This window comes from Dendrobates tinctorius, unplaced genomic scaffold (genome assembly GCF_039654945.1).
Source record: "Dendrobates tinctorius isolate UK_male_01 unplaced genomic scaffold, ASM3965494v1 ptg000095l, whole genome shotgun sequence".
In the NCBI taxonomy this organism is placed as follows: Eukaryota; Metazoa; Chordata; class Amphibia; order Anura; family Dendrobatidae; genus Dendrobates; species Dendrobates tinctorius.
In genome coordinates this window covers 19,915,001-20,032,029 of record NW_027361763.1, presented here as the reverse complement: position 1 = coordinate 20,032,029, position 117,029 = coordinate 19,915,001, and the positions used below count along the sequence as shown (strand labels likewise).

General features: G+C 43.8%; 1 protein-coding gene and 1 long non-coding RNA gene across 2 annotated transcripts; both read right to left on the bottom strand.

Moving 5' to 3' along the window:
- Window positions 1-8,344: 8,344 nt before the first annotated feature.
- On the bottom strand, window positions 8,345-50,606 carry LOC141098806 (vomeronasal type-2 receptor 26-like). The gene is made up of 6 exons (XM_073586781.1): window positions 50,400-50,606; window positions 35,229-35,880; window positions 35,074-35,153; window positions 27,462-27,674; window positions 16,761-16,884; window positions 8,345-9,261 (listed from the first exon to the last, which is right to left on the bottom strand). The coding sequence occupies exons 1-6, from the start codon at window positions 50,604-50,606 to the stop codon at window positions 8,345-8,347; spliced, it is 2,193 nt and encodes a 730-aa protein (XP_073442882.1).
- A 52,458-nt stretch (window positions 50,607-103,064) lies between these two features.
- Window positions 103,065-110,223, bottom strand: LOC141098786 (uncharacterized). The gene is made up of 2 exons (XR_012234359.1): window positions 110,165-110,223; window positions 103,065-106,694 (listed from the first exon to the last, which is right to left on the bottom strand). It is a non-coding gene; the product is annotated as an uncharacterized lncRNA (long non-coding RNA).
- Between the last annotated feature and the right edge of the window lie 6,806 nt (window positions 110,224-117,029).

Here is a 117,029-nt window from a genome sequence, read left to right as displayed (position 1 = left end):
TTGGAAGAGGAATGCTCCTAATGGGTGCCGAAGTGGAGGCTACAGGCAACCGAGTCTGCCCCCTCCCTCTCCCTCCTTTTTTGGCCATTCGGGGAATCTCTTCCTCAGAGCTGCTCCCACCACCTTCCTGTACCTCACACCATGATGGGTCAAGGACCTCACCATCTATAATACCCTCTTCAAATGACTGCTTCTCCTGGGTAGTCTCGACAGCACAGTACGCACCAGAAAGTGGCACCTGAGTCTCATCATCAGATGCGTACTGAGGTGTGCTGACCATAGGCACTGGCCCACCCGCCTCTTCAGATTCTGAGAGACAAAGCTGTTGCGCATCACTGCATACTACCTCTTCTTCAAATTCTCGAATGCTGCTTGGCTGGCCCCCTCTTTCCAAGCCAACAGATTCAGAGAACAGAAGTAGAGATGGCTCCTGTCAGGATCCTGTCAGGATCCTGTCAGTGCCGGCGTGCAGCCTCCACTGAGCAGGGACTCATCCGCACTGTAGGGGGGCCCGGGGTCAGGTACAGCCAGAAAGTACAGATACACAGGACCTGTGGATGCTGAAGTTTAGCAAGCAGTCACAGGACCTATGGTCATGTGACTGCAAGGGGGCGGGGCTTAGCGTCTTGCTTTCAGAGATGGCAGGACACTATACAGAAATACTCAGTCAGGCAAAACGGAGGTCATACACAGAGATATCAGTAAAGTACCAGGGATGAGACAGAATGGATAGTCAGGGCCAAGCAGAAGTCAAAACCAAACAGACATAGAAGGTACCAAGAAGAATCCAAAGCAATATCCAGAGAACAGACCGAGTCGTACACAGAGAATCAAGCAACCAGAACACCGCACAAACACACTCAGGGGTCACCACGCAATGCCAAGGGCAAAGGTATAACTGACAGGGGATGGTAGCTTCCTGAGACTATAAGAAGCTTTCCCAGAACCAATGAGAGGCCACCATAATAGGTCCCAGGTGTGCAGGTAAGAGTCTGCACTGAGATCAAAACATTAACCCCAGAAGTTCTGGTCACCCAGTACTGGTATCATGACAGCTCCTGTCCAGGGCTCTCTGACTGCCTGGGCAATTTGGCAGGTGGTGAAGAGACAGATGCTCTTCAGTGCTCTGGACCTGAGAAGATCTGGAACTAATTGAAGTCGATGCGTTAGCTGCCATCCATCCGACAATGGCTTCAATTTGTTCGTCCCGCAGCAGTGGGGTACGGCGAGCTCCTACAAAGCTGCGCATAAAGGACTGTTCCCTGGTAAAACTGGGGGATGCTGAGTCACTGGTGCCTGCAGCAGGCACAGAATCCCCACGTCCTCTCCCTGCAGAAACTCCACACCCACGACCACGTGCCTCACTCCCTGCCTTCTTCATCTTGGTAGAACGATAAAGATAGGCAGAAATGTACTAAGGGCTTAGTGTGCTTATTCCTGAACAGCTGCTAACAGGTATAAGAAACACTAATTTTATAAAGTGTGCGGACTACACTTTAATATGAGCTAATGAGGCCTACATAACTGTAAAGTGGAGTGTTTGGTGAACTTTATTAACTTTTTTTTTCACAAAAAGACACTGAATGTGCCCAAAGATGTAAAACCGATAGTATCACAAACTTTTTGTAGCTATTACAATGCAGGAAGGTAACCTACAATGCAATAGATGAGGCTCCAAAAAATAGGCTAATACTAATCTGGCTGGGGCTGCAGGGCACAAGCCAGCAGAAAGGCTCCTCTATCTACTCCTATATAGTGTTTGCAACTATTTTAGCTGGATACGGATGGAACCGCACTAATAGGAGAAATCTGGAAAAATGAGCAGCACTAATGCAAAAAAGGACAATGTATGAGGCAGTGACGCACGCTGAGCGGACCACAACCGGAGCTGGCTGCAGAACACACTACAACGTGAGCTGCACTCATACACAGAGACCTCGCAGACAGCCGTGAACAGCGCTGCAAGGAAAAAGAAAGCTTCTCACACAGCGGTTGCTAAAGTAGCTTGGGTAAAGCACAATAAAGCAAATCGCTAGCTCAAACTGTCCCTCAGAGTCAGAACAGCAGCGTCCTGTCCCTAAGTAAATTCACAGCAGAGTGAACCCAAAATGGCGGCGGCGGCTTTTATAGTGCATCATGACATCATTTCAGCAGCCAATCACAGCCATGCCATTAGATAACATGCCTAACAGGATGTGCCCACACTTCTTAGGATTCCTCATTGGCTGAATAAAATCAAACTGGCTCATTGTATTATGGGAACTTCCGATTCCGGTATTGGATATTCTAAAAGTATCGGAACTCAGTATCGGAACTCCGATACCGCAAATATCGGCCGATACCCGATATTGCAGTATCGGAATGCTCAACACTAGTTAAGAGCTATTTATTGTAGAAGGATCATCTTTATTCTCATTTGCACAAGGAAAGACTAGAAGCAATGGGATGAAACTGAATGGGAGGAGACACAGATTAGATATTAGAATAAACTTTTTCACAGTTAGAGTGATCAATGAGTGGAACAGGCTGCCACGAGAGGTGGTGAGTTCTCCATCAATGGAAGTCTTCACACAGAGGCTGGACAGACATGTGTCTGGGATGATTTAGCGAATCCTGCTTTGAGCAGGGGGTTGGACCAGATGGCCCAGTAGGTCCCTTCCAACTCTACAATTCTGTGATTCTATGATTCTAATCTGAAGCCTTTGTCATCCCAGCTGAGTACCCTGTCCAGCCCCACCACCTCCTGCTTGAGTAATGGCTCCTTTGCTTAAAATTACACAGCATAGAGACGGTCAGTCTAGTAAGAGGAGATAATATGGGGCGGGGAATAAAGTTGGGGTGACAGATGCTTCAGATCTACACACTCATTTACAATTCAATTTGTGTGCATGATTTGTGGCTGCTGGACAGGCTGAATACATGTGAGGAATGCCTGTTTGTTAGGAAATCCCCACATGTATTCAGGCTGTCTAGAGCCATAATTCATACAGATGCTTGGACAAAAACTAAATCTCCGAGCACACCAGAATACTTGGAGGACACTCGAGCATGCTTTGGAAAACCCGAGCAATGAGTATACTCGCTCTTGAATACTCAACTGTTGTGAATTCTCTCTCTAGCTTCCCTCTGGTGATTACTGAAGATAGTGGAGCTGGTCAGATTGAGAGTTCTCTTTCTTGGCTCCCTCTGCTGGTGACTGGAGGTTGTGGAGCTGATCTGATTGACAGAGGCTTGCCACCTGATAATGAGGAAGACAATTGGAGATCTGGGGTTTCTGATTGGGATTTAAGACAGCTGACTTCCTCTATCCCTGCTGGTGATTTTTCTTCCTGTGCCACCTGAGGTCTGATTTCTCCTGCTCTTTCCTGCATGTTCAGCTAAGTGGTTCATTTGCTATTCTGTTTGCATTTGATCTGGTTTTGTTTATATCTGCTTTGTGCGGGTCAGCTAGCTCCGGGTGGGGCTGTGCTGAATCACCGCACATATGTTACTGCATGTGACAGTTTGTTTTGTCCCCTTTTATATTGATCTCTTTTTGCTTTGCTTTCAGAATATACCAGAGTGCTGATATAGTGGGGGGCGAAGTAATGTGACTTCAGTGTTTTCTTGTGCATCAGACGTGTTGGACTTTTTTTGCAGGGTTTTTTGCGTGATTGCAGACAGTATCTTTCCTTTCCTGTCCTGTCCAGTCATTGTGGGCCCCATCGTTTGCTCAGTCTATTTTTCTGCCTGCATTTATGTTTTCATCTTGTCTCACCGACAATATGTGTTTGGGGGCTATCTATTCCTTTGGGGTCTGCTCCGGGGCAGTTTAGATTTCCCCTTTCTTGCTTTAGGCTTAGTTAGCTCTCCGGCTGTGCCGAGGCGTCTAGGATCATCGTAGGTACGCTCCACGGCTACTGCTAGTTGTGTGGTACAGAATCAGGGGTCTGCATCCGCTTAGTTACCAACCTCTCTGTTTTTTTGTGGCTTAGCCTGGGCCTGTTATCCTCCTCGGTGACCCATTCATAACACTCAGCACTACTCGATACTCGATTGAGCATCCCAGTGCTCGATTGATTATAAAGCAGAGCTGAGCACGCTTTACCTATCACCAGTACCATTGTTTACCAAAACTGCTGGGCTTTCCCAGCCTCGTACAGCAATCTGTCTATCTGATCCACAATATGTCAAACTCCAGTTCCTGGTAGACAACATATTAAAGGCCCTGGAGACATATAACTCTGTCTGCTAAATTATAAAGTACCCTATCACCAACATTTGTCTAGCCCTTGCGGCCCTTTTCCCTTTTTCTTACAGCAGTCATCCTACGGGATGCTAGGAGCAATGTCCTGCTGATCTGATGCTAGTCATGGGTTTGCATCCCCAATATCAGCCAATAATGCATATTTAGTAGAGCATGCAAGTCAAGGACTGGCCTCCAAGGAACTTTTTACACCTCTCCTATTTCTGATTTTTGCACAGCTTCTTGCCAATGGGTCATTAACATGACCACCTCCACAGCACTGGCCTCAATCAAAGCTGCTTAAAAATTATTAAAGGGACTCTCTTAGCACATAAGGCCTGTCACAGCCACATACAGGTGCCCAGTGCATCATTGCGCAGACATACATCTTCCCATCTGATTGGTTTCCACATATTTAATTGGGGATCAACAGTAAAACAAAGAAAATAAAACACCAAACCTTAGTGTCTTGTGTAAAGGTGTGGAACTATTGTATTTTTTTGTGGTCTCCTTGCACTCATTTGCAATCCTCACTCTTCTCAGTAAAGCCTCGATTGGGGTCTCTTCAATTTGTAAGGCAATAAGAAAACAGACTAAACAAAGCTGAGAAAAACATTTTTTAATTTTTTATTTTTTTTTCCTTAATCAAAAACTCCAATCACACACAGAAGAACATACAGACAATTCCCTCCCAAAAAAACAATTTAAACAATTTGTCACAGACTTATATTTTGTTAAACTATACACTTCCCCCTTGCACTTAATTGCAGGCCTTGCTCAACACAACCATGAAACAGGTGCTTCTAACAAAATTAGAATATCATCAAATAGTTAATTTACTTAAAACAAAAAGTGAATCTCATATATTCTATAGAGTCATTACATACAGAGTGATCTATCTCACATGTTTATTTCTGTTTATGTTGATGATTATGGCTTACAGCCAATGGAAACCCAAAAGTCATTAACTCAGTAAATTAGACTAAATAACATAAAACACCTGAAAATGCTTCCTAAATGTTTAAAAAAGGTCCCTTAGCCTTTTTCAGTAGGTTCCACAATCATGGGGAAGACTGCTGACCTGACAGATGTCCAGAAGGCAGTCACTGACACACTTCTAAAGGAGGATAAGCCACAGAAGGTCATTGCTACAGAAGCCGGCTATTCACAGAGTGCTGTATCCAAGCAGCTTAATGGAAAGTTGAGTGGAAGGAAAAAGTGTGATAGAAAAAGGTGCACAAGCAACTAGGATAACTGCAGCCTGGAAAGGATTGTTAAGAAAAGGCCATTCAAAAATTTGGGAGAGATTCACAAGGATTGGACTGCTGCTGAAGTCATTGCTTCACACCACACACAGACGTATCCAGGACATGGGCTACAAGTGTCACATTCCTTGTGTCAGCCACTCATGACCAATAGACAATGCCAGACGCCTTTTTCCTGGGACAAGGAGTAAAAGAACTGGACTGTTGCTCAGTGGTCCAAGGTGTTGTTTTCAGATGAAAGTAAATTTTGCATTTCATTTGAAAATCAAGATCTGGAGGAAGAGTGGAGAGGCCACCATCCAAGCTGCTTGAGGTCTAGTGTGAACTTTCCAAAATCAGTGATGCTTGATTGGCCAGCAAACTTGTTTGACCTTAACCCCATAACGAATCTATGGGGTATTGTCAAGAGGAAGATGAGAGACACCAGACCCAACAATGCCGACAAGCTCAAGGCTGCTATCAAAGCAACCTGGGCTTCCTTAACACCTCATCAGCGTCACAGGCTGATCGCCTCCATGCCACGCCGCATTAATGCAATAATTGATGCAAAAGGAGCCCCAACCAAGTATTGAGTGCATTTACTGAACAAACATTTCAGCAGGCCAATATTTTGGATTTTAAAATCAATTTTCAAGCTGGTGTTATAAAGTATTCTAATTTACTGAGATAATAACTTTTGGGTGTTCATTGGCTGTAACCCATAATCATCAACATTAACAGAAATAAACACGTGAAATAGATCACTCTGTTTGCAATGACTGTATATAATATGAGTTTCGCTTTTTGTATTGAAGAATTGAAATAAATTAACTTTTTGATGATATTCTAATTTTGTGAGATGCACCTGTAGCTTGTACTTGTACTGTAAACAGGGCTAAAAATGGAACTATATCTACCTATACAGTTGTGCTTAAAAGTTTACATACCCCTGCAGAATTTTTGCTTTCTTGGCCTTTTTTCAGAGAATATGAATGATGACACCAAAACTTTATCTCCACTCATGGTTAGTGGTTGGGTGAAGCCATTTATTGTCAAACTACTGTGTTTTCTCTTTTTAAATCATAACGACAACCCAAAACATCCAAATGACCCTGATCAAAAGTTCACATACCCCATTTCTTAATGCCATGTATTGCCCCCTCTAACATTAATGACAGCTTGAAGTCTTTTGTGGTAGTTGTGGATGAGGTTCTTTATTTTCTCAGATGGTAAAACTGCCAATTCTTCTTGGCAAAAGTCCCCAGTTCCTATAAATTCTTGCACTGTCTAGCATGAACTGTGCACTTGAGATCTCCCCAGAGTGGCTCAATGATATTGAGATCAGGAGACTTAGATGACCACTCCTGAACCTTCACTTTGTTTTGCTGTAGCCACTGACAGGTTGACTTGACCTTGTGCTTTGGATTGTTGTCATGTTGAAACTTTGAAGTACGTCCCATGAGCAGCTTCCGGGCTGATGATTGCAAATTTGTCTCCAAGTATTTGCTGATAATGTGCTGCATTCATCTTTCCTTCAACTTTGACTAAGTTTCCTGTGCTTTTGTAGCTCACACAACCCCAAAACCTCAACAAGCCACCTCCGTGCTTTACAGTAGGAACGGTGTTCCCTTGGTGTTGACCTCTCTCCAAATGCAACATTTATGGTTGTGGCCAAAAAGTTCAATTTTGGTCTCATCACTCCAATTACCTTGTTCCTGAAGTTTTGAAGTTTGTTTCTGTGCTGTTTTGCGTATTGTAGGCGATATACTTTGTAACATTTGTACAGTATTGGCTTTCTTCTGGAGACTCAACCATGCATCCCATTTTCTTCAAGCGCCTCCTTATTGTGTATCTTGAATCAGCCACACCACTAGTTCTCAGAGAGTCCACTATTTCAGCTGATGTTATTTGTTGGTTTTTCTTTGCATCCTGAACAATTTTACTGGCAGTTGTGGACGACATTTATGTTGGTCTACCTGACCGTGGTTTTGGTTTTACAGAGCCCCTGATTTTCCATTTGTTAATCACAGTTTGAACGCTGCTGACTGGCATTATCAATTCCTTGGATATCTTTTTGTATCCCTTTCCTGTTTTATACAGTTCAACTACCTTTTCCTGTAGATCCATTGACAATTCTTTTGCTTTCTCCATGTCTAACAATCCAGAAATGTCAGTGGCTGGATGAAAGATACAAGAGTCTGTCTGGATCTCAGAAACTCACTCAGCTTTTATGCACACACACTGATTACAAGCAAACAGGTCACAGGTGAGGATGTTACCTTTAGTAGCCATTCAAACCCATTTGTATCAACTTCTGTGCATGTTATCAGGCCAAAACCACTAGGGTATTTAAACTATTGATCAGTGTCATTTGGATGTTTCAGGTTGTTATTATGATTTAAAAAGTGAAAACACTGTAGTTTGACAATAAATGGCTTCACCCAACCACTAACCATGAGTGGGGAAAAGGGATTGGTGTTATCATTCATATTCTCTGAAAAAATGCCAAGAAAGCAAATATTTTGCCTGGGTATGTAAACTTTTGAGCACAACTGTACCTCTTGTCTATCTGCTCCACCTACTGGGTGCTGGGCAGGAGATTTTTATATTTATTATATATATTTATTATATTATATTATGTTCTTTCATTATAAACTTGAGAGAAGTAATCAGAACAAACACATGCATTGATGTATCCACCTACCTTATTTTCCATAAACAAGGATAAATGTGCAGAGCTCTTACATTCTAAATATTGAGTTCTCTTGTGTTAATTTTAATGACCTTAAATGAATCTAAGGTGCCTCCTTTCTCACATATTCGTTATGAGGACGTTTTCTAAATATTAGAGGACAAATGTCTATGTAGAATAATGTCAAGTGCTAGTGTTTGCTTTCATTTGCCTGGATAAACTACGCTTTGAGTTTAACTCTGTTCTCACCAGTATGATATAACATTTAGGAAAGAATATACAGCCTAAAATGCCAAAACTTGAAGATATTACAGCAAATATTTCTACAAGAACAGTATTTTTCCCAGTAACACTCATGTAGGATGGGATGAACGCCACCCAGACACTGCAGACCACCAGCATGCTGAATGTGATGTTCTTAGCTTCATTAAAGCAATCAGGTAAATTTCTGGCCAAGAAAGCAACAATGAAACTGACAGCAGCAAGTAGTCCCATATAACCTAGGAGTATGGAAAAGGCCAACATGGACCCCTCATTACACTGAAATATGATCTTGTCCTGATATAAGTGAGTGTTCATCTCTGGGAATGGAGGAGAAGTAGATAACCAAATGATACTGAGTAACACTTGGATAAATGAGCAGAAGAAGACAACACAGTTTGTAATCTTCACACCAATCAGTCTTCTCCAGGAACTTCCAGGTTTGGTGGCTTTGAAGGCCGTGTAGACCATGATGGTTTTAGCCAGAATAGAAGATACGGCTACAGAGAAGATGATCCCAAATGAAGTCTGACGAAGCATGCAGGTGACATGTGTAGGACGATCCAGGAACAAAAATACACAGAGGAAACTCAACATGATGGAAGCCAGGAGAATGAAGCTCAGGGTACGGTTATTTGCTTGAACAACTGGAGTGTCTTGAAATAGAATAAAGATCCCCAAAATTATAGATGTTTTAACAAAACATAAGACAGAAATTACAGAAATTACAAGAACTGTAGGGTCATTTGTGTAGGACAAAAATTCAATAGGTTTCGGTACACATTGATTGAAGTCATTTGGCCACTGATCTTCTGGGCATTTTTGGCACAACACACTGTCTAAAAAAAGAAGAAAGAAAGTACTAAGCCTTAATATCTTTGGAATAAGTCATTTTAGAGGTTCAAGATGAAACCAGATGTTAGAAATTTGGTATCTGTAAGCTCATCAAAATCCAACTGGGTAACGGCTTCACTCATACAAATAATTCAGACATTGTTTTTCTCACCACACATTGTACTTTATTTCAATGATAAGTTTAGGTCAAAGAAATATTCATTTTTATATGAAAATAAAAAACACATTTTTCTCTATGAAACTTCAATTTACAAGATATAGTATATACAGTTTATTGTATGTTAGATATATTTTTATCACGTGAATTTTTCATTTTGACATCAATTTTAAACCTTTATCCACTTTTTGAACAGTGTTTTAAAAAATAATGGAATTTTCAAAATATCATGAAATTTGTTTTATGCACGTTGCCATATTGAAAGAGCAAGCGATGCCGAAATGAAAGAATTTTCCCAAAATTTAAAACTACCGCATTATGAAAACTACCGTACTCAAGGAATTTATCTGCGAATATGATCAATTCAGTTTTTTTAATTTCATGGCTTTTTATAAAAGACAAATTCATTTCAATTTTTTTCACAAAAGCATCTCTTAGAAGATGCAGTGCAAGAAAACTGAGAACTACACTTCAACATTTATTGGGCAGTATCTCTGGAGATCAGAAATACAATCTAAGTAGAGATGAAAGAATACATTCAAGTGTACATATCTCCAAAATTCAGATTTTATTTTTATAATTTACTTTAGAGTGTATTCCGCAAAATAGAGGCCATTGGCCACCATTTTTCAGAACCATAATGCGCCATCAGGAGCTCTGCTCATGCTTGTAGAAGGTAAAGGTGCATGTAATAACACTGGGACCTACCATGCACTCACACAGAAAGCTCCCAGACCCCTCAAAAGCCGACAGTTCCGGCCTAGCATGAGTGGTCCAGGGATTCCGGCTCGAGTGGCTGTTGATCAGAATATCTAGGAAGGATTGGAAAAGTAGCAGTAGGTAGCAGAGGGGCTGGAGAGTTGAGCGGTATGGTGAGTATAAAGATTTTTTTTTCCTGCACGTTTATTACGCTCACCAGTCAGGCATAATAAACGCAGGATGTAAAAAATAAATCCTTACCGCTGTTGAGTTCATCTACACCTAACTTGCAAACTTTGCTTCCTCATGGGAGGGTCTGAAAGTAAAGAAGTAGCTTAAGGCTTTCAGAGTCCAAATTTTCAAAGACTCATTTAGCAGCTCCACTCTCAAGCCATCTATAACTCTTAAATAATTTATCTTGGGGTAAAATCAGGCCTTTAATCCCATCATTTTAATGCATGATTTAAAAGAATCTGGAGTGAAAAAATAAATGTTCAATTTCTTTAACAAATGCATCTTTTAAAAGACATATATTTCCCTTGAGTTCAGAAATGTCCTCCAAGTGGCACAAAACTAAAATCTAATGCCAGGACAGATGGTAGTGCCTGGAACTGCAGGAGGAGTATTGAGATTTTGAGACTTACAATGCTTTTTCCTTATATGTTTTGAAGGCCCCATTTTGGTTTACATAGGTTTTGTATTTTCAGAACAATAAAATACATTTTATAAAGACTCTATTTTGAGAATTACATCCTTTAAGTTTTTTTTTAAAGTTAAAAGGGTTTTCCCACAAACAAAGAAAACTTTAATCAAAGGATACAATCTATATGACCAACATGGCAACCAATAGAGCCATGTAAACATGAATATGTAAAATATAGATAAGTGGACAGTACTCCTAAAGCGATGTCAATTATTATTTAACAAAGAAAAAGGAGCAATACCGTCATGAGTATGTCCGATGGACGACACGGCATGTGAGTACAATTGGATGGAAAAAGGAGATAAAGGTCCTAAGGGGGATGGGACACCTCCTGACATAAGCCTGTGTCTGTCCATGAGCTTCCCTAACGCCCTTTGTGGGTCCTTACATCTGCCGCCATCACATGACTATTCCTTGACTGTAACCCTGGCTAGTACACTGGCCGGCAAGGACGCCAACCTCACTACTGCAGATGAAATTACACAGGGAAAAAAATAAACAAGGGACAGAAAAAAAATTATACAAGTCAGCACAGAATGTGCTGCTAAGCTCCACAGCAGCAGAGTAAATGGCACCAGGATAACAGGACTACAACATCACCAATACTACAAGTGAGCTCCACACACCTAAATGGTGTGCATAGAAGAAAACTCTATAACCGACAATCAGCTGTTGGGTCATGTGACTATTTAAAGGGAGGTGGGAGTGGTTGCCAACCAACATCAGCTGACCAGCCTAAAATAAACGACCAGCAAGAGACTGACATTAACTCTTGCTGGACCAAAGGAAAAAAACGTTAAAATTTCAGCAGACCCAGAGCTGCCATGAATCCCTTTATGATTTGTGACAAAAGCACAGATACAGATAATAATAAGCAGAAAATGCAGAATCAAACCAATATAAGAGATATAAAGTGTATACACTCTGCAATAAATTTCCATGTGCATAGCCATCTAAGTCAAATAGCTCATAGAAAAAAATCATATAGGAATTAGGAGCACAGGTGTATCATCATAGATGGTGGCTTCCTCTAAGGTTTCCTGGGGTCAGTAGAGATGTTATCTGGTGCAAGGTGTTATAGCATATAGATGTAACCAGACCCAATGACTTTGATCATCTAACCTCCCCCTGGTGTGCTAGCCAATTGGTAATTTATCCCAATCCAGTTCCCACAATCCTTCTCACCTAATACTCTACTCTGTTCTATAAAGTTAGTAGCTTCCTAAGGGGGGCACATGTGTGCAGGTCAGGCACGCATCTCCCTGCAGCAAAGTATCACTGCAGCAAAGTATCGAGAAGCTGCAGTTATTTCAACGGCAGTTAGTCACGGCAGGAGTCAAAACCCCACACTATGTCTCTTTTGGGCATGTCTGCCGAGTAAGCACTTCTTATTACTGGGACCTAGCTTTTCCATTAACCCATCTAACTCCTTCACCATGTTTATATATACCCTCACAGTGTTTGTTCCATTAATCCTAACTCTCCTTCGCTATCCCCAAACCCCAGCACCCTCTAACCAAATTATCATCTCCCCTTCTCTCTTTCTCCCCACCTGACCTCCTGTGCTGACCTGCTTCTCAACCTCAAATCTATCCTAATAAAACATAAAACAAGCCGCCCACTCTCCTTCTCCCATCTGCTCTCAATTTCTCTGCTTCTCCTCACTGCTGGTGACATATCTCCCAATCCTGGACCCCCACAGCTCATATCTCCCATTACTATTCCCTCCTACCACTCCCTATCTAATATGAACTACCACAATCTTTCCAACTTAAAACCCATGCCATTGTCGCCCACCCCCCTGCTCCCTCTCTCTGGAGCACTCTGGAATGCCCGCTCTATCTACAATAAGCTTCATGTGATTCATGACCTCTTTCTATCTCGCAATCTTGCCTTCCTTGGTCTCACAGAAACATGGCTGACACACTCTGACACCGCCTCCCCTGCTGTGCTGTGTTACGGCAGCCTCCATTTCACCCACACTCCTCGCCCTGGCAACAGACACAGTGGAGGAGTGGGTCTTCTCCTTTCTTCTAACTGCACCTTTTTCCCAATCCCACCTCTTGCCTCCCTAATCCTCCTCTTTTTTTAACTCCACTCTGTCCGCATCTACTCTCCCTCCAACCTCCAAGTGGCCTTCATATACTGACCTTCGGGACCGGCCACTGCCTTTATTGACTAATTCTCTACCTGGCTTCTTCACTTTCTTTCCACTGACATCCCCACTATCATCATGGGTGACTTCAACATCCCCACTGATACCCTTCAGTCACCAGCCTCCAAACTCCAGTCCCTTACTTCATCCTTTAGACTTGCTTAGTATTCCTCCTCAGCCACCCACACAGACAGACATACATTAGACCTGGTCTTCACCCACCTCTGCTCTCTATCTAACTCCACCACCTCCCCTCTCCCTCTATCCGACCACCATCTACTTACTTTCTCATCCCGGTCCTCCACGCTTGTCACCCATATCCAGCAACATGCACACCCCCACAGAAACTTCGTACACCTAGACACCCACACATTCTCTGACTCTACCACTGGCATCCATATCCTTACTCCATGACACAGAGAGTGCCACATCTTTCTACAATGCCACTCTCGCATCAACTGTTGACACAGTAGCCCCTCTTGTTAATGGCGGAGTGCAACGTATCAACAGACAACCCTGGCACAATAACACCACTAAAAAGCTTCGGCAAGTGTCCAGGGTTGCAGAACAGCATTGGAAGAAAGCAAATTCGCAAGACAACTTCACTGCATTCAAACAGGCAATACTCGCTTTCAAATCTGCCCTCACCTCTGCTAAACAGGCCGACTTCACAACCCTTGTATCTTCCCTATCCTACAACCCCAAACAGTTATTCAAAACTTTAAACTCCCTTCTCTGACCACCACTCCCCCCTCCAACCTCCCTCATCTCTGCTAAGGACTTTGCCACACACTTCAAAAATAAGATCGACCAAACAAGGCAAGTCTTTGTTGTTCAACCGCCACAACCCCTTTGTATAGCAGACCAATGCCCAAACCCAATAACCTCCCTATCTAACATCAATGAAGGGGAGCTTAATAGTCTCCTCTCCAAATCACACCTCACTACCTGTGCACTCGACCCCATCCCACCTCCTCCCCAACCTCACCACCACTCTTATCCCATCCCTAACCCACCTCTTCAGCCTATCACTAACTTCTGGAACCTTCACTTCTGCTTTCAAACATGACACAATCACACATATCCTTAAAAATCCAACCCTCGACCCAACCACAATGTCCAGCTATCGTCCAATATCGCTGCTTCCGTTCGCTTCCAAACTCCAGGAGCAGCATGTCCATGCTGAACTTTCCTCCCACTTCTCATCTAACTTGCTCTTTGACAATCTACTATCTGGTTTCACCCCCATCACTCCACTGAGATGGCCCTGACCAAAACTACTAACAACATGCTTACAGCCAAAGCTAATGGACAATACCCTATACTCCTCCTTTTAAGACCTGTCCTCTGCTTTCGACACAGTTGACCACTGCCTCCTACTACAGATCCTCTCCTCCTTTGGCATCAAAGACCTCACCCTATCCTGGATCTCCTCAAACCTTTGCAACCGGACATTCAGTGTCTGCCACTCTGACACTATCTCCTCATCCCACCCTCTTTCTGTTGGACTCCCCCAAGGCTCTGTTCTAGAACCCCTACTCTTTTCAATCTATACACTTAGCCTGGGACAACTCATAAAGTCTCATGGATTCCAGTACCACCTTTATGCTGATGACACTCACATCTACCTCTCTGGCCCAGATGTCATCTCTCTGCTCTCCAGAGTCCCGGAGTTTCTATCAGCCATATCCTCCTTCTTCTTCTCTTGCTTCCTCAAACTCAATGTGGACAAATCTGAACTCATCATCTTTCCTCCATCTCATAGATCTTCCTTACCTGACCTATCTATCACAATTAACAACATCACGCTTTCCCCTGTAACGGAAGTCCGCTGCCTCGTAGTAACCTTTGACTCTGCCCTGTCCTTCAAACCGCACATCCAAGCTCTTTCCTCCTCCTGTCACCTCCAGCTCAAAAACATTTTCAGAATCAGTCCTTTCCTCAACCTTCAATCTGCTAAAATGCTTGTGCATGCCCTCATCATCCTCCACCTCGACTGCTGCAACATCCTTTTCTGTGGACTCCCTGCAAACACCCTCACACCTCTCCAGTCCATCCTTAACTCTGCTGCCTGACTAATTCATCTCTCTCCTCGCTATTCCTCCCCTTCTCCCCTCTGCAAATCTCTTCCCTGGCTCCCATTCCCTCAGTGTACCCAGTTCAAATTACTAATACTGATTTACAAGGCCATCTGTAACTTGTCTCCTCCATATGCCTCTAACCTTATCTCCCGATATCTTCCTTCACGTAATCTTCAGTCCTCACAAGACCTCCTTCACTCCTCCTCACTTATTCGCTCCTCAACCAACCGCCTCCAAGACTTCTCCCAAATATCCCCCATCCTCTGGAATTCTTTGCCCCAACACGTCCGACTATCAACCACATTCAGATCCTTCAGACGGAACCTGAAAACCCACCTCTTCAGGAAAGCTTACAGCTTGCAATGACCCCACTGTTTCCTCACCACTACCGGAGCTACCACCTCAAACAATGCCAGCACTGCTGCAACCCCCTGACCTACTGTCTCCTTTCCCACCATCCTGTAGAATGTAAAGGCCCCATTACACATAACAATGTCCCAGCGATCCCACCAACGATCCGACATGATGAGATCGCTGGGACATCGTTAGGCTGATCGCTGGTGAGCTGTCACAAGACAGCCCCAGCGATCAGGACCAGCGACGCTGGACGCTGGTTTCTAATGTAAACATCGGGTATCCCAGAGCTGCGCAACTCCTGGATACCCGCTGTTCACCTTGGAAACCGGCGTACACACTGGTTTCCAAGGTAAACATCGGGTATATAAGAGCTGCGCGACTCCTGGATACCCAATGTTTACCTTGGAAACCAGCATGTACACCGGTTTCCAAGGTAAACACCGGGTATCCAGGAGTCACATGGCTCCTGGATACCCGATGTTTACATTACAAACCAGCGTCCAGCGTCGCTGATCGCTGGTCTCTCGCTGCCACACGCAGCGATGCGTGCTGGGCAGCGGGAGATCAGCGATCAAAAAACGGCCCAGGCCGATGCTGCACGGTCAGCGATAACCGGCAGGGGGGCCGGTCGCTGATCCCCGTCACACACAGCGATCTCGCTGTCAAGATCGCTGTGGCATCCCAAAATCAGTGATCTCGCTAGCGAGATCGCTGTGTGTGACGGGGCCTTAAGCCCGAAAGGGCACAGTCCTCTTCCCTCTGTATCAGTCTGTCATTGTTAGTTTGGTTACTGTAAGTGATATCTGTAATTTGTATGTAACCCCTCCTCATGTACAGCACCATGGAACCAATGGGGCTATATAAAAAAAATGATAATAATAGTATAGCCACAGGAGTTGATTTCATTGGGGGTTTATTGCGAATGTTACTGCTTAATTAATGTTTAATGCTTCAATACTCCATTTATTACTTATTATCATCTGGATGTGTGTATTGAATTATTTTCTTCTTATTGAATACTATTTGACAGCACTTTAGGAGTAATGTCCATTTACATTATTTCGGATAGTTATTATGTTTACATGGCTATACTTGTTATCATGCTGGTCATAAGGGTTGTTTGTTTCTTAGGCAACATGTTCTGATGCAATGTGAATTTTTTTAATGTTTTTATTTTTTTTCTACTTTTTTGTGTTTGTTTTATAATAAATATTCATGTTATTAAAATTTAGGAAGTGCAATCAATCTTTTAAACTTGGTTTTCCTTTTTTAAACAATCATAATGTTGTCACATTTATATTGAATTAATTTATGATAAGATTATTTATTACCTGTTTCATTGGATATTTCTCCCTCTGAGCATTTCATACATAGAAAGCAGCATTTATGGGGTCCTGGCTTTAGAGTTCTTTTGAAACCTGGAGGGCACAGTTCAGAGCAAGTAGACACGGGAACCTATTACAGTAGAAATCAGAGATTGAAAATAAAGAAGTAAAATCATCATAATAAATGAATAACTTGTAACTGTATAACTGTGTTACTTTGTTTTGTTTTTATTGCCTGTATATGTCCCTGCTTAAGTGCTGAGGAATATGTTGGCGCTATATAAATACAATTATAATTATTATTTAATTATATCTACAGTATTTTGCATTCTGCCCCATAGTCCCATCAACCACAACTACCTGGGTGCTAAGGAACCTACTACACTAGAAAAACTTCTTCTAGCTTATACTTTGGAAGACAGGAACAGGTCAGCCTTTGTCTTTGGAAGACATGATGCCAGAAGAGATGGATAACATGACTCTGTGTTGCAGGCATTGCAATCTAAGGCTGTAGGGACACTGTCTGTAGTCATAGGAATCAGAGTAGGAATCAGGCATGGTGGCAAGGAACATTGGCCATTTTACACACAGAAGCACTTGTCAGCCAAATCAAGGATGACAATGAAGATGATGATGATTCTGTTTTGTTCCCAGTGGTCACTACTTTCCCAAGTGTACCATCCCTGCCCTACACACACATGTTGTGGTCACAGTAAGGTGTTCACTGCGCAACACCATCAGTGGCAAGGTCCACATAACCACCAATACTTGGTCCAGTAAACACAGCCAGGAACGTTACATCTCCCTAACTGCACACTAAGTAAATGTAGTGTTGGCTGATAGAAGCGCAGGGTGTTCTAGCCCATGTACTACAACCATGGAGGATTGCAAGACATTTATCTATCCATGTTGCCTCCTCCTACTCCGCTTACTCCACCACATCCTCATCTGGTCACAGTTAGACCTGCACTACCAACTTCTGAACATCCAGTGGAGAAATGGCAGCAGACTGTTCAAAAACTCGTCTGTTTAGGAGACAAATCCAAAACCACACACACGAGCTGTGTAGTGGGGATCAAACAGCCTGGTAGAGTGCGATAATGGGCAAAATCTCATAGCAGCTCTGAGTCTAGCTGGCTTGATGCACATCCCATGCCTGTTGCATGTGCTGAACTTGGTGGTCTAGGGCTTCCTGAAAACTGCCCACATATCTCATCTCAGAGATGCTGCTGAAAGTGCAGGCAGTGTGTACGCCCTTTCTGTGTTCTGACCCTGCTTCTGCTCGCCTGTCTGCTCTGCAGCGTCTCTTCTGTCTTCCTGCTCACAGGCTGATATGTGACATACCAACAAAAGGAACTCCACCTTGCGTATGCTGGAAAGGCTGTATGAGCAGCACCAGGCAATAGTGGAATCTCAGCTCCCACTTTACCACCAATGAGTGGGCCTTCATGCGGGACGTGTGTGCCATATTGCGCTGCTTTGAATACTCCACCAATATGGCTAGCGCTGATGACACCATCATCAGCATTACTATACCACTTATATGACTGCTGGGAAAAGCAACTCAGGCAATGATGGATGAGGTGGTGACACTGGAGGAAGAGGAGCAGTGGGAACAGGGCCAATTCACACCTTTATCAGACCTGTCCACACATGACTTTGAAGATGGGCTCCTGTCCCAACAGCAGCCAGGTACCCAACTGTACAGTCAGGGGACAGTTTGGGATGATGAGGATGAGGACAAACAACCATCTTCAGAGCGGTGAGGCACTCAGAGCAGCTCACGAGCATCAATGGAGTGTGGCTGGGGACAGCTTTTTGTTGCCTCTGAGCAGCTTGTAACACATGAGCCAATACATGCTGTTGTTCCTGTGCAACTAGCACTGAATTTCCTGTATAGTTACCAATACAGATTACTCTGCTGGATCCCAGCTACAAGGACAATGTACCATCATTACTTCCATCATTGGAGAGGGATCGCAAAATGCGGGAATACAAGCACATGCTGGTAGAGGAACTACTGATGGCTTTTCCACCTAACAGCGGGGCTCAGTGGAAGAACAAAGCAAAGGAGGAAATCGCACCACCACCACGTCAGAAGACAGGGTTAGCATTGCCGAAATGTGGCAAAATATTATGAGCTTGCCACTATATCGGACACCACCACCCGATATGGTTCGTATTATCAGGAGGCAGCGTTACAACAACATGGTGGAGGTGTACCTTTCCAGACGCCTCGATGTACTAACTGATGGGTCTGCCCATTTAGCTTCTGGGTCTCAAAATTGTAGACATGGTCTCAGCTTGCCCTTTATGCCTTGAGGTGTTGACCTGCCCTGTTCAAGTGTCATGTCAGAACGTGTGCTTAACATGGCAGGAAATGTGATCAGAGATAGGTACATTCGCCTGTCCACATCTAATGTAGAGAAGCTAACTGTAATGGGAGTGGTGAAACCCCTGTGCCGTGGTCAGAAAAGAGCCTGGAGGAGCATGACTAAGTGAGCACCTGACTCTTCACTAGAGCTCCTGATGGTGGAGTTAGGCTTGGCTCCTGATGGAAACCAGGTGCTATTCCAAGACAGAAGGCAGCTGACCCCCAAGAGGAAGGTAGCTGGAATGACCCAATAGAAGAGTACATCTGATATAGGCAGGCACGGCAGGAACATAGGAACCACAGATGCAGATGGATACAACTGGTATACAGATAGGTACGGCAGGTGTGAGCTGGTCCGGCTGGTATACATATTGGCACCGCAGGGGCAGGTGGGTCTGCCTGAAATACAGACTGATGTTGCAGTTGCCGGTGCATCTTGCTAATATACTGATTTGTCAGTTGATGCCCGTAAGTGTGTAAATAAGGGTCTGAACATGTTTATGGTATATGGATATTTTAGCCTGAAGAAGGAGCCAGAATACCTCCGAAATGCTTAGCAAATAAAAACCGTTAAGAATTACTGAACTCCATCATTGGGATTGGAAGATCCTAGACAGCGCCATCATAGACCACCCAAATTTTTCTTCCCTTACTAAGAAAAGAAAAACAGCATCATCCAACTCATCGATAGTGGTCTCTTGGTCAAGAAAATTGCCAAACTACATAATGTGAGCGCCATGACAGTTGGAAGAATACAAAATGAAGTCCATCTATTCATTCAGAAGTCAAAAGGTGGACATCACCTTAGAGTCAACAAGTCAGCTCATCCCAAGGTCTATCGGTTCTGGCTCGACACACGTGGAAATGAAGGTGGCTCATATACGTAATAATAGTGAGATCACAGATATCAAGCCAAGCACCATGAAATGCATATTAAACAAGTATGGAATGGTGGAAGAAAAAAAGGTGAAGAAGCCTCAACTTTAATATTGTCATAAGAAACGTCGGATCGAGTTACAAACAAGTACACAAAGTGGACATTTGAAACGAGTGATTTGGAGCGATGACACAAAAGTCAATAGACTAGGCTCTGATAGGTGCAAATGGGTCTGAAAGAAACAAGGGAAAGAGGGGCCAACGGATTGAGAAATTGAAGGAAATGTCAAGTTTACTGGAGGAAGCCTGATGATATGGGGTTGTTTCATAACCAAAAGCACTGGATACTTGGCCAGTATAGATGGTGGTCTCAATGCTGAGCTATATGTGGGTATCCTACAAGATGAGTTACTTCATACACTCAAATACTGTGGGTATGAAAAGCATGTCATAGTACTTCAGGATAGCACAAAGCATACATTGAGATTGGTGAAGAAATGGTTCAATGACAATGAAGTAGAGGTGTTGGAATGGCCCCTACAGTCCCCAGACCTCAACCCAATCAAACACTTGTGGGTGGAATTGAAGAAAAAACTGTATACATACCCAAATGAGTGGACCAGTATATACCAACTTTGAGTTATCGAAGATGATTGTCTATAAAATGATGGCAGTCTCACAGTCAAAGCAGAAGTGGATAATGAGATATGGAGTATGAAAGCCACAAGTTTAAAACATTGTTACCCTTTTCCTCTTCCACGTCTTCCACAGTTCACAACATGATTGCGTTTTTCAATTCATTCATTGACAAATTCATGATTTTCATGTTTTTTACACTGATCTGTGGTCAGAAATTCATTAAAGCGGGAAAAATTAACTCTTTAATGACCGTTTGCATTTTCACTCTACCATCCGTGTGTACGCGGTAGTCATGGTACAGGGCCTCACCTTCCAATTTTTTTTTTCAATCCATTCCACTTCACAAAAGTTAGATTCATCCCAAAATGTGTCCTTTTTTTGAGGGATTTTATGTTATTTTAAGTCATTTTCATATCCAAATGTGTTTGTAGGGCACTTGTCCTGCTCTTACCCCCATTTAGCTTCCTTTTGCAAACCCTAGTCCTTACAATACACATTTTACAGTCATTTTAAAGCACTGATGTTCAGGCCGCTATTGACTTCTATGGGGTTTGGGTTTGGGGTCAAGATCGCATACTGAACTGAAATTTTAACCTTAGTCCAGCTGAACCCAAAAGTTCACGGGTCCTCTGATCGCTAACAATAATCAATCTACAAATATCTCACCTATAGTATAATAATTGTCAGAGTGGAACAGGCAATATAAATCAGAAAGATTAAAATAAACAATCAAATAAAGATGAAGCTCAAAACATAATATATTGTCAACACCACCTGAAAAACAATCTTAGCAAATAGTAGAACAGGAAAAAGGTATGAAGATGGAACCTGTGTAAAAAATATAGGAAAGCTAGAGGGGAGAACCCCACGCATATCATCACCAAGATATGGCTTCCTCAGGGGCAAAGTGCATTCAAAAGCTTGTGCTTCCCACAATATAAGAGTAACATAGCCTTTTTTTTTACCCAACACATCATCCAAACAACAGACATGACAACAAAAAGGACAAAAACAATAAACTGCCTCATCTTCCAAACTTTCCATTTCTTCTTAATCCGTCTTGTTCAGCTGACATACTATAGTTGACTTAGTATTTCCCACAACTGTGCAAATTTACATTTTACATTTAAAAAATAAATTTTAAAATAATATATTTTTTTTCTTATTATAAATTTTTAAAGCTTATTTTTTCTGCACAATTATATTTTTAAGTGCAATCCATTCACATTCTGCCATTGATGGCCGTACCCATACTAGTTCTATTATAAGACTTCATATTGATTCTATTTCCAATCTACACACATACATGTGCATCTCACTAAATTAGAATATCATCAAAAAGTCAAATTATTTCAGTTCTCCAATACAAAAAGTGAACCTCATATTTTATGTGTTTATTTCTGTTGATGATTATGGCTTACAGCCAATAAAAATCCAAAATCATTATCTTAATAAATTAGAAGGATTAACAAAAATACCTGCAAAGGCTTCCTGCTTCAGTAGCTCCACAATCATAGGGAAGACTGCTGACTTGACAGATGTCCAGAAGGCAGTCATTGACACACTCCTGTCATGGTTTACTGGGTTCTCGGGCCAGGCAGTCACAGGGTTAACTCGGTTGGCCTCGTTCTGGGTCCTGAGAGGCTTTTTATAGCCTTACTGTGAGGCCAATCTTTGTCGTTTATACTCTGACCTTTGGCTGAGTGTGTCTGACCCTGTTGTGCCTGTGCTACATTTCGTCTGTCTGGTTCTGATTTTGCTCTGTCTCTGTTACGAGTTTTGCCTGACCCTCTTGTACTGCGCTGCCCTCTCTGTGTATGACCCTTGGCTACGTCCTGACTATCCATTCTGTCTATGCCCCTTGGTAACTTTGTCCTGAAGTTACCCTGCTAGGAGTTTTCCTTCACCTCCTAGATCTCTGGAGCTTAGACCACACCCCCAGCAGTCAGGTGATTCAGGTCCTGTTTGTCTGAAGCACGTATCTTTCACCACTGCTGCCTCACTCCCCAGGTATCTTTTGGGCACAGTTTGTTTATTCAGGACACACGCACTGGCTCAGTGAGCGAGTGCAGTGCATTGTTCCTGACAACTCCACAAGGAGGGTAAGCCACAAAAGATCATTGCTGGTTGTTCACAGAGTGCTGTATCCAAGCATATTAATGGAAAGTTGAGTGGAAGGAAAAAGTGTTTTAGAAAAAGGTGCTCTAGCAACCGGGATAACTGCAGCCTTGAAAGGATTGTTAAGAAAAGGCCATTCATAAATTTGAAGAAGATTCACAAGGATTGGACTGCTGCTGGAGTCATTGCTTCAAGAGCCAACACACACAGACGTATCCAGGACATGGGCTACAAGTGTCACATTCCTTGTGTCAAGCCACTCATGACCAATAGACAACGCCAGAAGCGTCTTACCTGGGCCAAGGAGAAAAAGAACTGGACTGCTGTCAGTGGTCCAAGATGTTGTTTTCAGATGAAGGTAAATTTTGCATTTCATTTGGAAATCAAGGTCCCAGAGTCTGGAGGAAGAGTGGAGAGGCCACAATCCAAGCTGCTGTAGGTCTAGTGTGAAGTTTCCACAATCAGTGATGGTTTGGGGAGCCATGTCTTCTGCTGGTGTAGGTCCACTGTGTTTTACCAAGACCAAAGTCAGTGCAGCCGTCTACTAGGAAATGTTAGAGCACTTCATGCTTCCCTCTGCCGACAAGCTTTTTGGAGGAGGAAATGTCATTCTCCAGCAGGACTTGGCCCCTGCCCACACTGCCAAAAGTACCAATACCTGGTGTACACACAACAGTATCACTGTGCTTGATTGGCAGCAAACTCGCCTGACCTTAACCCCATAGAGAATCTAAGGAGTATTGTCAAGAGGAAGATGAGAGACACCAGACCCAACAATGCAGATGAGCTGAAGGCTGCTATCAAAGCAACCTGGGCTTCCATCACACCTCAGCAGTGCCACAGGCTGACCGCCTCCATACCACGCCGCATTGCAGTAATTGATGCAAAAGGAGCCCCGACCAAGTATTGAGTACATTTAATGAACATGCATTTCAGTAGGCCAACATTTCAGATTTTAAAATGATTTTTCAAGCTTGTGTTATAAAGTACAGTATTTTTTGGACTAAAAGACACACTTTTTCCCCCAACATTTTGGGTGATGCTATGGGGCAATGCTGCAAATCCCATTCCAGGTAGGAGGGGGTATTCAGCAGCAGGGGACTCTGCCAGCATTTTGCAAAAGCCTGGAGCCCCTGCAATTCCATGGTTTTCAATACAGTGGACTCCGGTAAAAAATGCGCCAGAGGTGCCGAGATCTCTATCTGCACATTTTCCCTAGGTCCACTGCATTGAAATCCATGGAAATGCAGGGGCTCTGGGCTTTCACAAAATGTTGTGACTGAACACACCCTTCTACCAGCCTGGTACTCATAGCATCGCCCCACAGAGTCGCACCTCCGAACACCCCCTCTTCCCAGCCCAGAGCCCGTAGCATTGCCGGCTCTTGCCTCTGCCACACCCCCCAGTAAGCTACATTCAGACTATAAGATGCACCACCATTTCCCCCAATATTTTGAGGAAAAAAAGTATATCTTATAGTCTAGGAAATTCATTCTTGCACCTTTTTTTTAGTGGGATCAACTAAAGTTTCCGCAACTATGTTCTTGAGTCGAGGTTGCAAAGATGTTCCCGTTGGCCAACTTTTTTTTTGATCCAGTGATGAGTCCTATTCCAACTGTCCCAGTTACACAAAAAGCATGAGTACTTTGTGCATTTTCATTGGTGCCCAAGGAGCAAACAGAGAACTTTCAGATATTGACCATCCTTGATCGTCATAGTTTGTTGAGAATAAAGTCTAAATTCTGCTGGCTTTCCTTCAAGAGGACAGAATGCCCTACAGGCACTGAAGCATACTTGCTGCCATTGTGCAGTAGCACAGCTTTCAGGCTATTTTTGGATGAATCAAAGAGTCCATCACTCATATTTTACTCATCGTAGTGTTTGTGAAAAAACTGTACGTGATGGAATTTTTAAAATATTTTTATTTAGTTCAGTGGTATAAAAATCACCTCGTACTATGCAAACAATTTCACGCTTGAAAACGTGATATTAGTTATAGTAATTTTTTTTAATGTTCACCACAAGAAATGAAATGTTCACTGCAATTTGCATTGCAATTGAATAGAAATACCCCATATGTGGTTTTACACTAGGCATATTATAGGGATCTAAAATGAAGGTGCAGGAGTTGCATTTGATCCAGGCTTAGCCAGCAAGGGGTGCCGTTGGGTTGCTTGAGGCAACAATCAAAGGTGTCTCCAAGGTGACTGCGTTTTGCCACTATCCAAAGTGGAATTCAGTTGTTCTCTGAGCCGGCGGTCAATCTGTCAGCCAGCTCATAGAATGTGTATCCTAGGATTTCATTGTACTCACATCTTTCAGGCACGAGTATAATTGAAGACCTGGCCGCCGACTCTTTCACGTGACATCAGCTGCAACTTTATGTCAGCTGAAAAATTTGCCACAACTACCATTTGGTATTAATGTGTGCAAAGAGCCATAAAGTTTTATTTTCCTTGACTTAAATAAAAGCTTTTGCAATAAAATCATACGGAATAAGCTAACACATTGCACAGTGGTAACCCAATCTCAAATGGATGAGGCATGTTTGGGGACAATTTTTTATGTAAATACATGTATTTTTGGCTAAAAAATAATTTTTGCAAATGGGTATAATTTGTAGTTTTTGCACCTTTTGGTTCTCACAATGTCTTTGTTTAACTCAACATCCAATTTTAATTTAGTCACTCACCATAAATCAGCTGAGAGGAGGATGCTTGAATGAGCTCACTGACTAATTCTCAGGGAAATAGACATTTTGTTTATGACTTGAAAAAGATGCCCTAGGGCATTGGAATGCATTGTCTGAATTAGGCTAGTTTCACACTAGCGTTTCACTGACCTGCATCGGTCTGCACACGGCCGCCACTAAGCTCCGCCCCCAGCCGCACCTCCTCCTGGCCACTCCATCTATGGGCGCATGACGCTGCATGCGACCTGCGTACCCTATCTTTAGCATTGGGTACGCAGGCCGTGTGCAGGTGCAGGTATGCGTTTGCCGGTGCCTGCGTACTTTTGATGTTGCATTTTGGTGCACTCGGCGCACTGTCAAAAGGACGCATGTGCCGGCAAATGCATACCTGTGCATGGCCTGAGCAACCCAATGCTAAAGATAGGGTACACAGGTCGCATGCAGTGTCATGCGCCCACAGGCAGAGCGGCCGGGAGGAGACGCGGCCGGGGCAGAGCTTAGCGGCGGCCGTGCGCAGACCAATGCAGGTCAGTGAAACCCTAGTGTGAAACTAGCCTTAAATAACCCTCATTGAACTACAGTACCTTACAGAAAAAGGCTCATTTACATCCATGCAGTCTGTCTTCAAAGTGCTAGAATTAGAGATAAGAAAATCAATTCAAATGTGTGTCAAATTCGAGGAAATTCACTGAACCCATGGAATTTGAACGAATTGCAATTTGCGATTAGATTTTTACTGATCACCCTAAGCAAAATAATATTACCATTTCACACAAAACAGAAGATTGTGACATCCAGCGGAGGCTCATAAGGTGTCGGACACAGACAGACTTCCCCATAATGCCTTTCAGTTATCACATTATGCAGCCAATCAGAAGTGACTATCATAGATTAGCCGGTATAAAAGCTGAGACAGAGAATGCAGCTGCCTTTTTGCAGTGAATTTGTATTTTAGGATTACAACACAGCTCATAGGCATAGACATAGGGAGAGAAAGCTATAGAACACTGTAGATAATGTGAAGATTAGTGTGTGAGGAAAAAAAAATGTCATCTATTGTAAATTTGGATACTTTACATCAAATCCCTTCCTACTGTAGCTGTCGCCATTTCTTTGTGCAGATCCCCTTTTAGCCTAAATTTTTTAACTATTCTCAATAAATTATATTGTATAATTTCTTAATTTGAAATTTATGCCTTTTTAGCATATATGATTTGTAGTGATAGTAAGATCTCCATGCCCTAGCCAAACCAGATCTGCATCTCTATCCATCAAAAGGAGAAGTAGGCAGTTCAACACCTTGGCACCCAAGCAGAAAATTTCAAGTGATCCTAAAGATAGAGGGATCACAAGCAAATCTGCTGCTCATAGGATTCACAAGGAGAGAGGGTAAGTGCCATGGAAGCCTTGTAACACAATGTGACACAAACGCCTTTTCTAGACGTTATGAAATTGTCCAATAAATGTGGTAAATGGAAGGTGCACCATAATTTTCAGCCATGAAATCTATCCCTTTCTGGGGATAGTCTGACAAGGAGTGACTTGACAGAAAAAAGGGGTGGCTGTGCTGGAAAAGTGGTTACAGCACTGAATAAATGACTGCAAATGCCATGTCCATTTTAGCGAAAGAGAAGCCATGCCCAATCGCTATGAAGCCATTGGCGTTGTAAATGAAAGAACGTGACAAAATTTGAGTGTAAAATAAGTGATTTAAGGTTAAGGATGGCATAAATTTATACAGGACAGTGTAAAGATTTGTCAAATTTGTTATCAAATCTGAGCCACTATGATAAATTGGGCACATTTGAAAACTATCAAGTCAAGTTTACAATGTCTAAAAATGTGATCATCTGATATGTCTGCTTTAGTACATACTTCATACCCTGACTTATGAATGACAATGGAAATATTTATAAGTTACCTATACTCAACCAGTCCGGGCACAGAAGCTAATAAAATAAAATAGATGCTAATTACATAATTATATAAAAATAAAAAAATTACTTACATTGCCATTTTTCCAAAATATGTCGCTCTCCTTGAACACCAGCTGATTTCCTTCTTGGGATGATGCATTGAATTGTGCAACATCATTGGAGATAATTATTCCATCAGCGGCATATTTCAAATTAGAAATGTGATAGATTGTAGACATTTCTCTTTTCTCATTGAAATTAACATCTTCTCCAAACTGATCTCTAAATTGCAGTCTTCTAAGATACTAGGAGAATGAATAATACATTACATTACAGGGAGAGTTGAGCGGATTGTTTGCAGCTTGAATTTGACAAAAGATTTTATCTCGCATTACTGAAAAACGTCATATTGACCAGAAAATACATATATAACACTCCTTCCTGTCTAATGAGCAGATTATTTAACTTCATACTACAGTTTTACATTTTGTAGGTTATTTCAATTGTATAAACTGTTTAAAAATTATCCATTTTGTGGGACAGATGCCTGCCTCGCTTGTGTTTATACACAGGTGATACAAAAAGATGAAGCTGTGGCTCCATTACATGGAGAAAGTAAAAATTATCCATTTTGTGGGACAGATGCCTGCCTCGCTTGTGTTTATACACAGGTGATACAAAAAGATGAAGCTGTGGCTCCATTACATGGAGAAAGTAAAAATTATCCATTTTGTGGGACAGATGCCTGCCTCGCTTGTGTTTATACACAGGTGATACAAAAAGATGAAGCTGTGGCTCCATTACATGGAGAAAGTAAAAATTATCCATTTTGTGGGACAGATGCCTGCCTCGCTTGTGTTTATACACAGGTGATACAAAAAGATGAAGCTGTGGCTCCATTACATGGAGAAAGTAAAAATTATCCATTTTGTGGGACAGATGCCTGCCTCGCTTGTGTTTATACACAGGTGATACAAAAAGATGAAGCTGTGGCTCCATTACATGGAGAAAGTAAAAATTATCCATTTTTGGAGAGTATCAAATGCTGTGTTTTCTGTTAAATGAAGATGTACTGGTGTAAGGGGGTGAAGAGGAAGAAGAGCCCAAAGGAGGTTACCTTCCCTGCTCTTGATCCGGAACCAATTAGCCAGACAGCAGGGTTGCCGGGGGGAAAACTTTCTGCCCTGGATGGACTGGACCATGTGAAAGGGGCGGTGGACCGGAATGTGTGCAGGCAAAGGGCGAGAAAGCAGAGTGTGCCAGGCACTGAAGAGAGCGTGCCAGAGACAGGGGACTGAAGTACGAGACATAGTGCATGCTGTATGTGAGTACGTGGATTCGGTAGCCTCTGTGACCAGAGGAGACCTTCCCCCTGACGGTGCAAAGACAGTGACCCGAGCGCGCAGTACTGGGGACCGCAGTGACAAGCCGGGGCCCCTGAGTGTGGCCAAGAGACTTCCCAGTGTGCGTAGCATCATTACTGCAGAGTGACTGTCAGTGTACCATACCGAGACTTAGAGCAGGGGAGACTCAGGTTCACAGCGTCTCCCTGCTTCCTGATTTAACCCATGAGGTCCCAGCTTCACCCTAAGAAGAGACTGCAGAGACGTAACCCCTGAGGTTCTATCTACATCCATCCAGAGGAGACTACAGAGACTGCAAGCGCTGCTATTGATGGTGCCAACGTGGGAGAAAGAAACCCTGCAATCAAGTTTTCCCAGACTGATAGCTCATATTAATTCCAGTTGAACCGTCTCAACTCTGCATAACTTTTTAGTAGTCTTCTTAGTCTATTTTGCAGTTTATATTGTTACTCATTTAATCCCCTTACTGCTCCTCCTTGCGTGTAGAATCTATCCCCTGTAAATAAACCCTTTAACTCTTGGTCTGTCTCTGATCCGTGGCGACATCCTCAGTACCTGCAGTTTATTACACTGGTTTCTCAATTAAGAATGAATAAATATCCCTTTTGGGGACTGCAACAGGTTTACTATTCAAAAATGATTAAACAATTATAGAATCTTTTTATAAAGACATCCAAAAATTATCCCTTTTTAAAAGTGAAGGACTAGACTAGTAGTTTCCAAAATGAAAAGGCATGGCTTGTCACCAGTCATTTTTTAAAAAATAGCCATATATTGTGAGCTGTCATTATGACTGTCAGGCCGAAGGCTCAAAAAACTATCTTGTGCAGACTTGATGTAAGTCACTCTGTATGGCTGATTCCACAGGACCCCCGGCTCATTCTTTTACTCCTATACATATATTCGGTCTTACAACAGGGTCCACAGTATTTTTTCCATAAAAGAGCTGCTGGCCAGAGGAGTGAATCAGAGGCAAGAGAAGGGTCCAGTAGCCAGGCCAGAATCAGAAGGTCAGTACAGGGACAAAATCGTAAGGTAGCATGTTATGATTGAGTCACCGTAGGAGGCAAAAACAGAAATGCTAGCTAAGTCCAGAAAACCAGAGAAGTTGGCAACTATCAGATTGCAGACCCCTGAACCTATCAACACAACTAGCAGTAGCTGTGGGGGGTTCCTACGATGACCTAGACCCCTCGATCACAGCCGGAGAGATACATAGGCCTAAAGAAGGAAAGGGGAAATCTAACTGCCCCAGAGCAGACCCCAAAGCAATAGGCAGCCCCCCACATATAATGACGGTGAAGCAAGATGAAAACACTTACACAGACAGAAAGACAGGCTGAGCAAAGACGGGGCCCAAAAACTACCTAGCTAGGAACGGATAGGAAGGCTGCTGTCTGCAATCTGCCAAAACCCTATCAGAGACAAAAGCCAACAAGCTGATATAAAAATGGCCCTGAAGCAACTAAGCTTCAAAAACTAAATCAGCACTCAGGTACTTTCAGAAGACAGAGCTCTAGGAACACTGCACACTCCAGCAGGGAGTGGCAGAATCTAAAAAGAAAGAAAAATGAAAACAAATCTTAAATGCAAAAAGGCAAAACAGAAAACTTAGCTTTAGGAGAGCAGGAATCAGACTGGTGTCCAAGAGTCCACAGAGAAATCACCCGCAGGGCAGAAAGGGCGTAGGCTGCCTTAAATCCAGTCAGTGACTCCACTCAGCCAATCGTCTTCATTAGTCCCAGGTGCCTGATAATCAGGCTCACTACCTTCCTTCACTAGAATAGGGAGTTCACCAGGCCTCAGTGACGGAGGGGAAAATGAACTCACAACAGTAGCAGTGCAGTCAACATAAGAAATGTCTACCGGATATACAAGCAGGATATCCAGAAGCTCACTAAAGCTAGTGAAATTATTACTGGCAGTGGACAGCAAGATTTCAGGAGCTTAAATCGCTTGCAACTAGTGATGGGCGAGTATACTCGTTGCTCGGGTGATCTCCGAGTATTTTGCCGTGCTCAGAGATTTAGTTTTCGTCGTCTCAGTTGCATAATTTGCGACTTATAAACTGGCTGAATACATGTGGGAATTCCCTAACAAACAGGCATTCCACACATGTATTCAAGCTGTCTAGCAGTCGCAAATCATGCAGCTGAGATGACGAAAACTAAATCTCCGAGCACGCCAAAATGCTCGGAGGTCACCCGAGCAACGAGTATACTCGCTCATCACTACTTGCAGCCCAACTCAGGTACAAAGTAGATCAAACACTGACAGAAGGTAAATTCCAATCTTCCAGCCCAGATGGAGCTACAAGTCTCAAAGGAAAAGTAAGTAGAGTTTGATCAAAGTGTGAGCATAATGTGCTCTGATTCTTTTGGATGAGGAGAAGATGAAGAAAAAAAATTCTCCATCTTCTCCATTATGTCTGTGCTCAGGAATCAGACTGCACTCAGATATAATCTTACAGTCTCATGTTTTCACCGCATTCATTGACTTGAATGGCTGAGTGCAGTCTGATTGAACACTCAACCCTGTGTCTGAGTCTTCAGCATTGTGTGAAATGGTGCCAAGCATTGCCATTTTTTGAGGGGGCTAATCCTCCTATTATCCTTAATTACATGATATTTTACTAAACCTCTTTTTTTTGTAGTAGAATATGACTGTAGTATGTTTGGGTCTTATTTTTCCATTTGTTTGAGTTAATAATTATTTACTGTAAGCTAGAGTGACAGCATTGACAAGTTACATTTATGATAGAGAAACACAATTGATTGACATGAAATAAAGTTTTTACATTTATCACTTTTTTATAGATAAGTGTTTTGTTTTATCACTTATTAATAATTAGAATGTTAGTTTAAATCCAACTCAGACGTGATTATTATATTTATGCAGTCATAGCTTTCTATTTACCCATATCTATATCTTAAAGAAGTTGTCCATTACTTTAATATCAATGACCGATCCTTGGGCTAGTCCAGGATTGAAACGCGTTGTGAAAATAAAAATCTTTTAACTCATCTTGGTCCTAATGATTCTTCATTAAAGCAGCGCAGCCTGATAACGTGTTATGGTCCAAATTGGTCAGTTGTTCATCAAGCGGCAAATTTCTTGCCAGCTGTCTTACCTGTCAGCTGCATCATGGAATGTTTGTAAGTAACAATGACTGGAACATTGTGACTGCCACATGGTTGAGCAAAGTAATTCACTCTCCCTGCTCTCCACATATCCTGAATTTAATTATGCAACATTTCTTTCAGAAATAAACCAGCTTGAATAATAGGATTGCTTCAGCCAGGAAAGTGTCAGCTCATGACAAGCATTTGTACAAATGCAAAGCATATAATTCTGAATTTGCAGATTCCAAAAAATGGATGACTTTTTATCACTACTAGTTGAGAAATCATTACCTCTTCACTTACAAAACATCACTGATGACTTTGCTCCCTAAACAAAGGGATAATTTTTCATCCATTTTTACTGCCTTTATACAAACTCCAGCAAGGCAGGCATTGGTCCTAAAAAAGGATAATTTTTGGACAATATTTAACATTTAAGTAACCAAAATAGTCTGTTACTGCAGTGTGTTTTTAAGTTGGCTGTTGGATACCACCTGTTACCATCTATTTTCCCTTAACCATATAGCTTAACCCCTTAACGATCGCCGATACGCCTTTTAATGGCGGTAGTTAAGGGTACTTAAACCACAGCGCCGTTAATTAATGGCGCTGTGGAAAAAGTGCATAGCGCCCCCCCAGAGTCTGATTTTCTCCGGGGTCTCGGCTGCCGAAGGTAGCCGAGACCTGAGAGAACATGATTCGGGTCAGTTTTTACTTACCTTGCTTTTGCAATCGCCATTATTAACAGTATAACGGTGTCTGCAAAAAAAGCCACGATTTTGCATTTACTTTCTCCTCTGATGTGATCGCATCTTGGTCCGGGAAGAAAATGGCGGGCGCATGCAGATTACATTCATTCATTCATTCATTCAATGTACATTTTGATCACTGTGATAAACCCTATCACAGTGATCAAAATAAAAAAATAGTAAATGACCCCCCTTTTATCACCCCCTTAGTTAGGGAAATATAATGAAATAAAGAGAATATATTTATTTTAATTTTTCCATTAGGTTGAATTAGGGATAGGGCTGAAATTAGGGTTAGGGTTAGAACTAGGGTTAGGATTAGGGTTAGGGATTACGATTAGGGTTAGGGTTGGTATTAGGTTTAGGTTTGGGATTAGGGTTAGGGGTGATTTGGGGTTAGGGTTAGAGATAGAATTGAGGGGTTTCTACTATATAGGAACATCAGGGAGTCTCCAAACGCGACATGGCGCCACCCATGATTCCAGCCAATTTTGCGTTCAAAAAGTCAAATGGTGCTCCCTCCCTTACGAGCCCAGATGTGTGCCCAAACAGTGGTTTACCCCAACATATGGGGCATCAGCATACTCAGGACAAATTGCACACCAACTTTGCAGGTCTAATTTCTCCTGTTACTCTGGGGAAAATAATAAAATTGGGGGCTAAATAATCATTTTTGAGGAAAAAAAATGATTTTTTATTTTCACGGCTCTGCGTTATAAACGTCTGTGAAGCACTTGAGGGTTCAAAGTGCTCACCACACATCTAGATAAGCTCCTTGGGGGTCTAATTTCCAAAATGGGGTTATTTGAGGGGGTTTCTACTGTTTAGGCACATCAGGGGCTCTGCAAACACAACATGACGCCTGCAGAACATTCCATCAAAGTCTGCATTCCAAAATGGCGCTTCTTCCCTTCCAAGCTCTCCCATGTACCCAAACAGTGGTTCCCCCCCACATATGGGCTATTAGCATACTCAGAACAAATTGCACAACCACTTTTGTGGTCCAATTTCTCCTGTTACCCTGGGGAATATAAAAAAAATTGGGAGCTAAAAAATCATTTTTGAGGAAAAAAAATGATTTTTTATTTTCACTGCTCTACATTATAAACTTCTGTGAAGCACTTGTGGGTGCAAAGTGCTCACCACACATCTAAATAAGTTCCTTAATGAGTCTAGTTTCCAAAATGGTGTCACTTGTTGGGGTTTTTCACTGTTTAGGCACATCAGGGGTTCTCCTATCGGGACATGGCGTCCAATCTCGATTCCAGCTAATTCTGCATTGAAAAAGTCAAATAGCGCTCCTTCACTTGCGAAGTCTGCCATGCGCTCAAACAGTGGTTTACCCCCACATATGGGGTATCGGCGTATTCAGGAGAAATTGCACAATAAATTTTGTGGTTCATTTTCTCTATTAACACTTGTGAAAATAAAAAAAATTGGTTCTGAATTAATTTTTTTGCAAAAAAAAGGTCAAATGTTAATTTTTTTCCTTCCACATTGCTTCAGTTCCTGTGAAGCACGTAAAGGGTTAATAAACTTCTTGAATGTGGTTTTCAGCACCATGAGAGGTTCTTTTTTTAGAATGGTGTCACTTTTGGGTATTTTCTGATATGTACACCCTTCAAAATGACTTTAAATATGATGTGGTACCTAAAAAAAATGGTTTTGTAAATATTGTTGTAAAGATGAGAAATCGCTGGTCAACTTTTAACCTCTATAACTTCCTAACAAAAAAAAATTTTGCTTCCAAAATTGTGCTGATGTAAACTAGACATGTGGGAAATGTTATTTATTAAGAAACTTTTATGACATATCTCTCTGATTTGAGGGAAGAGCTCTGCCCACAACCCACCCACAGGCCACCCCGAAACCACGAGAATCTCACTAACTGAAAAATACAGATTAAACAACCACAAGACAGATTTCATCACCAGGTATCATTGTAACAGCGCCAACCTGACAGTGTCTGTAGTTTACTGAGCACAATCCTGCTGACAGGTTCACTTTAAAGTGGAGTAAAAATGTGACACCATTGTTGTCAGCAGCGATCTGGTAGTCAGAGATGTTTTCAGTGTTCTTCCCCATCTTTTTCTCCTTACAATCAGAACTTTTCCCATCCATGTCTACATTTTCACTGCCCCCCAGACTTCTTTGTAGGATCTGCTGGAAAAATGCTCAGATTCCCCATTGACTCACATTATACTCGTTACTTGAAATAAGCATTAGGAATTGCTCGGTTTGAATGAGCATCCAAGCATTTTAGTGCTCGTTCATCTATATATGTGACTGTGGATTGCCTTTATACAAATAACATTTTCTACATTATATCTTCTCCAGTTCCTGTATGACAGTTCAGTAAGGTTTGGGACTCTACTTGAGCACGTATTATTAACAGGAGTACTTTATTCTGCTTTATAACTCATTCTTATATTATACTTAATCCTATGCTTTTCATAAGTCATTTCTTACCTTTTGCAGCAGTCTCTGATTTTCTTTGGATTTTATATTTTTTCCTATCTGTGATTCCATCTCATGTAGAGCATGAGCCACTGCGTAGACAGATTTATACACAAGATAAGTGACCCTAAAACTAACAGTATAGTATACATTGTTACTAAGCTCACCTAACTTAATGGTTCTGTTGCATTCGTGAAGAGGTAAATGAATAAAATATTTTCTCATTTGAAGAGTGGTGAAACATTGAAAAGCAAATGCAATGATATTCGCCAATAAAATGTCATCCGGACGATTTCTTGGGCTAATTTCTTGGAGGAAATTTCTCAAATCTGGCATCTTTTTAGTAGGTGGGGAAAATACCAGACTTCCATGAAACGGTGACCTTGTTTTTGTAGGTGGCATGATGTTAGCAATCCAACCTGCTGGTACAATGAAGGTCTTCTCACGGGCTTTGAGTTCCTCCTCAATAAAGAATACAGTGAAGACAGAAAATGTTCCACAAATGACAATGACTTGTGAAGTTGAGTTGTTTATAGTCTTTAAGTTTTCAAAATAATTTGGAAACTTTTGCACAGAATCACAAATTTTAATAATGTACTCAACACAGATTTCATATGTGGCAGCCATTGTCTTTAATTCCTGGCTCTGCTTCTCTCCGAAATCATCATCAGATGTAATAACACCGATCCACGTCCAGTTATAATGTCTGAGTAATTGTATAATGGCCAGACACTGGGTTGAGTAATTGGGAAGAGCTTGGAAGAACGATGGAAAGAGGTTTGAATTGCTCATAATAGGATCCATTGCACCATAACTGATCTGAATAATACAGTAACAACATAGAAACATAATTATTATTACTACACACAACATATTTTACTCCATAGGCTATTTCATACATTCCTATAGATGGTGAAGAGAGCTGAGGTTGAACGGGCTCTGCACAGCGTTGTTCCTAACTTCCAGAACCCAACATTTAGGAGGTCTTAGGTTAGTTTCACACTAGCGTATGGAGGAGCTGCGGAGGGCTGCGGACTTCCTCCATAAAGCTCCGCCCATGGCCGCACCTCCTCCGGTCAGCTCCACCTCTGTTGGCATGCGGCCTGCGTACCCTATCCTTAGCATTGGGTACGCAGGCCATGCCGATGTATGAGGATGAATCCGCATGCATCATTTTGACGGTGCGACAACCTACACCAAATGCAGCATGTTGCATTTTGCTGCGCTCACCGCACCGTTGAAACGACGCATGCGGAATCATCCGCATACATCGGCATGGCCTGCGTACCTAATGCTAAAGATAGTGTATGCAGCCATCCGCAGCTCCTCCATAAGCTAGTGTGACACTAGCCTTAGATATCAGACCAACAGCATTCATTAAATTATTCCCATTTTCATGAATGGATATTGTCATCTACCACTTGTAGAAACCAGCACTCTTGCAGTTTAATGCTTATTAAAATTTTACAGCTGTTCTTGATATATTAACTTGAGATGAGCAGATCTGACAAAATCCACAATTGTTGCTGCTAAGGTTGGTCCAATAAATCATTAGGTTTAGGGGGCAATCACTTTTTCACACAGGGCCCTGTAGGTTTGGATTTCTTTTTCCATTAGTAATAAAAAAAACTTCACCTAGAAACTGCATTTTGTGTTTACTTGTGTTATCTGTGAATAATATTTAAATTTGTTTGATGACGTGAAACATTTAAAGAGAACTGTCAGCAGGATTTTTCTAAGTAAACTACAGACATTGTCAAGTTAGCACTGTTAAACTGATTAAAATGATACCTGGGGTGAAGAAAGCCATCTTGTGGTTCTTGTGTAATCAGTGTGAAACGTTTGCAGTTAATGAGACTCCCGTGCTTTGGGGCGGGAATAGAGGCAGAGTCTTATCTCCCTGCTCTAAGCCAGAGAAACCAAGGAGAGACCTGCCCACAGGCGACCCCTGGCTTAGAGCAGGAAGATAAGTCTCTAAATATTGAATGAATTAGTTATATATTCCTACTAGTACTTAGGGTTTAGGTTATTTTTTGCTATGTGGTGTGTAGGGATTCAACTCGCTCAGGAGCCACGGGAATCAATCAGGAGGCACGTTCCTTTTAAAAGTTCTCAGGGTTTATTGCTCCATAACCCATAAACCAGCACATAACATAAGGAATAGCGTTTAGATCAGGCAAAAGAAAACATAAGTGTCCATGATTTCAGGCTCAGTCCTGGAGCCTCAGCAAAACACAGGAGGCTTATCCCGCCTCGCATACAGCCAATATCCACAGGCCTTACCGAGTCAGCAGCCTTAGCACGTGGTCTTCAGGAAGGTAGCTCATCTTCCTCCACATAGGCCTGCCAGGACCTTGCACATAGCCCAATCAGATCCATGTGCAGTCTCTTGTGACCAGACCTCAAGTACCTTATATGGTCCATAACCACACCCACAGGTGATCACATGGCTATGACCTCACTAAAGGTCCTATTACACACACAGCCACACACAGGCTTCCCTGACATATTGTAACAGAAACATCAGCAGTAGCTCTGCTGATCAATACACCTATTCAAGCTTCCATCAGAAGGCCACCTATGGTCTTGGGATACATAACGGTCATTCAGCATCCTATACCCATTACTACAATGGATATGCCTGTAGGCCCATCCTGGGGCACCCACACAGCACCCCCTAGCGGACATAGTGGCCACTACACCACAGCTGATTCATCATATAGGAGAGTCACACAACTAAACCTATAGAGAACCCCTTTTTGATAACCACGACATACTCAAAAGATAATTTTTGTGGCATATTTTGATTGACAGGAGGCTTTACTGTCCACTATGGGGAATTCACTTATTCTAGTATATTGGTTTTATTTTTGAATAATAAAGATTTATGGCTGTAATATATAAATGGATCTCGTTTTTATTCTGGGTAGTACCAGTAGTAAGAATATATATATATATATGACTTAATATATATATATATACAGTATATATACTGTATATATATATATATATATATATACAGTATATATACACATATATAAATTTATACACATTTATATGCTAAAGTGTGACATTCAAATGCTGAAAAATACCAAAATTCATGACTGGATATACTGAGGAAACAAGCTTGAATTTTTCAACAAAGTGATATTCAAAGCATTGTAATGTAAATGAGTGGAGAAACTGACGACACTCCCTTTGAACATTTTATTTTAAAATAATGCATTGCGATTTTTAATATATTGCTTTTCCTACCTTGTGGCCTGCAACTGTTAGTTAGCTGCAGATAGGGTTAACAATTGGGCCCAACCCATGGTGGGATGAGTTACATGGGCAAAAGGAACTCAGTTCCTGCAGGCAGTTAGTGGGAAGGAAAGGAAAGGGAAGGACCTATGATCCTATTGTTCGCAGACCAGCATTGTTTTATAGGTGTTGTGTGTGAAGAAAGGAGGAGACCATACTTGGATAGCAAGTTTTGAACAGAACAAGTATCAAGTGGCAGAAGTATTCTTTATCTCAGGGGAGTGGATGCTGTAGGAACTCACACTCTCAGGTTGCAATGCCTTCACAGAAATGCACATAACCAATTTACTTATGCCTTTGTAACATCACTGAATTTAGTGCCTTGTGATAGTTTAACCAGAAACGCCATCAGTTGATATATTTTCTCATTGCGACCAGTTTATTTGTTTCATTTGTTTCCAGTGCAGTATAACTTTTCCTCCTTAGGCCTCCGCAGTTTCCCATCAGCCTCTTCACTAGCCTTCACTAGCCTCACCCCTTCTTTTTTTTGCAGAGTACATCTTGGCCCCTTGGAAGTTGATATGCTGATTGTCTCTCTCTAGATTTTCAGTCCTTCTGGTTACTTACTTCAACATGGTCGGTGAGTTATTATGTTCACTTGATAGCGCGCACCGTATTGTCTGATGTAGCGGCTCTGTTCTTTATGATGTCTTGTTGAATAGTCTCCTCTGCCTTTATTGTTATCTCCACCATTCGCCATGTTATGTTATTACGTTTTTTTGTCCTATACCATACGTAATGTTACGTACCTCAGATATGTTGTATGCTTTATACTTTCATTTTGGCTGTCTGACATCATCAGGGATAACAAAAGAATAGGCGTCGCCTGACTCGGCCCATATGGCACAACTCTGTGACCCTTCATATAGGAGGAAGAGAGTGCTTGTCTAGGCCTATGTGTGCACAGTTTAACAAATCAGAGGCCTGTAGTGTTGATACTGATGCTGAAGCGGAGCCATTATACTAACAGTCATTCTAAGGGTTAACCGTTCGTATCACATACAATCTGTATTTAGAGTAGGTTGGGCGAGTCGCAGGAGAAAGAAGAGTGACAGAATCCAGTCTGTAGACAATTATTAGGCTTGTGCAGTCCATTGGCAAATATATAGCTGCATTTTTTGTGAAGCATGAAAAAATTGAATATATTTTGATCCATCAATTACTACGTGATTTGAGGCCCTTTTTTGTGTTATATAACAAACCCAAAAACAATTGAAACATTTTCCTGGGCTACATTTCTAAGAAATACAATATTCCATAGTGTGGCGCACATTGCTGTGATCTATAAAGCTGCAAAAAGCATTTAAAAATGTTGTAGGCTTCCATTTCCTGACATAAAGTGCTACGTGGTCTGTGAACATCTCTGTGATCTCTAAAAGTGCTAAAAAAGCTTTTAAAAATTTGGTAGGATTTCATTTTTCAGACATACAGTATTACGGGGTCGATGAACATTTCTGTGATCTCTAAAACAGAGAAAAAGCATTGAAACATTTTTCTGGATTTAAGTTGATTGTGTCATCCATACACTTTTGCATTCTTTCTATTACAATACTGTGGAGTATATTCCCCAAAACTGTTTTGATTGCTGCAGGTTACCAATTTTTTTTTTATTAAAAATAAACTTGGTTTTAAGAGACTTAACAATTACAAAATGTGTAAGAGAATGGGAAATGGAAGTGCTGATGATGGTGCACACAGATGCCGAGGACATGGGGAAGGTGCGACTATGCCGGTTGCCAGAGAACTTCCAGCAGGCTTGGCAGCACCACACAGTCTTCCACATGGCCCAGTCTCACCAAGCCTACAGTCTGGATCATTTAATCCTCACCCTGTTTCACTTCCTCCCATCATGTTGAGTTCCAGGAGACTAGTGATCCCACACTAGGACACTCCGAGGAGCTCTTAAAGCATAATTTCTTGATTGTGGCTTCTCAACTTGCATGCTCCAAGAGGAACAGGAGGACAAGCTATTTAGAGATGCACAAACCTTAGAGCAGCCATGGCCTCAATAACATGATAGTGAGGAATGGCAAATATGGGATAAGGAGGAAAATAATGATGAGACACAGTTGCTGCTAAGTCTTGTTGTTAAGTCATATAGTCAGGAGGACCAGGGTGCGGTGGTGGAAGACAAAGTCACCGATCCAACCTGGGATGCTCACACAACACCGCAGACCCCTGCCACACACTTACTACAGCCCCTAACTAGGACTCTGAAATTTATCTCCCTATCTTTCACCTTGAAACTTATATTGAGTATGGTTTGAGAAAGACCTAGGTTTAGGTCGAAACGTAACCATATAACACTCTCACGTCTGGAATATTTCCTTAGTTTGCGGTGTTTCACTATTTTGATCCATTGAAAAATTCAAATAAAAAAATTGTAATAATTTTTTTTCAAAGACTCTTTTGCAAGAATAATTCATTTTTGAGTGCGACTCTTCATTCATTGACTTCAACCTGGGAAGCTGGCATGCACAGCAAGGCCAGCAGTGCTGAGGGGGAAGAGATTGGTAGTAACAAAAAAAAAAACAGGAAGAGTCCGTGGGTTGACCAGAGGGAGAAGGAGGGCAACTGTTCCACACAGCACTGAAACTCTTTGAATTTCTTCATTAAAGAGTTAGATGTTCCCCAGTCTGAGACTTTTTTAAAAAGAGTTCTGAGAAAAACAAAATGGCCATTTGCAACCTGTGGAATGCAAAGATCAGCAGGGGCATGACCATCTAAGCTCCTGACTCATTGGGACGAATGTCTGGATTCACGATTGGTGACATTAAGTGACACCACTGCCTCTTCCCCTGTGCTAGGTACTTCCTAATCCCAGTCCCAGCTCAGAATTAAACTGTCCCTACCCCAGGCCTTGGAACAAAAGAGAAAGTTCCCAGCCACCAACCCACAAGCCCATATGCTAAATGGGCACATTTATAGGCAGCTTGCTATGGAAATGTTGCCATTTAGGTTGGTATGCACTGAGAATTTCCAGTGAATCTTGGCGGTAGCTGTCCCTTGGTACTCGGTCCCCAGTCACCACGTTTTTTCCCCTGGTGTGGAGTTCCTGCCTTGTACCAGCATGTGTCCAGGAACATCACCCATGCCCTTATTAACAAATTTAGTGGCATTGTCTATTGACTGAAACATGGACAAACGCTTATGCCAGCGACGCTTCATTTCCCTGACGACACACTTCGGTGAACAATGTGGAGGCTGGGGCTGAGTTACACCCTGGCACAGCGCATGTGTTCCTGTCGCCGAGGACTGCTGGCCCTAACAGGGTTTCCTCCACCTGATACCGCAGTTCCTGCACCCACTACTGCTCTCCGTCATCCTCTATCTCAAATGTTTTATCACAGAGCATGGCTTCCACATTAGCCGGAAGCTGGAAGCTCTGCAGCACTGCCTCATGGAAGTGGAAACAGGCTCTGCTGAAGCTAATTTGTTTAGGAGACAAACCACACTCTGTGGCAGAGTTAATTAAAGGAATTACAGACCGGACAGATCTGTGGTTTTCGCTACTGAACCTCCAACCAGGCATAGTTGTGTGTGATAATAGCTGTAACCTGGTGGTGGCTGTGAAGCTTGGCAAGCTCACACTCGTACCATGCTTGGCATATGTGCTCAACTTGGTAGTTCAGCGATTTCTGAAAACATACCAGATGTGCCAGAGCTTCTGGTCAAGGTACACCGCATCAGCGACCGTTTCCACAAATCGGCTACAGCTGCGGCCACTCTCGCAAAGATGGTGAGTGGCGATGACACCATAGTCAGCACAAAAACCCATCCTTCGTGATAATATATATGAATCTAATGAAAATGTAGAGTCCCTGTGGGTAGAGATAAGGGGAGGGGGGAAAAATAATAAATTACTGATAGGGGTTTGTTATAAATCTCCAAAAATAATGGAAGCTACAGAGAATATCCTCATAAAGCAAATAGATGAAGCTGCGACTCAAGGAGAAGTCATTATTATGGGGGACTTCAACTACCCTGAAATACATTGGGGAACCAAAACCTGCAGTTCCAGCAAAGGTAATAGGTGTCTGACAACTATGAGAGACCATTACCTTTCACAACTGGTTCAGGACCCAACAAGAGGGGGGGCACTGCTAGACCTAATATTATCCAACAGGCCAGACCGCATATCAAATGTAAGGGTTGGAGGTCACTTGGGTAATAGTGATCACAAATTAATAAGTTTTCATGTATCCTTTAATAAGATGTGTAGTAGAGGGGTTACAAGGACACTAAACTTCAGGAAGGCAAATTTCCAACGGATGAGAGATGATCTTGGTGCAATTAACTGGGACGATATCCTGAGACATAAAAATACACAAAGAAAATGGGAGACGTTTATTAGCATCCTGAATAGGACCTGTGCACAATATATACCGTATGGGAATAAACATGCGAGAAATAGGAGGAAACCACTATGGCTAAATAGAGCTGTAAGGGGAGCAATAAGAGATAAAAATAAAGCATTTAGAGAATTAAAGCAAGTAGGTAGTGATGAGGCATTAAATAAATACAGAAGATTAAATAAATTCTGTAAAAAGCAAATCAAGACAGCAAAGATTGAGACAGAGAGACTCATTGCCAGAGAAAGTAAAAATAATCCCAAAATATTCTTTAACTACATAAATAGTAAGAAGCTAAAAAATGATAGTGTTGGTCCCCTTAAAAATAGTCTGGGTGAAATGGTGGATGAGGATGAGGAAAAAGCCAATATGCTAAATGACTTTTTTTCAACAGTATTTACACAAGAAAATCCCATGACGGATAACATAATCAGGGATAAAAATTCTCCATTAAATGTTACCTGCTTAACCCAGCAGGAAGTACGGCGGCGTCTACAAATCACTAAAATTGACAAATCCCCGGGCCCGGATGGGATACACCCCCGAGTACTGCAGGAATTAAGCACAGTCATTGATAGACCACTATTTTTAATCTTTAAAGATTCCATAATAACAGGGTCTGTACCACAGGACTGGCGTATAGCAAATGTGGTGCCAATATTCAAAAAGGGGACAAAAACTGAACTTGGAAATTATAGGCCAGTAAGTTTAACCTCAACTGTGGGTAAAATCCTGGAGGGTTTTCTAAGAGATACTATACTGGAGTATCTGGAGAAGAATAACCTTATGACCCAATATCAACATGGGTTTACAAGAGACCGTTCCTGTCAGACTAATCTGATAAGCTTTTATGAAGAGGTAAGTTCCGGACTGGACCAAGGGAATGCAGTGGACGTGGTGTACATGGACTTTTCAAAAGCTTTTGATACGGTGCCACACAAAAGGTTGATACATAAAATGAGAACAATGGGGATAGGGGAAAATATGTGTAGGTGGGTTAAGAGCTGGCTCAGGGATAGGAAACAAAGGGTGGTTATTAATGGAGCACACTCGGACTGGGTCACGGTTAGCAGTGGGGTACCACAGGGGTCAGTTTTGGGCCCGCTTCTTTTTAACATATTTATTAATGACCTTGTAGGGGGCATAGAGAGTAGAATTTCAATATTTGCAGATGACACTAAACTCTGCAGGGTAATTAATACAGAGGAGGACAATTTTATATTACAGGAGGATTTATGTAAACTAGAAGCTTGGGCTGATAAATGGCAAATGAGCTTTAATGGGGATAAATGTAAGGTCATGCACTTGGGTAGAACGAACAAGTTGTATAATTATGTGCTTAATTGTAAAACACTGGGCAAAACAGTCACTGAAAAAGACCTGGGTGTATGGGTGGACGACAAACTCACATTTAGTGGCCAGAGTCAAGCAGCTGCTGCAAAGGCAAATAAAATAATGGGATGCATTAAAAGAGGCATAGATGCTCATGAGGAGAACATAATTTTACCTCTATATAAGTCACTAGTGCGACCACACTTAGAATACTGTGTACAGTTCTGGTCTCCGGTGTATAAGAAAGACATAGCTGAACTGGAGCGGGTGCAGAGAAGAGCGACCAAGGTTATTAGGGAACTAGGGGGTCTGCAATACCAAGACAGGTTATTACACTTGGGGTTATTTAGTTTGGAGAATCGAAGGCTTAGGGGTGATCTTATTACAATGTATAAATATATGTGGGGACAATACAAAGACCTTTCTAATGATCTTTTTACTCTTAGACCTGTGACGGGGACAAGGGGGCATCCTCTACGTCTGGAGGAAAGAAGGTTTAAGCATACTCACAGACGCGGATTCTTTACTGTAAGAGCAGTGAGACTATGGAACTCTCTGCCATATGATGTTGTAATGAGTGATTCACTACTAAAATTTAAGAAGGGACTGGATGCCTTTCTTGAAAAGTATAATATTACAGGGTATATACACTAGTCTCCTTAATATTGCGTTGATCCAGGGAGCTAGTCTGATTGCCGTATGTGGAGTCGGGAAGGAATTTTTTTCCCCAATGTGAAGCTTACTGTTTGCCACATGGGGTTTTTTGCCTTCCTCTGGATCAACATGTTAGGGCAAGTTAGGATAGGATATGGGTTGAACTAGATGGACTTAAAGTCTCCCTTCAACCTTAATTACTATGTTACTATGTTACTATGTTACAACTATCCTGCTTTAGTGCCTACTTAAACAGTTGCTGATCACAATAAACATGAAGCTTTGCATGCAAACCTGGTTGGGATGGTCGAAGAAACACAGCCTCTTTTGTGTTAGCCACACCAGCTCCTGTTACTCATTTTCTTCATCTTCAGAGTCCACTTCCTTATTGATACCCAATCAGCGCTGAGCAGATGAGATGAGGCTATGCTGGCTGCAATCTTTCCAAGTTTCTTCCTCCATTCAGTGTAAGCAGATTTGGTGCTTTCGGGACGTTTTTGTCACGGAATTGTGACAAAACCAGAAGCAAAACTTGATGCCAGCAAAGTGAATGAGAAGCCTGAAGTGTCATGCTCATGTGGAGTATTTTTGAGTTGCAGATTTGGTGCAGAATATAATCTGCAGCATGTCAAATCTCTGTGCATTTTTGCCCTGTGTTTTTCACCATTGACTTTACTCAAATTGATCAAAAACGCAGGCAAACATGCACCAAAAACATGCGCTTTTGCAGCTGAGTTTTTCCTACCAAGAGATGTAGAAATGGTGTAGAAATTCTACTTAACGTCTGCACATCTCCTTACCGGTATCATATTTCTCACCCATAGACTTTTCCGTTGTCTGGAGTAGATTTTTTGGTATATAACTGTGGCGCCCCTGAGGCTTCAGTCGCCACAGAGGTACTGCACCTTCTCCTAAGGTGTAGTGCCCCACCATCCAGGTAAGGTGGCAACTCCTGACCACGCTCCACACCTGCATTCCACACATAGGATAGTTCAGTGGGGCCACCTAACAGCTTCATGCTGGGGGTTAGCAGAGCACCCCTCGTGGAACCCTGCTTCGTAACACGAGATGTGCTGGGAGGCGGGTGGAGTAAGATGATACAAAAGAGTGGGAAGAGTGAAAGTTAGTGGTTAGTTGGTTAGAGGAGAGAGAAGAGAGAAGATGGGTGTCTGAGGGACATGCTGCAGCAGGTCCCAGTGATCTGGGCTGCTGGCACGAGAAAGACAGAGAAAGAGACTGATAACATTGATAACCTAACCTTCCATAAGAGAGAGAGAGCAGATCGGAATGAAGGAGAACAGAAGGATGGTGGGAAGCAGGTTGAGAAAGAGAGAGAACCCTTCCAGTCCAGAGAGCGCAAAGGCCGGGGCCCGGTCCCCGAGGTTGATTGGATCTTTATGTCCTGCAACAGACACCAGAGGAGTAGTGAGCCGCTAACGCCTTGCTCCCATCATAGACTTGGGACACAACAGCAACTGAATAGAGAGCCGGGATGCAGAGTGGAGTCCCCGAAGCAGGCTACAGCTGTCATGTTATACAAGTAAAGACTAGGAACACCTAGAGAGAGGCATTCCAGGGTAACTAAGTACTGGAGTGCTTCGCACCTAAAGGCGCATTGGAGGAGTCGTTCAGTAAGGTACATGTTGGCGGAGTGTGGAAGGGAGAATCCTATCCTGCCTGGAGGTTGGCTGGAGCCCTGACCTGGAGAACACAGTACGGAGGCAGGCAGTTGTGTGAACTGCAAACAGTGTGTAAAGCTTTGGAACTGCATACTCTGGTGTCCTCCAGTTATTCCCGCACCACTACACCTGGGTACCAGCCTCCATACCATTCTGCGCCTCTCCTCATCCAATGCACCAACACTGCCCTGGGACTACAGCTCCACCTGTGGGGAGCTATACCATGTCTGCTGCACCACACCATCAGTCCCAGCGGATCTGTATGCAGTGCTGGCTTACCATCTTACTTGCCAAACACCACGGGTGGCGTCACGAACTATTCATACAGTATAAACTTTAACACCATTAACATCACCGCCATTGATATTGGGCACCCAGGGCCACGGACCAGGTCACCGCTGCTGTGACACATTCCCGCCTTGACACCGGCCCAGTACCGAGTACCCCCGCTGCCCTGGGTGTGCGAGGGCGACCCATAACCTTCAAAAGTGCATATCCTTTATGAGTTTAGGAGAACCAATACATGACAGTGTGAACAGAATGTGTATGAGACCTCCTTTAAATTTAAGGCCGGGATCACACATGCGAGAAATTCGGACAAGTCTCGTATCTTAACACCCAGGCACTGCTGCCGGCACTCGGGAGCGGAGCGTGAAGCTGCATGTATTTCTATTGATCATCCTTAAAGTGTAGTAAATGTGAAACACCATTATTCTCAGCAGCGATCTGGGAGTCAGAGATGGTTCCAGGGGTCTTCCCCATACTTTTTTCCTTCCGTTCAGCACTTTTCCAATCCATTTAAACATTTCCACTGCCCCCCCAACCTCTTTGTAAGGTCTGCTGGAAATAGCTCGGTTCTCCCATTGACTCCTATTATACTTATTACTCAAAACGAGCATGCAAGTCTTTGGAGTTCAAGCAACAAGCACCTGAGCATTTTATAGCTCGCACATCTCTAGTTGTAATAAAACAAAATGGGGAAAGAGCCATGGGGGTGAATACTTTGGCAAGCCACTGTAGCTGCCAGCAACCACTCCTAGGCAGTCCTCAGTACTGCAACTGCTGACCCCAGGGGTTAGGATTGCTGACACAGACACTGACTAGGAGTCTATGACACTGTTCAGATAACACAGGTACTGGGTCACCAGAAAAACGGGACACTGACTCGAAGTCACTGGCAGGACAGGATTTGAACACCGGAAAAGGCAATACAGGTTTTGCGTCTGGCAGGACAAGCAGGACAGAATTTGGAAACTAGAACAGACTCCAACAGTAAGGACTCTGGAATGCTTTAGATGACAGACACTGGTGCTGGTTCAAGTACTGCTGCGACAATCTCTGGTTTAGGTACCACCAGAACAGCTTCGGGCTCAGGTACTGCCAGTGTGTCTTCAGGGTTCAGGTGAGACTCAGGAGGAAGCCCCGATGTAAGCGCTCAGCGCAGGATAAATGTGAGCCGAGCCTTACTGCAATCTTTGGGAGGCAAAATGAACAAATCAATAGCAGGTGAAGAATTGGTTTTATTTATTTTTTACGCCGTTCTCTGTGCGGTAGAAGTGATTAGACGACTTTATTCTTCAGGTCACTGCAATTACAGCGATACCAGATTTATATTGGGTTTTTATGTTTGGCTGCGTTGCCATGTTTAGACCTCTATAATTTTTCCATATTTCGGCCAACATGTTCACGTGACAGCTTATTTTTTGCAGGATTACTTGACATTTTTATCGGTATCATTTTCAGGCACATGACATTTTTTGATCACTTTCTATTCTGATTTTTGAGACGTAGAATGAACAAAAACCAGAAATTTAGGAATTGTTTTTAGGGTTTTATTTATACCGTTCCGCGTGTGGTAAAATTATAGAGAAAAAATAATTATTTTTCATCACTTTATTCTGAGACCTATATCTTTTTTATTTTTCTACTGATGAAGCTGTACGTTGGCTTATTTTTTGTGAGATAATATGTCACTTTTAGCGGTATCATTTTATGTACATTCGTCTTTTAGATCGCATTTTATTGTGTTTTATGTTTGGGGGTATAATGATAAACCTTATTTTTTCCCTCCTTTTTTATTTATTTATTTTACGATATTCAATGAAGGGGTTAACTAGTCGGACAGTTATATAGGTCGGGTCATTCCAAATGCGACGATACCAAATATGTGTATTTTTTACGTATAAGGTCCTGCTCTTAGTTGGCACTTACAAGCCACCTACCCTGCAGGACCTTGAAGGACTCCGCGGCCATCTTGCAGCCAGGATAACCATGGAACCCATCGGCACATTGTGATCGCATTGCATTGTGCAGATGGAAGGAGACAGGGAACTCCCTCTGTGATGCTCCTGTATGTTGCTGTCACTGAAGAGTGTCAGCTCTCACATAGAGCTAAAACTCACACCCGATCACAGCAGTGTTAAGCATGAGCCATGCAATTGCGGCCCCGTACCTATATGGCGGTTTGTGGGAATGCAGCTCTCACAGTGCCATATATTTACTGCACATGTTGGGAGGGGGTAAAAAAATTTTTTTAAAGGATATCCTTTTTCTCATCATTTCTTCAAAAAACACAACATACCTAAAGGAATCACGTTTATCGGGTTTGAGAAAATGTCATTAGGGTTGATGGATATGGGAACTATGAAGCAAAAATATATTCAATGGAAACTAAATGAATTTTCAATACAGATGATTTGATATAGTAGACATAAGCAAATCTAGTTAAAGACAAATTTGCTGAAATGAGCAGTTTCACAGGAATTTGAACATTTTAAGATTTGATTTGCGATTTTCAAAAAAAAAATTTGCCCAGCACAATTTTCCACACTGCTTATCCAACAAAGAATGGGAAAATGTAATTTGTTATTGTCGTGGGGGCTTCACCAAACTCCCTGTAGCTGTGACATCTAGCAAATTATCACACCTTGTACAGTGTGATCAGTACCTGGGTTGTCGGAGATCAGCGGCTCCCAGTGGATCACAGTCTGTAGAGCAGTCACTTTTCATCTCCAGAGTCACTGGGTAAGTCTCTTCTGTACAATGGAAGCTCTTATGGTTCTCTTTGTCTTCTCCCTGCATGTATGTTCTCAGAAATTACAAGGTTTCCCGTATTGATTTATTTGACACAAATCAAATTTTGGGAGGAAAATTCAGCCCAACATGTAGTTTTGAAATATTGGATTGCATCGAAGTGGAATAATCTGTGATTTCTAATCTCTCCTTGGATGGTTGCTGGATATCCCTTTTTTGATGTTTGTATTGGGACTGACTGTCTGCTGTAGGCTGGAATCAGACTTGCGAGAAACTCGGACTAGTCTCGCACATCAATACCCGGGACTGCCGCTGGCACTTCAATCTGAATGCCGGTTATTGACGTGCAATCTCGTCCAAGTTTCTCGCAAGTCTGACCCCGGCCTTATTCTGTGCAACAACTAGGTTTGCAAACAGTGGAATCTCATTACATTATGGGGTGAGCAGATTTTTTATCTTATCTTTCCATATTTCATTGGCTGTGAATACAGTTCACCATGCAATCCACAAAAGATCTATCATGCAAAGGAAAATCTATATATCAACACAATCCATAAACGCTGCCGTCTTCTCAGAGCAAGGCTAATTTCAGATGGACTTTGACAAATGTGGTCACATAAGTCTTTGACGTTCTTTATGTAAACCATGATCACCATGTCCTGCAGACTCAAGAGGAGAGGAACCATCCAGCTTGTTATTATCAACAATTCTGAAATCTCCCTCCACCTATACTGGCTTAACTTGGATCCAAGGCGCTGAAGTATGGATGAACAACAATCCTTGCTTTTACGTAAGAGAAAAATAACCGATTTAATTCAGACATCGATTTTTCCCCTCTCCAAAATTCCCATTAATGACAGTACAAATATCTCTTCATAAGAAGCTGTTTCCTGAAAGCATTGCTCTGCCTATTCCAAAATCTATGGAATTAACCTATTAACCAAAGATGATAGTAAGAGAGCCAACATGTTGTTATATAACTCACCTGTGAATATCCGAGAACACCCAATACCTGTGCCAAGGTTAAAGATATGCCTGGATTCAGATCTCCAATAACACCAACCAAGTTTCCAAATTTCTTACAAAAGTAATTAGGAATTGGATCTCCAGGACCAGATAGAATCTGTAGAACACTATATAGAGCATTACTTACAGAGTTACAAGAGTCGTACACATGGAATCCCAGAGTCATATTTGGTAAAATGTCAGGGTTCTTGTTAATCTCATCAATGGTAAAAATAAAGGCCATAAGATATCTGTAGAAATGAGGCAGAGGCCTGTAGAAAGTTTATAAAAGGAGACTTTAAAAATAAAGTTCTAAAAGAAATTATGAGCAAAAGAAAAAGGGAAAGAAACAAATAAAAAAATAAAAAAAGAGCGAAAAGGATGAGCAATTTTCTTTAAATTAAAAATTGCCAGCCTAGCAATTACTGCCCAGCCATCAATTGCCTGATTGAGAAGCTATACTGAATTCTTCTCAAGCTCTTTAACCCCCTTTACATTGTTGGGCATAATAGTACACTGATTTCAGACTCCCCCTGTTTGGTGCAGGCTCCGGCACTGAGGCCGCACCTTAGTTAACAGCTGCGGGTGGATTGCAGGCACATGTCAGCTGTATAGATCAGCTGTCATGTGCCCGCAATTTCTGACAGCAGCATTTAACTCGTGCTTACCGGAAGCGTGTGGCTAATCCCGCCCATTGGTGACCTCGTCACATGATCACGGGTCACCAATGGGTTGGCATGAGAACCAGAGGTCTGAAGCAGACCTCTATCGTTGTCACTGCTGGATTGCTATGAGCGCTGCCCGGTGGTCGACGCTCATAGCAAGTGAGCATTTCTGCTACACACAGGCGATCTGATCATCAATTGTGTGTAGCAGAGGCGATCAAAGTACTGCAGCTTCTATTCTCTCATGGAGACTATTAACCCCTTCCTGACATCCGACGGTATATCCCGTCCATGGGACCTGGGCCCCTATGCCCATGGATGGGATAGTACGTCGGCGCGATCAGCGGCGCCAACGTGGTGAGCGCCGCTGATCGCGGCCGGGTGTCAGCTGATTATCACAGCTGACACCCGGCACAATGTGTCAGGGGCGGTCACGGACCGCCCCCGACACGTTAACCCCTTGCACACCGCGATCAAACATGATCGCGGTGTACCGGGAGTTAAAGGGAAGCATCGGCAGGGAGGGGGCTCCCTCCGTGCTTCCCTGAGCCCCCCACGGCAGCGCAATGTGCAGCGCTGCTGCGGGGGGCTCCTTTCCTCCAGGCCCCCGAATCCAAGATGGCGACGGGGGCCTTCGGGGGCCTGAGGAAGCTGGCTTCCTCAGTGCCTGCAAAGCGCAGGCATGAGGAAGCCTTCTGCAGTGCCTGTGTCAGATCGCTGATCTGTCACAGTGATCTGTGATGTGACAGATCAGCGATCTGTCACAGGACAGTGATGTCCCACCTGGGACTATTTAATAAAGTAAAAAAAAAAATAAAAAAAAGTGTAAAAATAATTTAAAAAAAATCGCCAAATAAATTAGAAAAAAAAAAAAAATATTCCCCCAATAAATCCATTTTTTGGAAATAATAAAAAAAAAACAATAAAAGTACACATATTAGGTATCGCCGCATCCGTAACGACCCGCCCTATAAAACTGTCCCATTAGTTAACCCCTTTAGCGAACCCCTTAAAAAATAAAAATAAAAAACGAAGCAAAAAATAATGATTTATTATCATACTGCCAAACAAAAAGTGTAATAACGCGCGATCAAAAAGACGCATATAAATATCCATGGTACTGCTGAAAACGTCATCTTGTCCCGCAAAAAACGAGCCACCACACAGCATCATCAGCGAAAAAATAAAAAAGTTATAGCTCGCAGAATAAAGCGATGCAAAAATAATTATTTTTTATATAAAATAGTTTTCATTGCATAAAACCGACAAAAACATAAAAAAAGACCTAAATGAGGTATCGCTGTAACCGTACTGACCCGAAGAATAAAACTGCTTTATCAATTTTACCGCACGCGGAACGGTGTAAACACACCCCCCCAAAAGAAATTCATGAAACGCTGGTTTTTCTTCATTCTGCGTCCCAAAAATCGGAATAAAAAGCGATCAAAAAATGTCACGTGCCCGAAAATGGTACCAATAAAAACATCAACTCGTCCCGCAAAAAATAAGACCTCACATGACCCGGTGGGTCAAAATATGGAAAAATTATAGCTCTCAATATGTGGTGATGCAAAAACTATTTTTACAATAAAAAGCGTCTTTTAGCGTGCGACAGCTGCCAAAAATAAAAACCGCCATAAATAGTAAATCAAACCCCCCGATATCACCCCCTTAGTTAGGGAAAAATAATAAAATAAAAAAAATGTATTTATTTCCATTTTTTCATTAGGGTTAGGGCTAGGGTTAGGGCTAGGGGTGTGTTGGGGTAGGGTTAGGGCTAGGGTTAGGGTTAGGGTAGGGTTAGGGTTAGGGCTAGGTTTAGGGTTAGGGCTAGGGTTAGGGCTAGGGTTAGGGCTAGGGTTAGGGTTAGGGCTAGGGCTAGGGTTAGGGTTAGGGTTAGGGCTAGGGTTAGGGCTAAGATTAGGGTTAGGGGCATGTTGGGGTTCGGGTTGGAGTTAGAATTGGGGGTTTCCACTGTTTGGGCACATCAGGGGCTCTCCAAATGCAACATGGCGTCTGATCTCAATTCCAGCCAATTCTGAGTTGAAAAAGTCAAATGGTGCTCCTTCCCTTCCAAGCTCTGCCATGCGCCCAAACAGTGTTTTACCCCCACATGTAGGGTATCAGCCTACTCAGGACAAATTGCAAAACAATTTTTGGGGTCCAATTTCTCCTGTTACCCTTAGGAAAATAAAAAATTGGGGGCAAAAATATCATTTTTGTGGAAAAAAATGATTTTTTTATTTTCACGTCCGAGTGTTATAAACTTCTGTGAAGCACTTGGGGGTTCAAAGTGCTCACCACACATCTAGATAAGTTCCGTGGGGGGTCTAGTGTCCAAAATGGGGTCACTTGTGGGGAGTTTCAATAGTTTAGGTACATCAGGGCCTCTCCAAACGCACATGACACCCGCAGACCATTCCATCAAAGTCTGCATTCCAAAACGTCACTGCTTCCCTTCCGAGCCCCGACGTGTGTCCATACAGTAGTTTTCTCCCACATATGGGGTGTCAGCGTACTCAGGCCAAATTGGACAACAACTTTTGGGGGTCCAATTTCTCCTGTTACCCTTGGGAAAATGAAAAAATTGGGGACTAATTGATCATGTTTCTGGAAAAAATACGCTTTTTTTATTTTCATGCCCGGGCGTTATAAACTTCTGTGAAGCACTGGGGGGTTCAAAGTGCTCACCACACATCTAGATAAGTTCCTTGGGGGGTCTAGTTTACAAAATGGGGTCATTTGTGGGGGGTTTCCACTGTTTAGGTACATTAGGGGCTCTCCAAAGGCAACATGACACCCGCAGACCATTCCATCAAAGTCTGCATTCCAAAACGTCACTACTTCCCTTCCGAGCCCCGACGTGTGCCCATACAGTAGTTTTCTCCCACATATGGGGTATCAGCATACTCAGGACAAATTGGACAACAACTTTTGGGGTCCAATTTCTCCTGGTACCCTTGGGAAAATAAAAAAATGGTGACTAAAACATCATGTTTGTGGAAAAAATACGAATTTTTTATTTTCACGCTCGGGCGTTATAAACTTCTGTGAAGCACTGGGGGGGTCAAAGTGCTCACCACACATCTAGATAAGTTCCTTAGGGGGTCTAGTTTCCAAAATGGTGTCATTTGTGGGGGGTTTCCACTGTTTTGGTACATCAGTGGTTTTCCAAACGCGACATGGTGTCCGATCTCAATTCCAGCCAAAAACGTCAAATGGCGCTGCTTCCCTTCCGAGCTCTGCCATGCGCCCAAATAGTGGTTTACCCCCACATGTGGGGTATCAGCGTACTCAGGACAAATTGCACAATAACTTTTAGGGTTCTGTTACCCTTGGAAAAATAAGAATTGAGGGTGAAAAGATCATTTTTGTGGAAAAAATATGATTTTTTAATTGTATGGCTTTATGTTATAAACTTCTGTGAAGCCCATGGGGGTTCAAAGTTCTCACCACACATCTAGATAAGTTCCTAAGGGGGTCTAGTTTCCAAAATGGTGTCATTTGTGGGGGGTTTCCACTGTTTTGGTACATCAGGGGTTTTCCAAACGCGACATGGTGTCCGATCTCAATTCCAGCCAAAAACGTCAAATGGCGCTGCTTCCCTTCCGAGCTCTGCCATGCGCCCAAATAGTGGTTTACCCCCACATGTGGGGTATCAGCGTACTCAGGACAAATTGCACAATAACTTTTAGGGTCCTGTTACCCTTGGGAAAATAAAAATTGGGGTGAAAAGATCATTTTTGTGGAAAAAATATGATTTTTTAATTGTACCGCTGTACGTTATAAACTTTTGTAAAGCCCTTGTGGGTTCAAAGTTCTCACCACATATCTAGATAAGTTCCTTGGGGGGTCTAGTTTCCAAAATGGGGTCACTTGTGGGGGGTTTCCACTGTTTAGGTACATCAGGGACTCTCCAAACGTGACATGGCGTCCAATCTGAATTCCAGCCAATTTTGCATTGAAAAAGTCAAACGGCGCTCCTTCCATTCTGAGCTCTGCCATGCGCCGAAACAGTCGTTCCCCCCCACATATCAGGCATCTGCGTACTCAGGACAAATTGCACAATAACTTTTGCTGTCCAATTTCTCCTGTTACCCTTGGTAAAATAAAAAAAATTGAACCTGAATTATTTTTTTTATGAAAAAAGTTAGATGTTCATTTTTTTTTTAAATATTCAAAAAAATTCCTGTGACGCACCTAAAGGGTTAATAAACTTCTTGAATGTGGTTTTGAGCACCTTATGGGGTGCAGTTTTTAGAATGGTGTCACTTTTGGGTATTTTCTATCATATAGACCCCTCAAAGTGGCTTCAAATGTGATGTGGTCCTAAAAATAAAATGAGAAAAATGAGAAAATTGTTGTAAAAATGAGAAATCGCTGGTCAACTTTTAACCCTTATAACTTCCTAACAAAAAAAAATTTTGGTTCCAAAATTGTGCTGATGTAAAGTAAACATGTGGGAAATGTTAGTTATCAAGTTTTTTGTGTGCCATATCTCTGTGATTTAAGGGCATAAAAATTCAAAGTTGGAAAATCGCAAAATTTTCAAAATTTTCGCCAAATTTCCGTTTTTCTCACAAATAAACGCAAGTTATTTGAATGAAATTTTACCACTAACGTGAAGTACCATATGTCACGAGAAAACAATGTCAGAATCACCGTGATCCATGGAAGCGTTCCAGAGTTATGACCTCATAAAGGTACAGTGGTCAGAATTGTAAAAATTGGCCCGGTCATGAACGTGCAAACCACCCTTGGGGGTGAAGGGGTTAAAACATGCCAAAAAAATTCCCACACAGCAATGGCATAAAGTGAGACTAGGGACTTTTTTTTAAGTGGCGGAGGAATACAGTGCGGAAGGATACCTACCTTCCGTCATTGGATTCCTGCAGCCCGTAGAGAACGGCAGCATCAGCTGATGCTGCAGTTCTCTACCCAAGATCGTTGTGGGACACACTCGTGGACTGCTTCGGATCGTGGGTGAGTATTTTTGTGGTTTGTTATGTTAATATTTATTCCGTAAAAGACAATGGCTTCGGGGAACAATGTGACAAGTATTGGTAAGTATGTTACTCTATGTTATATGTACTGTATGTCTATGTATGTATTGTATGAATGTATTGTATGTAGTATGTATGTAGTATATATGTGGTATGTATGTAGCATGTAGTATGTATGTAGTATGTATGTAGCATGCATGTAGCATGCAGTATGTATGTAGCATGCATGTAGTATATATGTAGTATGTATGTGGTATGTATGTAGCATGTAGTATGTATGTAGCATGCATGTAGTATGTATGTAGTATGTATGTAGCATGCATGTAGTATATATGTAGTATGTATGTAACATGTAGTATGTATGTAGCATGCATGTAGTATATATGTAGTATGTATGTAGCATGTAGTATGTATGTAGCATGCATGTAGTATGTATGTAGTATGTATGTGGTATGTATGTAGCATGTAGTATGTATGTAGCATGCATGTAGTATATATGTGTTATGTATGTAGCATGTAGCATGCATGTAGCATGCATGTAGTATGTATGTAGTATGTATGTAGTATGTATGTGGTATGTATGTAGCATGTAGCATGCATGTAGTATGTATGTAGTATATATGTGGTATGTATGTAGCATGTAGTATGTATGTAGCATGCAGTATGTATGTAGCATGCATGTAGTATATATGTAGTATGTATGTAGCATATATGTAGTATGTATGTAGCATGTAGTATGTATGTAGCATGCAGTATGTATGTAGCATGCATGTAGTATATATGTAGTATGTATGTAGCATATATGTAGTATGTATGTAGCATGTAGTATATATGTAGTATGCATGTTGCATGCATGTAGTATATATGTAGTATGTATGTTGCATGTAGTATATATGTAGTATGCATGTTGCATGCATGTTGTATATATGTAGTATGTATGTTGCATGTAGTATATATGTAGTATGAATGTAGCATGTATGTAGTATGTAGTATGAATGTAGCATGTATGTAGTATGCATGTTGTATGTATGTAGCATGTATGTAGCATGTAATTTGTTTTTTTTGTTTTTTTTTACATTCAACACATTAGCCGGATGATGGGACTACTACTGTCCCATCATTGGCTAATGTGTCAATCACTGTCATGGTAGCAGGCATCGCCCGATGGGACTTGTAGTCCCATCGGACGATGCCTGCACAGACTCCCGAAGCCTGCACAGACCACCGGCAGGCCGGCACAGCCCCCCGGCAGGCCGGCACAGCCCACCGGAGCCTGCACAGACCACCGGCAGGCCGGCACAGCCCCCCGGCAGGCCGGCACAGCCCACCGGAGCCTGCACAGACCACCGGCAGGCCGGCACAGCCCCCCGGCAGGCCGGCACAGACCACCGGAGCCTGCACAGACCCCCTGGCAGGCCGGCACAGCCCCCCGAAAGGCCCGTACAGACCCCAGAGAGGCTGTACAAGGCAAAAACAGGGTTTTTCTTATTCCGATACCGGAAGTCCCATAGACTTGAATGGGACTTCCGGTATCGGAATCGGCGATACCGATACTTTTTTTTAAGATCGGCCGATCCATTCCGATCCGATACTTTGAAGTATCGGACGGTATCGCTCAACTCTACTTGTGACGTTATAGCGATATTGCTAGCGATATCGCTGTATCTGATACTTACCTACAACCCGCTCCCCCGCTGGTTATCGCTGATCGCGCGAGAACGTCCTGGACTGTTTCTCGTCGTCTGCTTCCTGCGACGCTTCCTGCTGTGAAGACGAGCGACGAGTGTGGAGCCAGGCGGGAGGACGCAGGATCGCCTAGTGTGACAGGTAAGTAGCGACCCCCGACCCCTGCGATGTCGCTGGTGAGATCTGCCTGTGTGGCAGCTCACTAGCGACCATTTAGCGATGTACCAGCGATCCTGACCACGTCATATCGCTGGTCGGGATCGCTGGTACATCGCTAAGTGTGACAGTACCTTTAGGAGGGAAAGTTGCAGGAGCAGAGAAAGTGTCAGAATCCAGTCTGTAGACAGGGATTAGGACTGTGGAGTCCACTGGCAAATATATAGCTGAAGAATATTTTTATGGAGGCTGAAAAAATTGAATATATTTTGATCCACCATTACATGCTTCAAGGTCTTTTTTGTGATATATAACACACCCAAAAATCATTAAAACATTTTTCTGGGCCACATTTCTCAGCCATAGAATATTCCGTAGTGTGGAGTACATTTATGTGATCTCTAAAACTAAGAAATAGTTTTTGGGATAAGGAGGAAGATGATGATAAGACACAGTTGCTGCTAACTCTTGTTGTTGCTAAGTCATGAAGTTAGGAGCACCAGTATACTGTGGTGGAAGATGATCTGGTGGATGACGAAGTCACCAACCCAACCTGGGAAGATGACATGCAGAGCGAGGCCAGTAGCGCTGAGGGGAAAACATCGGCAGCACCAAAACAGACAGCAAGAGGCAGTGGGGTGACCAGAGGGATAATGCTGGAAACGGTACCACAGAGCACCAAAACTGGTAAATTTCTCAATAAAAGAGTTAGGTGTTCACCAGTTTCGGACTTTTTTAAAGAGTTCTGAGACTAATAAAATGGCAATTTGCAATCTGTGACATGCCAAGATCAGCAGGAGAATGACCTCTAAGAACCTAACTACCACCAGCATGATCAGGCACATGTCATCTAAGTTCCTGACTCGGTGGGCTGAACGCCTAGATCCACAATTTCTGCTATCGAGTGGCACCACTTTATCTTCTCCTGTGCTAAGTGCTTCCCAATGCCCTGTCCAAAACATTGGCACAGATGCCTACTGCCCTCCACCTATCCTTCTACATTCTGACTTACCATCATCACACGCTTCTAAATCCTTGACCCAGCCCAGCATTCAGCTGTCCTTACCCCAGACCTTGGTCAGAAAAGCAAGTTCCTAGCCACCCACTTACAATCTTATATGTTAAGCGGGCACATTTTCAGGATGCTTGCCATAGAAATGTTGCCATTTAGCTTGTTGTGAACTAGGGATTTCTGCCAACTCATGGTGACAGCCGTCCCTCAGTACTCAGTCTCCAGCCACCACTTCATCTCCCTGTGTGGTGTCCCTGCCATGTACCAGCACGCATTCACGAACATCACTCGTGCCATTACCAATGCACTTGCTGGCACTGTCCACTTAACGACCGATACGTGGACAAACGCTTGTGGCTAGGGAAACTACATTTTCCTGATGGCACACTGGGTGAACATTGTGGAGGCTGAGGCCCTGGCACGTCTCATGTGCTCCTGACGCCAAGGATTGCCAGTTCTTCTTCTATCAGGATTTCCTCCACCTCCTACAGCAGTTACTACACCCCCTCCTGCTACTCCTAGTACTCGATTTCCAAGGTGCTATCTCAGAGCACGTTGACCACATCAGTAGGAAGTTGGAAACTCTGCAGCACTGCCTCAGGGAAGTGGCAACAGTGCTGAACTTAATTTGTCTAGGAGACAAACTGCACACCAGACCACATGTTCCACTGTTACAGAGTTACTGGTAAATACTATGTCTATTTAACCCTCTTGTTCTGTCTCCGACACAATCAATGACTATTAACTGTTCATTTCCACAACATAAATTCAGTATAATGCTCAGTTTACCACACATTTTAATGTTTATTGTTTCCAGCTCCATCTAGTGGCCAAAAGTTATAACTGCATGATGTTATGCATTGTATTTCCTGTATTATTTCCCTCCAATTGCTAAAGTATTCTGGGTAACTTTGCAAGGTACCATGGTCTATCCCAGCCCCCTTTCTCTCTTCAGTCGGCCATTTCTTTCAAGTCTGCATATTGGAAGCACCTCATCGCTTTACTCTCCTTGTGTTAGCATCAGTGCTTTACCACACATCTATATACCTACATTCAATAAACCACAGATTCAACTACTGTCTCCCTTATTGGACCCCGGTATAGTGGTTTAGCTGATGTTAAGCTATATGAATACCGTTCATTTAGTGAGGACATGACAGTAAAACACCAGCTCTCCAGCTAGTGGGAATACAGAGAGAACGGCCTCCATCCTGCAGAGGCCAATTACACAGCGCTATCCAGCTAGTGCAATTCAGGGAAAAGGCACCCATTCATCCAGCTTGCAGAAACTAGTGATGCTGCAGAAATCCATCTAGTGAGATTCAAGTCACTGGCTACACAGAGGCTAACACAGCTACAGCAATCTCTGCACAGCCAAGCATCCCTCTAAGACACCATGTCCCACAAATCACACAGGACAAAATCTGCTACATCCGCCTCCTCAAAGGCTGTATCCATCAGCAGCGCAGTCGCCATTGCCCGCGCAAATGCTGAAGCCACCAAAATGTGAGCACGCTATGCTGAAGAAGAGATGCAACTTAAATTAGAGAAAGCACACCTAGATGATGAAGAGAGAAGGTCATAGATAGAGCACGAGTGGATGCTGCCTTAGAGAGCCGAGCTGCAAAAAAGGAAGCGGCTGCAGCACTGGCCGAGGCAGAAGAACTAGAAGCCGCACACAACCCTGAGCTGCATAGTCGCAGCAGTGCGTTAGGTCTGAAGTTGCCGCTGCAAGATTCACCACAATGCACATCTCAATATGTTAATGAACTTCCTGATCCAAACTATAACCTAGATCACGACACATCCAGTGAAACGAATGAGAGTCATCATGAGGCTCAGCTCCAGGAAAATGTGAAGCAAAGCAAATCTCCTGTCTTCCTTGCCCCTCACCAAGTAACCAAAGTGAATCACCTTGCTGACACACAGCATGTCAGACTGAAGCAATATGACACCGGCTGGCATCACCCTGAGGATACTAACAGATAGGAACGCACCTCACATTACTATCAGGGTCAGGGTGACCCATCACCAGTATACTCTACTGACAACTGGTTCACATCAGAACTTGCTAGGATCTTCACACGACGTGATCTGGCTACCAAGGGACTCATGAAATTCACTGACCATGCTGAAGGTTACAGAGCTTGGAAAGCTTCCTTCCAAAATGTTACCAGAGACTTGGGGTTAAAAAACAGGGAAGAGATAGACCTCTTAGTCAAATACCTGGGAGAAGAGTCAGTCAAACACGCAGTAAGGATCAGAGACATTAATATAAACTACCCTCAAATAGGCCTTAAAGAGATCTGGAAGAGGTTAGATGAGTGTTACGGCTCTGCAGAGGTAATAGAGAGAGCCTTGTTCAAAAGAATTGATGACTTTCCTAAAACATCTAACAAAGGTCTCCAAAAACTTAGAGCGCTAGGTGACCTGCTACAAGAGGTCCTAGTTGCCAAATGTGAAGGTGACCTACCAGGACTTGCATACCTTGACACAGCCAAAGGTGTTAACCCTATAGTCCAAAAGTTGCTCTACAATCTACAGGAGAGGTAGCTCACACGTGGCTCCACGTACAAATACAAACACAGTGTTTCATTCCCTCCCTTCTCCGTTTTTGTAGACTTCATACTCGAACAAGCGGCAATCAAAATGATCCCAGCTTTGACTTTGCAATGCTATATATGCCGCACCACCACCAGCTGCAAACCCACGCAGAACATTTATGGCACTGCACAAGATTAATGTTTCTTCTCCAAGTTCCAATTACAGGTCTGCTGGCTGCTCTCAAACAGAGACAAAGGTACAAGAACCTGACAAGCAGTGCCCGCTTCATCAGAAGCCTCATCCTCTCCTAAAATGCAGAGCCTTCAGAGGAAAATCTATGCCGGATCGCAGAAGCTTCCTAAAAGAGAACGGTATCTGCTACAACTGCTGCTCATCCACAACTCACCTCGCCAAGGATTGTAAGGTCAGTGTAAAATGCACAGAATGTGGCACCACAGATCATAACACTGCCCTACACCCTGGTCCAGCTCCATGGAGTGCACAAAACACGCCAGCTGACAGTGAGCATGGCGGGGAGGAAAAGAGCACTGATGCAGCTATGCAAGAGATCACTTCACAATGTACTGAAGTCTGTAAAGGGGCAATAGACAGTAGGTCTTGTTCAAAAATATGCCCCGTCAGAGTGTACCCAAAGGGCCATAGAGACAAAGCTGTGAGTCTGTATGCTATCTTGGATGATCAAAGTAATCGATCCCTGGCTAGATCAACATTCTTTGACCTATTCAACATTAAAGGACCAAGCACTCCTTACTCATTAAAGACATGTGGAGGTACTGTGACAACAGCGGGCAGGAAAGCCACTGACTACCAAATTGAGTCCTTAGACGGACAATTCTGCCTGCCACTAACTACAATCATCGAGTGTAATCAGATCTCAGACAACAGGTCTGAAATCCCTATACCAGATGTGGCAATCCATCATGCTCACTTAAAACGCATAGCACACCTTATACCGGAACTCGACCATCAGGCACAGATAATACTCCTGTTGGGAAGAGATATCCTGCAGGTTCATAAAGTGAGAAGTCATATCAATGGACTCAACAATGCTCCCTATGCCCAAAAGCTATACCTAGGATGGGTCATAATAGGAAACGTATGCTTGGGACACAAGCACGACCCATCTTCTGTGACAAGCATGTTAACAAATACACTGGAGAAAGGACGCCCATCTCTGTTTCAACCTTGCAACAACGAGTTCCATGTCAAGGAACTACCACACAGCATCCAACTACCCAATCACTTAATAGACTTTGCTCATGACAGCAGTATGGTGTCAGGAAGCTATGAGGATCAGCTGGGGTGCACAGTCTTCCAGAGAACTAAGCAAGACAACCAGGTAGCAATGTCAGTAGAGGATAACCTGTTCTTAGAGATAATGGTGAAAGGGCTCATAAAAGATGAGACCAACAGCTGGGTTGCACCTCTTCCCTTCAGAACCCACAGACTAGGTCCACCAAACAACAGAGATCAGGCATTCAAACGTTTCTCCTCTCTCAAACATAAGCTGCAAAAGAAGCCAGAGATGAGAGATCACTTCTTCTCCCTCATGTCAAAGATATTTGAGAACTGCCATGCAGAACTAGCTCCCACTCTCAAAGACTCTGAAGAATGCTGGTTCCTACCCATGTTTGGAGTATACCACCCTAAGAAACTGGTTCAGATTAGAGTGGTGTTCAACTCCAGTGCTAAGTTTGATGATGTCTCCCTAAATGATGTTCTACTGACAGGACTAGATTTCAATAACAAACTGCTGGGAGTACTTATGCGCTTCCGTAAGGATTCCATTGCCTTCATCGCTGACATCCAGCAAATGTTCTATTGCTTCCTTGTGAGAGAGAGACAGGAACTTCCTAAGATTCTTCTGGTACAGAGACAATGATGCTACTAAAGAGGTCACAGAGTAACCTCAGGCTTCACAAAATAGCCTCAAACAGCCAAGAACTCATGGAAGCATTCCCTTCACAAGACTTGTGTAGCGGTCTCAGAGACCTAAACCTGGGGTCAGACCCCACACCAATGCAACGCAGCCTCGGGCTTCTCTGGAATCTACAGTCAGACACTTTCACCTTTCAGGTCAGCCAGGAAGAAAAGCCTTTCATATGCAGAGGTGTCCTGTCTACCATCAACAGCCTGTACGATCCCCTGGGGTTTGCAGCTCCTGTTACTTTACAAGGCAAAGCCATACTAAGAGACTTAACCAAGGAGACATCTGACTGGGATGCACCTTTGCCACCTGACAAGAGAATCCAGTGGGAAGCATGGAAGAACTCTTTAGCAGTTGGAAGTCACTTACTCGAGCCATTACCTGCCTGACTCATATAGCTCGCTCATTCAAGACCACCAGAGCTTGTGACATGGAAAAATTTAAAGGTTGGCTTCTCTGTAAAAACACCTATGTTACCTCTGACTTGGAATTTTCCAGAAACCACATCATCTCTACAGTTCAGAGAGAAACCTACTCTATGGAAATCCAATGTCTCATTAACAAAGCTTCAATGCCCGCGAGCAGCTCACTGAGAAAACTCGACCCATTCATCGACAACAACGGCCTGCTGAGAGTAGGAGGTCGCCTCAAAGAAGCTAAAATAGAGTTTGAGGAGAAATTCCCTCTTATCATTCCTGGAAAATGTCATGTTGCTTACCTAATCGTGCAACACTACCACAATCTGGTCAAACACCAAGGAAGACTATTCACAGAAGGAGCCATCAGAACTGCTGGCCTGTGGATTGTCGGTGCAAAGAAACTCATCTGTAGAGTCATCTACAAATGCCGTAAGCTTCGTGGTTCCACTCAAACCCAAAAGATGGCTGACCTACCAGGAGATAGACTCAGCCCAGACCCTCCTATAACCAACGTTGGTCTCAATGTGTTTGGACCTCTTGTGTTACTCGTCACACAAGAGGTGGACAAGCCAATAGTAAACATTGGGCCATCATGTTTACCTGTCTGCCAATCCGAGCTGCCCACATAGAGCTCATTGAGTCACTTGACACCTCAAGCTTCATCAATGCTTTGAGATGTTTCATTGCCATCCGCAGTCCTATCAAACATATACGTTCAGACAGAGGTACCAACTTCATTGGTGCAGCGAAGGAATTGGGCATACCTTCAAATCTAGGCCATAAGACTCTCAAGAGGTTCCTCAGTGACCAAAGTTGCACATGGTCATTCAACCCACCTCACTCCTCACACATGGGTGGATCTTGGGAACGAATGATTAGTCTAGTATGAAGAATACTTGACTCTACTCTTCTTCAGGAAGAAGCAGTGAGACTTACCCACGAAAGTCTAACCACCTTCATGGCAGAAGCCGCAGCTATAATCAACGCAAGGCCCTTGGTTCCAGTTCCTAAAGACCCTGAGGAGCCCTTGTTATTGACTCCAGCGACACTTCTAACCCAGAAAACGGGACTATCCAGTGCCCCTCCAGGAGGATTCGACGCTAAGGATCTCTACAAGCGCCAATGGAGGCAGGTACAAAGTCTTGCCAATACATTCTGGGACAGGTGGCGCAAACAATATTTGTCTACCTTGCAGCCACAGACAAAGTGGCAATCTACCAGGCCTAATCTTCAGATTGGTGACCTCATCCTTGTTAAAGACTGCCAGGCCCATCGGAACCAGTGGCCACTTGGACTAGTGACTACTACGTTTCCGAGTAAAGATGGCAATGTTCTCAAAGTCGAACTTAGGATGGCCAAGGGAGATGAACTTAAGACATTCTCCAGACCAGTGACTGAGCTGGTCCTATTGTTGCCTTCGGAGAATAAGAATGGTGTTGTTCAATGCCAGACGGAGAGTGTTCTGTCTCCGAAACAATCAATAACTCTTAACTGTTCATTTCCATAACATAAATTCAGTATAATGCTCAGTTTACCACACGTTTTAATGTTTATTGTTTCCAGCTCCATCTAGTGGCCAAAAGTTATAACTGCATGATGTTATGCATTATATTTCCTGTATTATTTCCCTCCAATTCCTAAAGTATTCTGGGTAACTTTGCAAGGTACCATGGTCTATCCCAGCCCCCTTTCTCTCTTCAGACGGCCATTTCTTTCAAGTCTGCATATTGGAAGCACCTCATCGCTTTACTCCCCTTGTGTCAGCATCGGTGTTTTACCACACATCTATATACCTACGTTCAATAAACCACAGATTCAACTACAGTCTCCCTTATTGGACCCCAGTATAGCGGTTTAGCTGCTTGTTAAGCTATATGAATGCCTTTCATTTAGTGAGGACATGACACCTCTGTACGCCTTTTTGTGATGGTTACCCTGCTCTATTGGAGCATCTTTAACTGCACTTTTGCATCTTTAAATGTCCTTTCTTGATGCACTTTAACTAAATCTGCCAAGAGGTATATCCACTTGATTTGATATTTTATTTTGTAGTGCTCAGCACTAGAGTTGAGCGAAACGGGTCGAAAAAATTCAAAAGTCGTGAAACGAAACCCGACCCTAGGATGAGGTCGGCCACGAGGTCGGCGACTTACGCGCCAAAGTCGCGTTTCAAAAGTTTGTTTTGCGCTCTTTTTCAGCCAATCAGGATCCACGGACACTGTGGGCAACGTGATGACATAGGCACGGGTCACCACCATCTTTCAGAAGGGCATGCAAGTGATTGGCTTGCTTTGGGGGGCGTCACAGGGGGTATAAAAGGGCGTGCACGCCGACCGCCATGTTACTCATGCTGATCTCAGAATAGGGAGAGCTGCTGCTGCTGCTGATTTTGTAGGGAGAGCGTTAGGCAGGGAAGAAGACACCAAAAACTGCTTCTGCTGCTAGCGATTTTGCCTGTACAACACACCAGTCACTGTGCAGTGCAAGGGGAGGCTATATAGTGGTGTATCAGTGGTGTTGGTTGTTGGGCTGCCTTCTAAGGCTTCCTGACATTCCTGCATTGCTGTTTACCCACTGCTCCGCAAACTGCTTTTTTAAAAGCAATCACAATTTTTTTTTTGTCCTGCTGAGAAGAAGAAAAAAAAACTGCTTCTGCTGCTAGCGATTTTGCCTGTACAACACACCAGTCACTGTGCAGTGCAAGGGGAGGCTATATAGTGGTGTATCAGTGGTGTTGGTTGTTGGGCTGCCTTCTAAGGCTTCCTGACATTCCTGCATTGCTGTTTACCCACTGCTCCGCAAACTGCTTTTTTAAAAGCAATCACAATTTTTTTTTTGTCCTGCTGAGGTACTGAGCGTGCATTTTTTCACACCATACAGCGGTGTACGCTGCTCACACAGTACCGTGTAACGGCTGTTATCACAGCCACAGTGAAGCTATCAGTGAGTCACTCTGTGAGAATAAGTCGAGGACATGTTCCGTTCTTACAGACCTGCACTCTAGGGAGATTCCAATTCTGCCCAATTCTACATACACCTTGTAGTTTGTGATACACTAGCCAATTTCTGCCTGTGACATAGCGCTCAGATACTCAGTGGGCCTCACACAATCCATAAGTGTCCAGTGTCCACAAGTGTGTGCAGAAATTAAAAATCTCCCTTATCCTCTAGTCACTTTGGTCACAGCTCTGCCATCGAGCCTGTGACAGAGCGCTCAGATACTAGTCAGTGGGCCTCACACAATCCATAAGTGTCCAGTGTCCACAAGTGTGTGCAGAAATTCAAAATCTCCCTTATCCTCTAGTCACTTTGGTCACAGCTCTGCCATCGAGCCTGTGACAGAGCGCTCAGATACTAGTCAGTGGGCCTCACACAATCCATAAGTGTCCAGTGTCCACAAGTGTGTGCAGAAATTCAAAATCTCCCTTATCCTCTAGTCACTTTGGTCACAGCTCTGCCATCGAGCCTGTGACAGAGCGCTCAGATACTAGTCAGTGGGCCTCACACAATCCATAAGTGTCCAGTGTCCACAAGTGTGTGCAGAAATTCAAAATCTCCCTTATCCTCTAGTCACTTTGGTCACAGCTCTGCCATCGAGCCTGTGACAGAGCACTCAGATACTAGTCAGTGGGCCTCGCACAATCCATAAGTGTCCAGTGTCCACAAGTGTGTGCAGAAATTCAAAATCTCCCTTATCCTCTAGTCACTTTGGTCACAGCTCTGCCATCGAGCCTGTGACAGAGCGCTCAGATACTAGTCAGTGGGCCTCACACAATCCATAAGTGTCCAGTGTCCACAAGTGTGTGCAGAAATTAAAAATCTCCCTTATCCTCTAGTCACTTTGGTCACAGCTCTGCCATCGAGCCTGTGACAGAGCGCTCAGATACTAGTCAGTGGGCCTCACACAATCCATAAGTGTCCAGTGTCCACAAGTGTGTGCAGAAATTCAAAATCTCCCTTATCCTCTAGTCACTTTGGTCACAGCTCTGCCATCGAGCCTGTGACAGAGCGCTCAGATACTAGTCAGTGGGCCTCACACAATCCATAAGTGTCCAGTGTCCACAAGTGTGTGCAGAAATTCAAAATCTCCCTTATCCTCTAGTCACTTTGGTCACAGCTCTGCCATCGAGCCTGTGACAGAGCGCTCAGATACTAGTCAGTGGGCCTCACACAATCCACAAGTGTCCAGTGTCCACAAGTGTGTGCAGAAATTCAAAATCTCCCTTATCTTCTAGTCACTTTGGTCACAGCTCTGCCATCGAGCCTGTGACAGAGCGCTCAGATACTAGTCAGTGGGCCTCACACAATCCATAAGTGTCCAGTGTCCACAAGTGTGTGCAGAAATTCAAAATCTCCCTTATCCTCTAGTCACTTTGGTCACAGCTCTGCCATCGAGCCTGTGACAGAGCGCTCAGATACTCAGTGGGCCTCACACAATCCAAAAGTGTCCAGTGTCCACAAGTGTCTGCAGAAATTCAAAATCTCCCCTGTCCTATAGACACCTTGTACCTTGTTTTACATTACTATATAGTTTGTTGGATTTTGTCTACATTTCTACCAAAAATGAGGAAGGCTGGTGGAAGAGGCCGTGGAATTGGGCGGGGGTTGGCAGCTGGTAATGATGGTGTTGGTGGTGGATCTGATGGTAATGGCAAGAGCAAAATAGGACCGAATGCAGGAGGTGTTGAGCCTGCGTCATCGTCTGGCTACATAAGGCCTCGAACGCTTAGTTTTCTAGGAGTTGGCAAACCGCTTTTAAAGCCAGAGCATCAGGAAAAAGTTTTGTCTTACATTGCTGACTCAGCCTCCAGCTCTATCGCCTCCTCTTCTTCAGTTGTAAAAAGTAAAAGCACTGAGTCATCATTGGAGGCTCATGTTCATGAATCACACCTTTCCTTGTGTCCTTCACCCCAACCAAGATTGAAGGATGACGCAGGCCATACTACTGATTACTCCATGGAGCTGTTTTCACATACCATGCCTGGATTATCAAGTGAAATGGTGAATTACCCAGGCCAAGATGAATCTGACATGGAGTGCACTGATGCACAGCCGCTGATGGATGATTCTGCTGGTACATTCACTCAGAGCACTACATTGTCCTCGCAGTGTACAGAGCCAGATTCTGACCCTGATGAGACTCAGGTGCCCCTTCCCGCACACTATACCACCATACACGGTGACACAGAGGAAGGTGCACATGACATAGAAGAGGAGGTGATGGATGACCCAGTTGATGACCCAGATTGGCATCCATTGGGGGAAGAGGGTGCTGCTTCCAATAGCTCAGATGAGGAGCATCCACAGCAGACATCGACATCGCAACAGCTGTTATCTGGCAGGCCCGGAGCACTCCAAAGACAGGTTCCAAACATCAAAAGAGTTGCTGGACAGCTTGTCCAAAGGGTCAAAGATCACAGCGTGCTAGGCCGCAAAATGTCTGCCAAAGTAGGAAGAGTGCAGTGTGGCACTTTTTTGAACAAAATCCTCATGATCAGGCCAAGGTTATCTGTAAGAAGTGCGCAAAGACCTTTAGCCGAGGGAAAAATCTGAAAAATTTGAATACCAGTTGCATGCTTAGACATTTAACCAGCATGCACTTGCAAGCGTGGACACAACACCAAACCTCAAGTGCCACATGTGCAACTGATCACAACGAAGGTAGTCAGCAACGCTACATTGTTTCCCCCACTGTAAGCCCACCGGTTAGCACAGCAGCAAATGTTGAGGTGTCAGTGCAATGCCACAGCAGTCAGGGAATCCCACTGTTATATCAACGAAAGACTGATTCTAGGCCATCATAAAGAACAACAACTCCATCACCATCATCAACCCTCTCTCAGTCCGCCCTGTCCACCGCTACTTCCACCATATGCAGCTCTCAAGTCCAGCTCACCCTCCCAGACACTATGAGTAGGTCAAGAAAGTACTCAGTCTCTCATCCGCGTACACTGGGTTTGAACGCCCACATTGCCAAACTAATCTCGTTTGAGATGATGCCCTTTCGGTTGGTGGAAAGCGCAGCTTTCCGCGAACTCATGGCCTATGCAGTACCACGCTATGACCTACCCAGTCGCCACTTCTTCTCTCGCAAAGCCATCCCAGCCCTCCACCGTCATGTGAAAGACTGCATTGTCCATGCACTCAAGCAGTCAGTGAGTGGAAAGGTGCACCTCACAACTGATGCATGGTCCAGTCGGCATGGCCAGGGCCGTTACGTGTCCATCACTACGCACTGGGTTAATGTGGTGGATGCAGGGTCCACAGGGGACAGTGGTGGTGGGACAGTGCTGCCTAGCCCACGGTATAGGAAACAGTTGGCTGTAGGCGTTCGACCCTCCTCCTCCTCCAGAAGCGAAAGCTCATCCACAGAGCGCAGTCGTACGAGCACTCCATCTGCAGCTGCCACTGTTGCACACGATGTGTCCCCCTATCGAGCAGCTAGTAGAAAGCGTCAGCAGGCTGTGTTGCAGATGATGTGTTTGGGCGACAGACACACCGCCGAGGTACTGGCCGAGTACTTGAAGCGACAAACTGAGTCATGGCTGGGCAGTGTACATCTTGAGGCAGGCAAGGTAGTTAGTGATAATGGCCGTAATTTTGTGGCAGCCATAGCCCTTTCAAAACTCAGCCACATACCTTGCTTGGCTCACACCTTGAACCTGGTGGTGCAGTGCTTCCTCAAAAATTATCCGGAGTTAACAGCCCTGCTCCAGAAGGTGCGAAGACTGTGCGCGCACATCCGCCGGTCGCCTGTACACTCCGTTCGTATGCAGAAGCTGCAGCGATTGCTCCACCTTCCCAACCACCGCCTCATTATCGACATTGCAACAAGGTGGAACTCCACCCTGCACATGGTGGAGCGGCTGTGCGAGCAGAGGCAGGCCATAATGCATTTGTGGGAGGATACACGGCCAGGCACTTTGAGAGCAGACATGGAGTTAACAGGTGTGCAGTGGTCAAAGCTGAAAGACCTCTGTAAAGTCCTTCAGTGTTTTGAGGAATGAACAAGGCTGGTAAGCGCAGACGACGCCATCCTAAGCATGAGCATCCCACTTATGCGTCTGCTCATGCAAACTTTGACGCGCCTTAAGGAGCAGGCGTCTGCAGCCAATGTTGATGAGGAGGAAGAGGAGGAGGGAATCCTTGATGACATTCAGCCATTGTCTGCTCAGGGATTTCTCCTGGACGAGGTGGAGGAAGAAGAGGAGGAGGAGGATGATGATGGGGATGATTACTTAGGGGAGGAGGATGCATCTCGTGGGGCAAGTGAAAATGTTGGCGTGGCAAGGTCTGGTACAGGGTTTGTGCGTGACTGGAGGGATGTGGATTTGCCAGAAAGTGCTCCTCCAACCAGCACTCGCAGTGCATCATTGACACCGGGAACATTGGCCCACATGTCAGATTATGCCTTGCGGATCCTAAAAAGGGACCCCCGCATTGCCAAAATGATGAACGATGACGACTACTGGTTGGCCAGCATCCTGGATCCACGCTATAAAGGCAAATTACAAAACATCATGCCACAGGAGAACCTTGACCTAATATTGGCTAATAAACAAGCAACTCTGGTAAATCGGTTGCTTGAGGCATTCCCAGCACACAGCAGCGGTGATGGTTCTCACACGAGCCGGACGGGCCGGGGGCAGCTTGGCAGAGGTGTTCGTGGTGCACACAGCAGAAGTGGCGTTGGAGACAGGGGTTTCATGACAATGTTGTGGACTGATTTTTCAAATACTGCTCACACAACTGGTAATACTGCATCGATGGAAAGTGACAGGAGACAGCAGTTGTCAACTATGGTTACAAACTACTTTTCCTCCCATATCGATGTTCTCCCACACAGGTCATTCCCCTTTGACTATTGGGCCGCTAAACTGGACACCTGGCCTGAATTGGCCCAATATGCCTTACAGGAGCTCGCTTGCCCAGCTGCAAGTGTGCTATCGGAAAGAGTCTTCAGTGCAGCTGGATCAATCCTGACAGAAAAAAGGACCCGTCTGTCAACCCAAAATGTGGATGATCTAACCTTCATTAAAATGAACCATGCATGGGTTTCCAAGGATTTTGTCCCACCTTCCCCTGATGACACATAGGGTGACAGAAAAATGGCTTGCTTTGGTCTACCTCTTCCTGGGACTTCACCTATTTTGCCTTTTGCATCAGCTGAATGTCCAACATCAACATATGCCACTTTCTAAAACTCCCTAACTGTGCTGCCTCCCCCCCCATGGCCGGGGTCACCACCTAGCGCACGACACCGTGCGAGTGCCGTTGCCCTGGACAGGTGGGTAGGCCGACTCTTGGGCGCGGGCACTGGCACAGGGTCCCTCATAGTGCAATCAAGTGTCTCTGACGGTGGTGGTGCACACCCGCCGTCAGACACACCGCTGTACTATGAGGGGCCCAGTGCCAGTACCGACGCCCACGAGTGGGCCCCCCTTGCTTGGGCAGGGCCCCAGCATTTGCAATCGTTACCTCTCCCTGCTCCTCCGCTGTGTAATCTGGGCCGTCAAATCCATACTGTGCCTGACACGTCTGAGCCTGCCTCCTGATGTATAGACATATATTTTGAATGTGTACGCTATCCATACATGTTATCTGGGGATACGGTACCCTTTCTAACCTTTGTGCAATCACGTGCAATCCATACTGGGCCTAACACCGTCTGAGCCTGCCTCCTGATGTATAGACATATATTTTGAATGTGTACGCTATCCATACATGTTATCCGGGGATACGGTACCCTTTCTAACCTTTGTGCAATCACGTGCAATCCATACTGGGCCTAACACCGTCTGAGCCTGCCTCCTGATGTATAGACATATATTTTGAATGTGTACGCTATCCATACATGTTATCTGGGGATACGGTACCCTTTCTCACCTTTGTGCAATCACGTGTAATCCATACTGGGTGTGAGAACGGCTGGCGAGCTGTTAAGCAAGCTACAGCACCTGTGGTTTGCACACGTAAGTTTTTCATTTTTTCAGGAATGACGGTTAGGCCTAATTCCGGAACTGCGGTTGACCTGCACTTACTGGGAAATCATCGTTCGCGGGTAATAATTGTAATCAGTGATCCCCATCACTAACGTTGTTCAGCGAGTTATCTGCACCTGTAAGCGACAAACGCTGGCCTTTTCAGTGTAGCGCACATGCAGCCACGGACATGTAAGGGCATGACACACCAGTTATTGGCCAATCTCATGTGCCAGAGCCTCACGTGTCCCTCTAGTAAGCCAGACTCGGACCGCAGGGCATGACAGAGTCTCGTTCGTTAACAGAATTAAGCTTGCAATGTGTACATCTGTTCTGTAGCTGGCATGGTTGAGGTTTCCCATTTGGAGTCGAATTTAACCGTAGGCTCCACTCCTGGTGGTGCCCTTCTGGACATTCCTTTAAGGTTCAGCTTTGCAACCATACTGCCCACGTAAAACAAACACTTTGCCTTCATGAACGCTGTTTGGAGGGTCATGACTCGTGGGAATAACGCCGCCCAATCAGTTAACCTGCTAGAGAGATCCTTCGTTGCTCCCAAGCATGACATCACACTCCCTAGGAGGAAGGTAATGCCACTGTGGCGACCGATGAATCTGCTGGTACATTGACCCAGACCACTACATTCCCCTCGCACGCTACACGGCCTGAATCTAACCCTGATGAAACTCAGGTTACCCTTCCCATATACAGTTCCATCTTACACGGTAACAAAGAGGAAGCTGCAGATGAAAGTGCAGGTTCGGCCCACCCGCCATGAGACACACCACCGTACTATCAGGGGCCCTGTGCCAGTGCCGTCGCCAACGAGTGGGCCCCCCCTGCTTACTCAGGGTCACAGCACTTGCAAGGTTGAAATACTGTGCAGTGAGATGGAAGATGGGGACGACGAGGAGTCCAGACTAGTACAGGGATTCCCTAGCGAGGAGACTTATTTGATTGTTTTCAATGTTGGGACAGCAATTTTTGGGGAGCACTATACTATGGAGAATGATAGATGGGGCCCACCATACACTGGAACATTCCAAAGGTGGACATCAGACACTGGAGCAGCATTTACAGGGCCCATTATACACTAGAGCATTAGAAATGGGGCCCATTATGTTTGGAGCATTATTTGGGCCCATAAGACAGTGGAGCTTCATCCATGGGGACCAACATATACTGTAGCATTATGTGGAGCTCATCATATACTGTTTCAAACATTATATGGGACCAATGATTCTGTATGGAGAAATAGATGGGCCTCGTCATGAGATGTAAAAAGTGAAGTATTTTTCATTGTACTATACCGCTATTTCTCTGCCGTATCGGAGCATGATGAGTTGTGGTATGTGTTAAAGGGGCGCTCTTTCGCCCAGGGCACATGAAAACCTGCAGCCAGCCCTACCCCCCCACAACTTTAGCCAAATAACCCCCATTTTTCAGTGCGTAACTTGTATTATGAAGGTAATTAAGGTTGACAAGCTTAAGTAAGAAGAATTGATGCTTTTGGCATTCAAATGGGCACTGTAGGTGTGTTTCCTGTCCTCCTCTCACTGCCGACTTTTATTCCCCATTGACTTACATTGGGTTTCGTGTTTCGGGACGACCCCGACTTTTCCCTATAATTGGACGATCTTGCTCGACCCGACTTTTGGAAAAGTCGGGTTTCAAGAAACGAAACTCGACCCTAAAAAAACAAAAGTCGCTCAACTCTACTCAGCACCATCCACAATATACATTTAGGACTTTTTATAAGGCATAGGTGGAAACTGCTCAGTCATGTTCAAGTGGGAAACTATCCCCTAACTTACCACTTGATGGAAGATTAATAGTCATTTATGAATAAGAGCTTTTTCTGAGCACAACTGATTTCTGTATACAAGTTCTATATACTGGGATGAATAAACTTCCCCCTGTCTTTGCCAATATATAGCCCTTTCAAAAATCTGCACAAGCAGCTTTATGACTCTATATAAAAAATAAAAAATATTTTTTATTACAAAGCTTTATTATAGTCTATGTGTAAAGATTTTATGAAATCTTATACATATATTTGATGACATAGTATTTTATCTACAAAGGAAACTTACCTTCTATGTAATATAATAAAACAACATACTGTACTGTATGAATTTATGCCATATCTGTTCTAGAGTGCACTACAGGCCCGGATTGGTAATATGCCCAGCCGGGCATTTTCCCGCTGGGCCGCTGTCATGTGGGCCATGGGTGGCAGCGCCCGCTCATCTGGCCGCTTGCCAGCTGATGCTGCCACTGGTCTGGCTGTTGTTTCTGCCGCCGGCCCTCTCTGCGGGCACGGCGGTTATAGTCTCCGACCCTCCTGGGATTTTTCTATCCCTCACAGCAGGGAGATAAGCCGCCCCTCCACCAACGTACCCGATCCTCGCCCTAGCATGAGCCCCCCCGCAGCCACTCACAGCATCGCTTGCCTGCTCTCTTCTCTGTACACAGGACCTGTGATGAGGTCACAGGAGGGGAGGAGTCAGGGGGTCACATGATCAGGAGTCTTTGTCCAGACCCCTGACTCCGCCCCCTCCTGTGACCTCGTCACAGGTCCTGTGTGCTCAGCCTTGCCTCTTGGTGTCTGCAGGACTCTGCTGTGCTGGTTGTCATGGTGCTGGATGAGGGAAGTATGTGTGGGGTCAGGAGGGGTTTACAGGGTAGATGTAGCAGAGCTGTGTGTGTGTATGAGGTGTACGGAGCAGAGCCGTGTGTGTACGAAGTGCACGGAGCGGAGCCGGATGTGTACGAGGTGTACGGAGCAGAGCCGGATGTGTACGAGGTGTACAGAGCAGAGCCATGTGTGTATGAGGTGTACGGAACAGAGCCGCGTGTACGGAGCAGAGCCGTGTGTGTACGGGGTGTACGGAACGGACCCGCGTGTGTACGAGGTGTACGGAGCAGAGCCGTGTGTGTATGAGGTGTACAGAACGGAGCCGCGTGTACGAGGTGTACGGAGTGGAGCCGTGTGTGTACGAGGTGTACGGAGCGGAGCCAGATGTGTATGGAGAGGAGCCGGATGTGTACGAGGTGTACAGAGAGGAGCCGGATGTGTACGAGGTGCACGGAGCGGAGCCGTGTGTGTACGAGGTGTACGGAGCGGAGCCGTGTGTGTACGAGGTGTACGGAGCGGAGCCGCGCGTATACGAGGTGTACCGAGAGGAGCCGTGTGTGTATGAGGTTACGGAACGGAGCCACGTGTACGAGGTGTACAGAGTGGAGCCGTGTGTGTACGGAGCAGTGACGCACATGTACGAGGTGTACGGAGCGGAGCCGTGTGTGTACGAGATGTACGGAGCTGAGCCAGATGTGTATGAAGTGTAAGGAGAGGAGCCGGATGTGTACGAGGGGTACAGAGCGGAGACTTGTGTGTACGAGGTGTATGGAGCGGAGCCGCGTGTGTACGAGGTGTACGGAGCGGAGCCGCGCGTGTACAAGGTGTACGGAGCGGAGCCAGATGTGTATGAGGTGTATGGAGAGGAGCCGGATGTGTACGTGGTGCACGGAGCGGAGCCGTGTGTGTACGAGGTGTATGGAGCGGAGCCGTGTGTGTACGAGGTGTACGGAGCGGAGCCGCACGTATACGAGGTGTACCGAGAGGAGCCGTGTGTGTATGAGGTGTACGGAACGGAGCCGCGTGTACGAGGTGTACGGAGTGGAGACGCACATGTACGAGGTGTACGGAGCGGAGCCGTGTGTACGAGGTGTACGGAGCGGAGCCAGATGTGTATGAGGTGTATGGAGAGGAGCCGGATGTGTACGAGGTGTACGGAGAGGAGCCGTATGTGTACGAGGTGTATGGAGCGGAGCCATGTGTGTACGAGGTGTACGGAGCGGTGATGCACATGTACGAGGTGTACGGAGCAGAGCCGTGTGTGTACGAGGTGTACGGAGCAGAGCCAGATGTGTATGAGGTGTATGGAGAGGAGTCGGATGTGTACGAGGTGTACGGAGAGGAGCCGGATGTGTACGAGGTGTATGGAGAGGAGCCGGATGTGTACGAGGTGCACGGAGCGGAGCCGTGTGTGTACGAGGTGTATGGAGCGGAGCCGCGCGTGTACGAGGTGTACAGAGCAGAGCCGTGTGTGTATGAGGTGTACGGAACGGAGCCGCGTGTACGGAGCAGAGCTGTATGTGTACGAGGTGTACGGAACGGAGCCGCGCGTGTACGAGGTGTACGGAGCAGAGCCGTGTGTGTATGAGGTGTACGGAACGGAGTCACATGTACAAGGTGTACGGAGTGGAGCCGTGTGTGTACGGAGTGGTGACGCACATGTACGAGGTGTACGGAGCGGAGCCGTGTGTGTACGAGGTGTACAGAGTGGAGCCAGATGTGTATGAGGTGTATGGAGAGGAGCCGGATGTGTACGAGGTGTATGGAGAGAAGCCGGATGTGTACGAGGTGCACAGAGCGGAGCCATGTGTGTACGAGGTGTACGGAGCGGAGCCGTGTGTGTACGAGGTGTATGGAGCGGAGCCGCGCGTATACGAGGTGTACCGAGAGGAGCCGTGTGTGTACGGAGTGGAGCCATATGTGTACAGGATGTACGGAGTGGAGCCAAGTGTGTACGAAGCATACAAAGCTGGCTTTTCCCACGGACACAGGAGTACATGGCGGAGCCCCGAGAAGCATTTTAAAACTCACACATGACATTCCACTGGAAGTGATGTGCTGGAAGCTGACCGGAAATTAGATAATTTCATGAGGAAATTGTGACAGAACTAGGAATGCTTCAGATCCATCACCATGCCCTCCTCCGACAACGCAGACAGCAGGATCGCCTTGGACTCGGGGATGCTGGCCATGTGAGCGGATCATGATATGTCCTGCATCGGGAGGCTCAGGTGAGCACTACAATGGGAGCCGGGCTGCTATAGTATCTTTATAGAAACTTTCTTTCTCATTCTCTGTTCTTACTTTCCCTCATTTTCTTTCTCTCTCTCTGTTCTTTCTTTCCCCTCTTTCTTTCTTTTTCTTTCCTCTCTTTCTTTCTCTCTGTTCTTTCTTTTCTTTACTTCTTTCTTTCTTTCTCTCTCTGTTCTTTCTTATTTCTCTCTCTATTCTTTCTTTCTCTCGCTCTCCTTTCTTTCTCTCTCTCTGTTTTCTTTTTTCTCTTTCTTTGTTTTCTCTCTTCCTTAGTACCAGTCAGTGTGCCCACAGTACCAGCAAATGTGCCCATAATGCCAGCCACTGTGCCCTCAGTACCAGTCAGTGTGATCAGCAGTGCTAAATGGGTGCGGTTGGGCGTGGACATGGGTGTGACTAGTTGCAAAATGGATGTGGCCGGGGCGTGGCCTAAAATTTGCAGCGGCGCGCTGCGCGTGCCACAGTCTTTGTCCCTCTTTCCCTTCTTCAAAAGTTGGGAGGTATGATAGGGGCGGCTATGACCAGGGGGTCTGGTTGCCCAATGGATAGCAGTTCTGCAAGGAATTCTGTCACCGTGCATACAAAAGGGGACAGAGCTTTGGGAGGAGTACTGCAACTAAAAGCATTAAGTAGGACTGAGCTGAAATACTGGGCACAGCTCTGACTACATGTTATATAGTCGTGTTAATCTCCTCTCACTTCTTGTACAAGTGTACAAAGATATTATATAGTCACCATGTGACTAGTGGGCCTGTGTAACTTCAAATGACAGGGCTGAATTTTAGTCCCAGTCTGGCCCTGGTGCACCATGTATTGTCTTATCATGTACCAATGTGGCACCCCCAGAGTCCGGTTGCCACGGTGACATTGCCTCCCTCTAAGGGGTGATGTAATGCTTGGAGGTGGGGGGGGTCCGCATGCCAGGTAACACAGTGTACATGTCAATTCCTGAACCAGGCCAGAAAGGGGAGCTTCCTTATAAATTCTGGCAAGCAGGTGGGGTTAGTGAGTAAGAAAGAAGTCAGCTGAGAGAGTAAACAGGGGAGTTGTCATGGAAAAGGTAGCCATCTGGATCTTGTGACAGGACAGTGAGAGAGGAGAGTTAGCAGTTGGTCTGTGGAGAGAGAAGGGACAGGAGCAGAGACAAGGTCTCTGAGGAACGAAAAATTGCATATAGCTGACCCCAGAGCAGAGTGCTGATAAAAAAGGGATGCCAGAGTCCTTGGCTGGGCAGGAGTTTACACCCTGACAGCTGAATGTGGAGGGCAGGGGACTGCAAGCTCCCTGGCCACACCGAACACCTGAAGGCACGGCAGCAGACCAAGAGCCCAGGGCTGACAGTGAACAAGACAGTGCCCGTGATATAGGCTGACGCTGTATGCCATACAGGTTAGAAACTATCACGCAGGAAAGGGCTGCAGCTTAGCTACAAGCAGCAGGGACTCGTAAAGAGAGCGCAGAAGGAAGGTCTCCTATCCCACCTGGCAGGGAGGATCCCCTGAATGCCTCCAGGCAAGCCAGACTCAATCCGTCATCTGTAATTGGTACCCCAGATTGTATCTACTTTCAAGTAAAAGGTAAAGAAAACTGCACCTCTATGTGTCCTTCACTTATTCTCTGCACCCCAACGTACACCAACATCTGAACAATGAAATATATTTGCCCTGAGGTCCTGCCTTGGCGAGCACCACCACACCCACGCCCATGTTCCTTAACATCACCCTTTCTCATATTGAATGTGTTATGAAAAAAAATTCCTGGCTTTATTTTTCACAAGTACCCTCACATAGGTACAAATTCCCTGTGTACTTTATTACACATGGCAACAGCAGACTCAGGAAAATTACAGAAAAATAGTCACATTTGCGTATCTCAGCAGGCTTTGCGCAAGTCGTACGACTGCTAGATAAAGATACGCTATTTATTTGACCAATAGAAAATTAGTATTTTTTTCTATCATATTTCTGACACACAGCATCAGCAGAGTAAGGAAAATTATTGCCACTGGTAAATTGTGACATTTGCGTATCTCTGCAGGGTTTGCGCAAGTCGTACAACTGCTAGATAAATATACGCTATTTAGTCAATATTGCTTTTGTGACACATGGCAACAGCAGAGTAAATTATTGGCACAGGTAAACTGTGACATTTGCTTATCTCTGCAAGTTTTTCCCAGTCGCACCTCTGCTAGATAAAGATATGCTACTTATTTAGCCAATAGAAAATTCTAATTTTTTTCGATCGCCTTTATGACACACACCAACAGCAGATTAAGGAAAATTATTGCCATTAGTAAATTGTGATGTTTGCGTATCTCTGCAGGCTTTGCGTTGGCCAGTCGCACAACTGCTAGATAAAGATACGTTATTTATTTAGCCAATAGAAAATTTGTATTTTTTTATATCACCTTTATGACACATGCCAACAGCAGATTAAGAAAAATGATTGCCACTGGTAATTTGTGACGTTTGCGCCAGTCACACAACTGCTAGATAAAGATATGCTATTTATTTAACCAATATAATTGACAAATATTATTTAGCAGTAAAAAATATTTTTATCTCTCCCTAATCTTTCTCCGCCTAACAAAGAACTAATCTGCACCCTGAGTAGCTCTTACAAGAGCTTTTTGGAGTCATAAACTCTCCCTATATCCTGCTTTCACTCTCCCTACGCTCACACTACGCTCTCATTGCATTGTTTCCGACTGCAATGTGCGCAAGATGGGACCGGCAGAAATTAAATATCCCCTATGACGCTGTAGGTCCAGCCAATCACAGTTATGCCACACCAAAGATGGCGCCGGCATTACTGTCATTGACAAGAAAGTCCAGCATATTCATTCGCTGCAAATAAAGCACCAAATATGCTGGGAGTGTCACTCAAACAGCAAATTACTCGCCAAGTAATGAATAGCCTGAATAGCGTACTATTCCTGCGAGTAACGAATAGCGCCGAATGTATTCGCTCTTCGCTAGTAATAACATTAGGTTGAAGGAAGACTTTAAGTCCATCTAGTTCAACCCATATCCTAACCTAATATGCCCTAACATGTTGATCCAGAGGAAGGCAAAAAACCCCATGTGGCAAACAGTAAGCTTCACATTGGGGTAAAAAATTCCTTCCCGACTCCACATACGGCAATCAGACTAGCTCTGTAGATCAACGCAATATTAAGGAGACTAGTGTATATACCCTGTTACATTATACTTTTCAAGAAAGGCATCCAGTCCCTTCTTAAATTTTAGTAGGGAATCACTCATTACAACATCATATGGCAGAGAGTTCCATAGTCTCACTGCTCTTACAGTAAAGAATCCGTGTCTGTGAGTATGCTTAAACCTTCTTTCCTCCAGACCTAGAGGATGCCCCCTTGTCCCCGTCACAGGTTTAAGAGTAAAAAGATCATTAGAAAGGTCTTTGTACTGTCCCCGCATATATTTATACATTGTAATAAGATCACCCCTAAGCCTTCGATTCTCCAAACTAAATAACCCCAAGTGTAATAACCTGTCTTGGTATGGCAGACCCCCCAGTTCCCTAATAACCTTGGTCGCTCTTCTCTGTACCCGCTCCAGTTCAGCCATGTCTTTCTTATACACCGGAGACCAGAACTGTACACAGTATTCTAAGTGTGGTCGCACTAGTGACTTATATAGAGGTAAAATTATGTTCTCCTCATGAGCATCTATGCCTCTTTCAATGCATCCCATTATTTTATTTGCCTTTGCAGCAGCTGCCTGACACTGGCCACTAAATGTGAGTTTGTCGTCCACCCATACACCCTGGTCTTTTTCTGTGACAGTTTTGCCCAGTGTTTTACAATTAAGCACATAATTATACATCTTGTTTGTTCTACCCAAGTGCATGACCTTACATTTATCCCCATTAAAGCTCATTTGCCATTTATCAGCCCAAGCTTCTAGTTTACATAAATCCTCTTGTACTATAAATTTGTTCTCCTCCTCCTAAAATTGTGCTACCCTAGATAGTGACAGCATTTTGCTGTAAAAAAATAAAAATACAGGCCACATATTTTACAGTCTGGTATCTCCGTCACACACCTTTTCTATGTGTAGGCTACAAATTGGGGCATTTGAGGCCTCCATTCAACTCTTTTTGCTGTGTGTTTCCCTAGTTCTTTACACTATTTTCCTCTACAAAAATAAAACTACAGGCCACATATTTTACACTGAGCTATCTCAGTCACATGCCTTATCTATCTGTGGGCTAAAAATTGTGGCATTTCTGGCCTCCAATGAACATTTTTTGCTGTGTGCTACCCTAGTTAGTGACACTATTTTTCTTTAAAATAAAAATACAGGCCACATATGATACAGTGTAATATCTCTGTCACATGCCTCATGTATCTGCGGGCTACAAATTGTGGCATTGGAGGCCTCCATTCAACTGTTTTTGCCGTGTTTTAGCCTAGTTATTGACACCAGTTTGCTGAAAAAAAATAGTTACCTACAGGCTAGATATTTTAAACTGTGGATTTCCCTCACACGGATCACATATAAGTTGGCTCCATATTCAGCCATTTGTAGTGAATGTAGAAAATATCGTAGTCCATTTAAAATGGGCAAGGCGCATGGCAAGGGACGGGGAAGTGTGCGATGGTGATGGTGCATGCAGAGGCTGAGGCTGAGGCCATGGGCAAGCTGAAATTGGGCCACAACAAACACCTACATCTTCTCGCTAGACCTTCCTGTCCCAATTACTAGGGGACCGCAGCAGCACACCATTATTGAACCCAGAGCAATGTCAAAAGGTTGTTCATTGGATAGTGGATAATGCTTCCAGTCACTTTGCCACCACCTTGTCTTCCACACGGTCAAGTCTGAGTAGCCGTGAGTCTGGACCGCATATTCCTCACCTTGATCCTCCTTCCTCCCACCATGCCGAGGGCCCGGAGACAACTCATCCCACACTTGGACACTCCTAAGAGCTGTTCACTTTTCCATTTATAGATTCGGGCCTCAGACCCGGTCCACTTGAAGCGGGGCAAGATTAGGCCGCATGTAGCGATGCCCAAATATTTGAGCAACCATGGTCACATGAAGGCAACGGTGGAACGTGTCACAAGAGGTGAATGATGATGAGACACAATTGCCAGAAAGTCAGGAGGAGGACCAGTGTGCAGAAGTGGAAGACAAGGTGGTGGATGATATAGTAACTGACCCAAGCTGGCAGGAGGACATGCAGAGAGAGGTGTTATGATTGGGTCACCAAGGATAAAAGCAAGACCAAGCTAAGCCACAGAAAACCAGAGAGGTTGGTAACTAAGCGGATTGCAGACCCCTGATCCTATCCACACAACTAACAGTAGCCGTGGAGCGTACCTCCGATGATCCTAGATGCCTCGACACAGCCGGAGAACTAAATAAGCCTAAAGCAAGAAAGGGGAAATCTAAACTGCCCCAGAGCAGACCCCAAAGTAATAGATAGCCCCCAAACATATATTGTCAGTGAGACAAGATGAAAACACAAACGCAGGTAGGAAAATAGACTGAGCAAATGATGGGGCCCACACTGACTAGACAGGACAGGAAAGGAAAGAAACTGTCTGCAATCACGCAAAAAACCTTGCAAAAAAATGTCCAATACGTCTGATAGAAAAATACTGAAGTCACACAACTTCGCCCACTGTATCAGCACTCTGGTGTATTCTGAAAGCAGAGCAAAAAGAGGCCAATCTAATAAGGGACAAAAACAAATTGGCACAAGCAGTAACATAAGGATGGAAATTCAGCACAGCCCCAGCCGGAGCTGGCTGACCACACAAAGCTGAAATAGACAAAACCAGATCAAATGTGAGCAATAGCAAAAGAACACTTAGCTGAGCATGCAGGGACTGAGCTGGAAACCAAGACCTCAGGAGGCAGAAAAAAATCACCAGCAGGGATAGAGTAGCAGGCTGTCTTAAATCCAGTCAGAAATTCCAGATCTCCAATTGTCCTCCTCATTATCAGGTGGCAGGCCTCTCTTAAAACCCTCCGTCAGGCGCAATAGATCTGACAGGCACACAGTAATTAGTTTCACTTCTCTCTCCTTGCCCACTTATCAGAAAACCCCACCCCTCCTAGTTATCTCCTGACTCTACAGGCTCTGTGAAACCTGATATCACAGTGACTCAGCAGACCTTCTAGTGAGCAGATATCAACACTTTGGCTTCTCAGGCACATTGCGCCTGATTTCAACACAAATTGAAAGGTTAGTATTTTCTTTTTTTATTCATCACGATTGTGTATTTAGCTTGTTTTATGAAGGATTAATGCTAAGTTAGTGTACATAAGTACTGTTTTCTTAGACAAAAGGAGGGTGGCTTCTAAGGCACATTGCGCCCTAACACATACTCTTTCTCTCTTGCTTCAGATTTTCTGCTGCAATGGCCAGAAAACAGTATGATTCATCTAAACCCCTTCATTTAGAAGAAATGAAGATTTTTTTGTTAGAAGATGGTGAGGAAGAACCAGCAGTAACTGAGGATTTAGAGGAATCTAGTGACATTTCATCTGAAGATGAGGTAGCAGAATGTAACACTGATTCTGGAACAGAGCAGGATGGTGATGACACTGATACAGAGGAAACAGACACAGATCTAGCTTATTATTTGGGCAAAGATAAAAATACAAAGTGGAACAAAAAGACACCCAAGAACAAACAGCGCAGAGAATCCCACAATATTATTACACACCTTCCTGGAGTTATTGGAAGTGCTAGAAAAGCTAAAACTGCAGTGGAATGTTGGAGTAATCTAATTACAGATAGCATGTTGGAAACTATTGTTCAGTTCACTAACCAGTATATTGACACAATCAAAGAGCAATTCTCCAGAGAGAGGGACATCAAAAACACTGATGTGATTGAACTCAAGGCATTTATTGGCTTGTTATACCTAGCTGGTGCTTTCAGAGCAAATAGGCAAAGTTTGGAGGAGCTGTGGGGGACAGACGGTGATGGCATCGAAAAATTCAGCCTTGTGATGAATCTGAAACGATTCAAAGTCCTGATCCGTTGCCTCCGTTTCGATGATCGAAGTACCCGGACAGAACGAAAAGGTTATGACCGGCTTCTTTACAATGCTGAATGTGGGTGGCATCAACTCACAAGTAATTTACCTCGGTAATGAACTTAAACAAATGCGCAGGAGAATGTACCTAAAACATTTGGCTAATGAACTGGTGAGTGGAGAGCTAAGCCTAAGAAGTACAAAGACGGTTGGAATGCCCCTTGCCCTGCAACACCGGTTGAAGAGATATCGTCCCAAGGACGTTCCAGAACAAACACCGACTCTACCACCTTCTAAAAGACGCAGTTGTACTACCTGCTCATTTGTATCTGGTTTCAGAAGGCTTTCTAAATATGACTGCAAAATATGTAAAGAATCAATCTGCCTTTCCCATGCAACTTTCGTCTGCCAGCCTTGCTTTTCTAAGTGTACCTGTGCTGCTTCTGCTGCAATTGAAACCACTGAAGATGAGTAGAAAATAATTAAGTAACATCTAAGTGCAATATCCTTTAAGTTTTTTTCCATAATTTTATATTTAAGCAATAGTTAAGTAAAGATAACTGGAGCCTATTTGGCGGTACTACCGAAAAGTGGTACTTTTAGTTTTAATAAGTTTATGGTTAATAAATGTTTTTTTTTGCATCTGATTTGGTGTAATCTCTTTTAATACATTCCTATGAAGGTCACTGACTACTTCTATAGTCCTGAAATTGAAATATGTAGCTACTATAGGTGGTTTTCTGACCTGTGCTTGTCAGGCACATTGCGCATGAACTGAGGAGAATCTATATTGCGCCTGACGGAGGGTTAATTAGATCAGCTCCATTACCTCCAGTAACCACCAGAGGGAGCCCGCAAAGAGAACTCGCAACCCCTCTGTCAATATAACCAGCTCCACTACCTTCACTAGTAACCAGAGGTAGGCCAGAAAGCGAATACACAACAGAGAGGACAGCAGCACACAGGGGAAGGGAGGCGTAGCACGCCAACAGGCAGTAAGAAGCAGTGTGGTGGCCACAGACAGAAGGCAGGCAACCATTCCTTGTAACACCAACTCGATGGAAGTTGGCAGTACAACTGTTAGGTCTTCCCGAGTCTGGTTGTTTTTTAAATGAGAAAATGGAAACGGTCTTAGGAGCGCAGGAAAGAGACTCAGACAAGAGATGGGGTTAAACCACAACGCGTTTCGACGGAGGATCCATCTTCATCTGACGGATCCTCCGTCGAAACGCGTTGTGGTTTAACCCCATCTCTTGTCTGAGTCTCTTTCCTGCGCTCCTAAGACCGTTTCCATTTTCTCATTGCTCCTATCCTCCATTGGAGGTTTTTGGCTGGAGCTGCAGTGGAGACCTGACATTTTTGTCTGCCCCTGGGTTGCTTCCTAAGCGCTCCTCTATGACCGCTTATCACTGACTTTTATTGGTTGTTTTTTAAAGACTCTGTCGATAACTCCAAACAAGTCATATGCAACACCTGCCATGCCCGCATCTGCAGGGGTAGAAAAACTACCAGCCTGACCACCACCAGCATGATCAGGCACATGGCAGCAAAGCACCCGACTTTGTAGGCCAAACTCCATGAACAGTGTCTGCGGGTGACACCACTGCTTCTTTCACTGTTGTGTGTGCAAGCCAATCCCTGTCCATAGTGCATGAGAAGATGCCTCCTGCCCTGCAGCGGTCGCTGCCCACACTCAACTAGCACCATCATAAAGCACGTCCACATCCGTGTCCCAGCTCAGGCTTCAGTTGTCCATACCCCAGTCATAGGACCACAAGCAGAAATACACAGCCAACGCCCCACAGGCCACAGTACTAAATTCACACATTTCTCGTCTGCTTGTGCTCTAAATGTTGTCTTTTGGGCTCATGGAGACGGATGCTTGGAACTCTACACTGCATATGTTGTCAAGGATTTGTGAGCCGAAGAGGGCAGTTGTTGACAACCAACATCAACAAGTCTGTCGGTATTCAGTTCAGACTCCACATATAAGACCTAAGGAGAGGACATGGATGTCAGACATAAGTACCATCTTACAAAACTTTGAGGAGTCCACCAAGATGGTGAGAGGCGATGACGCCATAATTGGTGTCACCATTCTGCTTCTTTGTATTCTGAAAAGCTCTCTGCTCACAATGAAAGAGGATGCATTGCAGGTGGAGTACAATAAGATGGAGTAAGGAACCATATGGGGTGATTACACACAGACCAGCCTTACGTCATCCCAGTGTGGATTGGTTGACAATGAGGAGAAGGTGGAAGAACATGAGCTAGTTTCATGCAATATAGGTGGTACTGCAAACACAACTGTCATATCGTCTGTTCAGCGTGGATGGCCTGAGGACAGGGAGGAGGAGGAGGACAGCATGGTCAGTCATCCTCTTGGTGAGGACACAGAAGTCTTGCCTGTTATGAATGAGTCACCGAGGAGGAAAAAACAAAAAGCAAGCTAAGCCCAGAAAACCGGAGAGGTTGGTAACTAGTGGATTGCAGACCCCTGATCCTATCCACAACAACTAGCAGTAGCCGTGGAGCGTGCCTACAGTGGTCCTAGATGCGTCGTCACGGCCAGAGAGCTAAATAAGCCTAAAGAAAGAAAGGGAAAATCTAAACTGCCCCAGAGCAGACCCCAAAGCAATAGACTGCCCCCAACATGTACTGTCGGTGAAACAAGATGAAAACACAGACACAGGTAGAAAGATATTCTGAGCAAACGATGGGGCCCTTGCTAACTAGAAAGGACAGGAAAGAAAAGCTGCTGTCTGCAATCACGCAAAAAACCCTGCCAAAAAGAATGTCCAACACGTCTGATAGAAAAAGGCCCTGAAGTCGCTAGACTTCAATCACTATATCAGCACTCAGGTATATTCTGAAGACAGAGCAAAAGAGATCAACTGATCAGAGACAAAATGGGGATTCAGCCCAGTCCCAGCCAGGGCTGGCTGAACACAAAAACTAAGTAAACCAGACAAAAACTCATATGAACAATAGCAGAGAAAACTTAGCTTTAGGAAGGCAGGAATCCAACTGAAAACCAGGAGCCACAGTCAGGAAAAATCACCAGCAAGAAACTAGGGAGTCGGCTGCCTTAAATCCAATCAGAAACTCCTGATGTCCAATCGCAGTCCTCTTCCTCAGGTGACCGGTCTCTGCCATTTAGATCAGCTTCATTACCTCCCTTCACCAACAGAGGGTGTCCAGATAGAGAACTCACTACTCCTCTGTCAGCACAGCCAGCTCCATAATCCTCACCAGAAGCCAGAGGCAAACCCGAAAATGAGCTCACAACACTTGCCTGTTAGCAGTCTGGCACGCATTGCTGACTTTATGTTGCGCTGCCTTTTCCGTGACCCTCACATTCTCAAAATTTTGGGTGACCCTCATTACTTGTTGGTGACACTTCTAGACCCAAGCTACAAGGAGAACTTTCAATCTCTTATTCCAGAGGCAGACAGGTCTACTAAAATGGGGCAGTACTCCAATCCAGCAGAGGCAGGGTAACATTGGCATAGTTCTGGGAGAGTACCCTCCACGTCTCTTCAAAGGGGTATTGTGGTGCATCCAAATTTGGAGCAGGCCTTGCATTCACTTCATGAGCAAACTGTATGGGAGTGAAAAAAATAAGCATAATGGGAACTTTGGTTTCATGTGACCATCCACTACATCAGTTCAAAGGGTTAATGGGGTGCGTGTAACTTTGTGGCAAGGCAGGCCTTGCAGTCAGTGCTTAGACAAAGATTGTGGCAGTACCAAATAAATAATGATGGGAACTTAAGCTTCAGGCCTTGCATTCAATGCATAGGTAAACACTATGGTAGACCCATTTTCTTATAATGGGAACAATTTTTCATGAGACCCTCCTGTACTTCTCGTCAAAGGGGTATTGAGCTGTGTCCTAATTTTTGTCAGCCCAGCCACTCACTGCATAGGCAATAACATTATAGGAGAACCACTGTTTAACAATTGGAACAACAAAGCATAGCCGGATGATGGCCCTTTAAGAATATTAATGCCGCCTGATGCCCCTATAAAAATAGGCTTTGTGACTTTCAGATTTCCTCCTTCATAAATGAAACAGGATGTGTCTGATGATGTGTCACACACCACATGGCCAGATAAGGTTGTTAAATGTTAAAATGATATTTCCTTGTGAATGCATTTGTATTGGTTAAGGTTGAAAAACGCATCAAAAACGCTACGTGTGAGCACAGCCCAAGTAGTGTAGGTACATTTTTTGGGGGGGTATTTATTTTGCCTTATATACAAATCATTACCCTGGAAAGGATGTTCCTTAACATATTTCCCAGGAAAATCCATTTTGGTTTCATTTTTGTATGTTTTAGTGTGCGCCTGTAAAGGTGGCATAACACTCTGACAACATTGTTCAAAGTAGTCTTAGGATTCAAAAATGCTTCCAGGGGTCTTCCCCATGATGTTCCCATGTCATTTCAGACGTTTTCAGACCCTAAAAGACAAGGGGTCTCGGCAAAAATATTCGGGTCTCCCATAGACTTACATTGGGCTCGTTGTTCTGTCCCAGTACCCAAGTATTCCAATTTGCTCGAGCCGAGCAACGAGCACCCGAGCATTTTAGTGCTCGCCCATCACTAGTGTACAGTTGTCAAATTTGGCTACTAAAACAAGAGAACAAAAAAAATAAAAGTTAAATGTCTGGATTTTATTATTTTTTTCCCTCTTTTATCACAAGAGTTGCCCCTACCCAAAAATATACTATGTAATAATACTAGGTACACATCTTAAGGCCACATGCACACATCCAGTATTCGGTGAGGTTTTTTACCCCAGTATTTTTAAGCCAAAACCAGGAGTGAGTGAAAAATGAAGAAGTGCTGCAAATACTCAATGTGTGCACATGGCCTAAAAGTGAAATGCAGCAGTAGGTCACATTTGAGCTGTAGAATACATATGTTAAAACAAAATTGTGTTGGCTTGCTGCTTACTTGTATGTGATAAATACCAAAAAATGTGTCAATGAGATGCAGCAGGAAAGCTGCAAGCTAAATTATATCAATATGTGGTCCAGCAGTACTACCAGCTTTCTTCTCTCTCTGTGTCTCCATCTCCTGCCTCTGTTAAATCTGTGCATTATTTACAGACTACTATACTCTCTGTCTATCTTTATTGCTGAGCTGTGTGACCTGTGTCACATTCCTAGATTCGCCCTAAAATGTCTGCTACATTCCATTCCTCTTCCTAATTGGCTGTGCTAGATAATGTGATGAGATAGTTGCAAGGCATCATGGGAAAGCAAAGGAGGAAGTGCCTGAGGTCATGTGATCATTCTATGGCTGATGCAATCTTCTGTAATGTGTAAAATAGTGACGGGCTTTTTTTTAGTTAAGAAAGAGATGGAGAGAGGAACGGAAGCAGGAAGGAAGGAAAAAATAAAGAGAAAGGAAGGAAGGGGAAAGAGAAAAGAAAGGAAAGAGATGAAGGAAGGAAGGAAGAGAAATGGAAACAAGGAAGGCAAGGGTAAGGAAAGAAGGAAGGGGAAAGAGGGAAGGGGAAGGAAGGGAAGGGAAAGAACGAAGGGGAAGGAAGGGAAAGGAAAGAGGGAAGGGAAAGGAAGAAAGGGAAGGAAAAGAGGGAAGGGGAAGGGAAGGGAAAGGAAAGAAGGAAGGGAAGGGAAAGAAAAGAAGTAAGGGGAAAGAGGGAAGGGGAAGGAATGGAAGGGAAAGAACGAAGGGGAAGGAAGGGAAAGGAGAGAGGGAAGGGTAAGGAAGAGAAGGGAAAGAGGAAAAAGGATGAAAGGGAAGGAAAAGAGGGAAGGTGAAGGAAGGGAAAGGGAAGGGGAAGGAGAGGAAGGGAAAGGAAAGAAAATACAGACGTCATCCAAATAATAGAAGGGTACATAGTATTTAGCAAGCATAAAAGAAATGTAACCAGCTCCCCTGACACCGTTCTAATGCTTCTGAAGCATGGAAATCCGCTCTGCCCAATAGTGAGTGTCTATGTAAGAAAAAGTAGTTGTTTCCTGCTGCCGGTAAAAAATTTTGACTTTATTAGAAAACTTAAAACATTTGTATTCCAATGTTATGTGTACAAAAATAACCGCAAAGTAGCAACGCGTTTCAGACGCACTGCAGTGTCCTTTCTCCAAGCTGGAAACAATCGCCTTTTCTTCTGTACATTGTATTTAATCTATGAACATTCTGGATGTAAATAAGGAATGTCCCCATTCACTGACGTCAGAGATCTTCCAGTGATGGTGCATTAGAAATCAGGACAACATTTCGTGATGCAATAACACATAGAAAAGGAAAAACGTTATTTACCTCATATTATGTGATTAAAGCCTCGTACACACAGGCAATGATGTACCGCAGTGCACCGGGACGGCACCGCTGTCTATAGTACAGAGCCACACAGAGGTTGTGTGCTGTCATATAGGCATTATCTCACCATACACATGGCATCTTACAGCACAGGCCACCATTTTCTGTCCATTTTTTCTATTATGGCAGCTCTGCCTGGTGACAACCTCATCACTGCCATCGTAATCTACTTGTAGGAAGTAAAAATGCGACAGACGAACTCACACAAGGTACTTACATGTTACAGTAAGATTCATCATTTAAATTCCCTTGTAAAATTTTCTCAGTAAAACTGACAGTAAATATCCCCCCGATGATCAGATCTCCATTCTGCACATAATTTGCATTAAATAACGTCACTCTTTTCTGTATAAAGCATTGTCGACTTGTGTCAGATATTTGGCACTGAGATAATGAAATGGTAATAAGATATAATATTGCTATAGACAGAAATGTGTCCTTCATTGCTGCACGTATCAGTTCATCAGGGAAGTGTGCAGCGTTCTACCGACTTATATAGGCAATGCGAGAGAGATTTATTCATAGATTCTCTTATTATATTTTAACACTTTTAGTATTTATTAATTTTATAAAATAAGAAAACAGATGCACATAGCTGTTCCACACACGACCTTTTATAACTCGCCAGTTCATTATTTTTTATTATTGTTGAAATGTTTGGTGCAACAACTCCATTCCTGTCTATGAGTGTTTAGTTGCTAGATTTTTATGCTATTCAAAAAGTTAGAGCAAAAAAAAACTCCCAGAGGCTCACACAGGGAGAGCATGTGACTGTGTTTCCTGTTTTCCTGCGTCTGTGTATGAGAGAAGCAGCCTGCTGTACATGCTGCACAGATAGAGACACACAAAAGATTTATTCCTGATCTATTAAGCTTATCATATATTGTTCCTGTTTGTTCCCGAATAAAGAAACTCTGTTGTCACATGCTTGGAGAGTATCCTGAATAATCCGCTGCCAACAGGTTATGGGCCAAGAGTGACACAGAACCCCAGAGTAACACAGCAACAGAAACCAGAGCAAAAGCAGCACAGAGCAACAGAGAAGATGTCCACTAGCAGCAATCCTGTAAAGTTCTCAGTGCCAAGCCTCACTAACCAGAACTACCAGTCCTGGAAATTCAAGGAGAAGATGCTGCTCATAAGAGAAGATATATGGAAATATACTCAGGAACAAGTGCCTCATCCATTATCAGATGATTGGCTAGAGAAGGATCAGAAAGCACAAAGCATGATCTCCTTCAGTGTAGATGATAATCAGATTGTGCATATATGCAAGTGTGCAACTGCAAAGGAGATGTGGGATGAGTTACCGAAAGTGCATGAAAGATCAAATCTCAGCAAGAAGCTTTATCTCATGAGAAAGCTGTATTACTCTAAGCTAACTGATGGACAGAATATGCAAGACTATATAAGAAACACCCTAGAGATTGTGGAGTGTCTCAGGGGTATTGGAGAAGAATTTACAGATTTTCATGCTGCTGCACTTCTATTAAGTGGTCTTCCAGAATGTTATGGCACACTTGTGACTGCACTAGATGCACAGCCAGATGATGAGCTGACACTAGAGTATGTTAAAGGCTATCTTGTGGATGAATTCAAGAGGAAAATGCAGCATGTAAGCAGCAGTAATGAATCCAGAGCAGAAACAGCATTAAAGACACAGTATTTCCCTAAATATAAGAGCAATCTAAGAGAAACTCGTGAATGTTTTGTCTGTAAAAAGCCGGGCCACGTTAAAGCAGACTGCAGAATTTGGAAAGCAAGAATGAGTCAGCTCTAAAAGCAGAACAGTCATCAAAGGGTTAAAACAGCTGTAAAGGAAAATTCTGCATGTGTTGAAGCTGCATTTAATGCCAATACATGCCTTTCTGCAAAGCATATATGATCTATAGATTCTGGTGCAAGCAGCCATGTGGCAAATAACAAGGATTTTTTCACTTTCTTGACCTTAATGAAAGCAAGTCAGAAAAGGTCATCTTAGCTAATGGTCACTATTAGTGTTGAGCGAGTATACTCGTTGCTCGCGTTTTCCCGAGCATGCAAGGTTGACCTACGAGTATTTTGGCGTGCTCGGATATTTAGTTTTTGTCAAAGTGGCTGCATGATTTATGGCTGCTAGGCAGGCTGAATACAGTTACGGATGCAGCAGCCCACACTTCAGATTACTCTATGGAGCTTTTTTCACATACCATGCCTGGGTTATCCAGTCAAATCCTGAATTCCCCAGTCCAAGATGAATCTTACATGGAGTGCACTGATGCACAGCCACTGCTAGATGATTCTGCTGGTACATCGACCCAGAGCACTACATTGCCCTCGCAGTCTATTGAGTCAGAATCTGACCCTGATGAAACTCAGGTGCCCCTTCCCGCATACCATACCACCTTACACGGTGACACAGAGGAAGGTAAAGAGGAAGGTGCAGATGACTTTGAAGAGGAGGTGATGGATGACCCATTTCTAGACCCAGATTGGCATCCACTGGGGGAGGAGGGTGGCGCTGGCAATAGTTCAGATAAGGAGAAGGATCCGCAGCAGGCATTGACATCACAGCAGCGGTTATCTGGCAGGCCCGTAGCTGTACTAAAACATAGAGCAAAAACTAAAAGAGTTGCAGGACAGCTTGACCAGACGGTCAACTTAGCACAGCGTGCAAGGCCAGAAAATGTTTACCATAGTAGGAAGAGTGCAGTGTGGCACTTCTTTGTCCAAAATCCTACTGATGAAGCAAAGGTTACCTGTAAGAAGTGCGGAAGGACCTTTAGCCGAGGTAAACAACTCAGAAATTTGAATACCAGTTGCATGCTTAGACATTTAATCAACATGGACTTGCAAGTGTGGACGGACTACAAAACCTCAGGTAGCACATGTGCACCTGCTCCGACTCAAGGTAGCCAACAACGCTCCATCGCTACCCCCACTGTAAGACCACCGCCACCATTAAGCACACCACCAGGACTAAATATGGAGGTGTCGTCGCAAGGCCAAAGCACTCAGGGAATCACAATGGTTTTGCAACACAACACTGAATCTAGGCCATCACCACCAATACCATCACCAACCCCCTCTCACTCCATCCGGTCCACCGCTACTTCCCCCATAGGCAGCTCTCCAGTCGAGCTCACCCTACCAGACACTCTGAGTAGGACAAGAAAGTACTCATCCTCTCATCCGTGTACACTGTGTTTGAACACCTACATTGCCAAACTAATCTCATTAGAGATGAGGCCCTACCGTTTGGTTGAAAGGGAAGCTTTCTGCAACCTCATGGCCTACGCTGTCCCACGCTATGATCTACTCAGTCAGCATTTCTTTTCTCGAAAAGTCATATCTCCACCGGCATGTGAAAGACCGCATTGTCCATGCACTAAAACAGTCAGTGAGTGGAAAGGTGCACTTCACAATGGATGCATGCACCAGTAGGCATGGCCAGGGCTGTTACGTGTCCATCACTGCGCATTGGGTTAATGTGGTGGTTGCAGACTCCACTGGGGACAGCGGCGGTGGAACAGTGCTGCCTAGCCCACGGTATAGGAAACAGTTGGCTGTAGGCTTTCCCTCCTCCTCCTCCTCGTCTGTCAGCGAAAGCTCGTCCACAGAGCGCAGTCGCATGAGCACTACATCCGCAGCTGGCAGTGTTGCACACGAGGTGTCCCACTATCGAACAGCTAGTGGTAAGTGTCAGCAAGCTGTGTTAAAGATGATGTCTTTGGGCGACTTCAGACACACCGCGGAGGTACTGGTCGACTACTTGCAGCAACAAACAGAGTCATGGCTAGGCAGTCTACATCTTGAGGCAGGCAAGTTAGTCAGTGACAACAGCTGTAATTTTGTGGCAGCCATAGCCCGTGCAAAACTCACACACATACCTTGCCTGGCTCACCCTTTGAACCTGGTGGTGCAGTGCTTCCTTAATAATTATCCGGAGTTAACATCCCTGCTCCATAAGGTGCGAAGACTGTGCTCACACATCCGTCGCTCGGCCGTACATTCCAGTCGTATGCAGAAGCTGTAGTGATTGCTCCACCTCCCCAAGCACCGCCTAATCATAGACGTTGCAATAATGTGGAACTCCACCCTGCACATGGTTGAGAGGCTGTGCGAACAGAAGCAGGCTGTAATGCATTTGTGGGAGGATACACGGGCAGGCAGTTTGAGGGAAGACATGGAATTGTCGGGTGTGCAGTGGTCAAAGCTGAAACACCTCTGTAAAGTCCTTCAGTGTTTTGAGGAATGCACACGGCTGGCAAGCGCAGACGACGCCATCATAAGCATGAGCATCCCACTTATACGTCTGCTTATGTAAAGTTTGACGCACATTAAGGATCAGGCGTCTGCAATGGAGGAGGAGGAGGAGGGAAGCCTTGATGACAGTCAGCCATTGTCTGGTCAGGGAAGTGTCCTGGACGAGGTGGAGGAAGAGGATGAGGATGAGGGGGATGATTAGGAGGATGTTTCTCAGGGGGCAAGAGAAAATGTTGGCGTTCAAAGGTCAGGGACAGTGTTTGTGCGTGACTGTAGGGATGTGGATTTGCCAGAAAGTGCTCCTCCACCCATCATGGGCAGTGCATCATTGACACCTGAAACATTGGCCCACATGTGCGATTATGCCTTGCAGATCCTAAAAAGGGACCCCCGCATTGCCAAAATGATGAGGGATGACGACTACTGGCTGGCCAGCATCCTCGATCCACGCTACAAAGGCAAATTATACAACATCATGCCACAGGAGAACCTAGAAATAATATTGGCAAACAAGCAAGCAACTCTGGTAAACCGTTTGTTTGAGGCTTTCCCAGCACACAGCAGCGGTGCTGGTTCTCCCACGAGCCGTAGTGGGCACAATGGAAGAGGTGTTCATGGTGCACACAGCAGAAGTGGCGTTGGAGACAGGGGTTTAATGAGCATCTTGTGGAGTGATTTCTCAAGTCCCGCTCACACGACTGCTAATACAGCATCAATTAAAAGTGACAGGAGGCAGCAGTTGTCAACTATGGTTACAAACTACTTTTCCTCCCATATCGATGTTCTCCCTCACAGGTCATTCCCCTTTGACTATTGGGCCTCTAAACTGGACGCCTGGCCTGAATTGGCACAATATGCCTTACAGGAGCTCGCTTGCCCTGCTGCTAGTGGGTTATCTGAAAGAGTCTTCAGTGCTGCTGGATCAATCCTGACAGAAAAAAGGACCCGTTTGTCGACCAAAATGTTGATGATCTAACCTTCATTAAAATGAACCATGCATGGGTTTCAAAGGATTTTGTCCCACCTTCCGCTGATGACACATAGATTACCAGAAAAGTTCCTCAGTTTTTTCCTCCTCTTCATTGGACTTGCCCAATTACGCCCTTTGCAGCATCTGAATGTTCAGCCAACACATCTACATATGCCAATTTTTAAACCTCCATAACTGGGCTTCCCACCCCTCCCCCAACGGCTGGCGCACCCGGGCAAGTGCCGTTGCTCTGAACAGGTGGATGGGCCCACTGATGGCCGACGGCAATGGCACAGGGCCCCTCATAGTACAATACAGTGTCTCTGACTGTGGGAGGGCCCACTCGCCGTCAGACACACCAGCGTAGTATGAGGGGACCTGTGCCAGTACCGTCGACCACGATTGTGCCCCCCCTGCTTGGTCATGGCCACAGCACTTGAAAGTTGCAATACTTACCTCTCCCTGCTCCACCGCTGTGTAGTCTGGGCAGTGAAATCCTTTACAGGGACGGCCACTAGAAATTTGGTGTATTGATCGATGATGGTTAAGATGTAGCTATGGCCTGTCCTGCTGGCCTATACCTTCAGATGATCAATGGCTACCATTTGAAATGGACGTCAACTTGCAAGCGGATGCAGTGGTGGTTTATGATCACCTTTCACAGTTGTGATAGTCACAGACGTGTGACATTCCTGCCACCATTTTTCAATGTCTCTTCTCATGCCAATCCAATAGAATCGCCTACGGCCTGTGGCTTCTGTCTTTTGCACTCCAAAATGACCAGACACATCATGATAGGCAGTGAGGACCATGGGTACATCTCTCCCTGTGATCACAATTTGATGGAGACGAGTAATGGTGATGTGATCCACACTACTGCGATAAAGCAATCCTTTCTTCACAAAGAACCGTTTTCGCTGTCTCCACAGACACAGTAATTGAGGGTCTGCATCACCTCTGCAACTTCTACCGGGAGGTTTTCCCACGATAAGTAATTCCAAAATTTCTGCTAACACTCGACTTTGCGTCTATACTTGTATCCATGAAGTTTCCAGTTGCGGAGATTCTTGACTGGCTTACTGAGATTGAAATATATACAAAGATTTAAAAGTACCACAACACTGTATACTGGTGTACGTTATGAATACCTTTCCCTTTTTCTGCTTTTTTAATTCTGGTGTAATACATAGTGAGCCTGTGAGTGTCTCTGTCCCACTCCGGAAGTATAGATGGAAATTTAACCCTAGACTGGACACACCTGGTAGGTGCTGATACAGTACCTTGTTTCAAAAATTTGTATTAAGGTATCATCTGTAGGATAACCAACTGTGGGGGGGAACATCTTCTTGCCGCAGACAAACACGAGACTGAGACAGAGTTTGTATTGAACAGGTCCGTTTTTAGTGCCCATCCTTCTGTCGACAAAAGCAATTCACCACAGCCGTTTCACATTTCTCTTTACACAGGCCCCGGTACCTTCACTTCCTTTGTAACTATAATCTTACTGTGCTCCCTTCACTGACTGACTCTTCCAGAACCTTCCCTCAGCCTTTTATACTTCCAGTTCTGGTAACTCTGCCCACCATCACCTAACAGTTTCTCTGACCAATGACAGTTATTCAGTCCCACTCCTACACTCTCCACTGCCCTCCAATGGCCAAGCTAAAACACTGCACCCTTTCTCTTTATCTTAGCGGTTTCACACCTACACTGCGCCACACCTCTGCTTCTCACTACAGGCTGGTTTGTCTGTCAGTCCACCTTCCCTACATCATCCATAGTGAGTGAGTGTGTGTGGGTTACGCCTTCTATATATACGGTGAATCAGAGAAACAAATTTGTACACTATACTTGATACAGCTTGTATCTTGTTATACAGTACCTTTGTTTAACATTTAGCATTACGGTCAAATCCATACTGTGTAAGCGTCTGAGAGTGACTACGGGACTATTTATGCGGAGATTTCAATTGTCCCCTAAAAATATATACTTGCTATCTTGTTATCCAGGACCTTTTTTACAACATTTTTTATTATAGTCAAAACCAAACTGAGTGAGCGTCTGAGGGTGACTACGGAAATATATACCGATATTTTCAATTTGGCCAACACTGTATACAGCAGAACGCTTCTGATACAGTAACCTTTTTAGCTATTTAGATTCTGGTGTAATCCATAATGAGCCTGTAAACGTCTGTCTGTTACTCCGGCAATATATTTGGATCTTTAAGATTCCCCCAACACTGTATACAGCTGTACGCTTGTGTTACATAACCCATTTCCAGCTTTTCATATTCTTGTGTAATCCATACTGGGCCTGAGAGCATTTGTGTCTGCCTTCTGAAATGTATACGGAGAATCAGAATGTTTACACTATACTATATATACCTTGTATCTGGTGATACTGTACCCTTTTTCAACTTGTTATTTTATTGGGTAATCCACACTGAGCCTGTGAGCGTCTGTGTATGCCGCATGAAATATATACGGAGATTTACTGTTATCCATAGGCTGTATAGAGCTGTACGCTTCTGATACAGTACCATATATCTGCTGGTATTTTGGGTACATTTTCAAAAACATGAGGAAGTATTGTGGAAGAGGACACAGATGTGGGCATGGAGGGCCACCTGGTACTGATGGTGGTGGTGGTGCATCTGCTGGTAGTGCCAAAAACACAATAGCAGCTAAGGCAGAAGGTGTTGAGCCAGCGTCATGGTGTAGCTCTGGAAGGCCTGTAAGGCTCCCTTTTCTGGGAGTAGGTAGACTGCTATTAAAGCCGGAGTATCAGGAACTGTTTGTGGCTTACATTGCTGAAACAGCCTCCAGCTCTATCACCTCCTATTTTGAAGTTGTAAAAAATGCAAGCACTGAGTCGTAAGTGCAGGCTTCTGGTCAGGAGCAACCCCTTTCCTTGTGTCCTTCACCCACACCAAAAGTGAAGGATGTGGAAGCACACACTTCAGATTACTCCAAGGAGCTCTTTTCACAAACCATGCCTGGGTTAATTAAAAATAGGGCCCATCATGTACTGGAGCATCATCCATGAGGACCATCATGTACTGGAGCAATATAAATGGGGCAGATAAGACACTGGAGCAGCATCTAAGGGGCCCATTATACACTGGAGCATTAAAAATGTGGCCCATTATATATGGAGCATTATTAGAGCCCATCATACACTGGAGCATCATCCATGAGGCCCATCATGTACTAGAGCAATGTAAATGGGGCAGATCAGACACTGGAGCAGCATCTAAGGGGCACATTATACACTGGAGCATTACAAATGGGGCCCATTATATATGGAGCATTATTGGAGCCCATCATACACTGGAGCATCATCCATGAATCCATGAGGCCCATCATGTACTGGAGCAGTGTAAATGGGGCAGATCAGACACTGGAGCAGCATCTAAGGGGCCCATTATACACTGGAGCATTACAAATGGGGCCCATTATATACGGAGCATTATGTGGAGCTCATCAGATACTGTGTGGAATATTATATGACTAATTATTTGGTATGTAGAAATATATGGGGCTCATTATTCTGTATGGCGCACAATGTGGTGGCCATAACACTGTTGGAGTAATATACTGTCCTGTTTTTGAGCTATTGTACAATTTAAAATAGATCAGTCATGTCATGTAAGCAGTGAAGTATGTGTCATTGTACTATACCTATATTTCTGTGGCGTATCAGAGCATCATGAATTGTGTCATGTGTTAAAGGGGCGCACTGACACTCTTTGGCCCAGGGCACATGAAAACCTGGAGCCAGCCCAACCCCCCCACAACTTTAGCCAAATAACCCCCAGTTTTCAATGCGTAACTATTATTAGGAAGTAAATTAAGGTTGACAAGCTTCAGTTATAAGAATTGATGTTTTTGGCATTGAAATGGGCACTGTAGGTGTGTTTACTGTCCTCCACTCCCTGCCGACTTTGCTTCCCCATTGACTTGCATTGGGTTTCGTGTTTCAGTCGGCCTCCGACTTTTCCCTATAGTCAGCCGATTTCGTTCAACCCGACTTTTGCAAAAGTCGGGTTTCATGAAACCCGACTCGACCAGAAAAAAGGCAAAGTCGCTCATCTCTAATGGCAACTGTTCATTGACTCGTCAGTTTTAGGTCTGAAGGCTGTTTTACTGCACAACAGAAATATCTATCCTTCTGTACCTATTGAACATGCCTTACACATGAAAGAAACATATGAGAATATGGAGTTACTGTTGACCCACATTAATTATAGAAATTATAACTGGGACATATGTGGGGATCTAAAAGTTGTTGCACTTCTTCTTGGACTGCAGCTTGGATATACCAAGTATTGTTTTATTTGTGAGTGGGACAGTTGTGCACGAGAAATGCACTATTTTAGAAAGGGGCTGGTCACGCCACGAAAACCTGGTTGCTGGACAGAAGAATGTTAAACATAATCCTCTCATTGATCCAGCAAAGATATTTCTCCCTCCTTTGCATATTAAATTTGGGCTTATGAAGAATTTTGTCAAAGCAATGAACAAAGAATCGGAAGCCTTTTCTTACTTGCGACAGAAATGTCCAAGAATAAGTGATGCAAAGACTAAAGATGCAAAGACTAAAGTAGGTATGTCAGCTGTTTTTAGTAGCTAACATGTGCCCGCAATAGGCGCGATCTGCCCACGCCTATTAGTAGTCAAACTCTGACAGCGGGCATTTAAATGCACTTCCGGACGCCGGTCCAGAAATATGCTCAGCGACGACCCCTGTTTCGTGATCGGGGGTTATCACTGCATTGCCATCACAACCAGAGGTCTCCTCGAGACCTCTATGGTTGTTGATGGCAGATTGCTATGAGCGCCACCCTGTGGTCGGCGCTCATAGCAAGCCTGTAATTCTGCTGCATAGAGGTGATCTGAGCATCACCTCTATGTAGCAGAGGCGAACGCGCTATAGCAACTTCTAGCCTCCTATGTAGGTTATTGAAGCATGCCAAAAGTAAAGAAAATTGTTTCAAAATATAAAAAAATAAAAAAACATAAAAGTTCAAATCACCCCCCTTTTGCCCCAATCAAAATAAAACAATAAAAAAAATCAAACTTACACATATTTGGTATCGCTGCATTCAGAATCGCTGATCTATCAATAAAAAAAAGAATTAGCCTGATCACTAAACAGCGTAGAGATAAAAAAAATCAAAACTCCAGAATTACGTTTTTTTTGGTTGCCGCGCCATTACATTAAAATGCAATAATGGGCAATCAAAAGAATGTGTCTGCACAAATGTGGTATAATTAAAAACGTCAGCTCAACACGCAAAAAATAAGCCCCCATCCAACCCGAGATCCCGAAAAATGGCAACGCTACGGGTCTCGGAAAATTGCGCAATTTTTTTTTTAAGCAAATTTTGGAGTTTAATTTTTTTTAATCATTTAGATAAAAGAGAACCTAGACATGTTTGGTGTCTATGAACTTATAATGACCTGGAGAATCATAATGGCAGGGCAGTCTTAGCATTTAGTGAACCTAGCAAAAAAGCCAAACAAAAAACTAGTGTGGGATTGCACTTTTTTTGCAATTTCACCTTACTTGGAATTCTTTTCCTGTTTTCGAGTACATGACATGGTAAAACCAATGGTGTCATTCAAAAGTCCAACTCGTCCCGCAAAAAATAAGCCCTCACATGGCCTTATTGACAGAAAAATGGAGCACATATTCGAATGTGTTCAGCATATCAAAATCTTTAAGATACAATAAAAGAACTTCCCTGAAATTTGTAGCACTGTGTAATTTGTTATTAGAGATGAGCGAGCACTAAAATGCTCGTGTGCTCGCTGCTCGAACTATGTAATTCCTCATGCTGAGCAATATGATACCGACAAATTTGAAACAAGTTTTTGGAGGCTTTTAAAGTATAGCAACGAAATGTACCCAAGAAAATGTAATACCCTTTGGGTGAGCAATATAATACTGATAAATTTTGAAAACTTATTTTAGGGTTATATACCAACAAAATGTACTCCAGAGCATGGAATATTCTATGGGTGAGCAATATAATAACAATAAAATTTTGAAAACATTTTTGGAGGATAATACACTCAAGAAATGTACCGAAGAACATGTAATACTGTATGGCTGAGAAATGCAACCCAGCAATTTTTTTTAACCTTTTTTGAGAATTATATATACCGTATATTACAAAAGTGTACCCCAGAACACATAGTTTTTGTACGCTTTTTGTAAGTTTTTAAAAAACGACCATAATGAAACATTAACCATGTTAAACTGTATGGATGAGACATTGAATCAATAACAACATTTTGAACAGAAATATTTTGAAAGTGTAGTTGATATACCGTATATACTCATGTATAAGCCGAGTTTTTCAGCCCCTTTTTTGGGCTGAAAAAGACCCTCTCGGATTATACACGAGTCATACACCTGAAAGCCAGAGAGGGAGGGGGAGCAGGAGACATGATACTCACCCTCCTCGCAACTGCATATCTAGTTCTGCTACATCTCAGTCCCGGCGTCTGTATCTCCCATCCTGTCTTCTTCCTGTGCGGTCACATGGTACCGCTCATTAAAGTCATGAATATGAATGTGTCTCCACTCTCATAGGGGTGGAGCCGCATATTAATGACTTTAATGAACGGTACCTGTTGATTTCTGCCGCACTAGGGTGTGGCCCGTCTTAATTGTCTGTGGCCAAATTGGATCTTTGGTAGAGATTGTATGTGCACGGAGAAAAGAATACACAAGACAAGGTGTATCGTGTCAGTATGATTCTTCTCTGTCTTTAATCCAAAAATGAACAGCTTTTATACAGAGTTTGTGTTATTACATCATGGGTACATTTCTAAGTTAGTATTTACCGTTCCCATGCCGCTACATATCACTATGTACGTTTCTGAGTTACTGTTTACTGTTCTCATATGCTACATAATCACCGTGTACATAAGTATTGTTCTTTAGCCCGATCCACCCGATCCACCCAGTATTGCGGTATTATATGAAGCCTAGGTGGGTCATGCACAGAAATAATTCAGCAGAAAATCAGAAATATCTTAAAGCAACATGATCCTAATATTCTACAAAGCCACTATATAGTGATACAGTTTTGATTCTTGTAGATATTCATGTGCCATATATTCTCCCCTTAACAGTCCCTCCTTTGGAGATATGCAAAATCAAAACCCTAATCTCATCGAACCTATCGATCTGTCCTCCCGGCCTACCTATCTCAACAATGCTGGAACCTAACTAACTAATCTTCACCGTATATACGAGACGACCCATCTCTAGTAGATGGACCCCCTCCTAACGGACTTTGCACAGGAGGAAGTCAGATCCTGGACTTTCCCTCGTTGGTTTGCTTCAAGCAGGCATATTCCGGAGGTGGTGCTTGCATGTTTTCATCGGGACATCTTTCATACAGGGGATCTTCAAAATCGGCATGCATGGTCATCACTGTGGTTTCCATAGTTTTCATCATCATTTTCTTAAGGCATGGAACTATGCAGCATAGAATTAAAGAAAATATGATCAAAGGACATAAAATAACTTTTGCAAACTTAATGGGTCAATAATTGCCTTTATGGCATCCCCAGTGTATTTTATAAACCGTTGTTGATTATTGTATAAATAGTTTATCCGCTTTGCATTCTTATTTACGGGGATGGTGGGTTTAAACACAACTATTGTTTCGTTCTAGACTTTGAATTTGTCAGGTGCTCCCTGTGTGCCCCCACTGGTATCTACGCTTCTTAGCCAAAATTTACCTTTTGTGTCACCATTTTCCCTCCCAAGTTTAGTACTTGAGCCTAGTACATATAACCCTTGCTCATTCTCTGAGGGGTTCTCAATGGTGAGGTACAGAACTATGCATCCCTCCTTGGGGCAGTGAGCGGTAGTGACGGGGAGTATTGCATCTGGAAGGCCACTCTGACCCTTAAAATGGGCTTTGGACAGGGTCATGTGACTTAATAGGCTTATTCCCCATTTGTCCCTTCGCTGTAGGGCCTGGGCTGGTTGATGTCTCTAGTCACTTTCACCAGTGTGCCACCCAACAAGAGACTAATCCTCCCAGTTTGAACCTTCCCCTATTTCAGCAGTAGTGACACAGATGAATTGTGTATTAAACCTGATATGAAACTGTGCCATGGGGCCTGGACATTCTTATTGTGAGACAGTAGTCAAATTGATATGTTACTCTTGGGGTGGAGACATTATACCAGAAAGTCAGTATGCCCTTCTCATGAGTGACTACCCCTTGTTGACTGACTACCCCTTGAGCTAGGAAAAGGATAAGTGCCAGATGGATGAAGAGTGGCAGCTGCTACTGGACTCTGGATCCGGCATCTCCTTGCAGTGGGAAGCGAGGACCCATGGACTGCTGCGATAGTTGACAGGACTTGGAACAGGCTGTCATCTCTAGGTTCAAGGGTACGTCTGTTGAACCTCTTGGTGATGAGGACTCAGTCACCGGGCAGGATCTGGTGGGCTCCTATGTCCTCAGGATCTGGGATGGATGAAAAGACTCGAAAATGCATTTTAGTCACATGTTTTTAAACTTAGTCTACATATAGGCAATTATAAAGAACAAAATATAATCCTAAACTGTGAATATTTACAAGTAGGATCTTATAGGGCTGAGTTTTGTTGGAACTGCTATTATGTGTGTGTATTTGTGCGTGTATGTGACCCAAGGGAAAGACTAAACTCTTATGCTATGACCCCTGTTTCCTGTATAGCATCAAGTATGTAGAGTTTTGTGCGAGGCCTTAAATTTTCCTTGTTCATCCTGTATAACTTCATCTTAGGTCCATTTCTTCTTTTCTTCCTTGGATACTTGTTTCTGGAGTGTTATTCCTTTTCCTCTGTTTCCGTGTCAACCGGCATTACTGCTGCTTCTTTTGCTGTTACTTCAGCTAGCCTGTTGCCCACTGCTTCCCTTGAAGTGTCTCCAGTGTGTGTGCTTTTACTTTTACCACCGCAACTCTTCCTGGCGTCAACAAGGACTCCATTAATTCTTGTATGGCTTTGTGGTGTCAGACTGGCGTTCCGTTAGCCGTGATGAAGTCTCTTTCCCTCCAGATTGATCTTGACAGCTTCATGTTGAGTGGACCTCTCGTATGCTTCTGTCGAGGCCTGCGGTCCTGCCTTTTGGATATAGGCAGTGGTTTTGCTGGCAGCATGTATCTTCTGTGGCTACTGCTATACCAGAGTGCAAACGGCCTTCTTGGTCTGCATACCTTGGTCTATCCACAAAGAGCATCAGGTCAGGATCTTCCAGGTGTTCTCTTGCCTCATGACAGCAAGACAATTGCGTTCAGCCATTTCAGAGTCGACTACCTCTTCCACTAATGTGTCAGAGATGTGGTTTTCATCCTCCATCTTCCTCCCCCCTTTGGCAGAGGTAGAAGAGTAGCTGGATTATGGACAGCACATCTGGAGATGATGACGTTGTCCGGGAGCAGAGTAGGGCATTGCAGACAGGTGCTTTGGGCCAGGATCTTCAACTGGTGACCCATAAAAAATATCAGAAGCTTTGTCCAGCACAGGTGGGTTGCAAACACGGTTCTCATGCAGGTTTGGACTTCACAAGTCACTTGGTCAAGTCTTGGAGAGGAGAAGCCAGGAGGGCATTGTCTTCCTCTGTGAAGCTGTGTTAGGACTCCATTTACATGGTCAGGCTTCTTCATGACAAAAAGACAAAACAGTTCGGTATAGCCTGACAGTCCTAGAGCTGTGAAAATGTGATTGCAATTTAGCATATAAAACACACTGATTACCTTCTTGGAAAGTCTTGAAATAGTTATAAAAAAGGTTGCATGTGTAGAAGAGCAGTATTGGCTTGGCTGTCTTCAGTCAGGGGAAGAGGTCATCCATATATATTGTAAAACGAAGTGGCTGTGGGATGTATCCTCTTCCAGGGCTCCAGGACCGTGGTCATGGCTCGGGTGAACATAGAGAGGCTATACTGTGCCCCTTGAGGCATCATTGTCCAAATATATTGCTGGCCCTCGTGTGAAAACAAACAGGTACTGGCTTGCAGCATGTAGAAATAAACTGAAGAAAGCATTGGCCAGGTCAATCACCGTGAACCATAGAAAAATAAATAGAATTGATAAAAACAAAACATAGTGTGTGGGTTTGGTACCATAGATGTGTTCAGTACTATAACTTCATTGACAGCACATAAGTCATGTATTATCCATAACTTCATAGAAATAATTGCAAATTATGAAATGGAGGGTGAAATAGGATGAATATTGCAATTTCCTTGGCAGCAGGGCTACTGGCTTCGGCCCCACCTTTACAAACTGGATTTTCAGCCTGCCAATATTGAGTCTGGGATCAGTGCCATTAGTTCAACGCCCACATGATCTACAGATGTGTCCTGTAAAAAAAAAGAAAAGACTACATACTTCTTCAGCAAGTAGATCAATATCCCTGATTACTCTTCTGATTGCATCAGGACCCACCAGGAATTTGAGAGGAGTATCCTCAACCTCTGTCTGGGTGAGAGATGTTGTTTCTCTATTGTATTTTTGTGGGGGGGCGGCGAGCTGTAAGAGAATACGTACTTTCATGGGTTGTGGACTCAGTATGCCAATACCCTATTAAAATCTGGAGCTTGATGTTGGTGGGTGTCAAGCTTCTTCCAACTGGGAACTAATTTGCATTTCAAATCTGAGATCCAGAAACTTTTTGTTACATCGGTGGAAGAAACTATCCACAGGTTCTCCTTTTCCCTGCATGACATCCTGGAGAATGAGGGGTCTGGCAAGCTGCTTACTAGGGTATCTGTCTCCTGGTATTTCCAGGAGTCCTTGTGTGGAGTAGATTGTGTACAAAAGTATGAGCTTTGAGGCTTAAGAGATGATGATGATAATTATGTCCCCTCACCATATAACGATAAATACTGTAGATTATCAGTCTGAGCTATTTATTTCCTGTCTCCTCCGGTTCTGTTTACTTATATACCTCCATGTCATATTCATCTTTTTCTTCATTATTCTTTTCATAAACTACATTAATTAATAAAACTATAACGGATGCTGGACAGGATGTAGCATAAGACGTGCCATCTATATAAATAGTTGGAAAGAAGGTACGGCTCTTTGGGTTGCTCATCTAACAGTCAGAACAAGTCTCACGATATTCTGCATTCTGTGTTTGACGGCTGGCACACGTCCAGTCATCGGGAATGTATATAGAAGTATAAATGAATGTAATGCAGATATTGCAACTGACATCTTCCTGTGTAAATATTTGTTTTGCACAAAATTCAGCAATCTTGTTATATTCCTCTCCTCATGCCCTTTTTTCCTAACTTCCTCTGCCATCTTATAAAATGCTTCAGGGTCCGGTAACACCTCATAATTCTATGATTCTAAGATTCTATGATTCTATGATTCTATAACACCTGAGGCTGGGACGCTGCTCTCTACTCATTAACACATTCTTCTATCCCTTCTTATCTAATGCTCCTCCCCTCGTGATCGGAGGGTTTCTTAACGTACATTTTCTTTCTCACTCCACTATGGGTCATATCTGTCTTATAGATATTGACTGACTGCTCCCACCCATTCTATAATCTGAATTCTGAGTATATCTGAAAAACATATGTATGTGGGCGTCTTGAAACAAATTCTCACGGGGTTATGAACAGTTGGATATGTGACTGTAAAAGCTGTATGTACTCCTTATGTCCGAGTAAAGGGGTCTTCAGTGAACATAGTGATGTCTAGCTATCTTGAACACAGTAATATAGGGAATTAACCAACAACTAACACCAGAGTATTTTACAAATTTTGTGTATCCAGAAACTGCGTAGTATAAAAATACCTGATAAATTGTTAAAATTTCTGTTTCCTCAAAACTTTCGCTCTAAAACATTTCAAAGAAAACCATCTCATAGAGAAATGTAGTGACATTAGTAAAACAATAACTAAAAAGTAACAATAGACCTCGTATCTCACAGAGATATCTGTACAAATCAAGCAATTACCATTCAAGTAATTCTCTTTCTACCTGAACAAATTTTTTTTTAACAACTAACCTTATAATTATAGTATGCAGAACAAAACTAGTTTATCCAGTTCTCTAATTTCACAACATATATATGTATACACACATAGAATGTATTCAAAAATTTTAACCACATGCTAGAACGCCTCCTGCCGGCAAATCATACACACTACAAAAGACAAAAGACAATAAATTTAAAACTGGTTCTGACATCAAATACTGTGAATCCTTGACACCAAAACAATTCACAATTTACCTATCCATATGCCAGCCTGATTTGTAGAGGTGAAAAATCTACACCTGGGCAAACCATACTTTTCAGGGAGAGAGAGCAATCACTCAGTCACATCAACACGGTAATTGAAATTACCCTTCCACCCATATAACTTATGAACCTATGCTGCAGCTAAAACACCATCATCTTAGCCAGATGATGTCCGGTGGGAAACCCGCAAGAAGTCACCAACCACTTAGAGGTTGGAAAATCACTCAGAGTATTCAAGCCCCTACTCCCACTTGCCCACTGGGAGAGACACAGTTCAGACTTCTGCGATCATCGGTCAAGCCGAGAGCAGGACCGGAACCAGAGTGACAGTGAATTTGCTCAGTACGTCTCCCTATCTATATTTTTTTTTCTTTTTCAGGCTGGCTGAGGTAACAATCACGTATGCAAACAACCAAAACAGCAAAGCAGACAGGCAAAGCAGATAAGGCAGACAATTAAACTTTTAGATTACCGTAATTATAAATATGCTTGAAGGGTTACTGTGTGTATACTATAAAACAACTTATTACACTCTATATTTTATATCCTCCGGACTGAATACAGATAATGTAGCGTGATTGTTAAACACTTTGGATTCAGGAAATGCAGCTGAAATAGCAGTCTAACCAGTATGGCAGTATATCCAATATGAGAGCTGCGGACAGGCGTGTCACAACAATGCATCAATACTTCAAACATTAAAAAAAAACTATTATGAATGTATTACTTATACCTTTCACTGTTCTTTTGTTACCAAGGCAACTAGGGCTGGGCTTTTTGTCACTGTAGGTATAGTAAATAGTGGTAATCACCTCTAGATAGGTGGTTGATATTTCAGCAGAGGGGGGAAAAATTAGTAATCACCTCTTTCCTTAAAAATTACCGTGTCATTCACGTCACCGGGCCCAGTTTATACTGTGGGCGTATGGCCGGACGTGAGCACCTATATGTGTATATATATATACCAATAACTTCTTCGACCGTCTAAGGTCGGAACCAGGGTGATAACCCAGTGTGAACACCCCCTTTGTACTCTGCTCTGTTTTGTTTCTAGTAGCCCTAGTGCAGTATGAAATAGTTTTTATCAGATACTTGACAGATTCTAGACACACCCTCTGAATTGGTTAGACCGGACAATACACACAGACAATTAAGGAATTATATACCTGACCGGGTCCGTAGGCTCAGGACCGAAAATGTACCGAAGAACATGTAATACTGTATGGCTGAGAAATGCAACCCAGCAATTTTTTTTAACCTTTTTTGAGAATTATATATATATTACAAAAGTGTACCCCAGAACACATAGTTTTTGTACGCTTTTTGTAAGTTTTTAAAAAACGACCATAATGAAACAATAACCATGTTAAACTGTATGGATGAGACATTGAATCAATAACAACATTTTGAACAGAAATATTTTGAAAGTGTAGTTGATATACCGTATATACTCATGTATAAGCCGAGTTTTTCAGCCCCTTTTTTGGGCTGAAAAAGACCCTCTCGGATTATACACGAGTCATACACCTGAAAGCCAGAGAGGGAGGGGGAGCAGGAGACATGATACTCACCCTCCTCGCAACTGCATATCTAGTTCTGCTACATCTCAGTCCCGGCGTCTGTATCTCCCATCCTGTCTTCTTCCTGTGCAGTCACATGGTACCGCTCATTAAAGTCATGAATATGAATGTGTCTCCACTCTCATAGGGGTGGAGCCGCATATTAATGACTTTAATGAACGGTACCATGTGACCGCACAGGAAAAAGACAGCAAGGGAGATACAGACGCCGGGACTGAGAGGTAGCAGAGCTGGATATGCAGACACCAGGAGGGTGAGTAGCACTGGAGGAGGGTGAGCCAGCCATGCCATAAGGATGCCATAAGGACAGGTGAGTATGTCATTTTTTTTAAAATCGCAGCAGCATTATTATATGGGGCATATATGGGGCATGTTATGGGCCACCATTAACCTTTGTCCAGCATTATATGGGGCATATATTAATATGGAGCTTGTTGAATTTCCCACCCTCGGCTTATACTCGAGTCAATAAGTTTTCCCAGTTTTTTGTGGCAAAATTGGGGGGGTCAGCTTATACTCGGGTCGGCTTATACACAAATATATACAGTACTTATACAGTCATTATGGTTTTGCAGAAAGAGCAAAGCCAGACAGAAAATAATATTGGGAGGACGTGTCTGGAAGCTGAGGAATGTGAGACCTCTGTGCCCAGGGGATTAAATCCTCTCAATTCACGAGTTTTTGCCCCCATTCATCATCAAAATCACCATCACAGATGTTTTTATATATGTGGGGCATACTATCCTAAGCCTTCCACAGAGATGCTGCACCACTGTTTTGGGTGGAAGGCTACCTGAAGTCCTGAAGCCGCGGCCATTCCTGTGAACCCTCGTAGCCGACACTGCAGAACTCATTCGAGGGACTTAAATTACCCTAAACCATGAACCCGAAGTCAGTGCTCACAGTGTCACTGAATCGCCAAACCAGGCCCTGCATTGCGCACTCACCTGCCTTTTATCCTCCTGTCTCAGAGGCCGGTTCCTGAAGCTGTGTCAGTCCCTGTCTAACTACTGCCACCACGGCCATCGTTGCTGACATTTGAGGAGGTCTGGGAGGGTCCACCTCGTGGCCAGGGTCTGTACTCACCGGTGGGGTGTCACAGCCAGGGGTTTCGCCATCGTCCACGGTGATTACCTCACCGCCATCTTGACTCAGCAGTGATGGGCTATGAGGAGATATTGGGGCAAGTCTCTGCTGACCTTATTGGGAGGACATGTTCCTGTGCCCCCGGGTCTCACCCCAGCATCCGTCTCTATGTCAAATATCAGATTCCTGGTACCATAATAGTCTCCTACCTATATATTTAAGTTCAAAGACTAAAGGATGCCAGCATTCTATGCTTTCATAATAAGACCTTTAAAACAAAGTATATGAAGGAAGTAAATGCTGAAAAATGAACATCTCTTAGACTCTGGAACAGATGCACTTTATCTCATTATTGGAACTTTATTGACATCTAATGGCAAAGAGAAGAATAACACTCTACAGTTTATCAAAATTCATACACTGCTTTTCTCATACCATTATCTCTCTACATTAAACCACTTACCGCTATGTGAGCATGTCTAATAACAAAACGGAACTCTCTCTAATGCGATTGTTAGGAGTCGGATTCCTGCGTTTACTCAGCAGGGATCCAGATCCTCACATTCTGCACTCTCCTCCTATTTATCCACTGCAGAGGAGATTACAGAGATGATTGCCTTGCAGCAAATCTCTCCTGAGGCTAAGTCCTTCTGTCCTCTTACTGGGCATGCTCATGGGACGATCTCCCATTGGAGATCGTGATTCATGTGCTCAGGTCCCGCTCCAGTTCTCATTGGTCCATCTCAGAGATCTGGAAGAGTGCAGAAGGTCCCGGCTGCTATAAAAGGTGCGCATGGCGCAATCAGCCATGCGCTAGTATAGACTTACTTGCTGCTGTGTGTATGAGGACGGATGTATGATTCTGGTGACTGACTCATTTGAAACCCCTTCCCTCTGATATTATGCATGTGGTTAGGGACTGAGTTAGAAACAGGGCCAGCGCTCCTCTGCTTCCACAGCTGCTAGCGTCCGAAATTGCGCTTGCTCCTTGCGTTTGTCGTTTAGCGGCAGTGTCCACGCCGCGCTGCAGTAGCAGCCTCCTTTGCATTTGCAGTTGCAACGCTGTGCACATGGTAGGTCTAGACGGACGTAGTGCCACCGTCTTGGGCTACTCCTGTGACTGTAAACCGTGTGTGCGTTTTTTACTGAGTACTGTGACTACAAGAGGCTCAGTCATTTGTGTTTGTACTTTTTGCATCTCTGTGAGTTAACTGAGATTGCTCTGCGCACCAGGGTGAAGTTTAACCCTGTGTGCATTTCCGCCATATTCCTCCGGCCACCACGTAGCAGCGGTTATATCACCTACTGCATGTTGGACCCCGAGCGGCGAACGCACTTTATTATTATTTTTATTTAGTGCGTTCCGCCGTTCCTAACAGCGATACTTCAACGAATAGACTTCCCTTGAGGATGGTTAAAATAGGGGGTGGTCCAACCAGAGAAGCTAATTCAAATTTAAGGCCCCGTCACACTAAGCGAGATCGCTAGCAATATCGCTTAAGCATCACCGATTTTGTGACGCAGCAGCGATATCGCTATGTCTGATACTTACCTCCAACCGGCTCCCCTGCTCTCTATCGCTGATCGCGCGAGAACGTCCTGGGCCATTTCTCGTCGGCCGCTTCCTGCTGGGCTTCCTGCTGGCACCGACGAGCGACACGTAGACGCGGGCGGGAGGACGTCTTCATCACCGCGTCTGACAGATAAGTAACGACCGCCGACCGCTGCTGCATCACTGTGAGATCTGCCTGTGTGGCAGCTCACTAGCGACCATTTAGCGATGCACCAGCGATCCTGACCGGGTCGTATCGCTGTCGGGATCGCTGGTGCATCGCTAAATGTGACGGTACCCTTAAAAATCACAAAGGGAGAGATGGAGAAATTCGTCATAAAGACAAACATAGCACAACCTGTGATATCTAACAAAAAACCCCGCCTCCCTAAAGAAATCAATACTACTTTAAAGGGATCCTCAATGGGTGAACAAGACAGTGATAATGATGCAAAAATTAAAGATGTGTCTGACAAGATATCAGGACTCTTCAGACCTACAGATGACTACCCATTCCTGCTACTACATGTGGGGACAAATGACACCGCAAGAAACGACCTGGAAACCATCTGCAGAGACTTTGAAGACTTAGGCAAGAAAGTGAAAGAACTGGGAGCGCAGGTGGTCTTCTCTTCCATCCTCCCAGTGGATGGCCATGGAACAAGGAGGTGGAATAAGATTCTGCAGGTGAACAACTGGCTACGTCGATGGTGCCGTCAGCAACGATTTGGATTTCTGGATCACGGAGTGAACTACTTATACGATGGACTACTTGCTAGAGATGGGGTGCACCTTACGAAGACTGGAAAGCATGTATTTGGAAGTCGCCTTGCTACACTTGTAAGGAGAGCTTTAAACTAGAACAACATGGGAAGGGAAGCAAAAGACCAGAAAAAGCCATACACCTGACAAATGCTACTGAGAACTCTGCTAATAGAAGTGGAAAGGAAGAACAAAGATGAAAGAATCTAATTAATAAAAATATTGGAGAAAGAGAAACCAATCACAAACTAAAATGTTTCTATACTAATGCACAAAGCATGGGCAACAAACAAGGAGAATTGGAACTACTAACACAGGAAAAGAAATATGATGTCATTGGAATCACTGAAACTTGGTGGGACAATACACATGATTGGAATACAAGACTAGAAGGATACAACTTATTTGCAAGAAACAGACTTGATAAACGAGGAGGGGGTGTCGCATTGTATGTTAGAAACGCGTATATCTGCACAGAGATTGAAGCTTCAGAGACTGGGAGTTCTGTGGAAACTGTTTGGGTAAGAATACAAGGACAGAGCAATGGAAAGGACACCATTGTAGGCATTTACTACAGGCCGCCTGTGCAAGCCGAAGATATAGATGAACTCTTTATGCATCAGATGGCCAAGTTCTCCAAAAAATATGACATAGTTGTCATGGGAGATTTCAACTATCCAGACATTTGTTGGGAATCTCTCTCAGGCAAAACTAACAGGTCAAGGAAATTCTTATCCTCTCTTGCTGACAACTTTATCTTCCAAAAGGTAAGGGAGAAAACAAGGGGAACTGCTACCTTGGATCTAATCCTTATAAACAGGGAGGAAATGGTTGAGGAGGTAAAAGTGGCTGGGACCCTAGGAGGTAGCGACCATGCTATTTTAGAATTTTGGATAACTAGAGGTGGAAGACCTGTGAAGACTCAGACGTCAAGGTTAGATTTCAGAAAGGCAGATTTTAAGGGATTCAGAAAGAGAATTGGAGGGATCCAATGGCTGGATATCCTTAAAGACAAAAATGTCCAGGAAGGATGGGAAATCTTGAAAAATGAAATTCTCAAAACACAGTTGTTAACAATTCCGAAAAGAAGGAAGAATAGGAAGCATTTAAGGAAACCAGGATGGATGAACACAGAACTTAAGCACATGCTAAAAAGGAAGAAAAAAATGTTTATACAGTAAAATGGAAAGAGGGAGGCATATCTAAAGAAGAATATAATGCTGTCTGCAGAACCTGCAGGGCACAAATCAGATTATCTAAAGCTGAAAATGAACTGAGGCTTGCAAGAGATGTCAAAAGCAATAATAAAGGATTTTGGGGATATGTCAAAAGTAAAAGAAAAGTCAAAGATGCTATAGGATTTTTACAGGATGAAAATGATGAAATGGTAAGACAGGATGTTGAGAAGGCTGAACTTTTAAATTCCTATTTTGCATCTGTTTTCTCTCAGAAAGGAAATGCAACATCAACTGTTATTCACTGTCCTATTAAGGGAATAGAAGAATCCAGGATATCTATAAACAGAAAGATAGTGAGGAAACACTTAGCTAACCTAAATGAATTCAAGTCTCCAGGTCCAGATGAATTACACCCCAGAGTACTGAAGGAGATAGCAGAAGAAATTTTTGAACCCCTCTCCATAATCTTTGAAAATTCTTGGAGAACAGGAGAAGTGCCAGAAGACTGGAGAAGAGCAAATGTTGTTCCTATCTTCAAAGAGGGGAAGAAGGTGGACCCAGGCAACTATAGGCCGGTGAGTCTGACTTCTATACCAGGAAAGATCTTTGAACAAATTATTAAACAACATGTATGTCAATACCTGGATAAGAATGAAGTGATTAAACAGAGTCAGCATGGGTTTCTAACTAATAAGTCATGTCAGACTAACTTAATTTCCTTCTATGACGGTATCACTGATTGGGTGGATCAAGGAAATGCTGTAGATATAGTATATCTTGACTTCAGCAAAGCATTTGACAAAGTCTCTCATACAATCCTTATTGAAAAAATGACTAAGTATGGAATGGACAAGGCAACTGTTAGGTGGATTCATAACTGGCTTAGTGATCGGACCCAAAGAGTGGTCGTAAATGGCTGCACATCCAGTTGGAAGAATGTCTCAAGTGGGGTACCACAGGGCTCTGTCCTGGGCCCTGTATTGTTCAACATCTTTATCAATGATTTAGATGAAGGAATTGAGGGTAAACTGATTAAATTTGCTGATGACACAAAGCTAGGAGGGATAGCTAATACTAGAGAAGAGAGAGAGAGGATTCAAAAAGATTTAAATAAACTGGAGAAGTGGGCAGCAACTAACAGAATGGTTTTTAACAGGGAGAAATGCAAAGTACTACATCTGGGCAATAAAAATGAAAAAAGCATATATAGAATGGGAGGAATAGGGCTAAGTGACAGCACATGTGAAAAAGACTTGGGTATACTAATAGATCACAGACTGAATATGAGTCAACAGTGTGATGCAGCAGCAAAAAAGGCAAATGCAATTCTAGGATGTATTAACAGAAGCATACAGTCTAGATCACGTGAAGTCATTATTTCCCTCTACTCCTCTTTGGTCAGACCTCATCTGGAATATTGTGTCCAGTTTTGGGCACCACATTTTAAAAAAGACATCAACAAACTGGAGCAAGTTCAGAAAAGAGCGACCAGAATGGTGACCGGTCTGCAAACCCTGTCTTATGAGGAAAGGTTGCAGGATTTGGGAATGTTTAGTTTGCAAAAGAGAAGACTGAGAGGAGACTTAATAGCTGTCTACAAATATCTAAAGGGCTGTCACATTGTAGAAGGATCAACTTTATTCTCATTTGCACAAGGAAAGACTAGAAGCAATGGGATGAAACTGAATGGGAAGAGACACAGATTAGATATTAGAAAAAACTTTTTGACAGTTAGAGTGATCAATGAGTGGAACAGGCTGCCACGAGAAGTGGTGAGTTCTCCTTCAATGGAAGTCTTCAAACAGAGGCTGGACAGACATCTGACTGGGATGATTTAGCGAATCCTGCTTTGAGCAGGGGGTTGGACCAGATGGCCCAGGAGGTCCCTTCCAACTCTATGATTCTATGATTCTATGATTCTATGATAACTCCACGCAAAATTAATTGCTAGTCTCTTGGTCTTTCATCCAAAAAGCTCTTTCTTTTGCACTGGACCCACTAAAGAAATCAGAGATGTTAAACAAGAAATCAACCAAATGAGAACAAGAGTGGAGACTAGAAGCAACTCAAGACTCCCTTTGTAGCTTCTCGTTGGTGGCAACAGAAGGACTTCAAAAATGTCAGCAGTACCTGAACTTTGCATTTAAGACCTTAGAAGATCAAGAGAATAGAGGATGATAAAATAACCTGCATATCAGGGGCATCCCAGAAACTATTCTCTGAGAATCTTTCGACACCACGATCAAGGATCTTTTCACATTGATCTTAGGCGAAAACT

Coding starts and splice junctions, on each gene's coding strand:
- LOC141098806 (XM_073586781.1), bottom strand. CDS start 50,606: ATGACTCTGGGATTCCATGTGTACGACTCTTGTAACTCTGTAAGTAAT. Junction 16,885..27,461: donor TATTTTGGAAAAATGGCAAT/GTAAGTAATTTT, acceptor CTACTGTAATAG/GTTCCCGTGTCTACTTGCTC. Junction 9,262..16,760: donor AGAAATATCCAATGAAACAG/GTAATAAATAAT, acceptor TTCTTTTTTTAG/ACAGTGTGTTGTGCCAAAAA.